This window comes from Pezoporus wallicus, unplaced genomic scaffold, assembly GCF_028554395.1.
Source record: "Pezoporus wallicus isolate ANWC-B61680 ecotype Strahan unplaced genomic scaffold, APGP_CSIRO_Pwel_v1 contig_6899, whole genome shotgun sequence".
In the NCBI taxonomy this organism is placed as follows: domain Eukaryota; kingdom Metazoa; phylum Chordata; class Aves; order Psittaciformes; family Psittacidae; genus Pezoporus; species Pezoporus wallicus.
This window is the reverse complement of record NW_026638613.1, coordinates 3,575,020-3,719,198: the sequence shown is the minus strand read 5'-3', so window position 1 is coordinate 3,719,198 and position 144,179 is coordinate 3,575,020. Positions and strand designations below refer to the sequence as shown.

The window sequence follows — 144,179 nt, the reverse complement described above, 5'->3', positions numbered from 1 at the left end:
TAACAGTCGCGCTCTTTCAGTCTGAAGTCATCTTCTTGCAACAGCTTGTGCAGCTTTTATGAACTGCTTCACATTCTTCCCTAAACTTACTAGTTATGGCCACATAAGTACTTTAAAAGCTTTCAGAAGTTTATTCTAACAAAGATCCTATTCAAAATAAACTCAATGTGCACTTCAAAGGGGCATGCAAGAAACTTATTAGAACTTGTGAAATATTACCATGAAATCACAATAATAAAATTTTAATCTGCCCATCAGCAGTTCTTAACCATCTACACTGGGAAGTTTTGTCAATCTAGGTCTCAGATGATTTCATTCCCTGAAAAGAAGTTGCCCTATGGCATGCATAGTATAGACATCGCTAGTGCTACCTGGAAGAGTTCTATCTTCTCTCCTCCCTCCCAAAAGGGTACCAGTATAAAACAGAATTATAACATTTTTAATAAATTCACCCTCTGCTGCATATATTTTAAGTTATCCTCTGCTCAAAACCTCTGAATAGTCTAGGAGTAAAACCTGTTAACTCATCACCAACAGAAAATTAATAAAGCGAGGTTTGGTTTCTACCAAAACAAAAAGCATATATCACTTCTAGGGTATTTTATTATTTTGTCAAAGACATTAATGGAATCTGGTATTCTGGTCTAGCATTAGGTCAAAGTCAAAAATCTCAGTTTTAAGGAAAATCCCTCATTCTATACTCATTTGAACTGCCAGTACCTTTAAGCACCAGAGTAATTTTCATTTTTCCATTTAATGACTGTTCTGCAGTTCCAAAAAGACGAGTTATGCATCTTTGTTCACATACAAAAAACCAGTCTAACAGATGTAAACTATTTATTGAATATTTGCCACCAATATTGTTAAATACATAATCCTGTAGTTTTCTGCTTTCAAGTTAAAATGTCAGAAACAGAACACCAAGTATTTACAATTCTTATAAGGAATGTTACATAATGACACATTAAGGCGTAAATTCTTTTGGCTTATAATTCTGAAAAGAACGATAATAGCAAAAAGTGATGCAAAATCTTCATTGTGAGATTATGATTAAGCTACAATGTTTTACAAAAATATGGTGTAAGATGGCAATAATCCCATTCAAAATCCTGCATTAGGCCCCTCAAGAGGGGCTGATAATTTATACAGTCAAAACTTTAAAATTTACATATAAAGGTACCCTATCCACCATTTAAAAGTACAACTCTAAACATATACAGTTTTCAGGCCACAGTTTTGAAGGTCTGGAGTATCAAGTTGGTTTGATGAATTAGTCGGTTGGCACTTACAAACACGTTTATTGCCCTGTTAAAAGAGAAAGACATTGCTTCAGACATTTTTATAAACATCTCATTCAATAGAATAGAATCACAGGATAGTTTGGGTAGGAAAGGACCTTAAGACCATCTAGTTCCAACCCCCCTGCCATGGGCAGGGGCACCTCACACTAAACCATAACACCCAAGGCTCTGTCCAACCTGGTCTTGAACACTGCAAGGGATGGAGCATTCACAACTTCCTTGGGCAACCCATTCCAGTGCCTCACCACCCTAACAGGAAAGAACTTCTTCCTCATATCCAATCTAAACTTCCACCACTGAAGTTTTACCCCATTACCCATTATCACTACAGTCCCTAATGAAAAGTCCTTCCCTAGCATCCCTGTAGGTCCCCTTCAGATACTGGAAGGCTGCTATGAGGTCTCCACGCAGCCTTCTGCTCTCCAGGCTGAACAGCTCCAACTTTCTCAGCCTGTCTTCATACGGGAGGTGCTCCAGTCCCCTGATAATCCTCATGGCCCTCCTCTGGACTTGTTCCAACAGTTCCATGTCCTTTTAATGTTGAGGACACCAGAACTGCACACAATACTCCAAGTGAGGTCTCACGAGAGCAGAGTAGAGGGGCAGGATCACCTCCTTCAACCTGCTGGTCACGCTCCTTTTAATGCAGCCCAGGATACGGTTGGCTTTCTGGGCTGCCAGCGCACACTGCAGCTGCCTCATGTTCATTTTCTCATCGACCAACACCCCCAAGTCAAATGCATCATTAAGTTTGGGCAAATACATACACTGGCATCTAGGCTCTGCAAACAGGAAGCATATTGATGTTTTACCACATCATGATCTACCTAAAGCTTACTGCTGGCAGACTTACGTACATTGTTAATCTTAGAAAGACTGTGTTTATTGGGTAGAACTTAAAGACTTTTCCTCTCAACCATCACTGACATCTCGATCATTTAATTCTGGGGTTTTAGCTAAGAGTGGAGCAGACGATGGTTAAACACCTGTTCTTTTAAAGCTGAACACCTCATCCCCTAGTAATTTCAGAATTTGCAACTCTTTCCTCAAGAAAGCAAGCATGCATATGGAAGCAACATACTCTTTTAGATATTTTTTGTTAAGAAAGAGGTGTGGGGTCACTTTTTCAGCTCGGTAATGACATCTGTGAGCATGACTTTTATTTAGTGCTGATATCTTCTGGTGGGAGCAGAGCAACTTCCAATGCGCAGTTCAGATTTAAATTACTTCTGATTCCACAAGGATATGAAACACAAGCCGTACCTGGGATTTCTTGCAATATTGATAATACCTAACACTTTAAGCTTATGCCTACAATGCACAGCACAGCATTCAGTTCACATAGGGCTAAATAAAACTGGTCTCTCTCAGTATGGTTGGGGTACAAGCATAACACATCCATCCCTTTCTCAATTTTTTTCAGTCAAATCGTTTTCTAATCAACTGAGATTCTTTAGATCTTGTTCATGTGTAAACCTACTTATACATATGTTCAGTAATCATAAAGTTACCAGAAAGAAATTTAGACCTTGGTATCATAATCAAGTTCAGCCCTGATTTCATTAACAATAAGGAAAGAAAAAAGAAAATAATGCTTTGACAGGAGCAAGGTAGTATTCACAGCTGGTCTCAAGACTTCTCTCTCCTTTAGTAATGCAGCATTCCCTGGGTGGTCTTAGCCAAGCTCAACAAGACTGAACATGAAAGTCAGTCCAACCCAAACCATTCTATGCATCTACGATCTTGAAAACAGCAGCACATAGAACACTCTGGTACCGCAAAAATCTGGGGGGGAGGGGGGGTTTAATGCTCATCCTAAACAGACACTACAGTGAAACACACACGAACAGCGGCTTCAAAACCTAGGGGAAAGACCTGAAAAAAGCCTCAGTTTGAAGGCTACAATGTTCAAATGAAAAGATTAATTGGCTAATTCCAAATACTGTGAAGCACTATAATGAGCTATAAAGGACAATACAAATGTAAATCAAGGAAAACACTCCACAGATATTTAGTTGTTACAAATGGTATTTAAAAAAAAAGTTTTTCAATAATTCAATACATAATTTTTTGTCCTTATATATGCACAGAAAAAACACACAAGGCAATGAAATTTAACTTCATATACTCAAGTTCAAAGCTAATACTGAACATGGGTGTTGTATGGTGGTGCATTTAACAAACTCCCCTTTCTTTAAAGGCATTACAAAAGGAATAAAAGTTTTTTTAAAGCAGACATGATGGTCTGTGGACACAGGTGAGAAAAAAAATTAGGCAAGTTCTTAAGAAGGCAGCTTACACCACACAGATTGTCCTATTTTCCAGTTAGTCAACAAGGCTTTCAATGATATAAAACGTTAGTACAAAAACATACTTACTTTCCATCTTTAAAATATGTTTTCAGAGTATCACTGAAACTTTTGGAGTATTTTACAAACTCTTTCTTTTGGTGCTCAAGTGCCTAAGAAAACAGAAGCACGAGGAGCAGTCTTAGTTCACATATTGTGGAGTACAGTGAGAATCTTGAGGTTAAACTGGCAAGAAAATTGGCTTACATTATGCTAGGTATAGAAACATGCAGAGAAATTATCCTTTTACTATTAAACTACCAGGACCTATCATACAATACTTTAACAGGATTGTTATGCCATTGACCATTTAAGCTCCCCTATTCATCCTGTAATCAAAAGGATATGCTTCCTCCTATACTATTAAAAAGTATTGTGTAAAAGCAGTTACTGAACATACCCGCCGGTTCTGGTATTGGTATTTCTTGAAGACATTATTTACTGTATCAAGAAGTTCCTTTATTGCACTCGCGATGTCTCTATTTGGCAATAAAAAGATAGTTATATTCTTAAACTATCCTACTTAAATGTCAGAATTTAATCTCCTAGTAGCCAAATACTTTTTAGAACAGTCTACAAAACAAGAGTCAGACAGGATGTAGCATGACCAAATGCAAATATGTAGACCAGTGAAACACGAACTCAAACTATGAATCAGCAAATGAAACTCAGTCTAGTAATGTGGATCTCCCATCGAAAATCCTCAACTCTCTCTTTATCCTCGCTTTATAAGCGAGGATCATGCTCTTTTCCAATGGGAACAGTGTTGCTAGCATCTCCTACAGCATTTGAATATTCAAACCCAAATGAAAAATTTTACCCCACTATCTGCAGAAAAATACATAACATGGTACTTACTTGATTGTCTGAAGAAACCTCACTCTGTCATTGATCTCATCAGGAATCTTACTAAGAATCTGTTTAAGTGCTCGTGCCTTTTCATTAAGATCTTGGAATTCTGGTTCTGGTCTTTCAATCATATACTCTAAAAAAACATATTAAAAAGACTATTATTCTTCCTCAAGTATTTAGTGACACTAGAAACACTACTTCACAAAATGCAGCAAGTATTGCCAAGTTACATTTGAAGGTGAACAGCTCAGAAAGAGCCATGACCAGTAAACTGCAGTGAATACCCACTGCATCAGCAGAAACACAGTGCAACAATAATCTTTATTATTGAAGTTGGAAAGAGTCCATCTTATTTTAATTGAGACACTGAAGACACTAATCAAATGCAGCATTAAAGTAACTTACTAAAGCCTACTGTATACTCACCTTCTCTGACAGTGTAACTACTGCTTTTAATATGAAGCAAAGTGAATACTGAACTCCATGTAAGTTTTTTCCTGTTTGTTAATATTGAAAAAGGTGAATTATGCACCCACATACATATAGTTCCAAGTATTTGTTTTCCTTCTTTCTCTTACTAGTCAAGTTTTTTTTTTTAGGAGATTAAGCTTCTTCAAAGGAATTATTCAGAAAATACAAATATTCTACTACCATGCTGAAATAAAGTCCATGAAGGAACAAATAACCTCTTCTGAAAATAGGCATGGAGAAATGTATGTTCCTTATTAATAGTGTAATTAGAAATACACTTAATTCAACATAAGATATATTACCTTCTACATCATCAGCTGCCATACGCAGAAGAGACTCTGTGAAGTTCACATCCACACTTTTTTTCTCCAAGATTTTCATAATGATGTCTTGTGTAAGACCTGGATTTTCTTTTTCAGCCTATATGGCAAAGAAAACTTTTATTCTTAAATATGCAATACGCGAATATTGCAAGCACAAAGGAAGATTTTCATATAACTTGCTTCCTATACTGCAAGAGTTTGCTAAAAACTTTTCTAATGGCTTTAGACCAGCAAATTGTATTGAAAACCATTCTTTCACTACATCTATTTTCTTTGATTATATCAGTGATTTTGTATAAACAACTTTTCCAATAAGCCTTTCCACTCATTTTGAGTAATGAAGTTTTTCATGGAATTCTGTATTCTATTTTATTTTCATAAACACTAAACTTTGAGACAAAGATATTGTATCCACTGGGAATTAATTCAAACACAGGTGCTACTCCCCCATCTCCCACATTATGTTTTATAAATGTACCACTTACGAATCATATCATATGCTCAAACATCATCTTGGAATTGCTTCATTTCTTTTTTGTTTTTTTTTTAATCAACCAAACAAAAACATCCCCAGCCTTCTGACTGACAACACAGCTGAGTAAAGCTTAGACTAGCTGTGCTGCTATCAAAAAGCATTGCTGTGTTGAATGAGGGTGTGAGATTTTTTCAGCTACTGCTACCATATCTACCAATATCTTAGTTTTTAAAGTATTTGCATTCAGTATAGCTCCCTACCACCTGCTGTAAAAGCATTTAACTTTTATGAGCTCTCCTTGAGACTAAAGACTGTCTAGGTAGACTTAAACCTAAGTGTAGAAACAGGAAAATGTTAGCTGCACAGGTCACATGCTAAGGTTATGTCACATCTACAATTATTCTTGTTTAAAGATTTTCAAAAGATCATTACTTCAATAAAGCAATATAAAGGAATATCTGTGGTTTTATTCTCTAGGAATATAACAGAAAAGCTAGAAGAATCTTTTTTCCATTTACTGCTGGGTGTAAATACATTGATACATGGAATTTATCTTTATCCACCAAAAAAAAAACCAACCCAAACCCATTACCACTCACTTTGTAAACCATTTTCAAGGTCAGCTACCTGCCTGTTTCTCAAAGCACCTATCCATTCTACATAATCTTACATTTGGACTAAGTTTATTATCTTTAATTCCACATTTAAGTTTTTGTACAACATGGAGAAGACAGGTTTTTATTTGTTTAAAATTGCTCAGTGTTTGTATCATTCAGATTTCTACTTGTAACATTTGTGGACATCTCAAACTTACAGTCCATGCAACTGTCCACTTTATTGTTATGACTACTGCATCAAGGATGCAGCCTTCAAACACAAAGACACAAGGAAACAAGACAGCTGAATATGTAGCTTCATCGTATGTGGTTTACTTTTTAAACAATCATTCTTCAATGTAAGTTACTTCTCACCTTAATAAAAGCTGCTCTCAGTGTCTGAGCTGCAGATAGATTTACTCTTTCTAGCTGCAATAAAAGTTCAGAGTTATTATCAATTCTAATGTTATCAGAACAAAATAAATCAAGTACTCATGCCTTGCCTTACACATCATAATGAAAACGGGAGCTGACATGCATTCAAATTACTGGTCTCATTTGAGGGAGAGATAGTATAAAATTAATCCCAAATAATAGAATTCCCCCCCTAAATAAACCAAAAACCAAACATGCCACTGGGAGAATTTTGCATTTATCCAGTCTACAGCAGAAGTCTGCCAGAAGCTTTTGAGAACATCTTGACAACTTCTGATACTCACAAAAATCCAAATATCCTATTAAGTTAGCAGTAAAATTAAAATGTATTAAGCTGTTTACAGGTACATGTTCAACTGCATGTTACTTCCTCCCACAGAACCAGACCTAGCATTTCTGTGACAATCCTCTGTAAAAGGTAAGAAAAAAGATCAGGGCCAAACAATGCACAAAAAGAAGATGGTGTTAGATAAAGCTTTCCCAATCAAGACGAGCAACCCAGTATTGTGATCACATTTCCCAGTGTGAAGGGGATTCTTACATTCTAAAGCAAAGTGCAGCTTACCTCATTAAAGACAGGGTACATAACAGCATAGAGAGGCATGGAAACCATAGAAGTGGTCTCTGCTTCATTCTTCATCTCTTCCATTGTCATCCTCATTCAAAGACCCACTTCTGAAGGAAAACACTATAGAAGCAAAAAACTCCTCATTCACCGAAATGTTTCTTCTTTCTCCTCGTTGTGCCAGAATACTTGAAGAACTTGAAAAATAAATTGTCCTTAGGTTGTGCACGAAAAATAAAACAAACAAACAAACACAAGTTATGAATGCTCATAACAGAGCATTCACATAACAGAAACAGCCAAGAGTTAAAATATGGTCTAAAGTTAAATTTAACATGACTATAGTTACAAGCAGTAGCTTTTTATAAAAAAGTCTCCTGACATAAGACTATTTAATGCAAAATCTCATTTTTGTTTCTCTTACTGTTCCAACCTTTCAACACAACATACATGAGCAGATTCCTATAGCCACAGAACACAATTACCAAGGTTTTAAAAAGGGGCTTTAGAGATAACATATGCCCACATGGGTGGATTTGCAAAAATTAGCACTCTCCAATTTCCATCAGATACCTGCAGATATTTTATGGCTGTCAAGAACATGGAAGATTACAAAAGAATATTCATAATTCCTCAAAAAGTTGAGTCTCTCTCAAGAACATGTTTCAGACTTATATAAATTCACGCAAGGTCTACTCACATTGTGGGGGGGAGGAGGAACTTATCTGAACAAGTTTTCACTCACAACTGAAAGTACAAGCTGTCCCATTTATTATACATGCACATTCTCTGCTCTTAAGACTCTGGCATGTAAGGGGCAGGGTGGAAGAAGAGCTGTTTGTTTTACTGTTTAATTCTGCATTTCTGGAAGTTCAGTAAAAATATATACTTACTCAAAGACACACTAACAAACACCACTGATGACTGCATTCACAGATTTAATTTATTGCTTATTTTAATCTAGAGAACTGCAATCTCAGAATAAGTTTTTTAAATAGTTGAGATCATTGAACATTGTTCTAGTCTACCCAAAAGATTTTTTGTCATAGGAGGAAGGGCAAGCAAGGACAAAATAATCATTAGATACTATTACTCTGTTTTTATGGTTTATCAGTATCCACAAAGAAAAGGAAATACTAAGTGAAATGATGGATTTTTATGATGATGAGAACCTATTACACTGTGGACTCCCATGAAGAGCTCATTTTTTCCTGAAGAGCCATAAACTATTGTTACCAATCCATGACAAAGTTAACTCCCCCCCATATAAAAAGTATTATATACCATCACCTCTTTAGCAGACACTGACACTCTTCAAAAACACAAAACCTTGGATTTATATTAACACAAAGGATGCAAGTGTTGCGACTGAATAGGCAGATTTAAATACACATGCACACAAGGAGCACATAAGAGCATCAAATACTTTTGATGCCAGCATAAAAATACATTCAATATATCACACTGGTTGTTCATTATTCCAGAAATCTTCCCATTTTCCAGAAGATACCCTAGGTAGTGTCATGGTGTCATGCAAGTATGTGACTATTAACATTGCCACCCTATTTGTCTTTGCAGCCAGATATACGTTGGATCCACTGCAATCCTTGCTAGTGTTAAATAGGAGGAATAATAGCCTTAAAAAAAAAAATCAAGCTAAAAATAAATAATTAAAAAAGCAAATCCCAAACCCATTTATTTGCATTACAGAAAGAGTTTGACATAACTGCACTAAACTACATGCACATACCTTTGAAGAAGGTCTCAATACTAATTATGGATCCAATCTCCATGAAAACTGAAATTTCCATTCTATTATTTAGATACATTATATCAATTATCAGAAGTCCACTAGCCTTCAGAATGGCCTAACTAAAGCCAAAGTTTAACATGCATTATCATGCAGCAACTAGAAGATTTTGGTATTTCTTTTGGTATGTGATCAAAAGCAGTCAGCTGCATAGCTGCCAAACTTTATGACAACACTGTCTTCTAAAAGCTTAACTTCAGTTCACTATAACCTCAAAAGTGTCCTTCATTTGCAATGAGTTTACTATTGTTTCATCTGACAATTGGGTTGGTTTTTTTTTTAAACATTCTCAAAAAAAGATGGAAGAAGATTCCTTGAAAACATGCTCTATTAGAACAGCAAACATTATCACGCTTTTCAGAAAATCCTGGCAAAATGATAAGATGCAAAAAAGGTGCTATTGCACTGGTAAAGTTCTTAATTGGTCGGGGGTAAGGGGGAAGACAAGTGAGACAAGGAGATTCTCCAAATCAGAACACAGGAGGATACTGCTAAATGTTAATCTGCATGCAAGTTTATCTCTTTTTGTTACAATGATCCCATACATTCAAATCTGTGTACGTGCAATTAGAGCCATGCTTCATGCTACATCAGATGAAATCAACCATCAGAGAGCTTGTACAAGAGGTACAGGGAATTTAAAGTGCAACTAAATTAGAAAACTATGCTTAAGGTGCCAGTTAATATAACCCTGGCTTCTCAGTCTTAAACCACCAAATGCATCAAGGTGGATTCCAAGAGATGTACTAACATGAAGAATCTATTCTCACTGTCATTGTAAATCTGACATTCTACCCCTTAAGCTCCAGCACTAGAATATTATCCCAGCTATTCAGCAACCACCAAGAGAACTGGTATGCTTTAGATGAGGAATTAGTTCGGAAGGATTCTAGATCTATTCCCCCATATCCATCCAATGACCTTTTATTGCGTTCAACTGAACTTTATAAGGAAAAAACCCTACATTAAGATAAGCTTCCTGTAAACCAAAAAAGGTAAACGGCAAGAACCACCATGCTTACCAAAACGTGAAACTATTGCTATCAGTATTTAAGATGGTAATTTGCTTTCTCTAATCTGTGTCATTTACTGGCAGACTTTTGGTCTGCATCAAGTAGCAGAACTGCAGAACTACTTAGTAAGAATATAACCAGCATAGTATGGCTACAGAGTGCAGTAGTCTTCCCCAGAGCCACATGTGCTCATCGGTCAGTGTAAAAACAAGCAAGTTATCCATCAAAGAAAGGTGTTTGTTTAACATTATCTTTTGAAGCAGTGTTTAAAGAGAGCAGAATCTCATGATTACAACTTCTTAAGAGTTTTAAAATATCACACACATTAGGTATCAATTGGCAGGATTTCAATCTTTAGTTACGTCATCAGCTGATCTACCTTTGCACTGATGTTGTTTCTATTCCCTTCTCCAGGCACCACCTTAGATCTCGAAAGCTTTAAGAGCATACACATTAATATGCCTTTTTAGAAAAATACTTAAGAGGAACAAGGCCCAAGGCAATCATCTACCAGAATGTTTTTTAAATGGCTTCTAGCAAAAACTATAGCTCCATTCCTGCTAGAAAAGGCTATCCTTCCTGCAAGCAAGTTTTGTTCCTCTTTTTGCAGTGAGGATTCAAAAAGAAGTTTTACCTTTAACCTGATCTGAGACCCAAGTTACCAGAAGAAACTATTTTAAGTTGAGGAGGAAAGAGCAGGGGAAGGGAAACAGCAGCGTGAATTCTATCCTGAATTCAGAATCAAAGAGCTTGGCCCCTATTTTTAAGACCAATGTGCATGGGAGGAGGGAGTTTAGGTAATTTACTAATTGCAGCTGCAAATTTTACAGAAGAAAAATAGTTGCAAAGTATGCAGTTTTATCTCTGTCCACACCCTACACACAGCTTGGTAACTAAGTTTCCCTTATTAATGGTCACTTAAAAGACATTTAAAAATCACCACACTTTTTCCTTGTCAGACAGTAACTCACCTGCCAGCACTGTATTTCAGTTATAGTTTGCAATTATTTCCCATTGCACAACTTTATGGTACAAAGCTTAAAGTCTTTGTCCTTCATATACAGAACTATGCTCCTTTTTAAAACTGAAGTGACTTCATGCCAAGAAGCATGAACCTGCATTGATTTGAACTGGCATATAGATCAACTGTTGCAATAACAACCTCAGCATTTTAAAAATCAGTAACAAGAAACTTTTTTCTTAAAAGTATTCTACTACTCTGATCCCATACTCTACTAGCACACCCAGCAGTTTCACTGAAGAGTTAATAAAAAGAATGTCATCAGAAAAATATCATTGAAGTTTTAAATATATCTCGATAGAAATATGCATTTTTCAAACATCTCCACACACATAATAGCCACTTACAATTGAGTTCACTCTCACAAAGCATAACTGCTAATGCATTTTATTATTGTAAGAACAATTTGTATGACTAATTCAAAAATCACACAAGCTTGCAATAAACCCGGTATCTATTTTTAGAATCGTATTAACTTAAAATCCAAGCCTACTGTGAAGTCAGACTTAAAATTAGTTCATGTTTTTTTGCTATGTGGAACTTTTATTTTGAAGTGATTTAGTCTATCCTAATAACACCCAGCTTTTGGGTCTGCGTACCACATGAGAAACTATCACCTCCTGGACTGCACCCCAACTACACTGGGTAGCTACATTCCAATTATGACATCATTTAACTGAAACAGGTTCTGGTTCTTGCCATATGTAATTACAACAGTATATCCCTGTTTGGTTTTTTTCCTTTTTGGGACTGTGAAAGTAAAGCTATCACTCCATCAAACACTAACAGTTTTGATAAAGCCACAGTTTCAAACATAAAAATACATCCCAACAAGTAAACAAACACCAGAGAACAATTAGTCCGACAAGTGAATCAGCAGAAACTTAGCCCAAGGTTTCAGCCATCCACCTGCGCCCCAGTATGTGTAATCTATGGAAAATGAACCAACCCAACTCACCAGTTAAGTTAGCAACTTAATGGGACTTAAGTCTCCCCAGACAGTTTTGTTACCAGGAGGAAAACAGCTCAGAATACCTGCTGTCCCTGCCCGGTAGTTTCGCTTTCTGCTGCGGAGCGCGTGGCTGTGGAGCCGCCAAGTTTGCAGGAATGACCTACGATGCCTTTTTCTCCCCCCCACCCCCCCCCACCTGAGGGGGGGCCAACCGCGCCGCTGGCACTTGCCGCAGCCACCTGACATCGCTCCGTTCCGGCATGAGGACGAGCTAAAAATAATACACATCCGGGCCTACGCTGCCCGGGCCCAGGCGTCGCCCCAGGCCGCCCTCTCCAGACCCGCCGGGCAGCGCGGGATGGCCAGGCCGAGGAGGCTCAACCTGGCCAGCTCCCCCAAACCCCATAAAGAGGAGAACCCGAAAGCACCCATGGCGCCAGGGAAGGAAGGGCAGGGACAAGGACAAGCCCTCACCCCGCTGCGCCTCCGCCCTGGGGCCAGAAGAAACGGGTAGCACACCCGGCAGGGCCGGACCCGCTCCTTGTCAGGGCGAGGAAGGGCACCCCCTCCCCCGTCCTTTGCACACGGCGAAGGCCGAGGCCGCACTCACCTGCGGCGGGATCTACCGGCGCGCCCCCCCCCAAGCCAGCGCTGTCCTCCGCCCACCTCCCTAAGCCTGCCCCAGCTACTGGTAAGAGTTTTAATGCTCCTAACGCGGCGCACCCCTAAAGGGCGAGCCAGGCCACGCGCGCACACACCCGCAGACCCGCCACCCCCCAAACGCGCTCGCTACCCCGCGCGTCCGCACCGAGAGCAGAAGGACAGTGGCGAGGCACAGTACAGCACCTCACCTCCCCCCAGCCCACAGAGCCCTCCAAGCTCTCGAGTGAGCTCCACCGCCACACCGGAAGCACAAGCGAAGAGGAAGCGTCCGCGGCTGTTACCACACACCAGGCGTTGTCCGGAAACAACCGGCGGCCGCGCGGGCCCCTGGGCTGTGTAGTCCACTCCCAGCGACTACAAGCCCCACAATGCTACGCGGCATCGGGGCGAAGGCGGAGACAGGCGGGGAGAAGGCGGTGGAGGCTGTCAATCGGACCGTGAGGCAGGCAAGGGGGAAGCGGAGGGGGGGGGGGAGGCGGAGCTTGTGCGGGGTGTTGAGACTATCCGGGCGGTGGCAGCGGCGGTACACCCGCGGCGGATCGCGGAGCGGCGGCTGCTGTGGCCGGGCAGTGGGCAGCGGGCGGGGGTGTGGTGGCTGTCACTCGGCTGGTGAGTGAGCGCGTTCTTCTGCCGCTGGGGCTGTGTGTGCTGGGTGGCGGCGGTTCTGGTTTATTACTTGAGCGCGGCTTTCTGCTGCTCCTTTTCGGCGCGCGTGTCGGTCTGGAGGTGGCAGCTGCGCGGAGGAGCTCCTGTGCTGGAGCGTGAGGGGGCTGCTGGCCGTTAACGGTGGCCCGGGCCGGGTTCACGCCGCGCGGGGGCTGCCGCGGCGGTGTTCCGTTAGCGCCTGGGGGGGGGGCGGCTTCGCCCGCTGCGGCGGGGAGTGGGGGCTTTTGGGAACCGAGATGCCTTCCCGCCGGTGGGAGAACTTTGGAGCAGGCGAAACAGAGCTCGGAACACCTGCAGGTGCTCCGTCATCCATCGTCTCCTCTTCTGTCTGCCGGCAGCGACGGGGAGAAGGCGGTTGCCGCCTCCGCGGAGCCGCGGCGCCCCAAGCCCCGCTCGTCGGCGGCCGTGCCTGAGAGGGAGCACTCGGTTTTCGAGTTAGTCTGTGGTGAATGTTGTAGTGGGAGTTCTAAAAACCCGGCAGTGGTGGATGGGGGATGCCGGGCAGGTCTTCGTGGCTTTTCTGGTCCCTTTCTACCCGCGGCCGTGATTTTGCGCGGTTTCTCTCGCGTGTGGCACGCTTGTCTGCCAGTTTGCTCGGTGATCTGCAGGGTGCATGCGTGTCCGGAGCGTTTGCTCTTTCGGGTGTTCGAAAAAATAAAGTAAACTTATGTTTACTTAATTTTTGAGGTAATTGTGTTACCGGTGAGCTTTCAGATTTGAAGTTTTAAGTTATATTTTAAATTAGTTCAGTTGTTAAAGTGTTAACTCAGTTTTGGATTTGTATCTGTGTTAAAACTCGTTTCTTTTTTGAAATACTGAAAAGTGCTACCTAAACTTAAGACGCACAAATTCCAATGCGAACAGGTGAATGAACAGCAAAAATGTTAAACTTGTCAAACGCTGGCTGTAACTTCCCGCAGTGCTGCAGTGGCAAAGTGGGAAGAAGACTGACGTCTGTTGGGACAGATCTTGTGCACGTATCCGTGTACGTTACCTTCACTTAGGTGAGCAAGAACGTCGGCTAGGAAGAAAGAAGGAAAAGAGAAAGGCATCTGCGTTGTTACACTTTATTATGTGCACTGAATTTTCTTCTCTCCACACCACCTTGTTTTGTTTTAATCAGGTCCATGTGTGATCTCATATCAGATAACTCCACACCTTTTAGCATTAAAGGGCTACTTAAAACCTGCATGGTGTGTATGAATTGTGTATTATTAATCTCCTGCAATCTCAAATTTCCCATTTCTTGTTGGTTTTGATGTGATCGGTAGTTTAGTCTAACGGAAAATGATGCCATTCTGCTTAGGTAAGAGGCGTTTACCAAAATTCATAGCATAGACTGAGCCAAACATATCTAAGGTATTTTATCCTTTCAGTGAAATTAGTTTGTTTTAGCATAAATCTATAAAGCTGTAGTCCTACAGGTGCTAAAATGTAAAATAGTCTGTGTTATTCACCTTCTTCAATTTTGTGATATTTTCCCAGATTGTGTCTTGTGGGTTTGTTGTTGTTGTTGTCGTGTTGAGGGTTTTTTGTTTGTTTCGGGATGGCAGGGGTATTTGTGGTGTTCTTTTTGGTTGGTTGGCCTATTTATTTATTTATTTTTTCTTAAAGCAGACCAGATTCATATTTTCCTATTTTATGACCATTGTATTTTTGAGAATTGTGGATTGGCTTAGTGTGGTGAGGAGTAATTGCCAAGGAAAGAAGGGAGGAAGTAGGAGTGATTGATCTTTAAGGTACGGGTTGTCTACAGTTACACGGGGCAACTGAAGAAGGTAGTACAAGGTGAAGGCTTATGGCAATGTTAAGCTTGCTGTTAAATGAAGTCATGAATTCCGAAACTTAACTTCACAAGACTGTCTATCCTGCATGTTCACATTCTCAAATTGAGTTTTAGTTTGAGTTTTCAAATTAGCTTTGACTTTGTCTCCCTATTTACTGTTTTCAGTAAATGATTTGCTCACATGTATGTGAAAGTATTCATGAAGTTGTCACTCATCTACTTTCATATTCATTGATGAAACCACACAATACACTGTGTCTCTCTGCCTCCTGCATGCCTTAGCTACAGTGCTGCTGCCTCCAGTTGATTCAAAAATGGACTGAGATTAATGCACTTCTGAGCTGCTAAGTGATTTGTTTCCTCTGGGAGCATGCTGGTGGGGTTTTGTGTTCGTAAGACTTGCGTCTCGTTACCTCTTCTCATCTCTTCTGTCATATGGAAGAATGTGTATGCATACATATGTAGTCTAGCAGAGTTCTAGGAGCACTATATTATTGTAGCAGCTCTTGAAATTTATTCTGTAGATGTAAATGTCATGTTTATGCACAGTTTGTCTTCTAATCTTACCTGTTTCAGAATGTACTAGTGGACAGGGGTTAGTGCTGGTAGGATTCTTCATATCAAGATCTAGCTACTTTTAACTCACTAAAGACCTTTTCAACTAACATAACTAGTTTTTTTCCTTTTTCCCCCTTGAAATTTCAGATTTGTTTTTTGGTTGCTCATCATCCATGAAGACACATTTTTTGTCATGATTGAATAACTTTTAAAATTATTTTTGACAATATATGTTCTCTGTAGGCAGTACCTTATTCTGTCTTTGTAAAACACAAGCTGAATACAAATTAATATAGGGTATATCTGTCTTATACAGAGTCTTTAGGCTGTCCTCAATTAATGTTTTGTGTTCAAAAATAATGTTAAAAATTGGTGTGTAAACATGGCTTTAAAAAGTCTGGTTTTCTTTTTATATACTTGCATATCAGTATATCTGGTTGCACATCAGTATAATGGACAGATGGTAGGGAGAGACATCTATATAGTCAATTGTGAATAGTGAGAACTCTGTATTTTTATTCAGATAAATTAAAGACCATTGGAGAAAAGTTAAATTTGGAAACATCTTTTAAATTCTTGAGTTTAATTCATGTCTTCTGAGTACTGGCTGTCTTGTGAACTGGATGACAAAAGGTATTGGAACTTGGTGAGAGGAAGATATAATGTAATGTATTCCTGCAGGAGAGAAGGAAATACTTGCTGAATTGTGAATCATTGACTTGACAGAACCCCTTTTTCTTTAAATGTCTTCATAAAATTGTGCTGGATATAATGATGCTGGCCATTTCATGACAAAAAACGATAATCCCACAATTCAATAATAACTGTAAAGTTTTGGAGTTAATTTCCCACTTCACTTGGTATTTAAAGCAGTACAAAATGACAGGGATGTAAGTAACTTGCATCAGTAACGGTAGGAATATTTTTTTATATATAGTGTAAATACCTTAATACAGTCATTAGTAAGGGGATCTGTTTTGGAGAAGATCTCTTAACACCGCCATACTGTGAGAATTCAAGTAGGATGAGTTTCTACATGAAATACCTTAAGTTTCCTGATTCACTGTAGAATAATACATCGTCTCTCCTCACTTTCTCTCCCCTAAATACTATTTCTAAAAACATAATTGCATATCGCACTAAATATAAATGTATATAAGATAATCTGTGTGTTTGCTAATTGATAAGCTACACAACATTATCATTTTAAAACCAAAAGCTTAAATTTTTTTTTTTTTTTTCTATTAGTCTTGTACACATGCACACACTCAGCTTCTGCTGATGCTTCAGCCTATTCAGAATCAGATTCTCGCTGGAAGTTGTCTGGTAACACTGCATTTGGAAGCACAAACCCTCCTTGTAGCATGGTCACTGCCTGACCTCATTTGGGTATGCAACAGTACTGTTCTGTTCTGCTTTTTGGTGTTTTGAGTAGTGCTGAATAGCATCTCGTTTGCTGGCCTTAATGTATGCATGATAGAGAATTGGTCTTATGTGGTATGATTAAAATACCAACTGTAAGGTCATGTTCTGCTTTGTTTAGTACGCTTCAAAGTGAATGATTATGCAGACTGCAGACTGTGGCTAATGTGATAAAAGCTGTGTGAGTTATCTGCTTCCTTTTTGGTCTTTTAGAGTCATTGCAAAGCAGCTGTAGCTATGAGATGGGAGAAGAGAAAATTTCCTATTGATACAAGCTAATGAGTTAAATATGCATCTGGCTTTAGGTTAATAAGATTTGACCTCCTGTGTTGCAAAGGATTTTTTATTTAGTTGAGTGTCTAAATATTATAATTCTTGAGAAATACTTTTTTAGACCTTGAGACTATTCTTTTGAGAAGAATCATTAATAGCAAGTAACATACTGTCTAGAAGAAGAAAGTTAAAACCATGTGGCTGTGTTCAGTTTTAACCAAATAACTAGCCTATTAATTGAAATATGTTTCAACGGATTTACGTAATTGAGCCCTGCAGTCTTTCACCATTACCATTACATCTAAACAAATAATTGCTTAATAATGTAAAGAATTTCTAATGTGTTGTGTGTCTGACAATTCTAAACCTATGATGACTTAATGAAGCTAATGGATACTCGCTGCTTCTAGGAAGATTAATTCTGTTAGAATTGAAACTGAAATTGTACTGTGTGTGCAGTGGGATTTCTTAAATACAAAAAAATAGGCACTTGTTAGATAGGAGGGATTTCTCCAGACCTTGGAAGAACTTTAGTTCCCATGCTTTTCTGTTTTCATCTATTTTTGTCATCCATGTTTCTGTATGAGCAGTGGGCTTGGGGATAAAGACAGGCTAAGATAATTGGGGCTGTTCAGCCTGGAAAAAAAGAAGGCTTTAGAGAGACCTTGTAGCCGCCTTCCGGTATCTGAAGGGGGCCTACTCGGATGCTGGAGGGGGATGCTTCATCAGGGACTGCAGCAACAGGACAGACAGCCCGTCTGAACTCTTCATAATCACTTAGATAGTGGAGATTGCCTCCTTCCTTGACAGTATAGCAAAATGTCATTTTCCAGTCACTGTAACTGTGTCTGTGGTAACGTTTGCTGCCCCAGTTTTTCCCCATACATCTCAGTTATGTAATTTGTGGCTAGAAAGAAAACAGGTTTAAAGATTTTTTTTTACTTTGATTTTATTTTTATTTTATTTGGTACACTGAAACTGCCCTTTTGAATGCTTTTCTTTCCAGATTTAAATTTAAGCAGTTTTTGGAGCACTTCATTATTGTGTACTTCACATAGCAATTTGAGTTCACTGAAGCAACTCATGTTTTGTTTCTTGGGTATCCAAAAGAAGCATTTGCTCTGGTTTCTGTACGTATTTAAAGCTGTTAATCAAAACCGAAAACGACATGCACAGCTTATTGTAGCATCAGGTTTTCAACTTGAGATCCTGTTGATGTAAGGAAAAATGCCTAGGTACATACCTGATTTTCTGTAAGTATTTGTAAAGTCTGTAAGTGAATGATAACCTTTTCATCTGCAAAGAGAAATATGAGAAGTGGGAGGAAAAAGAGAGGGAAGCCAAGTTATTTTTACTGTAAATATGTCAGTTTATTGACTTGAAATTTCAGATTTATTCAAAAAAGCAGGAGGAGGAAACGGTAATGTCTGCCAAAAACAGAGTAATTAGTGGGAGTGGAAAGATGTCTAATGATTCTCAAAAGTACTAAAGAGGAATAAACTAGTCTCTTATTAAACTGGATATGGACTTTTAAAACACTGTAGTAATTCTGTTTTGTCTTTAAAAGCATGTGCACTTACATATGGTGAATAAAAACCTCTTCATTAAAGTAACATTGTTTGTTCACAGTAACGTTAAAGGCAGCGGGTGTTTTTCATAGTAAAAACTCAAAGCTGACTCCACGCTTCTGAAATAAAGGTTCAGATAATATCTGGCAAACTTGTTGTTTTAGTTGAAGATGACGGAAGAGACTTTTAGTTTAAAACTTAATGTGCTTGCTACACATCCAATGTCTAGTGTGAAAAGATGTTGCTTCATGACCACATGCACTGTGGAACCATCTTTTTCCCTTGCCCTGTGACTCTGGCTGTTACTAGTCTAGTCACAGAATGCACAAACATGTCTGTTCTCCCAGTTCTTTCTATCCAAAGAAGCTATTGGTGAAGGTCTATGATCTCATTTTCATCCTGCAGGAAAGTTGACTTCTAAGTATCACAGGTGGGGAATATGTGTTGTCCATAACCCATAGTAGTGAAAAAGACGTTTTGCCTTCACCTTAGGTTATTCGTCTGTATCAGAACTGAGCCTTCCCTCTTCATCTGCTCACTTGTTTTATCTGTCTCCCTCAGTGCCCAGCCCTTGCCATAAGATCTCCCTGCCCATGCTCTAGCATTTCCTCTGCTGTGCCCATGGTGCTCTGTGCTCCTGCAGTGTGTACATATGGATCTTTGCTTCTTTTAATCTCCAGGCGACATTGCCTGCCTCCTTACTTCTGCCATCTGAATATGCCATTCCAAGGAAGTAGAACCGTGAGAAGTAACAATTGTGGCTTTCTGTTTTGAAGTAAGCCATAGTTCTATTGCTACCAGATCAAACAGAATATAACAGTAGTCTGTGAAATATCCCACCCTACATGAACTTGTCCAGAAGTGGTTTGGGTTTGGTTTTGTAGTTTGTTTGGTAGTTTATGTTGTTATTTGTGTTAGGTTTTTTTTAGCTTTGTTTGATTGTTTTAAGCCAGAAACAAGAGAATTGCTAATATATAACTTCTTCCCTCATTTCCCCCTGCCTGTCATGTGACAAACTCAGGTGGCTCAGGTGTGTAAAGAGCACGTCTAAATAGGTATTGGGAATTCCACAAGACCTGAGGTAACATCCCTAATAGAAGGGTAATGCCAGATAGGAGACTAATCAGCCTGAAACAATGTTTGCGATGCTTTGTAGCTCTAACTGTTCTGGTTCTTCCTGGGGACAGGTTCTGAAGTGTCAAGTGCCGTGCATGCCTGAATGCAGCTCCTCAATTCACTCTCACCTGTGTGATCATTGCATGCAAAAACTATACTTGTTCTCAATTTGCTGTAGGAGAGTGCCTTTGATTAGTTCTGCCCAGCATCTCTGAGGCATAACAAATGCCATGGTAGCACAAAAATCTGTGTGGATTTTAGAGCTTTTTAGAGTCTCCACTTTGCAAAAGCTACTTGGATCATCTGTAGCTGGCAGTTTCATCTGCTCTCCCTACAGTGCATGTGTTGAAAGAAAGCAGGATATTAGGTTTACAAGTAGATACCAGAAAAACAAATTTCAGAAAAACAGGCAAGCAGGAATATCTAATTATGGGGAATATGGAGCAGCAGGGCATACACAGATGATGTCTATGAAAGTAAGAAACAAATTGACTGAAAGTAGATATATTTTGAGGGGATGATATGCATGAAGTGAAAAAATGCCATTGGTAATTTTTCATACAAGAACGCAAGGGAGGAAAATGTGCATACAATATCAGAGCTTAGTACATTTGTGAATTTGAAATAACTGATAGCAGGTCTCCATATATGAAGTGACAGCAAAATAGCCTTCAGCTTCAAGAGCTGAAGCTTTCACTCAGTCACAGTGAAAACAAGTTTTTGAAGTGATGGAAGCATATTTCTCAATGACAACACTTGGATATATTGTCTTTGGAAGCAGAAGAAAGCAACACGTTTTCAAGTCTGCATATAAAAATTGTTACAAGGAACTTGGTCTTAAACAGTATCATCTTCACCTGTAGTAAAAAACATATGGAGGCACATGTATTATAATATGAGTTCCCACAATCTGTCATTTCAGGATGGATAGAGTCTAATTGAATTGATTTCACCATCCTTTCCTAATCCTTATCTATGTAAATAGCATATCTTTGAATTATTACTTAATTCCTTAATTAAAAGGCTTTAGAAGAATCTCCAGTAATATTGCCAAAGCACTAAGAAACAACAACAGAATTAATTTTTGCTTTCAAAAGCTCTGGGATTATCTTGGGAGCTCAGAGAGGGTAACACCAATGAATAAAACAGTTTTAAAGAAATAATGAAAAAAACTCACTTGGTTTTAGGTCCTTTGGTAGTGGACAAGTCATTTGATCTATACTTAACCTGTGTTTTTCTATCAGACTCTTCCTACTCATAAAATAAAATCCAGTGATGAGTATGTGTCATCTGGCTATTAGTTTGTTAAAAGGTGAAGGTCTATTTGAATGTGATTAATACTTTTAACAACCGTAATGTATTGTGTACAAGCCATATAAGCAACTAGGTGGTCACATCATTCATCAGGCATGGCAGTCTGTGCTATTCTGGAGCAGTTTTGGTATAGATTTTCAGACGTACTGGATCATTCATATTACTTTAAGGGTAAATGGTAGCATTTATCATAGACTTCCTATTTTTATTTTGTGAATATTTCAATACAGTGTTTTTATGCTTAAAGGGAGTAGATCTGAAGTCAGTCTGCTGAACAAAACCAGCAATTTGGAACTGCTTTGCAGAGCTCACTTGAGTCAATGTGCTCTTGCTCGTTCACTTTAAATATTTATTATGGAGACTTTTTTTGCATATTTAAATTGCTACTAGTTTTATTTTCTTATGTTTTACCTGGTTGACTAGAGAAATAGTTTTCTTTTTTTCTATCTTCTAGATTATACAAAATATAGCTAATTAAGTCATGCTATGCTTTCTCCCTAGAGTCAAAGTATAATGTTCAGCTGGCCAACTTGCACGAGTCATTAATTTAGAAGACAGGCTATGGTAATTGGTGTCTTTATGCAGGCAATGGAAATGCTTAGGGAAATCGCTCATTTTAGAATGTTTTATTTCTTTTTTTTTTTAGTTGTTTTACTATATTTCTAGGCCTGAGTAGTGTTTGGTTATGGCTGTGAAACAGAATCACCTGAGATTAACGATTTCCGTGGGAATGTGCTGATTTTTTTTTTCCTTGGTTTTGAGTAAAAATCTGAATATTTTAATTCTGAAAAAAATACAGAATTTTAACACTTAATCTTGGGCTAATATGCATGCGTGCAGATTTCATGTGTGCAAAATATGATAGAATTAAAGCCTTTCTATTTACCTTAATGGGTTTTGGACTATAAGTATATTGTACTGTGATGTCCTCTGTTCCACAGTGGAAACTTCTTAAATACTTAAATACTTAGTTCTGTGTTCAGTAACTCATATGCCAAATCGACCACTTCTACACATAGTGTTTAAAATTTAATAGTTCTGAAGATGAGCAAGGACACTTTTTTGTGTGTTTTTGGTGGGGTGGGTGGGTTGGATTTTTTGCATGTCTTTTGTGGTTTGGGTTTTAATTTATTGGTTTAGGTGTCTTTATTGGTTTGTTTTTCTTAATGTTTTGATTTGGGGCTGGTTTTGTTGTTTGCTTGGGTGGTTTTTTCTTGTGGTATTTTTTGTTGGCTCTTTTTGTTTTGTTTTAGGGTGTGGTTGGTTGTTTTTTTGTTTGTTTGTTTTTGTGTTTTTTTGTGGTTTTGGGTTTTTTTTTACCCTGGAATATTTGCCTCCTGTTCAGGCACCAAAATAGAGGCCTCTTTTATCTCACATGCTTGTCTGCTCCAGTTTGCTCTCTGCTGAGCCCTGGTGTGCTGCACTTCCAGAAATCCAGCCCTAAATTTTGACATTATATATAAGAACAAAAAGAGAGCATGTTCACAGGAAACATGCATTTGAGTTAAATTCAAATAGATTTTGCCATTTTGGCTCAGTTTTATAAAATATGGGAAGTATAATATTGTTCATAGCTTCAGTTACTTAAAAATGGTAATCTCAACTTTTATGAAGTGAGACCGACCATGTTTATTAATATTTCCTGCAGGCATACAATGACTTGGCCCTGGCCTAATTGGGTTGTGTGATTAACTTTATTCCCCTCAAGGACTGAGCTACTAAACGTGAAAAATTTTCTGAGCAGCTCAAAATATTTTTGCAATATTAGTTCAAGCCAAAGTGAAAAAAAATACCAATTTTCAGGCCTTTTAAATAATATAAAAGATTCATAGTGAAGAGAACTTGATTCCTAGTGGGGCTTATATGCCAGCCATAAAACTCATAAAATGGCGACTACTTCTGTTTCATACCTGACACAGTGCAGAGATTTGAACCTTACTTGCTTTAGTAAAGGCTTACTGAGCTTTACCAAAGAATCCTAAAATTACTGAACCAAAAGAGATTTTGAGATGTACCTTTATCTCTTTTCCCTTAACAGTTGTTCTATTTTGCATAGAACATAGGTTAAGTGCATGTTTATATAGTCTCTTCTTCTGGCTTTCCCTCTCATGCATCTTCCATGTGAGAACACTCCATTCATTAAGGTCCTTCTCAGCACTGTTTTTCAGTATTTAAGCAGTACATAGTTTCATGGCTCTTAAAATTGGGCCATAAAATGTGTAAGGTTGGAGATGTATGTGTGTATGTATACCTGTATGTATATGTTTAACATACATACCTGTATGTTATGTTCTGTTTTTCAGAACGTGGATAATGGAGAAAATGTGTGCTCCATAGGAGGAACTTTGAAACTCACTCCTCTAGTTCATCTACTTTCCTAAGTTACAGCCAGCACTCTCCTAACTGCTGACGTGCTTGTCTAAGCTTCTCAAAGCAGCATAGTGGATACGGGTAGATCTTGAGATCTCCCCAAGCAGCTTGTTCCAGAGCTTCATTGTCTTTGCCAGCAAAATGATGTCAGTAGAAGTCCAGTGTGACGTTTTGTCACTACAATTTGAGACTTTTCTTGTCCCATCCACTATGTGTACATAATCAGAATAGTATTTTAATTTCTTTTCTTTGTTCTCCCTGCATCACTGATATTCAAGAGACTGAAATAAAACATCCCCCAACTGGCAAAAATTGAGCTTTTAAATCCACTTTGCTTTCATATGTGGCTTCCTCAACTGTCATCGTTATTCCTTTAAAAAAATAAGCATCTGATTAAAGAATTCATAGCTGGACTGGTGTCACAGTCAAGCTTAGGAGAAGATTACTTAGACAGAAAATACCTCTGTTTTTTGAAAGATACTGTTTGAGAACATAAGCTTTTATTTCACAGTAACCAGCTTGACCTCTTTGACAATTCATTAGCAACATCATAAACTCAAAGACACTGAGACATCCACCATTTGATTGGGACTTTACAGGGAAAAATTTCTGGTATGCATTCCTGGGTAAAGGAATCCCAGCAATTGTTGGAGTGGCAAGTTGCTTATGTCAAAAAGCAGGTGAATATGGTTGCTGTTCTCTTTCTGAAACAATTCAGCGAAAAGATGGTGGTGAGACCTGTGAAAATCTTAACAACCTGAACATTTCAAGGTAATTACTGCTATAATTAGGTAATGTCATGATGTGACTCCTTAGGAACAGGTTAAACTCGTAAAACCCTTGAAACAGGTACAAGGAAATGTTTGTTTAATAAGGCCACAGTAAATAAATTTTTCCTAATGCAGACTCACTGAATGGGATTGTAAGCAGTGTTAGGGAGGTGTAAGAGGTTAGGGATCAGCTGTGGCCATTCAGGCTTATAATTACAGCTGTGATAAGTGTGTTTTCAAGTCTTGCTGTACTGAGAGTTTTCTTAATCCATTATTTTACTAGGCCTTTCTTTGCCCCTCCTAGTACATTGTAATAATTCCTGAAACCCCATGAATCATGGAAAAACAAATGTTAGTCTATTAATTTCTGGTGATGTAGAGACATAAATTTAAGTTTTACCTAGGCAAGTGCGTGGTTATGTCTGACATCAGTGTTGTAGTAGGTGCAGTATGCAATCCAATATTACAACTCTATACAACTGGAATATTTAAAGTCTAGCTTTTTAATATATCATTGGGGCAAAAAATATGTAGTGAACTTGTAGCCCATTATTAGTAATAGTCTTGGTTGCTGCAGACTTTGGAAGCTAGAAAAGACGTATCCCATGTTTAATGTTTGCTGCGGTTGGCTTCCCTATATTTTTATGAAAACAAGGATGAAGCTGATGTCCCAGCTGATTAGTTTGCTCTTTAACTCATGCAGAAATCCATGCTATTGAATGTCAAACAGGATTGGACACTTGATAACAATTGAACTGCTTCCACCTGTGCACAGGCAGTTTCAAACAAGTCTGTGAGCATTACTCTTCAGTTAAAGAAAGCCTGTATATTCTGCCTTGAATGACTTTGAACAAATAAGCATACTTAAAAAGAACTTCAGATGGATAATTTAATACTTCAAGTGATGTGATGTTTTCCCTTTAAATTCTACCACCATGCCTACTTTTCTCCCTTTAAGAGCTGGGCTAGCCATGATTTTAAACAGTACCTCATGTGTCACAGGGATACACCTCCTTATTATGAGACAGAAAGGTGGCTGCAGTACACAGTCCAGTTTCTACAAGGTGTACAGTTGATCTCAGTGTGCGCCTTCAAGGATTAACATGTGATTAGAGATCAGCATTTGCCCATTTACACATTGGGATAATGTTATGTGGTGAATAAAAAAATGTTCATGTTTTGGTCAACATTTCTCATACAGCTGCACCAGCTTCAGGAGGTCTGAATGAGGCAAGCATCCTGGTTGATTGTTGGTTAATGAGTTAGATGCTGAGATATACTGATTGAAAATTTTTCCTGCTGTGGCTGTGTTAATGGACCTGGTTGGCACAAACTAGGTGTAAATTCCTTGCTTTGAGGTACAGCTGTCCATCTTGCTTATTTAACAACTTAATTTAGATGTAACAATTGGATAACCTGTGGAAAGCTTGAAAACTGGGATCTTAGGGAGGCACAGGAATTCAGGTTAGCTTATTTGGTTTTCAAAGCCACGCTTATTAAAAAGATTAACCTATTTTTTTAATAAGAATGTATATATTACCCATCAGTGTAAAATCTTAGGAGCGTATGACTCATAGCTTATAATACAAAAAATGGGAGTAGTATTATAGTATTGCTAACAAAAGGTAGAATTAATATCAACATACTACAGGAAATCATAGAGGAAACACCTAAGACTTACTGGAAAACAGTCTCTTTTTGGGAGGGGGACACAATGAGGTTTCAACCCTCATTTTTCATCCTGGGTGGGGGAAATGACTTGATTACTTTCTATAAGGTATTGGAGTTTTTGAATGATAAAAACCTGTTCAAAAATTTTAAAAGTAAACCAAGCCAAAACCAAACCCCCACAAAAACAAAACCAACCAAAAAAAAAAAAAAAATTTGACCCCCCTCTACACCATACCACAAATGTATGGTAAAACAAAACCAAATGTATGGTAAAACAAAGCCAAAACCAAACCCCCACAAAAACAAAACCAACCAAAAAAAAAAAAAAAATTTGACCCCCCTCTACACCATACCACAAATGTGTTCATACAGCCACAGGGGTATTTGTGTAGATGTGAGCCAGTGACCGACAGAAGTGGACTGTTTATTTGGTGCTTCATGACTGCTCCTGTTCGTGTGAATTGCTTTAGCATTTAGAATCAGATCTAACAGGATACAGACTTCTTTGGGTGGGAGAATAAGCAAGATTATGACAAATTCAGCTCCCTACATGTGGTGTTTTAATGGCTTATCATTGAGTGGATACTTGAAACAGCATCATTTCTTATAAACACAAACCAATGAAGCTTGAAAGCTTGAACAGTGATCTGCAGAAGTGTGCTTCAAGCCCAGATTCCACCTTCCAAGCACAGCTTGAATAATGGACTCTGAACTGAGCTGTTTTGTTCATGGTGAGCCAAGAGGGATATATCAACAGCTACAGGTCTCCGAGGCCACAGTAAACAAAAGTATTAGAACAAAAATGTGAATATTCGTTGCAAGTGAAATGAGTCTTGTTTTTTTTTCTCCGAGGAAGCTATATTTCTTTGGTTGTTGCATATCTTCTGTTGCAGATAAAATACCTGCACAGCGAGGGTTCTTTTTTTTTTTTCCTTCTCTTTCCAACTTTCCCATTTATCCCTTGAAAACTGCTGCTGTTCCAAATATTCTTTCTGAACAATTTCAGTAACACATGCAAGGAGCAGAGGTTGCTTCTTGTCTTTCTACTCTGCCAGCTCATCCCATTTGGACAGTATGAGGCTACTACTGTTTCCTTTTTTTTGTGCCTTAAGCTGCCAAGTTGATGGATGCTTATGAAGAAGCAAAGAGGAGGAAGGACTTGAATGATGATGTGGAGAAAATGTGAGGATTTAAGTGTCAATCCTGTACACTATGTCACACTAGCTGTTTTTTTTCTCCTGTGCAGACATGGTATGAGCTGATCAGTTGCCTGTATTGGTGTCTGTAATCAGTGCTAAATGTTTCTCTGATACAGATTTTGATGAAATATACTTGCATATTGACTCCATTTTGCTGGCTCAGGACTAAACACTGAGTCCTGTTTCTCATCCTTTTGTCTCTGAAGTTTTTGTGGAAGACCAGCTTTACAGGCTGTTTTCATTTTGATTTTTGCATCAACTGTGGCTCTCTTGGTCAGGCTAAGCACACTTGCCAAAACAGCTCTTTCAACTAGTGTCAAAACGAATCTTTCATCAGTCCTGTCCAGCTTCAGCTGCTGTGCCAGGACACCTCTGTTAACTGCTGGTAATGGCCTGGCTAGCTCTGCCAGCATGGTCCCCTGGCCAGCTCCAGGGCAGCTGCCAGTGTTGAAGGTGCCAGGGCTGCCCGGGTGGCTGGGGAGCTCTGCTGGCACACTGCTGTGCTCAGGAGCTGGTGTGGGCCAGTGTTTAATACTGTTCTGTTGCTGGCTGTCAGGACTATGGCTGTCATGACAGTTTGTCTGATATATGCAGTTATTTCTGAGAGTAATTGTAGCTGCCTGGAAGCTCACCAATGGCTGCAGCTGCTGCAGTCTTGCATCTTCTGTGTGGAAATGGACTATGAAGCTGAAAAGTGTTAGAGAACCAAGGTCTGTACATCACAAATAACAAACCTTGCAATGATGAATTGCCATTTGCAATTAATCAGGGTATGATATTTACTTTAAATCCTGGAGTTAATTGTTATTTCTTTTTCTAAAGTAATCTGTACTGTAAGAAACTAATTCTGATCTAAGTAGTGTTAATGTAAGTGAATAATAGCTCTCCTGGCAAGAGTGACAATCCCCAAATGTAAATGCAGACCAGTGTCAATTGCAACTCTGAAGCCAATATTGTTTTGTAGGAAAGCAAGCTGTTTCGTATATTACACTTGCATTCAGTTTATGAAGTGATAGACTCCTTTTCTGAAATCCTGATACATTTTAATTGCCTTTCTTCATCTTCTTGACATACTTATACTATAGCCTGATTTTTTTTTTTTCCTGAAGTCCTTGCAAAGGAAGCTGAACAATGGATTGAAAAATTTAACTTCTGCTTTGAACTTTGGAAATACTGTTTCACAGCTAATATATACCTTGTCTATTTAGTTATTCTGGGATGATATAAAACCTATCATTCTTCATTGCATTTTGTTAAAGACATTTAAAAATTTTCCTGAGCTGGTTGGTAGGCTTTTGAAATGCATTCAGCAAGTCTCTTCCAAAGAGACACAATTTTAAGGTACCTTTGATGCAGTATTCCTGATTCCTGCAAATCACTGAATAGCAAAGGGCTTCTTTTTTTGTTTATCCCTAAGTAGTTGCATCCTTTGATCCTTTAACTTTTGAAGATTTAAAATTGGCTGTAAGAGCTTGTATAATGCCAGGCAAACTATATAGTCTAATGTTTCATATCTCAAGTAACTTCATGATAAATACAGAGTTGCAAGAGAGTATATGGCTCTTAAAACGTTGTTCCAAACTCATTTGCTGTAAATGCTTTCACAAAATGTATTTTTAATATTTTTTTGGTTCTGCTGAAACTGCAGTAGAATGCCTTACAGCAATATCTGTGACATAAGTGACAGCCTTCATCACTTATAAAACCATGCTTCAGTACATGCAGTAACCTCGCCTTTAGACTTAAACTCCAATGATTGCATCTGGCAGTTGCATATGGTGAAACTTAGCTACTGCCCTTTTAATTAAATTATACTTGGGAGCTTGCTGATCAACTAAATCTCACTGTAAGATAACAGAAATGTGACTTATTGTAAGCAAGAGAATTTGCAGTACATGCATGAGCAGGCAAGAAGTTATTCTTGCATCTAAAGTAACTGATTACATTGTGCCAACTCTGCTACTTCTGATAGAAAATGACTTCTACAGAACTGGATCACACCGTTCCTTTCCCAAACAGCCCTAAGGAAATCTGAGGGAGGAAAAATAACGCTACTGTCACATTTAGGATATCTTCACTACATGGTGTTGGCCTTTTCACTGAAAATGAAAAAAAATAAATCCAAAAGTAGAGCTTGTCAGAATTGGTTCTTGTGAGCTTCTAAGACCAGACTTCACCTTCTGTGTCTACACATTGTCCTTCCATAGTAAAATCAGGTCAACATCTTCACCACAAGACCAGCATGCATGAAAGTGACCTCATTGAGTAGTGTACAGGACTGACAACCAACAAACCAACAAAACAAACAATGGTCTATGTCAGATTGAGCTGCTTGTATGGAACTTCACAGGTAGACTCCCCTTTTGATCTACTGAAGATACTTCAGTCTCTAGCATAGAAGGTCTCCCTCGTCAGGCTTTGTCAACTTTCTCAGAAGGGCCACGTGTATCCCCAGTTTGAGCCTTTACCACGAATTCTGCAGTACTTAAAATTTTCTCCTTTGCAAAGCTTGTTTGGCTTGTGTTTTCTTATTTACAGCTTTTGCTTTGTGGGGCACATTGTAGCTGTCACAAATAAAAGTACTCTGCCAGACAATTTCTAGAATTTCTTCTTCTAGACAGAAGAAAACATCTAAATACTAATTTGTCAAAATCAAATTTACAAGATTTGCTGCAACAAGGCTATTCAGAGGTTCACAGGAATAATAACACACTCATTTACTTCAGGGGAATTCAGCATTCACCAGGAATGTTAGACTGACCATCCTGAGGAGTTAAACCACCACTTTGTAATGCTGCAAAGAAGTAGCAACTGCAGTGGCCTTCAGAGCCATCTCATTTGTGTGCCTTTTCCTTGAAAACTGAAGCATGGGGTCGGAAGGCGGCACCCTGGAGTGTGTATATATATATATATATATATTTTTTTTTTTTACCATGAAAAATTTGTGACGATAAAGTTTGTGGTCAGTGATTTGCATAGGATTTGTCCCAGAATTTCTGTCTTCTTTTAATTCTGTTTATAAAACAAGATGTGGTCTAAGCAGCTGTCTAACTCTACAGATTGCCATGTCTGTCTAGCAGTTAGTGAGCAGCAGTAAGACCCATCTGACCTTCAAGCACGAACTGGATGTATCGTACTTTTAGCTGGCCCCCCTTCTGCTGCCAGTGCTAAAGGAGCACAGAGTCCCTTGGGCATGTGACCATGGCACATGTAATGGCTTTAACCTGACAGAGGGGAGATTCAGATTATACATTAGGAAAAAATTCTTCACTATGAGGGTGCTGAGGCACAGGTTGCCCAGGTAAGTTTTGGTTGCCCTATCCTTGGAAGTGTTCGAGGCCAGGCTGTATGGGACCTTGAGCAATCTGGTCTAGTGGAATGTGTCTCTGCCTGTGGCAAGAAGGTTGGAACTAGATGATGTTCAAGGTCCCTTCCATTCCAAACCATTCTATGATTCTAAGAAACACATAGAGAAATTTTATGTGGGTCCTCATAATTGCAGGCCTTACAGTAGTAGTTTTTTTAAATAAGACCACCTTTTCTTAGTTGTCTAGGCATGATTTTAAATGTTTGCTTTAGGCTATTCAAATTTAAGTATTTTGGACATGGCTTCTTGGCATCTCTTTTTATTTTTTAATTGGAGCTGAGGGATTATGCTCGAGGAAGCTCAATTAAGACAACTTTGGCTTGCATAATTACCTCAGCAGGTTAGTGACTCCGTGCCAAGCTCCATGAAAGTTTAAAAACATTTGGTACTTGATGGTAGAAATTGTCAACATTAAGGTTTTCAGCATACCATTTTCCTTTCAGGTTTTCTCAAAGCTGCTGGCATTATGGGGTCATTTTAAAAGATATGAATGAAGACTCCTGAGGGGCATGCCTTGCTATATATTGGAAAGCAGAGTTCTGGTATGGTCCAAAGACTCTTTGTTGTAGTCACTATGTGCTAGAGGTTTACGTACCCCAGTATTTTATATATTGTTACTGTGCTGCTTTCTAATGAAATTAACCTCAAGGTTTCCTGTTCAGAAGGCAATGACTCCATAATTGACAGATGGTGATAAAATCCTATAACTTTATTACTAGTGTTTGTGCAGATTGAAATATGGATGTCATTGCACATCTCTGAAACAGATTCAGACAAGCTTAATGATTCTAGATGTGTCTGTAGAATCTCTGACAAGGTCATATGTTCACATAAGCTGAAGATAAAATTTTGTAGGGATAAATATTTTTTGCTACACAGAAATGTAAATACATACCGTAATGTCAAGGCATTGACTTGGTAGCTCAATTTAACACATGTTGTAGCTCGTATTTATGTGCCCACCTGTTATCAAAAGGCATATGTAGTTTCACATGATTGTCACCTCTTCTAGTAACCAAACTACTTCTAAATAACCAAAGTACTTTGTAGATACCCTCATGTACTGCTTGCACTATCCACGATAGCCATAATTTAAATTGTTTTATGGACATCTAGTTATTCTGTCATATCCTTGGGTATATTCTTCTGGCTATGAGCAGTAATACCTCATGAATTGCATATCTGTTGCTCTGAGAATTTGTACTTTCATTTACCTCCTATCTCCTTCAGGCAGGCTTTCCTGTATCTCAACTGCACACTTAAGCATGCCCTAGTGGGTTGTGTAAGGAAACCCTTATAGCACTTGGTAGGACGTAGATTTCCCATGTAGATGCTTGATTACAGCAGTTAGCCTTTGCACTGCTGTTGCCCACATACCTGCCTGTTTTCAGTTGTTATGTAAAACAACTGTTTTTCAGATTAAGTCAACTCAGGTTATAGGTTTGTTTCACAGTACACGGGCTGTCATACCCTGTGCTGGAGAGAGAGAGAGAGCGTCTGAATGTTTGGGGAGAAAAGGATAAGGAGCAAAGTAAGCACCTGATGGGAGGAGGTGCCACATTAGTTCTGTGGGATTTTCTAGAGGTAAAACCACAATGCTGTAGGTGGAAGGATACTTTTGCTCCAGCAATGCTGGCAGGAGATGCATTTTTTGCCTGATCTTTAAATAAAAATCTGAAATCTTGGATACCTGCACAAAGCAGAAGGGATTTAAAAAAAAAACAACTGATTATTACATTGTTGTGCAGTATAAACTGCTCAAGTGGATTTGTAAGAATCTTGAGATTTGTGGTAGCAGCCCTGTTCCCCCGTTTTTGCAGGGCAGTGTGCTCGAGGCAAGCCTAAACTAGTCGGAGAGCTCTTCCTATGGCTGTGCACTACCTTTGCACATCCTTGGGGGTAGCCATGACAACCACCGCCTGGTCCTGGTGAACAGCTGATGATCTTGCTAACTGCTCCAGCTCAGCTGGTGATCAGTGCCTGCTTTTTGCAGGGAGTGTTTATTGATTTTCTAAATTGTTGTTCTAGTTAGGCAGTCCCTCCCTCTTTGATGTTTTGTTCGGTATGATTGCCAACCAGAAATCATGGAGACTAAAAGTGCCTGTGGCAATTACTGTGTTTACTAACTGACTGCGCAGTAGGGACTGAATTTAACCATCTTCTATCTTTTCATGATTAATCTGTCATAAACATGACACAATTCTGTTTGGGTATGAGGGAAAGGAGGAAGCACCCAACTCCTACCTAGATACATAGGGTTTTTTTAGCTCTGATCAGTAGGGCCTCCTCCCTAATTAAATTCATCTCTCACATTATAAAATTGGTCTGCCAGACTTCTGTCTGTTCCTGCAGATGCTCTTCTTTCCAGAAGAGAATTAAATCAGTCCTGTTACCATATTTGATTTTCTTCCCAAGCTTTTCCTATCCTATGCTGATAGGAACAAATCAGCACTTTTTTCTCATTTGTGCTTCCCAAACCTTTGGTGTTTAACTTGCATGTAGCCAAGAGTAACCTTTGAGGCAACTAATCTTAATTTAAGTCTGTTTACTGAGAAACTAAGGCAATATATCACACCTTTATTTAGTAGGTTTTTAAAGCTATATGTGAGTTTCTTTATAAAACCCACAGTCTGTAAAAGTGTAAAAGACAAATTATAATCCTTTGTTTTTCAACCTGACATGTACAAGGCACAGGAATTTAACCCTTGACTGAATTTTGGTACTTTCCTACATGGAGTCCAATTCTCACTGTTCCACAATCCATAGTACTTCATGTCTGTGAACTCAGTTTGAATTTGTAGATACGATATTAGGATGAAATTCTTTCCTGTGAGGGTGCCAAGGCACTGGCACAGGTTGCTCAGAGAAGCTGTGCCTGCCCCATCCCTGGCAGTGTTCAGGGCTAGGTTGGACAGGGCTTTGAGCATTCTGGCCCATAGCAGGGGGTTGAAACTAAAGGGTTTTTAAGGCTCCTTCCAAGCCAGACCATTCTATGCTATCTCTCAAAATATCTTGGCTTAGAGAGAATGTTTGCCCCTTTTACATTTTTCTGAAAGCATATGTAGTGAATTGAATAGTTCAGAGTTTGTGGGTGTGAGGGGGTGATGTTGTTCTACTTCCTCTTAGTCATTCCAGCCTTATGCTTAGGGAAAGGCAAGAGCTATCAGTCCTGAATTCTAGTCTGTCAGTGTTTTTCTTCAGATGTTACTTAAACTGGTGTTCCCTCTGCCTGCCTACAGGATTACATCTATGGTGGCCACAAGGCAAACAGGAATGCTGCCCTTAAACTGAGCTGGTTGTGAGCTGTTGTAGAAAAGTGGTAGGCTGGATTTCAGGACTTATGAAACCTTTACAGAAGGTTTCTGAAACTTTGAATGAAAAAGTTTCCTGGGAATTCAGCTAGTCATGACCTCTCTACAAGTACCTACCTAATGTCATATACCTGGAGTCTCTTTTTTTATTATTTTAAGTAATGTGTGAGGGAAGTGGAAAAAGAAAAAATCAAAGATATCTTTCAGTTATGTTGTCTCCAAGAAACTCTCAAACACTGCACAGAACAATGTCTAAAGGCAAAAGAGGCCCCCAGACAAAACAGGCATGTCTCTGTACCCACAGCAGAACCACGCAGGAATATCAAACTGAGTGGAATTGATATTCAAATAAAGAAGTGTGTTTATGTTGGAGAAGCCAATTTACATTGATGTTGTGGTACAAGTCACCTGCCAATATCAGGTATAACTGTGCAATAAGGTCTCATCTGGAGGTACAGTTGATTCTCAGATGTTTGAAGCATTGTTTAGTGTTCTGTTACTGCTTTTTCCCCCCATGAACACTTGTAAGAAAGGACAAAACTAATGCTCTGACAGAACTGTCTAGCAAGCAATGGTTTGTGATACGCAATTGTTTTTCAAGAAGAGACTGTTGCAAGGAGAGTGAGTGTTTGTCTTTTTGCAGTAATTCATTGATTGCCTTGTAGGGGAGAGTGGTGTTCATGCATCCTTTAAGATAAAATGAAATGTAGATTCTGCCCGAGACTGGCCCCCAAACAAGAAATTTGTATCTTTAGACTTAACATCCTGTGTAATGGAGAAGTCAAAGTAATTCAAATAGCTTTTTTTGTGTTCATATAGATAGCCACTAAATGCAAAATGTGTGCAGTAATATTTGAAACTGATAGTTCTTGATTATTTTTTTTTTAACATTGTTCAATGTGAATTTTGACTCCTTTTCAGCTGATCCAGTATTTTTAGCTAGATTCCATTGATGCAGAAAGCAGTGACGAACTATACTGGTGATGACTCTGAGGAAGAGTCTAAAAAGACTAAAAAGTTTTATGATACTTATGGGGATTGTTTAAGTTCCTGGACATACACTACATAATATTCAGCTTCATTTCCTTCACTTGAAGTATATTTGTGAATAGGGTACAGTCAATTTTAGAAGTGCTCTCCATACTGCTGCAGAAACAAAACAGAGTGCCCTCTGCTCTGAGGAGAGATGCTGAGAACATGCTGCACCATAGTGAGTGCTCAGCTGTTTTTTTGGATCAAGGCCTGCTCATGAAGAGGCATGCGGAAGCATAAACCAGAAGTAATACAGCCTAAAGTAAGGCAGAATCAGAGAAGCAGTAGCTGTTATGACTAGAATGATAATTAAGAGCTGGATTCCCTGTTGTCAGTAGAACAGTGTACATTTGTACCAGAAGTGCAAGAAGAATTAAACTGAAGAATTTACCACAGACATTTCAGATTAGATGGATGAGATTAGACTGTTTTCACATTGGCTGGCAAGGACTGACCCAATGTCTGTCCTGCTTTACAGCCTTCTCCACGCTATAACCCACAGATGTTAAGTTTGCTTTAAAGCATCTTCCCTTGCATTGTACTTTTAGTCATACATTGTGAGCCACATTTTTCACAAATATCTTGAGAACACTGCCAGCAAAAGATCTGGTCACATCCTCTGCCTATACCTGGGTGTTCATTCCTGTCTCTCTGCCTCTCTTCCTTTTCCCTGGAACTTCACTATGAATTCTATTAAAAAACCTCTCTAGACTGAAAGTGGGGCAAAATCTGAGTTACTTGGCTTTAATTTACTCCTACTGGGAACTTAGATTCTGTACAGCTTAACCTCTTTTATTGCCATCCATGGGATTTAAGCAGGTATTAAAAAACTGAGTTTGTTTGGTTCTTTGTCATGCAAAATCATTTCAGTATGAATTTTATTTGTCCCCATCTATGTTCCTACTCTATTTTCTGTCCAACTAAATAATTGCAAATTTTATAACTTGATTGTCTCACATGAAGAGCTTTTCTGCAATGGTCAGAAGGACAGATGACTTTGATCTGTTGGGATTTTTTAGCATTGTCTGATACCAAATAGACTATTCAAATGCTAATAAAATAACCTACATGTTAAGCACTTAATTAAGATATATAAATTTCCTCCCTTGTTCCCTCCTGCAGTTATTTAAGTCTGTCTGGCAGTACAAAAATCAGTGATGGAGTGCTAAATAGCTACCTCTGCAACCAAATGGGGAAATTTCCTTTTTTGAAATTGAAGATTCTTATATCTGTTGTAACCTTGTCAGGTCTCAAAGTGAACTCAAACAGTTCTTGATACCAGGAGGTGAAGCTTAGCTACCTGTATAATTGCATCAACATTGAGCAACACTATTTTTTTGCTTAGATTAGGATGTGAGATTCCCCAGACTTGCAGGCCAGTTTAAAAGCCATGATGATGCTTTGGATTCATCCTCAATGAAATATGAGCTTCCGCTTGTCTATTTTTAGAATATCGCTTTTGACACTGCTACTGTTTTTGACCTCCTGTGTGCCATAACTTTATAAACCAATTTTTAGGACTTGAGACTAATGCCTACGCTCAGTCTATCACAGTGATGTGCTGAATGAGATCTTATATTATGCATATAATAACACTGGGAGAGTGCTATGCTCTGCCTTTTTTTTTTTTTTATTTAATCTAGAATGCCTGTGATCACAAGAAAAACAAATCCAGTTATTTCCTGTGACAGAAACACTAATAACCTAAGTTCAATAATAAATGGGCAAGTTAAAAAAAATTAACTGCTGTAAGAAAAGCAGTTCTTGGGAAAGTTTGTGGGATGTTGATGTTTTGGACAATAATAAGACTGCCTCAGTCTTTATGAAATAAATAGCAGTGGTCATGGCTCTGGTTGAACTGTTTTCCATTGGACAGCGGTGAAGTGCTGTGTAGTTTTGTAAGTGTACTGAAATATGTAGTCATTAAGTAATAAGCACAATATGAAGCTGGTGCTTTAGGCTTATGTGAGTTATAGTGCCGTTCTTAAATGGAGTAAGAGCCTTCAGTGGAGATTTTTAATATCTTGCTAAGAATGAGAGAAAGATTGATCAGGTAGTCCAGAGAGATGAAGTGATGCCAGCATAGAGGAGGGCTTATCAGAAATTGAGAAAAGGGACATATTTCTTACATATATGGAAGCAATTGTCAGAAAAGAGATGTGGGGTAGGGGAGAAGCAAGGCTCCAGCAGCCGTATCGCCCTAGGATCCTGTCCTTCCCCTAAAGCATGAGTGATTGCTGCACCAGTTCACTTACTTATTCAGTGCAAAAATAAACAAAAGGCTGCTCTGTAGATAGAGGACAGGAAATACCTTAACTAGTGATTGCATAAGCTGCTACCAAGGCATGTATGTGTATCCTGTTGCTTTTTATGGTTTCTCAGCTATAAAATATAAGTAATAATGCTTAAATTACATATTGTTCAGTGTTGTGTGAGTTAATCAGATTATGCTATGTAGGCCTCTGAAGATGAAATGTGTAATGTAAGTGTTGTATAAAGCTTACTAAAGGTTTCCATCGGGTATTTGGAAGCACACAGTAAGTGCAGGCACAGGAGAGCTGGGAAGCATAAGGCAGAGGCACTGGGGTTGGCTTACGTGTATGTTGACTTCAGTCAAGCAACAGAATAACACATCCACGCAAATTTGTCCCATGCTGACAAGACCTGCAGACTGGCACAGCATGTAAGCGCTTCTGGACTAAAGCTTTTAGTCTTTCACTGTCTAACTTTCTCCTTTGGGAATCTTTGCTTTGTATGCGTTATAGAATAAGTGGTGAAGAGGAGAAATTGAAACGCAAGCTCTGTTGGCTTGGTATTTCTGACCCAAGACACATGGCAGTAGTGGGTCAGATGCCAAGGTAGCCTGGACTTTAAAGGAAAAAATAGAAGGATGGAGATAGATGTACACTACTCCAGGAGCTTGAATTTTAATATCAGTAGTTGTGTGATGAGCTGAACTGTGGTAGGGTGAAAACTGTTGCTTACTGAAGCATTTTAGCAAAGCTTGAAGGATGGATTAGTCAGAAGCATTAATGCTAGCCCCTTTTTGCTATTTTGTTTACTTCCTTGTTTCCCCAATGGATATTTGTCACTGATGTGTACAGTGACTTTATCCTCTAAAGATCTCTGAGGGGGTGTTGTCTCTTAGCTAGCATAACTACCTAACTTTTCACCATTATTTACTAACAAAAGGGATTCCATTGGTAACTAAGTAAAGATTTTTCTTTGAAAGAATTTTTGGCTGCTTGTCATGTGTTTTGCAACTGAGCAACATCACGGCACATTTCATTTGTCACCAGTGTCCACAGATTCTGTTATGGTGCTTGAAATAGGAATTAGCATTTGGGTCTTAGAGTGACTTAGATGAATAAATTATATCTTACTGGAAGGTCAAATGAAAGTAATGGGGACTGACAAATCCACCTGGTGAAGAAGTACAGGAACACATACTGATGCCAGATCAGCATTGCTTAACAATTACAACAACAGAATTAAAAAGTAGAAGCTGTTGCTATGTCTTTGAAGTCTTTTTCTGTACAGGTCATGTTTTTAATCTGTGGCTGAAAGACTTGAAAAACTTTAGGTCTATAATGAAGTAGTCTATCTTTTCATGTGAATAGATTTTTACTTCTGTTTGAGCAGTATGTCTTTTAGTGTTGCTTCCAAATAACTGAATCATGCACTGAACTCCAGTTAGGGATTTTTTTTCCCACAGATTTAAGACTAAAGTTTACTATTCTTTTTTTTCTCAAATTGAATGTATTATTACTTAAACAAGATTAATTTATTTTCTCTAAAATTTGTCTTGCAGATCTTAATATCTCAAGACATGTATTTCCTTGGACTGTTGTCTTTGCTTGCTTTGCAAAGCAAAGCCTTCAAGATAAATTTTCCTGATGAAACCATTGCTGAGCTTTCTGTGAATGTTTACAATCAGCTACGAGTAGCAAGAGAAGATGAGAATATTCTTTTCTCTCCTCTGAGCATCGCAATAGCCATGGGAATGGTAGAGCTTGGAGCTCATGGAACCACTCTGAAAGAAATTCGGCATTCGTTGGGTTTTGACAGCTTAAAAAATGGTAAGTCCTTTTAATCATGTTTTACTATGGAGCTTTTTATCTGAAATAAACACGGCAATGCCTGAACAGTGATGGAAGTGGCCCAGTCATGTCCATGGGTTATTAATCTGTAGGCTTCTTGGCATCCTGTTTAATGGCCTGAGCATGCTGAAGCATCCTTTAGTGGGTTCTGCATAAGCTGAGAGATGAGAACATCAGGTGCTTGGCTTGGGCACCTGAATTTGCACTTGAGCAACCTGAAGAAGTTGCAGGTAACTGTTGATCTTGGTTTCTGTCTGCGAAATAAGCTTGCCTTTGCCTTGAGAGTTATAAGAAGATTTTTAGAAACATCTGATTATAACGAAGCTGGAAAAGGAAAGTAGTAGCTCCAGGAATATTGCTTGAAGAAAATATGAAAAGCATCGTAATTTAACTGAAAATGTCTCTTTTACACAAATTGGTTCTTGTAGGTAGAACCTGTAGGTTCTTTACCCTGATTCTGTGTTACTAATGTTCTTTCTGCATTGCATATATACAGATATACAAGCTAATCAGCTTGTATATATAGCCACAAGCTGTAAGCGTTGTGGCTATTTCAGTACAATATGCCATGTGTTCCCATCAGCCTTTCTGAAGAAGCACAGGTGATGTCTGGCTGTGGAGACTACAGCACGTATTTGGTTCCACAGTGTGTCTCTAAAACATTAATAAATTATCCCTTAGCACAAGACATACAAGTGTGACTTGTAAGAATGATTATTTTATTTATTTTTTTTTAATTCCTCTTTTGATATTGAAAGAATTACTGTTGATAACTTTGTCTGTGATGGGATTCAAATGTCTCATTAATTATGCTAATTATAGATAATAGAAAAAATAACATGTTCTGCCTTGTAGATTGGTCTTTCAGATCTCAAGGTGTTTGGAAAAAAAGACTGCGAACTTCAGCAGAAAAAAACCCTTCCTTTTCTGAAACAGAAAATCTGTTTTTCTTTCCTCAGGTGAAGAGTTTACCTTCTTAAAGGACCTTTCTGATATGGCAGCTACTGATGAAAGTCATTATGTTCTGAATGTTGCTAATTCTCTCTATGTGCAAAATGGATTTCATATCAGTGAGAAATTTCTGCAGCTGGTGAAAAAATACTTTAGAGCTGAAGTAGAGAATGTAGATTTCAGCCAAAGTGCAGCTGTAGCTACCCAAATCAATAGATGGGTGGAGAATCATACAAATAGTAAGTCCATGTGATTCTTTTGTGTATTTCCTGCAGTGTTTGTGTTTCTGAAGTATTACAGTGATGTTGAATTGTTGCCTTGGCTTTTATCTGTTCCATTTGACTACAGTATCTCCTTGCATAAAAAGAATTCTAGCATCTGTTCTTTGTGAAATTATAATTTTTTTCCTGTACAGTAAAGATCTCTCTTAAGTAATATTATCTGTGGCTAATCATGTAGTAGTATCTGAATATTTTTTCACCTGCCTACTGTCTTAAAGCACCTGTAACATTTACTGATGGAGAATGTTTGAATGGTAGGCTTTTTAATAGTATTTTAATACTGATTTTGGTATTAAATTACAAAAAAATAGGTAAGTACTGTTAACTAACTGCAGACACGTTGTCTACAAAGGGGTTATTGGTGTATGCTTTGAATGGCTGGAGTAGACCTCTAAGAAACTCAGTTACAAGGTAGTAAGAACAGAGTACAAAGGAATACAGAAGATAATTTTAAACCACAAAATCAGACCCTGTAATATAATCTTTTCCAATGCAAGGAACTGTCAATAGGGCTTCACAACAAAAATTTGCAGCAGGGGAATAAACACAAAATTACTGTTGTAAATAAGCATATCCAGATCTGCATGATTTAGGTCGTTTCGCCTGTGGAATCCCAAGTAAGTGACATTTTCTGAATACATGCAGAGTCTCAAGGTATGGGAGTGAGGTTAGTCCCTTCTTGTGGGGATTATCGCATTCTACTTCATCTGACATGCTCTGGAGGTTGATATTTTAATTGTAATTCAACAGGGTCTCACTCCAACATCAGTTATACCCTTGTAAATGTGAAGGTACTGGAATCCTCTGTAATGACTTAACACATCACCATTTAGTCTGAACATTTAAGAGTCCACAATGCTTAATGGAAATGTATGGCACTAAAGTGGAAAAACACCTTATATATTGATTTTATTTCATTTTGAATGTTATCTGGGTTTTTTTCCAAGGAAAAATAACAGCTACTATATTCATACTAAATTCTGCCCTTTATCTGAAGTTACGGAAATAGAGGGAATGGAAGCGATGCAGCAGATTGCAGTGTTTTCAGAGAAACATGGTGTCTATCTGAAGAAAAAGCAGAATTCTTTCTTTTAGAAGGAACGGCAAGGGTTCTCCTACTTAACACCTGCCATGTGCTGACCGAGTTTGTAACCTTCCCCAGGAAGGAGCCATGTAGAGCTAACAAAGGCAGCTATGTGTCCCTTAGGGGTGGGTTGCGATAGTAACAGTCCCTCAGCCTAGTCTCTGACCACTAGATCTCATTCTCTCCTGCCTGCTAACTCATACAGTAGAGGCTCATTTTCTCATTAGAAAAGAGGTACAAGATGGGCAGGTTTCCAGTTCAGCATGTTAAGCATGATGGGAGGGTCAGAGCAGAAAATACAACTGTCCAAGGTTTTTCTGGCCAGGAAAATTCTTAGTGTTACATTAGTGTATTAACAAGATGTGACTGAAAATACAAGGGAATATGATGTATTAAATATAAATAGAAAAATTGGAAGTGTGTTCCTTCTTAATCTTTTGTTTGTTTGTTTGTTTCTTTGTGGTTTTGTTTTTTCTTTCCCACTCACAGAGAGTGAGTTTAGTGGTATTGGTCACATCATTTCTAAGAATGCTCTAGATAAAATGAAGTACAAATAGCGACCCAGAAGAAATACTGCCCTTTGGTACATAAATTTCACAGCAGTTAGTGTCATATGCTCCAGAAAGCAGAATTAATTTTTATTTTAAACCATGGATTAAGAAGTAATAATCTGAGAAATGTGTTTATTTTAACACGTTGCATTGCAATATCAGTTAAAAATAGAAGTAAGCAAGAAAGCTATCAGAAGTAAGCTGTAATTCTTTAGGAATAGTGACGAATCATACAGTGCACCAAATTTAACTAAGTCTAAATTATTCTGCTTAAAAGCAAGTCATTTAAGATGAATTAAAGCAGGTAACAGACTGTATTCTGATGTAAATGACTTGGGAGTTAGGAGCAAAGCAGCTGCCATGCTCAGCTGGTGTACCTCCCATGAATACAGCAGATGCTAAATGGTTGGGGTTTTTTTGCTTTTCAAGAGCTAATGTCAACAGAACAAATGCTATGAATTTATGGGGGATTTTATAATTATTCCGTACTTAGAAGTCAGTAGGACATTAGTGAAAGTGAATGCTTCCTTCAGAATTGGCCCAGGTGAAGGTTCCAATGGGTACGCTTATGCACTTGAAATAAAGCATATGTTTTAAGTGCTTCTTTGTATTGGAGCCAGAGTTTGTAGAAGTTTTGATGTTAAGACAGTAGTGCTGAGCTGTATTATAGCACCAGTACAAACATTGCTTATGTGACCCCTTTTCCACTTTGTTCCATTGTGTGTATATTTAAGTAGTGATCAAGAAACAGTTGACTTAGCATGTACTTAATGGAAGGGTTTACACACCTACACTGTGATTTAGGTTTACAAACATTGGCAGTTTAATTTGAGATTTAATGAAACATCTGAATTGGAAATTACATGGTAGCACAGATTTTTTTTTTTTTGCGTTTTTCAAGCTGTCTTAAGTTTTCATTTAATGCTCAATTTGATATGCAGACTGACACTTGGTTTTCTTCTTAGATATGATCAAGGATTTTGTGTCTTCAGGAGATTTTGGTTCTCCAACTCATTTGGCTCTCATCAACGCAATCTACTTTAAAGGCAATTGGAAATCACAGTTCAGACCTGAAAATACAAGAACTTTTTCTTTCACTAAAGACGATGAAAGTGAAGTGCAGATTCCAATGATGTACCAGCAGGGAGAGTTTTACTATGGTGAGTTGGAGCTTTAGCAGCTTTAAAGCTAATAAATCTTTCCTGAATAGGTATGTTGCAGTAATACTCATTTGTGGTGTTGTCTGTTCTTTGACCTAGAACTTTAAATGTGGTGTTTTTCCAGTGAAATATCTCTGGTTTTTGCATCTTTTTGTAGTGTGTGTTCTTGTGTCTTATAACTAGCTAGCAGCATCTATAAAGAGCTCTTTCTTGATTATTTTTTAGGTATGTGTGTGATGCCACATGGTGGATTTCAGAATGTTTATCTATTAAATCTAACCTCTTTACAATTCTTGAGCTAGTCTTGCTTCTTGCAAAATATTTTTCTTGTTCTGTGCTAAATATTTAAACAAATGTTTGCTTGTTACTGTTGTAGTATCCTTAGGGAGCTAAAATAGGGGTTCTTTGAACAGCAGAACAAAGGATCATTTTTATCTCTAGCTTGAACGCCGAGTGAGTTCTACAGTGTCTCACACAGCAGTATTTTGCTCAGTCTCGTCATTGAAAAATTCTCTTGAATAGAAAACTGCCTGTTTCCATGAAAGTCTTGACAGCCTTAACAACTTTCATACTTCTCTCTAACCAATGAAGGTTAGGTAATAGGTTCAGAAGTGTGATTATTTACAAACTGTGTGATCGCTTGTTTCTGTAAGAAAGCAGATGTAAGCCTCAAATCTTATGATGAAGACACCAATATAAATTTCATACAGAAAAAAGAGGGTCACTTTTGGTTCTATACCTAGTAAATACTGCCTAGTGTTCGCCTTCTATTTTTTCCCTGTCTCCAGTGAAAACAGAAGAAAATACTTCTACTAGCTTTTGTTGTTGTTTTTCTCTTGTAGGAGAGTTCAGTGATGGATCCAACGAAGCAGGCGGTATCTATCAAGTTCTGGAAATACCATATGAGGGAGATGAGATTAGTATGATGATCGTTCTTTCCAGACAGGAAGTTCCACTAGTCTCATTGGAACCACTGGTTAAAGCCTCATTGATTAATGAATGGGCTAATTCTGTAAAGAAGCAAAAAGTGGAAGTATATTTACCAAGGTGAGAATATGCTCCCATGTCAATAGAAGGGGAAAGACTGCCTTCAAATTGATCGGAGTAGCAGAGTAGGTGAAACTTGAACACCTTGAACAAGCCTGCAGTTAGGTAGCACCCACATGAAGGTTGCTTTGACAATAAAGTCCAGGGTGTGCAGTGCCAGGTGATCATTGTTTGAGCAACAGATGAGCACTATGTATTTGCATCCTTTTCATATATGAGTTCTAGAAAGGAAAATTTCGTCATTGGGAATATAGCCATTCTGAATGATGTTCACAATATTGCAGAACTCATTATGGCTAAGTTCCATTTAGACAGGAGCCATAGAAATATTGTAAGACTGAATTAACAAAAGCTAAAGTGTTTCATTTAGTTCCTAATTAGATTTCTATATGCTGCTAATTTTAAAAGTTGGTGTGTGTCTGCGTAGATACAAATGGTTGAGTGTTGAGAAGTAATTCCAATCAATTTGTCTTTTGTCTGTTTTCTTAGTTGTAATAACTGATGCTTTCTCTTTTCTTAGAGGAGCAATAGAATAGCAAGATGTTGCTACCAGAAGGGACGCAACTTCTGTCAGTTTATTTGTAGACATAAGTGGTGTATGCTCTGTAACTTATTTGCCCACATCTGTCTCTTAGTTATCTTGCCCAGAATTTGGTTCCATCTGCCTTCAAGTATTTTTCATGCTTGCCCTACACTTGACTTAGTAATGGAGTTGTTTACTACTAAATGTCACTGATGTATAGTTGGATCATGATGTCCTTTCAAGTGATTCATAATGATTTCATTAAAGTGTTTGTATAACAATATGGCATGAATTTGATGTGGATCACTTCTATTTATTCTACTCTTTTGGCACTGTATAGTGAGTACATGGCAGCACTTAAAAATGCTTTAGATGGTGTTGAAATAATGTTTTCTTAGGTTAAGGTTGTTTTCTAAAACAAAACCAAAACCAAGCAAAAAAAAATCAAAAAGAAAACCACAAAAAGAAAAGTTTTAAGTGAATTGTTTTAATCATTAAAATAGTTTTTTGTTGCCAGGTTACTTGCAGAGTTGAGAGGGACTTCAGACCACTTTCAAGAAGGTAACTGCAGCTGAGCACAATAAAACAAGGCTAGCCAGGATAAATTAGGTTGAGATGGACTCCACTGTGGCATGCTCCAATTCCAATTCAAGGTGGAATTTGAGTTCTCTTTTAAGCTCTTATGCTTAGTGTCAGAGTAGCAAGGGAGCAGCAGCATCTTGGGGCTGGTTTTGACTGTCCCACAGAAAGAGTTCTTCTCTTTTTTAAGCAGCATTTACTGTGAAGAAGCGGGAAGAGCAGCAAAGAGCTGCACTGCAGGTTTTATACTAACTGTACACTGTTCCTGTGATTTTTATTTGTTTTTCTCTTGGAGCTTCAGGTCCCAGGAGCTGTAGTATTAACAGTCCACTAAGATGCAGGGAAAGGGCATTTCTCCTGCAGGCTTGGGCAAATCTTAATAGATGTTAATGAGAGGTAAAATATGAGGGTTTTTCCATCCCTTAAGCTTTTCTTTTATAATTGGAGCATATCGCACCCTGTGCATCAGGTACTGAAGTTGGACATCTTCTCTCAAAGAATTTCTGGTGTGCGACATTCACAACAGAAGTCTCTCTGCGTGGATTATATAGGAAATCCATAAAAACTAGCTTCCAAATTCAACAAGCTGAGGCATCTAAAGTTAAATACATGAATGTAATTGAAAACATGTTATTTATGTTTATATCATGAATTAAATTTGTAGAGTTAGTTTGGGGGTTTATTTGGTTTTAACCAAAAGCAGAGGTTCCAGGATTCTCTGTAGCCGGGTTCTCAGACATGAGTTCGAGGCCTAGGTTTTGTGTGGTCATAAAATGTCCTTATTTATTCCATCCACATGCTAGTCTGTCACTCTTACCTAAGAATCTCAAAAAATTTGGGAAGCGTTTCTGAATTAGGGCTATACAAAGGCAAAAAACTTACAACCACTTGCTGATTACCGTCAGTATTTTCAGATTATAAAAGATGACTGTCATGAGCTTGAAATTCCATATAGTAAATCTGCAGTTCCCTTACAGAAAATCCAAACATTAATTGCATGCTCCCAACGTGTTGGGATTTCTGTTAGGGATTCAGAGGTAATCTACAGGATTTTATCAATCCTCTAAATAAAAACTTCATAAATATTTAATATTCTGACTCAGAAAGGCATGTTATGAAATGTGGCCTGCAGGCTATGTCCACTGAGAAATTGAAAGCAGTGGAATGGAATTAAATTTTTATACCCTGAAAGATGCTATCCAATTATAAAGTGAACATTTTTTAAACTTAAACATTTGTAATAGGACCTGAATGACTAGCCAAAGCAGAAGCAGAATTAATCACAACTTTCCAATTTCTGTCTGCTTTATCTGTGTGCAAATAAAATTGTGTATTATTCCTCTTAATAGCAAAGGAGAGATTGGTACAGAATTAAGTTATATGTTCTCATTTTCATTTTCAATCATTGTTTCCAGTTTAACCCAGACTAAAGTGATCAACATTTTAATCCACTTTTTGCATAGGAGTGAAACAGACCATGAATCTAATTTACAAAGGTGTCTTTCTAACAAAGATTATTTGAAGAGCATAGGAGAAATTAGTGTCTAATAACAGGGCTAAAGTCTGCAGATGTTAAGGATTGCTACAGTATGCCCGCCTCTCCATAATGATTACCTTGCCTTTTTTTTACATTTAAAATACCATATAAATGCCTTAGATGATGTTGAAATGATAATGCCCTATACAAAACCTAAAGGTTCAGATACATAACTAAGGAGACTGTCAATGACAAAAATGCATCATTTTAATCTAATGTTTGTGTAAGTTTTAAATTTCATGAAAATACCATAATTCTGTGCTGAACTGTTTGTTAGTTTCTCACTCTAATTCTGCTTCCTAAGTATCTCATTCTGTTCTTTGTTTCATATGGGAGAAATCCAAAGATGGTGGAAAACAAGGGAAATATTTTTGTTAAGCTGTTTGGGCTTCATTTTACATGTAGGAAATAGACTTTACAAATGAGCAGTGTAAAAATAAATATAGAGCTAACTCACATGTTCACTTCTCCTTGACTTTGGGTAAAACCTGGTAGGCAGAGTTACTGTCCTTTATTAATTCCTTTCTGGTCTGTGGAAGCATACATCAATGAATATGTATGTTGATGAACCTTCTAGAACTGCTTAAGTGTAGAAGGTTTCCTCTTGACTCAACAGACTAGTCATTCTGTTCTGGTCCTATGGTGAAAATCTCTCATCTTATCTTCAGTGTCTGTTTCTCAGAATTCCCTTTGTAGTTTCTAATGCTCCCAGTTGCAACTATTTCATGACTTCTGAAACTTCATGACTTGAAACTTTTTTCTATAGTATTTTTAAAATCAGAAGCACCTTGTTTGTTAAAAAACATATGACCAGCTGGTTTATTATATGCGACAAACACTACAAATAATCATGTGTCAGGACTAGTTTCATGTAGCTTGGCATTTCCAAAGTCTGAGGTACAGTAAATGCCTGGCTTGGGAAATGAGACTGAATGTCTCTTACGTATTTTAGGTTGTCAGCTTTGATTTTGAATACCTACATCGCTGTCTGTAAGGAATGCAAAAAAATCCAAATATGACTGGAGAATAACTCACACCAAATTTTTACATCAGATTTCATAGCCTGAAATTAAATTCCAAAGTGTAAAGCAGCATTATTATTGTTCAAAAGAGGATAGTTCTGATGTCAGCTAAAATATTTGAGATGTCGTTAATACCTTATCTGTAACTAGCTGAGCTTCATAGCATGCGAGAAAGGAGGGAGATACTGGTTTAAATAGTGGTTTAGAGTGGGGGTTTTACCATATGACAAAAACAAAAGGGGAGAAAGGAAGTAATTAGTTTTATTTTTGTAAAGGGATATTTTGGTATTTATACAGCTGATGTGATATTTTTGGTGTCCTTTATTTGCATAAAAAGTAGAAACTCACTTGTATAGATATTATAGACACCTTTGCTCATCTTAATACATTTAATTCTAACTGTGGTGAAATAAAAGCCAAAAACCGAAAAATATACCACTGTGAAATTTTTATAAAATACATTTTAATGTGCATTTTTTTGTTCTGTTTGTAAGGTAGATAACAATTGGATGTCTTTTTCGAAATGTTATAGTATAGTTTTAACGTAAAAGGAAATACTTCTGGATTTATTCACTCTGGAGTTATTCAGTGTGCACAGTCAGGACCTCTGTACTGGTTAAATCTAACTAGCATTAGGAATCGAATCTCAATTCTTCTATCTTAAGTAAAAACCCTAAGTCTTTAAAATAGATCTGGGCATACCTTACAGGTGTGTAGTGAGAGTTAAAACTGGTCTATAATTTTGGAACCTAGAAGCACTCAACAGAGAGTTTGTGGGTCAGGGTTCAAGGGAATATAGCTATGGGAGACATTGCTGTGGGGGTCTGTTACAGACCGCCTGATCAAGGAGAACCTGCGGATGGAGCACTCTGTAGACAGATAGGAACAGCCTCATGCTCGCAGGCCCTTGTTTTTATGGGTGACTTCAACCACCCTGACATCTGTTGGAAGGACAGTACGGCCCGGCACAAGCAATCCAGGAGGTTCCTCGATTGTGTGGAAGACAACTTCCTTCTGCAAGTGATAGAGGAGCCAACAAGGAGCGGTGCCATGCTTGACCTCGTGCTCACCAGCAGGGAAGGGCTCGTTGGAAATGTGATGCTCCAGGGCAGCCTTGGATGCAGCGATTACGAGATGCTCGAATTTGAGATCCTCAGGACAGTGAGAAGAGCGTGCAGCAAGCTCACTGCCCTGGACTTCAAGAGAGCAGACTTTGGCCTCTTCAGGAACTGGCATAGTAAGGTTCCGTGGGATACAGCCCTAGAGGGCAGAGGGGCCCAAGACTGTTGGTTGATATTCAAGGATCCCCTGCTGCAAGCTCAGGAGTGTTGCATCCCAACCAGAAGGAAGTGCAGCAGGAGGGCCAGGAGACCTCCTTGGATGGATAAGGAGCTCCTGAGGAAAATTCAGATGAAAAAAGAGGCTTATAATAAGTGGAAGCAAGGACTGGCGGCCTGAGAAGAATACAGGGATGTTGCCCGGGAAGCTAGGGACCGAGTTAGGAAAGCTAAGGCCCAGTTAGAATTAAACTTGGCTAGGGGTATTAAGGATAACAGGAAGGGATTCTACAGGTACATAGCAAATAAAAAAGACAAGGGAAAACGTAGGCCCCCTCAGGAAGCTCTCAGGAGATCTGGCTACAGAGGATTTGGAGAAGGCTGGGGTTCAGAATGACTTCTCTGCCTCAGTCTTCACTGGCAAAGGCTCTCACCACACCACCCAAGTCTTGGAAGGCAGATACAGGAACTGTGAGAATGAAGACCTTGCGCCCACTGTAGGAGAGGATCTGGTTCAAGACCATCTTAAAAATCTGAACGTGCACAAGTCCATGGGACCTGATGAAATCCATCTGCGGGTCCTGAAGGAGCTGGGAAATGAAGTTGCGAAGCCGCTGGCCATCATAGTTGAGAAATCATGGCAGTCAGGTGAAGTTCCCAACGACTGGAAAAAGGGAAATATAAGCCCCATTTTCAAGAAGGGGAAAATGGATGACCTGGAGAATTACAGACCAGTCAGTCTCACCTCTGTGCCTGGCAAAATCTTAGAGCAGATTCTCCTGGATGGCATGCTAAGGCACATGAAAATCAACAAGGTGCTTGGTGACAGCCAGCATGGCTTCACTAAGGGAAATCCTGCCTGACCAATTTGGTGGCCTTCTATGATGGGGCTACAGAACTGATGGACAGGGGTAGAGCAGTTGATGTCATCTACCTGGACTTGTGTAAAGCGTTTGACACTGTCCCACACGACATCCTTGTCTCTAAATTGGAGTGACATCAATTTGATGAATGGACCACTGGGTGGATAAAGAACTGGCTGGATGGCTGCACACAAAGAGCTGTGGTCAATGGCTCCATGTCTGGCTGGAGACCAGTAAAGAGTGGCGTCCCTCAGGGATTGGTGTTGGGACCTCTCTTGTTTAACATCTTCGTCGCTGACATGGACAGGGGGATTGAGTGCGCCCTCAGCAAGTTTGCCGATGACACCAAGCTGTGTGGTTCGGTTGATACCCTGGAGGGAAGGAATGCCATCCAGAGGGACCTCGACACACTTGTGAGGTGGGCTGATGCCAACCTCATGAAGTTTAACCATGCCAAGTGCAAGGTCGTACACCTGGGGCAGAGCAAGGCCAGGGACAGCTACAGGTTGGACAAAGAAGAGATTCAGAGCAGCCCTGTGGAGACTTGGGGGTGTTGGTTGGTGAGAAAATGAGCATGAGCAGGCAGTGTGTGCTCACAGCCCAGAAAGCCAACCGTATCCTGGGCTGCATCAAATGGAGTGTGACCAGCAGGTCAAAGGAGGTGATCCTGCCCCTTTACTGTGCTCTTGTGGAACCTCACCTGGAGTATTGTGTGCAGTTCTGGTGTCCTCAACATAAAAAGGACATGGAACTGTTGGAACAAGTCCAGAGAAGGGCCACGAGGATGATCAGGGGACTGGAGCACCTCCTGTATGAAGACAGGCTGAGGAAGTTGGGGCTGTTTAGCCTGGAGAAGAGAAGGCTGCGTGGAGACCTCATAGCAGCCTTCCAGTATCTGAAGGGGCCTATAGGGATGCTGGGGAGGGACTCTTCATTAGGGACTGTAGTGACAGGACAAGGGGTAACGGGTTCAAACTTAAACAGGGGAAGTTTAGATTGGATATAAGGAGGAAATTCTTTCCTGTTAAGGTGGTGAGGCACTGGAATGGGTTGCCCAGGGAGGTTGTGAATGCTCCATCCCTGGCAGTGTTCAAGGCCAGGTTGGACGAAGCCTTGGGTGATATGGTTTAGTGTGAGGTGTCCCTGCCCATGGCAGGGGGGTTGGAATTAGATGATCTTAATGTCTTTTTCCAACCCTAACTATTCTATGATTTTATAAGCCAAGGAAATTTGAATGAATGAGCAACTTATAGATTTTTCTCTTGAGGCTAAAAGCATGGATAACATCTTGAGAACATAGTTTTTGACCAGTAGTGTGTGTGTCCAGAGCTTTCTAAGAAAAGAAATCTAACAGGACACATCCCCATTTTCTAAAATCCTATTGAGTGTTTTCAGGTCATCTCATGCAAGTACCTACATGTCATTCATTAAGGTAATGTCTTCTTGGGTTTGTTTTTGGAGTGGGTTCTTTTGTGTTTTTTTTTTAAAAAAAAAAAACAAACGCTGCCACACTGATGTGGAATATGCCAGAACACCATAAGAAGGTTCCTCCAGTCCATAAATTGTTGTTGGTCTCTTCTGATTCTTTTGAGAGCTGTCAAAAGAATAAAACCACAAGAATTAGTCCTTCTGGTTTTATTCAAGGCATATACTGGAATACATACGGACTGGGTACACAAAGACTTGCAATGCCACCAGTGATTTATCAATGCTGAGCTATCTCCACATCTTATTTAACGTGCATAAAATTCTTCTCTGGGCAATGATTAACATCTATTCCATCATAGATTTTTTTGGCTTCTAATGGCATTTCTAAGTTCATTACAAATGTAGATTCTGTATTAGATTTTTTTTTTTTTTTATTCTGTGTAAATGTTGTAAGTGAGGAAGATCCACTTGGCTCTTATCCAGTTGCTTTTTGATGTCCAGAGTATTCTTTTTCAAGCTGCTAAGGCTTTCACATGCCAAGGTGTCGCACAGCTTTTCATCAGCTGTTCTCTGCTCAGAGTTCTGGCTATATTTTCTCCTGAAAAGATTATGTTCTTCCTTGTAGCTGAGGAACCTTAATCCTGGAGAAGGAAATTGCACAGAAGCACCTATTAATTTATTTAGTTCCAGCACAAGTAAGATCTGTCAGCAAGGACTGCAGTATAACTGCAGAATTGTTTCCGACTGAACTGCTAGCTGGAGAATCTGTAACAAAACCTGATGGACTATATTTTGTGGTGTATAGTTATAACCAGTCACTGTCAGGAAATGTAAATCACTAATAATTTGATAATTCTACAGAGAATCCATAACTCTCCCATAACAAACATTTATGATTAGTCTTTTGTATTTGTAGACTTATAGTATTTTCTGGTTTTCTTCTTTTTAATATAATTCTGACATGTTTCTTTGTTTCTCCAGCTCTTCAGTCTGTTTCTGGCCACACACAAAGAACTTGAGTCTTTTTTTTTTTTTTTTTTCTTGTCTTACTGACACTAGGCATAACTTAAAATGGTTGAAGAGCAGTCTTTATAAACAGAACAAGCTTTTGACCAAAATCTTGCCCTCAGGATAAATCTCGTTTTGTCCTTCTAGCACAGTAACATAACCTAGAACATGGCTTTGCAAGCTAACCCTGAAATCCTACCAGCTTGTACTCACATATGTATTTGCATTAACTATTTGTTTTACCTGTTCTTTATTCACAATCAAAACCCAGTTAAAGTTTTGCCACAAGAGTAATTAGAAGCTGAATCAGAAATGTTTTATATTCATGTTCATACCTGCTGGTCTTTGCTTATATTGTCTAAACAAAAAGAGTATCCTTCTTTCCTACTCCTTTGCCATCAGCTTTTTCATGAATTTGTGCTGTTCTTTGCATTATTTGATACTCTATTCTAGTATGTGTACAGGTAAAGTCAGTTTTTATAATGGGTTGTATATGAAGTAAACCTGTTGTATATGAAGTAAACACTTACGTTAGCTACTTCGTAATTTTGCACTGAGTTTTTATCGTCAGGGGGTGTACCTAACCTTAGCATATTTTTGCTTCCGCATTAGGAAAAAAAGAACTGAGCCATACGAGCAAATTAAATTGAAGTGTTTTCATAGAAGGTGTGTCACTGTAGTACTAGCACTGAATCTACATTACTTACCTCAGTGTTTCAGTTGTCGTTACCTCACTGTTGTTATTGTCATAACAATAAGCTCTGCTTATGTCTGGGCTTTTTTTAATTTTCTATTAAATTCTCCAGGTTCACAGTAGAACAGGAAATTGATCTGAAAGATGTCTGGAGAGGTCTCGGAATTACAGAGCTGTTCAGCAGTAGTGCTGACCTCACTGCAATGTCTGGTAAGAAAGAGGTTCTTGTGTTGTCTCCAGGAGTATGAGGAAGTACTGAAATCACGTAAAGATAACAAAGCTCAAACCAAAACCTGCTAGCAGTTTTCAGATCCTTCATTACTTTTGTATGATGTAAGAGTGTGCTCACTGTAGGAGCAATTGAGACAGAGGACAAAACTATCAGGGGGGTGTATTTGAGGTGTGAGATTTTTGACCTGGGAAAGTTCACTCTGAGTATTTCAGAATTGAATCGATTAGAAATGTAGCAAAAGTATAATATGATGCAAGAGGCAGGTCCACATTGGAGCAATATATGTCTTCAGTGACTTGATGGCAAATGGGATTCACACAGCAAAGGGCTTGTCATCTTTAATCTCCAGAGGCTGTTTTTTCATAGCCTTAGGAGCATTAAGCTGTTGTACAATTAGTCATCTCCCCAGATACCTGCTTTATAGAAGCACCATAGGAAAGAAAGAGTTCTGATAAAAGCAATTTAGTCATGTATGTTGACAACACTTTATTTTCAGAAGTTAACATATTCAATGCATTTAGAAATTCAGGTGCAAATGAGATATTTATGCTTTTAATACCTCCTAAAAGTTATTGAAGTGGCAGAAAAGGTAATTGAGTCACCTTTGCCTGCAAAGTGGTTTTACTTTTGTGTGACAAAAGTAGCCAACAAGCAGTGTATTTAGCATGGTCTGTCTACACCCAAATTTTGGTAAACCAAGTTGTTCTCTATCTAGAAGCATGCGCCTGTATGAAATTGCTGTCATTGTTCTTGTAATACTTGCTTATATACCGCTTCCTGTATGGTGCTCTATGGATTACTGCCTAATTGGCCAGATAGACCCTTAGCTGATGGGAAATACCTGTCCTTAATTTCCTGTCTCTGGAAGCAAACACAGCTGGGTGGTTTATTCAAAATAGTGGTAATGAAGGCAAATATTCCTTTAAAATCTACAGCAGAAATATTTGCAATTTTCATATCCTTTTTATTTTTGCTGTTTGAAATATTGTTTATAGTATATCATGTAGATTATTCCACTGTTTTGCTGCTGTGAAAGTGAAATTGTGGGAAAAGCTAGAGTTAGACAATGCGCAAAGAATTTAAATAAACAAAAAATCCTACTTTAAAGAAATACCATTTTTCTGAAGAAAAAAACCTTCAGTTTTTCTGACACCACAAATAAAAGCAAGCTTTTCAATAAATTCTGATCTATATATGTTATTTGCTGGAGAAAAAGTACTATGGAGAATACACATGGAGCCTGAACCACCAAGTCAGTGTTTGTCTCTAATATAAAATGTCATGTAAAATTCACCTCTATATAGGGGACTAACTCTGTGGTGGAGAGGCTAGCAGAAAGATTGGAATGTGCTTGTGTTTTAATCCACATGACTAATGATTTGTTTCATGTTGTACATTTTTGACAATTGTTCTGTACAAAATCAAAATATCATGTTTTGCATGACTGAATTAGCACCTCTGCCATTTAAAGATTAACTTGTTTGTTAAGTAATGCAGAGCACTGTATAGAGAGAATTTGTGAGTGGTACTGTAACTTTCTTGCTTTTCACTTAAAAGGGCAGGTGCTGCTAGGTGATGAAAAGGTCATTCATTAATTAAGAATTAGAACATATTTTTGAAGTAATGTCTTTAATGAAAACCTTACTATTGAAGCTATGGAAATTAAATTTTAAGTAATTAAAGACAGAATAATTATCCTATTTCTAGTTTCCACAATGTAAAATGGGGAGGGAAGAGGAAGGGGGGAAAATGTGAAGAAAAATGCTGAAAGCATGACGTACATGAATAGTACGTCAGTTAACAGGGAAGTTTGAAACCAGTAGTTTGCATGCATCTCAGTGTCAGGCTTCTGGAAACTTCATGACACTTCCTTAAACCTTAAATGAAAGGTTTACATTTTGAACAAAATGTTTGTCCGGGCACTTAATTTAGGATGATAGCGAATCATAAAAAAAAAAAAAATCTAAAGAGATTTTTGAGAAATTCTGATGCTTTTTAAAATACCTTCCTTCCCCTCCCATTGCTCTTGCTTTTGGATTATTGTCAAGGAAAGCTGCCTGCAATTTCAACAATAGCCATAATCCTACAATCGGATCCAGGCACAGATTGTTGACTTCAGTGGAATTCTATGTGGGTTTAGTGGATATAAATCAAATTGCAGGATTACAGACTTATTTTTCAATATTTAGAATTTTTTGCTTTTTGCACTTAATCTGAAAAAATGGAAATAGACAAGTCAGCTTTACCTTCCATGGTGTCTAGATTGGTAGCAGGCAAAGAGAAAGTATTAATCTAGATGCACATTTTAAATGTTACCCTCTTGCAGAAATTGTCAACACAGGTGGGTAGGAGGACATTCCTATTTGGCTGTCTAATTCGTGTATTCTGACTCTCACTTTCAGCAAAAGGCTTTAACAGGTTTTGCTTGTATCTCTGATTCTGTCAGGTGTACAAAATAATCTTGAAACAACTTCTAGTATGTGGGGTTTTATAATTTACACAGCATGGAAACTTTCTATTTGAGTATTTTGACACCACTTACAACTTACCCTTGAACTAATTTAAATACTGATATTCCCCTTCTCTTTCAAATGCTTATATTATTTCTTATTGTTGTATAATGCCTTAAATGGCAACCGCCTTTAACCTCAAGGTGACCTGAATTTCTGTGAGCAGCACAGTGATATTAATGAGTTACTTTCATAATATAAAGTAATTAGAAGAGCATCAGTAAATAGCTCTTTGAAGTCTTGACTGATACACATATAATTTTTCTGGGACAGCCTAAGCTAGAAAAGCCAATAAACCTGCATTCTTTTTTAAAATGAGACTTGAGAGCAACCAGTTGGCAGCTGTGAGTAGGAGTTTGCAAGCATATGGAGTGTAATGACAAGTGAAGTGTGATGCTAACGGAGTCATGTACATTAGAAGTAAGCTTCAGATTACTCCCACACGTTAATGGATATCTAGGCTGTGGTCCTGCAGAAAGCTTAAACTTTGATACTAAATCTCCAAGAGACTTTTCTGAGATCCTAACAGTCAAATCATATTGGTTCTTATGAAAATCCAGATTCAAAGAAGCTACTAGAGAAAAATGACATCATAGTAGATACTCAGGTAAGCCCCACCTTATCCGGCAAAAGCCATAACAAAAAGATGTGTAATAATGACAAGATGGATATGATATTGAGGTATTTCAGTCAGTGATTTGACAATCAGAGAACAAAGAGAAAACTACCTGAATACTCAGTGATGACATTATGCTTCGATGGGAAAATAGAATCATTCACTTCAGGGAGAGATGAATGAGAGGGATGTGATAGTGGCAATATAAAGGGAAGAATCTAGAGAAAGTTAAGTGGGCTGTGGACTTACTCCTTTCACCATCCAAGAGCAAAGGTATCCAATGAAGCGAAAGTCAACAAATTAAAACCAAATAGAAAGTATTTCTCTTATGGAAAACGTAACCACAGAGATCATTATTGGGTATTCCTTGAGGTCATGAGATTGGTGGGATTAAAAAAAAAATGCTTCAGAGCAATCAAAACCATCTATACTACACTTGAAGAAAGGCATTCTGTATATTCAGTGGATTAGAAACTTGGGCAGGGTATAAGGCATGTGCTGGGTGAGAGGATATTTTTCTCTTCCAAGTTGTGCTGTAGTTTTTGTTTGTAAGGCTTCTTTAACCTTGTTATGAAACAACAATAATGCTATCGCTGGCACAGTATGCTAAGCTAATTGGACATACTGGGCTCCTCTGTAGTGGCACTTCTTGTATTCCTGTCAATTTAACAAAATGTTGGTGGTTTGATTTTGGGGGGTTTGGTTTGGTTTGATGTTGGTTTTGTGTTTTTTTCTTGTTGTTTGGTTTTGTTTTTTATTAATACCCAGATATATTTACAAGTAAGCCTGCTATTATATCTGGTGGTAAATATTAGCAATCTTTATGCTGTCTATAAACTTGTCAGATGGAGACCACAATTCTGAGATGCTAAGAGTTCTGACCAGAAATATACCTTGGAGTACCATAACCACCACCACGCTATGCAAAATAAAGATTTCAGGAATAAGATATAGAGTACTGCTGTGAATATTACAGGTAACAGGAGCAGGCCTAGGTGCTGTAATCAAAAAGGTGATCAAAATACATGATTAAGCAAAGTGGGTAGTTCTTTGACTGTCACTAAACACAAAATTTTATTTGGGTTTACAATAAGGAACTCCAAACCAGTATTTTTCCATAAAGGCTGCAAAGTTACTTTTTTCTTTTGGTATGTGCAGTATAGCTCAGATGTTTAATAGAGCTTTGAAATGGACTCATGCAAGGATAGCAAAATATAGCTTGATAGAAGGTGAAATATGTAGGACTGACCAGTAAACTCACAAAGAATCCTGGTAACTGACATGTTCACAAAGGCAACACTCTCATAGCATGAGACATGCACAGCAGGAATTACCGATTTGTGGATCTGTTGCCCTTTTTGCCTTGCGTATCTATCCATTGTTACCCAAGTACTCTTGCACATCCAGTGTTTGTTCTAAAGCAGTTTTTGAAAACTTGAGTCTTAATGGGTCCATAATGGAATGGAAGCTGTAGGGGATGATGACTATTGAACACCTGATTGTACCATTTACTTAGGTTGTCATTTATTCGTCACAGGTAATGCTTGAGGTTTAAAGGTGGTGTTAGTGTTGGAACCCAACCAAGTTATGTTTTCAGGTGGCCTTTCTGTTAACAGTTACAGAGGCAAAAGCTGTGAGGATTGTGTTAAGTGTTCAAGATGCTGCAAATCCTTTGTTTTAAAGTAATGCAGTTGGAGCTTGCAGTTGGAACTTCATCCTAGCTTTCAAGACAGCATTACTGAAGGTTTAGAAGTGAAGCCTAGAACTACAGTTTTTAGGATTCTAGGACATTTTACTACACACAGTCTCAAAGGGGATGACTTTGGGCTTTTGCTGGTGAGATTGAAGTTAAGCATCTGGGCCAGGAAGCTTAAGAGTGTATGTAGGAGTAATGAGATCTGCTGGGGAGAGGCATTTTAAACTGTTGTCTCTTATGGTTTTAGCTTGCATTAGTATTAGAACTAGTGGTTGTCTTTGAGAGCCAAAATAAATGGGTAACAATTACATGAATGGTCCCAAGCTTTCCTTTCTTAGTCAGCCTTCAGCTAGTTTTGGTGTTGAACATTTTGTGAAGGATCAGAAATACACAATGGTACAGCTGTCTCACTGGGGTGATTAGGTTAGATTTTCATGGTTGTGTATCTCCCTGTTGAGAAAACCTTTATTCCTTTCTTAACTGCCAGTCGTGCTCTGTCATTACTGTGGATTTTATGCAGGTATGGTAAATGTATATCTAACCCTTATTATGTCTGATGAAACTTAGTCAGACAGCTCAAATGGTGTTACGTGTCTTGCTTCCTGCAAGTTCCTGAGGATTACAAAAATCTGATTATTTAGTCACTAAAGAAAAGTAATGAAACATCCACTGAATTGAGTAGGCTTGGACCAAAAATATTGACAAAGAAGGATGGAAAATGAACAACTGAAAAGCACCTAGTTCCATGGCAGTTTTTGCATTAACTATTTATCTTCAGCTTCTTTTAAATATAATTACAAGGGAGAAAATACCTAATTTTGCTGGAGGAAGTTTATATTGCACTCAATGCAGAAATAAAATTATTTGTTACACGCATTTGCCATATAATGTCATAATCATTTTTCCCAGTACTTGCACTTAAAATCTTCTGTTAAGGGATTGTCTTCTACTCTGTCTGGTATGCTGGTGCTCTAGACAGTGCCAAGCTATTTTAATACCATAGTGTAGGAGAGGGCTACAAATTTCAGTGAGGTAAATGGTGCTATTTTAATAGTATAATAAATAGTATTGGCAGAAGATATTTTAATGCAACTGCTATGTACAAAGCTCTTGTACTTGCCTACTTGGGACAGAAGGTGGGCAATAGTCTGGGAGGTTTTGGTAGTGTTTGTGGGGTTTTTTAAATACTTCAGTCTTACTGTTGAGCCACTTGAAGTATGTTTCCTTTTCCTCTCCAGATAACAAGGAACTTTACCTTGCAAAGGCATTTCACAAGGCATTTCTAGAAGTTAATGAGGAGGGATCAGAAGCTGCTGCTGCCTCAGGTACCTGATTGAAAAGCAGAACTAAATCTAATGTCTGGTTATTTTGTGTTAGTTAATTTTTCAAAACTGACTTGCTGTAAGGGCAGAAGAGCTAAATAGCATGTAGCATGAAGACACAGCATAGCTTGTATACTGCTTTTCAGAAGAGAATTCTGGAAATTAGCTTTTTTTTTTTTTTTTGAATGAGGTGTGTGGCGCAATGTTTCTTTTCTGTGGAAAGATGAAAATCTTCCTTCCTTTGCTTCTAATTGTCAGGAGGGTGCAGACTGCAGCTTGTATTTTCTTTACGGAACTTCTGTATTCATAATTTTTTATCTGGTAATTGAGATGGCCAGAGGCATTTGATCCAGAATAGTTAAGAGGAGAATAAGAGTTGTGGCAATTGCACTTTTACAAGCTTGTACACAGAGATGTAAAATTTGAAGCACTAAGTGCAGAAACATAGCTGGCTCTTACTCATGCTAGGAGGCCAGGTAGTTGGTGTACTTGGTTATCGTATGCTTTTCCTGAAAATAAGTTACATTAGTTGCTAATATGTATCGTTAGGTGATTTCTAATTGCCTCTACTTGTACCAGTCTCTGAAGAAAGGAAGAGTTACTTCCCTGGTTATGAATGTCAGTAACTGGGTTAAATTGTAACATGTACATCATGTAATTAATCTATCTGACTCTTCAGTTAGATTTTTTCATGGTATTTCGTGGTGATACTTAGTGCTGAGTGTGGGACTTCAGTGTCTGTTCATGAGCTTCACAAGTATCTCTCATGAAGAGTAGATGATGTGCAGTGTTATTTAACAAGTTTTCTATGTTCTTCTTCCTTTAGGAATGATCGCCATTAGCAGAATGGCAGTGCTGTATCCCCAAGTTATAGTTGACCATCCCTTTTTCTTTTTGGTCAGAAACAGAAGAACAGGTGAGAATAATGCAGACTCTTCCACATTTTTCGCAGTGCATCATCAAGTATACAAAAGAAAATCACGTATTTTGATCAGTGAACTGGCCTTATATAATAAATTTTCCTTAATTTGCTTTAAAATACCCAATATTGAAAGATTCACCTTTTCTATGTCTCCTTAATGCTTCTCCAAGTAAGGTATCAAAATCTGACATAATCCTGGAAAATATTCACAGCTCTGTGATTAAAAACTCCAGAGAAGAAAAATTCACCATTTTTCCTCAGAGAACACAGTGTTATTGCCCTGAATATCTATAATCACACATTCTGTGAGAGCTTCGCTGTAGTAAGATGAGTTAGATATGTTCCTGATACTAAATGATTTGCATAATAGACAGATATTAGAGCTATGAATAATTCTGTTGCGCTCTTGAAGCGTTCTGTGGCAAGCAAGGGAATAGAACAGCACTCACTAGCAAACTGGGCAATGATTAAGGAATTCCTTAGTTTCATATTTGTAATTTGTTTTAATGATGTGCATGTGACTGGATGACAAAAGATTACTATGCATCCACTGACTATCATATGTGTGTTCCAGTATTTTTCCATTTTCTATAAGCAAACTGGTAGCTTCAGTTAGAAGGGCTTTTTTCCTATGTTTGAGATCCCTATCATAAATATCAACGTATGTTAATCCATTTAGATTGCACTAATACTTACAGCGTAACTAGGTAGAGTCATTTCTGTACAAGGAATGATACCAGCTCTTGCAGTGTTTTTAACCAAATCTGTGTTGAGGATCACTGCTGATGTAGACCAAATTAAGCAAAAATGTTTCTGAAGGAGGAGATATGTTCTTTTCCCTACTGTGGTGGTCAATATACAAAATTTTCCTCAAAAAGAAAAGTTTAAATCAGAACAGAGTAGAGCTTGGTAGTTTTTATGCAGTTCTTAATGTTCATAGGGGTTGCTGTTGCATGCAGAAAGAGGAATTGCCAACAACTATAGTTAAATCCTGAAAGCCTTTTGCTAATTTAGACATCTGAGAAACCTTTTGAAAAAACAATCTATGATGGTTACTCTTCTCAAGAATACCCTAAGTGTTCGTGATTGATCACTGTATTTAAATAGGTTAGAAATGTGTAAAATAGGAAAGATGTAAATGGTGATTAAACAGTTTAGAGGAGCAGTATTTATATATGAGTTCCTTGTTGTGGGTTGCATGCTCTAATGTGGAGTAAATCTGTGAACATGAAGTATCTATTAATCATTAATTGATTGGTGTGGAGTTTCTGGGGCTCACTTTTAATTCTGTGAGGAATGATGTTGAGCAGGCATGTGGGGCTCAGAAGTGCTCAATAAGGTTTCTCTGGTTAGGTATTCATATTTCAGTTAGGGCCAGCTGCCACCTTTGAAGCACCCCAGCCTACTGTGTCATAACCACTAAGATGTCAGGAACAGTACTTCATAGGCCCTCATCAGAACCATTGAAATGAAAGTGAACATTTCTGTTGATTTGTGATGGGTTTTCAATCAAGCCTTTAGAATAAGCAGAGGGGCACTGAAATGCAGAAGACTTCCATATTCTTGTCTGTCCTGTATCAGTTCTGAATACAAAAAGGTCCTCTTCTCTAGGGGTATTGATCCACTGCCTTTCATGGCTACTAAGTCCTCCAAGGCTTATATTCCTATAAAAATTGTGAATCACATGCTCTCTAACTTAGTATTCATCATCTTACAGCCTCAACTTTTCCTTTTGGTTCTGACATTTTCCCTTCATTCCTCCCTTTCGACAGGTACTGTGTTATTCATGGGAAGGGTAATGCACCCTGAAGCAATGAGTGCAAGTGGCCATGACTTTGAAAAGCTTTAACCACCACCAGCTACCAAAAGAGGAGATAAGCACATAAAGTTTGAAGTTAATATGTTTAAGGTTTTCTGTGTTTTCCCACAAGATATTGTTTAAAATGCTTTCAGATCTAACTGTGCAAGTCAATTTCCAGAGGAAAGCTTACAGTATTACAGTAATGCTTCTGTTTCTGTCATTGTGATTGTTGTGTCCTTAAAATAAATTTGTGTACATGTCAACAACTGTTTCTTGTTCTAGAGAATTGTAAAGCAAAAAAATGCAAATCCATTACTGCTGATTTTTTTACAGTCCAAAGACTGACTTGCTCAATGAGACAGGAGTGGAATGTGTGCAGCTTTGAATAATGCAAATGGCAAACCTTGATGATAATTTATAGTGTTGAAGAACTACATCTGGAACATGTAATAACTTCCTGTTCCTGTAAAAATAGTAAACAGATTGCAATACACTGTCTCATCAAAGTTAATGGAACAACTTAAGCCTAGTCAATTTTATTCTATAACATAACCTGTGGTAGACTTTGTGTGAACTCTCTCACATGTGATTCTGAAATGTTGCTTTTATGAATGCTCCTGCATGTTACTCTGCCGTTGACCTTCCAGAACTGTTGATGCCAATAAAATTTGATTGCATGAATATTTGAGACTAGTCAGTGTAGAATAGCTATGTATGTGACTGAAGTAAAATAGTTGAATAGTAACGTCATTCATGTGAATGTACTTTTCTCCCCAGAAGTTGTTGTTCTACTCTAATCTAAGCTTTGCAGTATCTCATGAGATCTAGAATGAGCTTTCTTCAAAGTAAAACAAAAAAAAAAACGTAATTTTAAGTGTCTAAAAATGTTCTATTCATAAATAAATTCTAAAGGAACAACATCATTCTTCTGTTCCCTAACTTTTTATTGTGAATAAAGTGACAGAGAGGAGAGTGACACATACCACAAGTAAATACTAGCAGGGGAATTAGTTGTTGTTTCCATTTACAAGAGGAGAAGTACCAGTTGTCATGGGAAAGGCATATAATTATTCCTCCCTCACTGTGCAAATATAAAGTGAACAAATGTTATTAAAAAGGTAAGAGAGAATAGGAGGAAAGAAGGGAGGAGCTGCTTTGAAACATATCATAAATACAAACTTTTGAATAATAAGTGGGTTTCTTCTCAGTCAATAGGAGTTTTCTCTTTTGAATTCTATGGGAATAAATGTGTATTGGCTGAACTTTAGTTGCAGGCTTCTCTGGCATATATTCACTTCAGAACAGCATAGATATTGCTACCAAAGTTATTCATGCAAGAACTTCCAAAATCTGACACAATTTTTATTTTTTTTTTTATAATGCTGGTCGCAGGTTAAACTGCGAAGTGATGATGTTCTCCGTGGAGGCTGATTACACTCCCTCAGAAAGGACATTTGAGCACATTTCTAGCCCTGCCTCTTTGCATTGTTTAGTTCTGTTGCACCGAAGAAAAAATGAAGCTTCTTAGTGTATTAGTGCTGCTTATTACCCTTTGTGTATTATAGTCTGGATTTGGTGAGACAGGTTTTGTATTCAGATTTAGACAAAAGAAGTGTAATTTTTATTCTGTATAGCTAGAGATGTTATGCTTGGGAGGGAAAACAAGAGCGCTTCTAAAAAGGAGCAGGGAGTAATTTTATCAACATGTAGAACTAGTCTCCCTGAAGGTAAAACCAGCTCCCTTGACACAAGGGTTGGTTCTTCATCTTTAAATGACTCTATGAACATCATCTAACATCTGTAAAAGTAACCCATGTGCTAAGGATCTCTGATTTTAACCTTATGGGAGCCTTATTTTTAAGCTATTACATTTTTTTTAGGCTATTTTTTGAGATTTTCACTCTGATTTAGAAAGAAATAAGAAAGCAGATGACAACCCTCACTCATGTTGTTTTCAGTTCATAGAAAGTTCTTCCAGACCAATTTTGTGTTTTCTTTGCATTAGTTCCTTGCAGCATAGATGTTTCTCACCAAGGGAAGGATTGAAGATAGACTGGAACTAAAGCTGTGGAATTACGGAAGGACAGCTGCCAGTCAGATTTATAGAGGATATCAGGCAAGTGTACAGCCTTCCCTAGCAGTTAGGCTGAGCATAGGTGTAAGTGGAGTGATGCAAAATTGCATATTCCAAATCTGATTTTGAGAATTACCTAAATGGGAATATGGGAAAACCAGCAGAAACAGAAATACAAGCACTAGTTATTTTGCTTCATACTCTCCTAGTCTTTACAGATACAAAATAGCCATTTCATGTTTTTTTGAAAATTGAGAATTACCTGGTTTTCAACAACATGAATTGATTTATTAGCAAATGATGCGATGATGTTAGTTGTAGACCACAACTAGAACAGCTCACAGTACTGGTTTTAGTCGTGATAGTATCTTAAGTATTGTTACCAATTTATTGAGGTACATGAATACTATTCCATTGTGGGTTTTCATCTGGATTTTGTATAATGTTCCTTTCAAAGACTCTATTGCTTTTCAAGACAAAACCCAGCAAAATAATTTTGTCTTTTTGTGTTTGGTATTTTGTAATGGGAATTTGTCAATAGTAGCTCTTAGGTGTGTAGACTTACAAAAAAATTTTAACAATTGTATTTTGTGTTGGAAGCTATATCAGAAAATAAATTACTGAAACTTCTATAGTTGTGGCTGTGTAAGTGACCCATGATGTGACACTGTCTACTGAGATCCTTCTGTGATGCAGATGGAGTTAAAACATGAAATGCAGTTGCCTGATGCTATCATCATCTTCTTTCTTTCTTGCATACATGTACTGGAGTCCCGGTGGAAATGCTTTTCAGAGCTGCAGTTGGAAAGAGTAGTTTTCCTATGAATCCTTTCAGTAGCAGTGCTGCCACTGGAGACTGACTTATTAAATAAGATCCCATTTGTACATGACCTTGAACACCATGTTTTCTATATTAGTGCTGCATTCTAAGAAAAAAATTGTAATGTTGTATAAATTAGAATGGTTTTGATGCTGTTTCTGGCACTAATTTTCACTGTCCTTTCATAAGCCTTGATGGTGGCAACATAAACTGTTGTCTACATTTCTCTGATTCAGGTGTATATTTCTAAAAAAAAATAAGATCTTAGTGCTATACCAGAAACAAACAACAAGAAGAAGAAAAAAGTTAAAGCTTTTATGGCTAATTTTTATTTTTCAATGCTGGTCAAAAGAAGAAACCACAAGATGTCACTCTATCCTAAGAAGTTGAGAAGTACTTTCCTATTGACAGTAATCCTATGTAAGTGTTGAAAAGCTGAATATCCTAAATGGGACTCAGTATATTTAAGTTTTGGTAAAATTAATGAGAGTGCTTGCGTTTAAGAGCATAATTAGACCCCGGTGCCTGAGATTAATAATAGGCGGCAGGGGGAACAAACCCCCAGAAAACTTGCTTGTGTTGCAGACTTTTCTCTGGTTCTCGAGAACAGATTGCTGCATTAAGTTTGTTGCTCACAGGGGACTTTTTTTTTGTCCAGTTGATAGCCTGCGCGATTGCATTGTGTACTTGGTGGGGGGTGAAATAAAATAAAAGGCCTGTTCTTTCAATCCATCTCCATGGACAGCAGTAGAGCTGTACTGTGGTTACTTCAGAAAGTCAGTTCTGCAACAGGAGACATTTATTTTGCTACAAGAGAGAAGTAACTGGGGTTAAAATCCTTGATATGACATTCTGTTGTTGTTCTCTTTTTACTTACCTTTCTTTATTTCCCCTCTCCCTTGTTACCTTACATACACTCGCTAGAATTTCTGCAGGAGCAGATTGCCAGTCTGTTCTCCCCTTGTACATTGAGGTTACACCACTGTCAGTGTTCTACTCTCGCCCTGGGGAGGAGGCAATATTGTTCCTTTGGGGATTTTCTAAAACAGACAAGACATACTTCAAAAATGGTGTTTACAAGTGAATTCTTGAGTTGTTTGTGTCCCTTTTAATGGGCAATCTTTGCTTTGTCCTTACACTGGAAAACAGAAATATGTGGATTGAAGAGAGATGGATAATTTACCCCCAAACCCCAGTGCCAGGGAGGAGGAAAATTGTACCTTAGTAACTCAGATAATACCAGCAAGAAGCGAGTTCACTTCCTGTGTAAACTACTCTGTATCTATGATGAGAAATCATAGATTAATTTAGCTTGTAAAACTCTGCAATTCCCAGGAATTTTGGATCAAGCTGCAGTAGTTACAGGGGTCCAGACAGAGTGAAGATTTTGCCTGCCACCTGGGGACTTCTGTTAACTGGTTCAGTAGCTTGCCTTTCGCATCCAGCTGGCCTTGGTTAAGGACTATAAACCAAAGTTGCATATGAGAAACCATTTGCGATACGCAAGCATATTTGGTAATTTAAACTCAACAGCACTACAGCTCTGTTAGCCCATCAACGAGGGCTTCTCAAATGGTGTTCTCTTTATATAGTACTGCTCTTACAATAACATTCACATGAATGTTTTTCATTTCACAGCATTAATTAGAAGCCTGAGTCATGGACCAGTTGTTCTAGGCATTAGGCAAACTGAATGAAGACAGACAAAAGTCATGTAAGAAAATGCAGTTTAAATTGCAGTTTATAGACAATAGCACAGTGCAATAGTCAAGGCTGTGTAAAGCTAATGAAGGATATCAGATTTATTCACAGTCACTCAAGCGGGCTGGTAGATGGGAGAAAAGTGGTAAAGATAAATGTATTATCTAAACAATAGGTGACTCACACTTCACTGATAAGTTTATTTACTGTCTCTCTCTCATAAACCTGTATCTTCTTTTCCATATGGAAGAGTCATCTTCTGGGCAAACTGAAGGAAGAATTCCTACAGAAAAATGATTCTGTATTTGTGTAAAAATGCTTCTGAATGAGGAAACAAAAACAGAGAGGAAAGCTGATTGTGTCTAAATCATGTTGTCTGTGCTCCCATGAACAGGTTAGAACTGGCCATAGAAAAAATCCTGTTTTTTCTTTAAGAACAATTTCTTTAGATGGGTTTCAACTATTCCTTCAAGTATTCTAATGCTACCAAAAGTTTAGACCAAATCATGGTTTAACATTTGTACTCTATTTACATGTATTTGTTGAGTCATGTTTTAAAGCCAAGTAACTTACACTGCTAAAATGCTTACAAACAATAACTGTCTGGTAGCATTGCATGAACAGAATGAAATATGTCAACACATGCTAAGGAATAAGACATCAAGAAGTCCATCTTGCCCTGAGATCTGTAAGGATCATGGTCTGGACAATGCTAAATGTCACCAGTCACCAGCAGTCTGATACAAAAACCTATTTGTTTCAGGCTTTTGTCATTGTTAATGTATGTTGTAAATGGAATGTTTCTAAAGGTAATAGCCAGAAAGCTGACATATTTTAATGCAGGAATTAATAACATTTCTTAAGTTTATTACAACACAAACACTGGTCTTAAAATTCATTGGCTTTCTTTGGAAATGTTTTTTTTGGGTCAGGCTGCAACTTGGAATTCCAGTGTGTAGTAACAGTCTGTCGTTTCCCTGTATAGAACACTCCTGCCAACTCTGAACCAAGGATATGTCTTCATCAGCTGAGCTGCTATAAAGCCCTCAGTGAAACCCACAGAGAGGTAAAAGAGGTCAATTCTGATGTTGTTGCTGCCTTTTTTACACATGCCTCTGCTGATTTTTCCACTACAGAATTTTCTCCTTGGTCTAATCAAAAAGAGAATCAGAGACAATGTACTGCAGTTTGTAAGTTCACTTCAGGGTTTTTTTAACAGAAGTTATTTGTGAATTCTCACAGTATTTTGGAGTTAGTTGTACCAATACAGTTTCGTAGGATGCATGCTGAACCAGCTAAACTTGAATACTTTTAATTCATTTATTTTCTAGTGTCGATCCAAGTTTAAAGTGTAAACCTCTATGTAACAGTGATCTGAGGTGGTTTCTTGATTACTGATCTTTTGAATCATAGCACATGGGACAGAGATCTTGGAATCATGAGTAAAATAGCTTGCCTTGTATCAAGCATTTACAAAAGCTGAGGACATAGAATAGTTAGGGTTGGAAAAAGACCTTAAGATCATCTAGTTCCAACCCTCCTGCTATGGGCAGGGACACCTCACACTAAACCATGTCACCCAAGACTCTGTCGACCCTGCCCTTGAACACCGCCAGGGATGGAGCATTCACAATCTCCCTGGGCAACCCATTCCAGTGCCTCACCACCCTCACAGTAAAGGAATTCCTCCTTATATCCAGTCTAAACTTCCCCTGTTTAAGCCTGAACCCATTACCCCTTGTCCTGTCACTACAGTCCTTAATGAAGAGTTCCTCTCCAGCATCCCTATAGGCCCCCTTCAGATACTGGAAGGCTGCTATGAGGTCTCCACGCAGCCTTCTCTTCTCCAGGCTAAACAGCCCCAACTTCCTCAGCCTGTCTTCATACAGGAGGTGCTCCAGTCCCCTGATCATCCTCGTGGCCCTCCTCTGGACTTGTTCCAACAGTTCCATGTCCTTTTTATGCTGAGGACACCAGAACTGCATACAATACTCCAGGTGAGGTCTCACGAGAGCAGAGTAAACGGGCAGGATCACCTCCTTTGACCTGCTGGTCATGCTCCTTTTGATGCAGCCCAGGATGCGATTGGCTTTCTGGGCTGTGAGCACACACTGAAGCCAGCTCATGTTCATTTTCTCATTGACCAACACCCCCAAGTCCTTCTCCACAGGGCTGCTCTGAATCTCTTCTTTGTCCAACCTGTAGCTGTCCCTGGCCTTGCTCTGACCCAGGTGTACGACCTTGCACTTGGCATGGTTAAACTTCACGAGGTTGGCATCAGCCCACCTCACAGGCATGTCAAGGTCCCTCTGGATTGCATTCCTTCCCTCCAGCATATCAAAAGAACCACACAGCTTGGTGTCATCGGCAAACTTGCTGAGGGCACGCTCAATCCCACTGTTCATATCAGCGACAAAGATGTTGAGCAAGACCGGTCCCGACACTGATCCCTGAGGACACCACTCGTTACTGGTCTCCAGCTGGACATGGAGCCATTGACGCAACTCTTTGTGTGCAGCCATCCAGCCAGTTCTTTATCCACCGAGTGGTCCATCCATCAAATTGATGTCACTCCAATTTAGAGACAAGGATGTCGTGTGGGGCAGTGTCGAACGTTTTGCACAAGTCCAGGTAGATGGCATCAACCGCTCTACCCCATCCATCAGTTCTGTAGCCCCATCATAGAAGGCCACCAAATTGGTCAGGCAGGATTTCCCTTAGTGAAGCCATGCTGGCTGTCACCAAGCACCTTGTTGATTTTCTTGTGCCTTAGCATGCTTAAAATCAAGCAAACAATCAAGAAGTGTCCCAACACCCAACGAAAGACCAAAAGCTAGATCTGATCGTCGTCATTTGGAGCCTGTTCCAAATCCCTTTGCTGTCCAAAAAAAAGGAAAAAAAAAAAAGTTGCTGTTAGTTTCAGTCAGTTTGGACCAAGTGCAGATTTCTCTCAGGTTATGACCTGCAGCATGAGTACTGGGTGGGAACTGACATACCTGTGATTTTTTTCTGATTAGCAAGAACTCATTTTTTTTTCCCTATTTGCAAAAATATGTTCTGGCCACTTACCTTATTTTCTAATCACTGGAGTTCTAATCACAGTGTCTCTACAAAAACAAAACAAAATTACTATATTCATGCAAGGTGTAAAAATTATTAGGTGTTTTTTGTGTTTACATATATACAGTCACTGGTGATTTAAATGTGAACATGAGAATGACGAATGTTACTATTTTACTATTATGTTATAAAAAGTAAGCAAAACCCAAACAAAGTATCTTAGCATGGAACCGTAAGATGACACAGTAGAAAATAATGAAGCCACTGTGTGTCTCTTGGTTTAGAGGCTGGAGGGTTTTTCCTTGGTACAGGATGCCTATAATGGAATAAAAAGTGTGTTTGCCCCTCTCACTTTCTCAGTAGCTAGCTTGGCTAGGTTCTTGTCTTTAGGTCCCTGAAGTTAAATGAGATTAATTCAGGGCTCTTGAAACAATTGGCGGCGTATTCCTCTGCCTGTAACATTGCACAGAGAATTCATAAGGTAAATAAAAGTAGATAGATAAAGGCAGAAAATCCTGGGGAAATAAAGGGATATCAGGTCTTAACACAGTGGGCAGTGGCCAAGCTCACCAACCATCCAGCCCATCAGCTTAGAGGGTCCTGAAAAGGAGCCATGACCCACATTTGAATAGATGGCAGAACTCATTCCTTTACATGCTGCCTCTGTGTTTGCATGTAATTCTTAGATACCACAGCTTGGTAGCTTTATTGGCAGTGCACAAAGAAGTATCTTTAAGACAAGTTAATTCAGGCTCTCTTAGCCTTGATAACGCCTGCTTAAAATCTGCTTCCTTCTATGAACAGCAAGAATACAGACATTATGTTGTGATAGTTCCATTACAAGTGACTTCCACAAAGCAATGTGGAAGGCTATTTTTTCAGAAGGGCCATTAACCATCTGGCAGCCCATTTTCCACCCTTCAGGGTAAGCATGATATTCTGAACAGCATTCAGGAAAAAGGCAGATCGACATCTTTGCTGTTTCCCCAGGAAATACATCCTGATGACTTCATAGACAAAGATTTTCAAGTAGAAAACATGTTTTATATTTGTATCTCCTTTGGCTCTGTAAAGCCCTGCTTATTTTATAGACTTTCTGTACAAAGCCTTTTTTTTTTTTTAATGGAGCTTGGAGATTATTAATTTTTCAGGTGTGTTTGCATTCAGGACAGACATAGGGAAGACCCTAATTAAGGGGAATCTGTGACAGTTGAGTGCTTTTGTATGTCTTGAGTAAGAACGGCAATAATGCTGCTGGTGACTTAAGCTGCTCTAATGCTGTCTAAACCTGCACAGGCACAGCAACCAGGACTTAGTTTTTACTCAACACAGTATAAAATCACAAACTTTACTCCTGTCCTGAATCTCAGAAATCTCAGGAAAATGCTGTTTGACTGGCTTGTCAGCTCAGATCTGAGATCTGGAGAGAGATGGTGGCTCTGCCCCTTCTGTGAGGCTGGTACTCCTTTTGGCTTCCCCTCTCTCCTGTGCCTGCAATGTGGTACAGTCCAGTGTTTTGCATGCCTGTTATTCTTTTCCATGGAGGGGAAGATGCAGAGGGATGGTGGTTTGAATCACCTGGTTTTGTTCCAGTGTGCAGCTGAGGCGCTGCCAGTGCATGCACTGGACTCAGAACTGGTCTCTGGTTCACCTATTTGACTGTAGCCCAAGTGATTCATTCCACAGAAAATAACACTGCTGGAGCAGAGAAAGTAACCCTCATGCTGAGTGACCAACAAGTACAATTGGCCTAATGCTGTTGCAGCAGAGAAGGAAGAATCCTGCTAGTTTGGCACTGTATTAAGTTCCCTGCCCTTTTAAACTTCTGTGATGTCTTTCTGAGACTGAAAATTGGAACAATATGATGTTGTAAATTGCTGATCATAAACCAAGATGGAGGCTGAGGTGCAGTTGCCTACCATGTCCCAAGCTACTGTCCAAGTCACTGAGTCACCTTGTTGGGCCAAAGTGTCAGTGGATTTATGTGATAGGAAAATCCAGTAAACAATCAAAGCATTTAAAAACAAGCCAAGAAGTATGAAGCATTTGGGAGCAGCAGCTTATGTTCCCTCAGAGATGTAACACGATTTCTATAATCATAAAAATATATTAAATTTTGTTTATTTAAACCAGCCTGTGTTTTGCTGTGAGCATTAATCATCTGGTGTCACACAATAGCGCACTAAATGTCACACACTGAATCACTTCTGCGACACTGTTATGATTATTCTGGATGTAATCCACAGCTGTAGAAAGAAGTACTTCATGCCTTGCTAGCTGTAGAGCAAACACGCACTTGCAGCTTCATTTTGCATTCAGTAGCTCTACAAAACAGCAAAGGCAGCATGTAAAATGAAGAAGAATACTGAGAAGCTCAGCTGCTGATCTTTCACAATTCAACTGTAAAAGCTATGAGGTCTAAGACATTGAAGTACAAGTATCAGCAGAAATATTAACCTTAATCAAGAGAATTGCACCTGGATTTTTAATAAGTTTTGTTTGCCTGAAGAAGCAACAACAGCACATAATGTTTCCTGCTGAAGACAGGGCCCCCTTCTTCTCCCAGTGGGAGTCAAGGAGAAAAGAGAATTCCAATTTCCCAACTGCTGGAATACAACATTGAGCTGGCAGAGCAAGACAGAGAGGAGCAGCTGAAAGAAGGGTATCGTTTATGTCTGGGACTAGTTCAGTGGTCTGGCAGGTCTGTGACTGGAGAATATAGTAATATGAAGTAATTTAACAGCACCTTCATAACACCCGTTTACACCAGCAGTGGACTTAGCTTCTTTGAAGTCCAAAGATCAGGAAGGAATAGTATGGGGTTTAGTTTTGTTTTTTTTTTCTTGCAGAAAAGCTGCTGCTTTCTTCCATCACCTCATCTCTGTTAAAGCAAAAATGTAAGGGGGGTGGGGATGAGAGTAGGGGGAACAAACCTATGAAAATACAGGTTTGTCTTCAGAGGGGATTTTGGATGAAAACAGCTAAAGCAGAAGGAGGCACTGGATGAAGTCATTCTGCTTCAAGGCAGCAGATTGCCTTTACTGGACTCTGATTAAAATTAATCAGTTGGCAGGAAAGATTTATACATATTGAAGGTAACCACCCTTATCAGTGATTACAAAAAGATGCTCTGGGAAGACTCACCAACATATTTAGTGTCCTATAGTACCAGAATTTGGGTGGAAAGACAGCGTTGTGGAGAGCAAGGGGAAGGTGCATTGTCTGGCTGAAGATACTATATTGTCTTCCTGTGTTTTGAATATGTATGAGTCAAGAATCCGTTCTCTACTGAAGTCAGTAGATCTGAATTAAAATAAGTATTTTTATCATGCCTTGTGAATGCAAAATGTTTGTTGCTCAGAAATCCCCATTTGGTGATGCTAGCACTCACCTGCTTAGCAGCAGATACAAATGCTTCACAATGGAACATCAGTCCCAAGAATTATAAACGCCCCCAGTACTTCTGGAAGGAGAACGTTGTGTAGCCCGCAGGATGCATATACTGTGATACAGCAAATGCAGTCTCCGACTTTGACCAGAAACACATTTTCATTACATTTAATTTCTTTTGGCAAGACATGCCAGTGTCCAACTTTAAATGCAGGAATTGTAGACAGCTATAGTGCATCTGTCTCCTTCCTATAAAAGAGGCAGTGGAGAGAAACAAGGCTGCTTCTCCTTTCTTGCAGCACAAGGCTGCCAATTTTTTCTTTTAACTAAAAGCAAGTGGGAGTGAATTATTTGGATTTCCTGACAAAAAACTGCATGAGCACAACACCTTTAATAAGAATAGATGGTTCTCATAATGTTTCTTTCTTCTTTTCTCCGTGGTCATAGGAAGCCCTGCTTTCTGTTTTCATCTGGGGAGCATCTTTATTATTGTTGCAGACAGTGAATAACAAGACATTCATTTAACTACTTTTTTTTTCTTTTTTTTTTTTTTTTTTTTGCGATAAGACTCGGGAAAAGAGTAGAGTTTAAAAATCAGAGATGTCAGGAATAAGTTCTGCCTGTAAATACACATCCATAGTCCTCAGCTCCTTCTTTGGTTGCAGTGGGGGCAGGGGTATCGGAATTTTAAAAGACTAAATTAAGTTTATCATGCAACTGTATTGCTTTTGCATGCTTTCCTGTTCTTTCACTCCTTTTTTAGTATATGTAGAGCTGGGTAGTTTTTACCATGTTGGCCCAGCAATGAAGTAGCATCAATCAGAACAATCAAACTGCTGTTCAGTAAAATATATTGTATTATTGAAGCAAAAGAAAGAATGGATAGATGTTTAAAAGAGAGCAGGTATGTTTTAAAGCACGTTTGTAGTGAAATTCAATGGTCTTCCATAAAATTTTCATCTCCATAAGAATACCTACACTCTTGTTTCCCTGCCTGTCTGTACATTAGTTACATATATGTATGTATGTGTGTGTAAACATGCACATACCCATCCACACACAAATATATATACATGTACAAATATGCATAGCTGTAAATATGCACATAAAATGGGTTTGCTGTGCAGGTGGAGTCTGGTATGTTGTGTGTGCATGCATGCAACTAAATATAATTCAGAATGCAGATGAAACACGTGCATATCTGAGGAAGGAAGGTACTGGGGAGAAAGGGAGGGAAAAGTGAAAGGTATTTCAGGCAAAAGAAAAGGCTGCCTAGTATAAAAAAATTTGAGAACTGCTGGTATTGATAATGAGACTGAATTAGTCCAATGTATTATGAGTAGTTTTCACATTCCGCACATATAGAGATTATGTCTATTTATCTCACATATCTAACATATGACAACTTCATAAAGCCAGTTTAATAAAGGAGTGTTCTAGTGACTCCTAAGTGTTCCCATATTTGCTAGATCTGAGTTTCAAGAAGGCAGGGGTTTGATGAATGAAGTGAAATAATTTTTGCAGTATAACTCAGGTAATCAACTCTTCACAAAGAAGGAAACATAACTCTAGCAGTTGGCAGCAGTTACATAAATGAACACAATAATTTATGGAAATATGGTGGCATCTGCAATGATGAAAGTTAGGCAGGAGAATAACTAGACATTCTTCTTCAAATGACACAGTTTAAAAGGAAGTTTACAGGACTGAAACAGGAAATTGTTTATCAAAATGAATTAAAAATTATTTTAATATGATTAAAATTACCTGATGAGATATATGTTCAATAAATTAGGAAGTACTTAATGAATGCTGTGTTCCATCAGGAATTATTAACAATTAACATATGAAAAGGTGAAACATGAGATTCATAATAAAGATGTGGATGGAGGCAAATGAGAGTGCCCTCATTCCAGAGTTTTCTTCTCTCGGTGGCTTTATCAAATGCCTGTTCTTGTTTGTTTTGGCAGCTTTGGATCACATACTTAAAATTTTGAGAATTAGACAGAAATGGCATTTGGACAAGTGAAGACTGACAGAAAGCTCATTAAGATGGGTGGCAGTTTGCCTATCGATTTCAATGAGCTCTAAACCGTGACCTCTGTAAAAGAATGCTTGGTTCAATCTCTTGTGAGAAATCTGGCAAGTATCTGGCATATACCGTTTGGGTTTTTTTCTGTATGCATCATACAAGTTTGATTCTGCTCCAGCTGAATTCAGTGGCATTACTCTTAAGGGCTAAAAGGATAAGAATAAGTTTATGTGCATCTGTGGAGTAGGGATGCAGTAATTTTATTCAATATAAAAAGGCATGGTTTAAGATGAAAGGGGAACTATATCTCTTCTCAGACATATAATGGGAGAAATCGCCATTGCACATCAATCAAGAGAAGTGCTGCATACCACTGACTTCACTTGGGATACGATTTAGTTTTCTCTTTCGTACATTCACAGGTATGTTGCCAAATGTGAAAGAAGGCAAGTTTGGTCTTTTTTCTTTTTTCTTTTTCTTTTTTTTTTAAAAAACATAAAAAGAAGGAAGAAACTTTCAGGAAAAAAATTCTCAAAACGTAATTTATTTGTGATCTTTCTTTACTGTCAGTAAAAGCCTACATCCAGAAATTATTGACATACATTTTAGTAGAAAAGTCAGATTTGATACTGCAATAAGAAGTCTCTCCTAAACTAAATGAAAATGTTCTTCACTCCATAAACATCTGGTTTTTTGACTTGATTCCAAAGACCATAAGATCTGTGGACAGACTCAATCTTCAGTGCCAAATATTGTCATTATGACTTGCAAGCCCATTGTTCTTCCAGAAAAGAGAACCAAGTTTCAGTACTTGTTGCTTGGTTACAGCCAATTCAACCCTCTTGTAATTCCTGGGTTTATAGCACCTTAGAAAACCAGACCAGTTTTCACTTCAATTATTTACGCAGCTAGTTGTAGATTCTTTTTTGCCTAGTAACCCTGATGACATGTTTCACTAACTCTGCTCTTCTTCTATCCAAGGGTTTATTCTACTGTACTTGGGTTTTCCCTTTTCATGCTTTCCAAGTCCTGGCACTGGGAGTCAAATAGTTTGCAAGTATCCTGGATGGGCAGGACAGAAAGAAATTTGTTGCCTAGGTAACTCAGCAAAATAACCAGTTAGTTTATGTAAGTGTGCCTGCTTATCTGCTGAAGCACAGATGAACATACATGCATTTAATACTGTATTCCTTTTGTAGTGCTTCTTATGAGTATGCATGCAGATTATCCTAATGAAATATTCAAAGCAGTTTTCTCTAACTGATTCATCCAACACAAATGCCATGGATTCCTGGATATAGTCAAACCAGGTAAGATCAATATAGAAATTAACTTGCTGCTGCTGCTCTAAAGTTAAGTTTTTAGATCTTACTTTACTGATGGCATCAAACCAGTGGTGTGATACCACCAATTTTTGTCAAGCTAACACTAAGAATTTTACATAATGAGCATGAAATTACATTGACAAACTGATTTTTACAAGCTCCTGTGTCCCTTAATCAGAAAAATGTTGGAATAGAGAAGTATAATCTAAGTATTCTTTAAAGATGAGTCCTATAATGTCAGATCAGAAAAACTCAGACATTTAAACTCATTGACTTTAAAGCCAGAATGTTCATCTAGTCTGATCTTGAGGGAGTCAGTCTCTATATGAATCCTGTATGAACAATGATATTCACGTTATTGGAATTTTTGCTGTTGACCGCCACAGCGCAGGATTTCACGGTACAAGTATTTCACTTATTTCTGTATAAAAGGGGGAAGAATAATATTATTTCCTTTCCCTTATTTTTGTCTGACTGCTCTGTTCAATTAGACTACAAACTTTCTGGAGCAAACTCTATTTTACCTGCTTTCTATGGTGCCCCGAACTATAGAGCCTCTTGTGGACTACAGCAGTCATAATAATTTGAATTGTTTCCATTATTAATCAGATCTCAGGATGAGATGTATTCTGGCCACTTCATACATATTTCATGTAACTGTAGGACTTGCAGGGAAGCATCCAATCAGTTGAATGTAGATGGGAGAGACACATGGTTGAGACTGATTCTGACCCTGTATTTGTCCTGCTCAGGCATTTCAAAGACAAAATTAGTGTTCAAAATTGGATAAAGTGGGAAAAAAATGTTTCTTTCTTGCAGGCATGGGGCTTGCTGCTGAATTTCTTAGGAGAAACATTTTTATGGGCAGGTTGTAAAGATCTGAAAAAATTGTATTTATAACAGAAAGGCCAACTGAAATATCATATAGGGAGTTTTTCATGTACTTTATGAGGAATGCATTTGCCATAGAAGATCTGAAGTCCATTAGACTGTGATGTGGACCAATACCTCTCATTTTATATACCAAGGAAAAGAGCAAAGTAGAAAGCCCCCAAATTACAGTCTTGTTTAATTTAGAAATACTTTTTTTTTCCTTAGGGGATAAAGATAACCTCAAGTAACCTCAAAAACTCTTGATACCCCATCCTCTGCCCACCTGTAATAAACTGAGCTGGTACCACCTAAAGTGGAACGACTACTTTGTTACATTTCAGATAATGATCTGATAATTCAGTATTTGGAACAACAAAAACCCTCAAACTTTCAGATAAACATTATGTTCCAGTGGTTTACTGGCACAGTCAAGTTTGCTAGCAGAATTTCTAAGAGAATGTTTTGGAGACTTCAGTCGATGTTGGGAAAAGCATATGCCTTTCTATACAGAAAGATTTTATAATGATCAGCCTTTATGACAACAGAGAAAAGAGAAATTAGAAGGAAAGGGAGGATAGGGAATAATTTTTCTGTGAAGAAATTGAAGATAGAAAGTCTGAACCATAGAGGTTTGTGACTATAGGGAATTTCCAGTTGCATATTCCTGGGCAGAGGGGTTTACTGTGTGCGTTCTTCTGTATTGATGTTAATTTATTTTTTCCATTTTCTTTATGTATGAAGCCTAAGAGCTCAAATGAAGAAGGAACTGTGCCTGTTTGTGGGAGATGCAGATCAATAGGGCATGATTGACTGCTCTATTATAACTTTACACAGCAAGCACTAAAACTTGGTTCCCATAACTACTGTTAGAGTTTAAAAGCCAGCTGTAAATTTCAGCAGGGACCAGTCAATTCAGGTAACAATATTGGGCTGTTGCAGTTCCATCAGTGGCACACTGCCAGCGTCTACACTTTGAGTGAACCAAACAAACATCAAATGCGTTTTGAAGTGAACAGCTTCACTAGACTTATTCTCTAAACTTACAGCTTTAGTGTTTTAAGAAACATATATTATAAAAATAGACACATAAAAACTGACCTGTCAGTTCCCACCAAGAGAAAAGTCTCTTGATGGAAACTTGAAGAGCAAAGCCTGGGAGATTGTTCATAAAATGGCTGAGCACGTTCAAGTGAGTCAGTTATTCAACAGAGTGAAGAAGTGCTCATGAAGAACTTTCATGAACATTACACAAAGTATGAGATTCTAAGTATCTCTTCTTTTCATCCAAAGTTCTTGGATAAAATAATAAGACTTTTAACAGCCATTAATGAAGCAGGGCATATTTTAAGCAAGGAAAAGATGAACTTCAAGTAGGCAAAAATGTGACAGCAATTCAGAAAAGTGAAGTCTCTGGAGTGAACACACCAGAGATTCATCTAACTGATCATATATCTTGCTACAGGTATCACCAGCCTATCTTTAGCCACGTTCTGGAAAGACAGTTCATTGATACCACCTAGATCAGCACAGGAATTTGTTTGATGTGCTTAAGAGATCGGTAACAATAGCTCCTAACGTGACTGCGTTGCAAGGTGACAGTGTTTCCTTGGTGACAGTGAATCCATACAGCCCCAGCCAGGATCCTGGCAGGTTACGTTTCTTCAGAGGCTTTAGGACTACTGTTCTGTGCAGGTGTAAAGATGGGAAGATAAGCTTTGACTGTAGACAAGTAGCCTTATGCAAGATGTGAGGATTTTATGCAACAGCAAGACATGTCTGAAAGGTAGGAGGATGAAAGAAGAGAAGTAACTATAGTCATTGCACAGCTGTCTTGACAAGCTTTGACAACAAAGATAGAGTTACAGGATTGAGTATCTTTTTAAAATATACCAACCTGTATTGCTGATGGAGATGGTTGTGCAGAAATCAGGAAGAAAAATGTTTTTTCTCTTGGTGTCATTAGGTGATTACTGAAAGACAATAGGTGTCTCAACAAAAATGTGTAATTTGTTGTAAAAATGTGTGAAAACCACATTGATTGAGATGTAGACTTTGTATCCTTGCAAGTTAGATCCATGAACAGCTGCATGGAATGTTAGTTAATATGCTAGGAATGTATAATTACGGTGATAAGACCTAATTATTTTAATTATGTCTTTTGGGGGGGGCAATTTTATGATGCATAAAGCAAGATAATTGATGATACAGCTAACAGCAAGGATACGTTGTAGCCATAACATACAGGTGTGTTTGTCACTGAATTATGCTCAAAAGAATTGTTTCAAGATGTCTCATAAAATTCCTTTAAAAATTAATTGAAAGATAATAGAGCATAGAAACACTATGTCCAAGTCCTCTACTATTCTAAGTTCAGACTTCTTATCATAAATATTTGTGTACAAGCAACAGCTGCAATGTAGCAGTAAATTGTGTGAATTCTGAACAAAGCGCAGCCTGATTTCTAAGTTTGCTGTCTTTTAAATACCTATACAGATTGGTTTTGTAATTCAACCCCGCCGTTCATTTATGTTGACCGACTTTGGCACGTTCAATTGACTGAAACAACATAAATAATGGGGTGTTTGTATCATGCAAGCAAACAGCTATTTGTGCAAGTGGTTTGGACAGGTCCGTAAACAGATCTCCTATAATCTCATAGAGCCTATGCAAATTCAGCAGTTCTAACCTAGATATAAGAACTCTTTGGTTTAGTTTTGTTTGTTTGTTTTCTCTTTTTTAAAGATAATGTTTAAACACATTAGATTTAGATCTTTTAGAATGGTCCGTATTTTCACTTCTGTAGTAGCAGGACTGAAAGAGCTTGGAGCCCTTTGCTGTCTCACCAGATTTCCACTGAGATTACAAGGCAAAACCTTTTAAATCCCAAATTGCAAGTTTGCTTGCTCTTCCACTGAGCTTTCCATTTGCCATTTTCTGTAAGGCAAAGCTGAACCTGTGCTGTAGTCTGAGATGTTTATTTATCAAGTCTGCCAGTTATATTAGGAGAAAGAAGTCTTCCGACTGACTGTCTTTTCTTAACAGCCAAGTATCTAAAATAGTACACAGGAGTAATGTTTTTCACACAAAATATCTTTCACTGGTGTAGTTTCAGAAGTAGCTCAGTTATAGCTCTTCAAAGTATTTAATGTACGTTTAATATATTCTAGCCTTAAAGTCAGCTGGACTCAAATGTGCTTGCACTGCAGTTAGGAAATGTACAGCATTTTGTTGCCTATGAAAATTTTGCCAAGATGTCAGTGGGAGGAGAAGCAGACCCATTTCATGGGCACACGACTGACCCTGACATCTTGATAGAGTGTGACTTTAATCAGAGAACTCTATAGGAGTGCATGATTTTCCAAGATATGCCCTGATATCTCATAAAACATGTTTTGAAAAATGAGGTAGCTGTTCTGTACTCATTCCTTCCAGTTTAAAAAATATTTCAGCCACTTAATTCCCCCCTGGGACTTCCACTGGAGAAAATACATAAAATACATTTTGTTAATCATGAGTAATTTTGCTTACCCCCATTGCCTGCTATTTTAAAGCACTCTGTAGGCACTTAAAGTGAGATCCTCCTCATCAAACTTCAGATGCCCTGAAGTGGTGTTCGCTCTCAGGAAAGCCTGTGGGCACCTCATGTAGGCAGTGCAGACTGTGGTTCTTTCCAGATAAGAATAATAGGCATCGAGGATCAGTGTCTGAACATAGCCTCTTGTCTCCACTGACTGTAGAGGGAGCCAAGAAAATTTGTGAAGCCTGGTTTTGCAGGCTGTCAACACCAGTTGGGTGGGAGAAATCATAGTTCAGCCAGATGGAGGATTTAGATGTTTGACACTGTCTTGAGCATTCTGAATTTTTATACATGGACTTGATATTAGTGGCAAAATTGTAGCCATGATATGAACACCTAGACTGAGGGTCAGGCTTAGAAGTTGTTCACACACAAGTTTTTTCCCCCTTACCATTTTAAGTTTCCTTTCTGATTCTCTTTTATAAGATTCTTAAAATATAGTCAAGTATCTTTGCTTCAAAGACATTACAGATACCCTCCCACAAAAGAAGAGAAAATGGAGGAATGAAATTGCCACAGAGGGTTTCCATTAGTGAAATTAATTCCTCTCTCATAAGAATTTAGGTCTATGATTTATGGTAACAACCAATTTCTCACTGCAGGCAAAGTGAGAGGAAATGACTCAGCCTGGACAGACATCATGAATCTAATTTTTTTTTTCCCCCTAATGCTTGACATAATCTAGTGTGCGGCTCCCAGAGGTGTCATTGGAGATTCATATCCAGCCAAAGGGCCTCACAATCAAGGCAGAATATGTTGTTACTTTCATGTATTGTGTGATCTGTAATTGTTTAAAATTGCATCCTGCCTCATTCACGGACATTTCTTTTGCATTAATTTTGCAGCAAAATAGTAAGGAAAACAAAGAAAGGGAGAGAAAAGCAGTGTTGCACTCGCTCCTTCAGAAAGATCTGTGACATCATGTTAGGGTCCAGCTGGTGCTTATTAAACTCAGGCAGTTTTGAGAAGGAAAATATTTCCTTCTGTCACTCTTTCCAATAGAAATCTCACTACTCACCAGATTGAAGAAGTCTTATCTACCACATATTGATTCTGGAATTTTATGTTTTATTTTTTATCAACAATACAGAATTTTTTGAGTAGGTTTCTGCCAAAAGATCAGAATAGTTACTGTGTTAAATGGCTCAGCTAAAATATTTCATCCCACATTTCAAGGGACTAGGACTGTATACTCATGTTACAGCAGAGGAGGTAATATCTAGCTGAGAGGAAGGTAGGTTTTGAAAAGTCCTGCATTTATAAATAGTCATTTGTTTACGTGCTAACAGATGCATTTCCTCACTTGCAAAACTGAGTGTAACATACCTGTTTCTTAAATATAAAAGAATATTTACATATTTATCTGGTACAACCTCATTGAACATGCAAGGAACCAGAAGCAAAAGAAATATTGAGATAGGGCTAAGCGAAAGACCTCAGTAATTTTTTTTGTTATACGTGTGAAAGCCTGCTGATCTGTATCAGCACAGATACATGAAAATGGTCTGTTTACCTCAAGATGAACTCTAAAAATGCCTAAGTAATTAGATGATATTTTCAGAAATGCTGAGCTTGCTCAGCTTCTTTTAAGTTGCCTGCAGTTTGTTGTGGCTGATTTGATTCCATTTAAAAAAAAACAAAGCAAAATAAAACAAAACAAAAACTGTAAAGCATGAGGGGAGTTCTAGTTCTTTATGTCAGTACTGTTACGTGCAGTCTGTGTGTACTTTAAGGCAAAAGCCAGGAAAGATATAATATTGTTTTTTACCGATGTTTAAAAAAGGCAAAACAATCTTAGTATAGTCAACAGTACATACCACTTCATGATTATTTGCCAGTGATCTTTAATCATAGGTTTTAACTGATGTTCTGTTTAGCTTGTCTGTTACACTCAATAGGAAATTTTTATTAGCATCCTCACTAGACCATTTTAAAGCTGCATTTTTATTCTCCATTAGTGCTCCTGACTATAATTGTTTTAATGATGCTTACTGACAGCTGATACTTTCTGGCAAGCTCTTATCAAGCTCATACAGTAAAAGTCAAATTATAGCACTGCATGCACACACTCAGTAAATTATTTATTATTTTTTTTTGTAGTATTCCATGGTAAATTTCTAAATTCCAGCTGCTAGTCTGCAAATTATTAAATTTCTCTGAAGCGCAATTGGAGAAATTGCATCATCTAGTCTATATAAACTGTACACTTGAAAGTATTCTGAGGCAATGAACTAGCAAAACACATAAGCACATGACTTCAAGACTCTGTTGAACAGCTTTTCTCTGGAGCCTTAGTATTCTACTAAAACATACTCAAGGGATTAAAATAAAAATGCAGTTGAGGTATCTTTTCATACAACCTGGATTCATAAAAACAGGGCTATACAGGATATAAGGGGATGGTATCATGCTATTGAACAAGTTCAATTCTTCATTTTCTCGAAGACTGAGTTTTTCTAACAAACTGCCAGTAAGTTCCTCTTTCAAATGTTTGGACATACATCTGCAAGCCTTGTACATATAAATAAGGGGTCCTTAGGTAAGAGGTGAGATTAAGGGACTAGAGTGGATTACCTATGGTTTGACCTCAAGATCTTGTGGCTATTGTCTGGTGGTAAGTCCCACCCATTACTACTCTGTATTTTCTATTATTATAAAACAGCTTGCATTTCCCTGAACAGAAACAATTACTGGTTTAACATATCCTCTCTAGTTCCTCAGGTCTGACTACAAGCAGTCAAAAGTTCTGTAAATCGTATTCATCCTGCTGCTCCATCCTAAGTGATACACACACTGTTCCACTGGTTCTATCACAAAATAGAAGAATTAACAGGCAGAACTGTGATTCTGAACTACCTTCCCCAGTAAGTGCTTGGCATACCAGTCTGATTACAAGTTTATAGATGAGAGAAAAGGACAAAGAGTAACTAAGGCAGAAATCTCTTCCTCAGCTTTGAAACTGATTATGGTTTACCTGCTTCTGTCTTTCAAAGCTAGGTCAGATTATAAATAAGATTATATGATATGGTGGCAACAGTGGCAAGGGATTTGACTCAGCCTTTGAGCAGTATGCACAGAACTGGATGCAATGGGTGAATATGTATTAAGTTCTCAAGAGGCTATAAAATGTCGTAACCCTAAGTGCTGGTGTGAGAAGATCTCTCTCCAGTGTTTGAGCCAATTCATAGAAGTAAACCAGAATGGACTGTGGTAAACTACACCTAAACTGTGGATTTTCACTGCATTTACCAGCTTCTGTATGTGGCTTTAACTGGTGGGGTTGAGTCAGAGGTGCATGCTCCACCTCTCTTCCTGCCTCGAGTCCACCATTATGGTCTCCAGTGACAGAAATGCTGGAAATTCAAGCAAATGCCAAACTGCATTGCCCTGAGAGATTCCCCCACTATAGGCAATCAAGGTGCTATATCTGTTAGGCATGGCACAAATCACACCTACTCCATACACTACAGGCAGAGTTTGTTCCTTGCTCCTTCCCAGGAGACTGATGACCTGGAAATTACAGAACATGTTTCAGTTAAAAAGCAAAATGGGCATAAACCTTGTATTCTTGTATTCTTGAATGCAATGGCATGTTTTCTGTATTTAGATTTAGTTCCCTAGTTGCATCCAGGATATTGTATGTAAGCTTGTCCAGAAATGTGTTTACATGTAAATACATACACAAATACGTGCCATTGTCTCCTCATTTCCATACAGAATTTTTCTATTCATCAGATGGTATTAAGGGAAAAGACATTGTAAACATGTATGAATATTATTTTTACTGTAACAGGGACAGAAATATGAAAAAATACGATGTGAGAAACTGAAAAATCTTAACTGATTCTTTTATACTTTTATTTTGCTTTTTTTTAAGCTTCCTTCTGATTGCTTCAAGTATGTCAGCTGGTGTGACATAGAAGAACATGATGTTCAAGGAAATCTGCTTCATTGTCCCCGAGTGAGAGAAGGTAAAGATCAAAAAGATGTATACATGTTGAAGCCTCAACTCTATTTACTCAAACAGTACATCCTTAAATGTTATGAACTTAAGTCACAGAGCCTGCCATTGTTTTGAAAAGGGGCAGGATTTCATCCCATATTGTACATGTTTGCTTTTTTTAATCACTAGGAAAATGCCCTTCATAATTTTGAAAATGTGAAACAAAAGCAAATGCTGTAATGTGAAAATTTTTAGTTTCAATGTGGTGCCAATTACTTCTCTCAAAAGTTCATTAGCATTTAAATACTGTTGAGAATGCAATAGTCTTCTGCCAAACAAGAAACCAAGAATGAAATCTAGTCCTGCAAGCCGCTGTTTTATATATTTTATTTTAGGACTGAATTGGCCCAATTACAATCTGTAGGCACACCCAAGAACAAAGAATGAAAGGTGGATTTTAAAATCTAGTGTTTGAATGTTTGGGATTAAACAGTGGAAAAAGTTCACTGTACTTGCCTTTGTTAGGAACTTGAAGATGTCCATTGCTGTAAACATTTCAGCAGACCTTAAGATTTTAAGCCTTCACTGTGTGCTGTTCTTCATATAACAGGTTTTGAACATGGCTGTTGATCCCAGTTGCAGTTGTTATCAGTAGTCTGGAATTTGCAAACATACCCATTTCTTGGGAAAATTAAAGAATTATTACATAACCACTATATAAGCTCATAGCATGTGAAACAGTATTTTAGAACTCAGATGTTTTTGCTCAACCATTTAAGAAAAGCTTTTATTCTTAGCTGTAGAAGAAATGTCATTTAGTGACCATATACCAAATCATCATGGCCTTATATTGCTTGCTGAATTATGAGGCCAGAAATGATAGAAAAATCTTCACTTTAATTTACATTGTAGAAGCCTGGGAACCCACACACGTATAATATTATATATATTTCATCATTTCAGATGTCTTCTAAGCTATATATATAATCTTTCAGCAAATGACTAAGTGCCAGTTCACTATCACATGCACTATTTTAAATGTTTTTTTTTTCTGACCAGGGCCCTCAGAAGAAGAGCTGTTTTTCAGAGGAGAAGAACATACTTTGCAAAAAGGAAAACAAACAACTGACACAGAGAAGTGGCAAAAGAAACTGCAAGAGAACTGGGAAGACTGCGCTGTAAAACTTTCTCATTAATATTTTGTCCTGTAGTAAATAAGCCAAAAAATAATGTGCTGGCTGCTCACTGCAGTTAGCAGTTTTAAAGCTCTGGTTGGCACCATGCCATTGTAAAAGGAAGAAACACTGGAATATGCTATTATTTGGGTTGTGACCCAAAAAAGTAAACGTCTTTGTTGTGACTGGGCTTCATTTGCACTTGGGCATGTGAGAACTAGTGACATTCTTTGCCTGCTTAGTGCCTTCTTCAAAAATTGGTGATAAATGGATGGTTAGAGAATGGATTAGTTTCATTTCAGCTCTTTCACGCTCTCCTTATAGCAGCCTGAGCAGTTCTTTTGGCTGGAAGTACAGCATTATTGCTGGTTCTGATAGGCAGCAGGTTATGTATGACCTCTGTAAGATGAAGGAGAAAGCCAGATAGTAATCCAACACTGAGATCCAGTACTCTTTATCACACCTCTCCCTATGCATAAACATCTGATACAGACCAGGGAATATTGGTATCTGATTGCTGCCCAGCATTTTTTATTTCAGATGAGTTTAGAAGCCAAACCAATAAACCACAATCACTTAGTCCTGCTTTCTCCTCCCAAAGCGCACAGACACACACTGGCAACCCCACTCAAAGAGGGAGGAGGGGCTGGACAGTAAGATTCACATGCTTAAGAGATGATTTCTTTCTTCTTTCCTTTCACAGGATTATGCAGTGCGTCACTGTGATTCTAGGGTGAATTTGGCAACTGGCAGTACCAATTGTTACAAGAACAGCATAATAAAATAAATTCACCTTTAACTAATGCTGACATCGCAAAGACAATGATATAGTTATTAGAAAGCAAGAAAAATAAAGTAAATTCTTTTGCTTATTTTTCCCTTCCCAGGAGTTGAACCTTTCATTTCAGGACCTGGGTGATCTTTACCAGGTGGGAAACTTCAAAAGGATTCTCCAAAGATTAATCCGGGTGGAAAAACTTTGGCTGGTGGACAATTCTTTGACAGACCTAAGTGCCATAAGGTTGCCAAGGTAGACAAAATGTCCAGTTTCTCTTTTTATGCAATATCATAGAAATCAAAATTATTATTTACTTAAGTAATAGCTGGAGCATCCTCTTGAGGACTGCCAAAATATGACATTTTTGGGGTATTATATCAAGAATTGATCACTATATTGATATTCTGAGTTTGTGTCATTCCCAAGTTGAAAATATTCTGCAAGGATATCGAATGATGTCCTGTTTATTCCTGACAAATAATTAATAAATCTCTTTAAGATCAGTGATAGTTATGCTGAAAAGGAAAGTTTCTGAGCACTGAAGGGATCCCGGAACATAACCCAGGCAAAGAGGGTTTTTATAATCCATCTATTGCTACTATGTTGTCATATGTCTAGACATATGAAAATTTGTAATATTGAGAACAAGAATAATGATCTATCCATTGTACAATATAAAGAAAGCTGAGAATATAAAGTGTAGGGATCTGATCTTGCAGTCCATCGGTAGGCAAAAACAGCACTAATGTAAAACTAGTGTGAAAGCAGGTCCCAAGGAATCCAATTCCTGTATCTCATTGGAAGCTATAAGTTGCCAGGACATTGACTACTATGTCCTGTTTTGACTTACAGGTATATACTGCTACAGATGTGATCAGTGATGTCTTACATTTTATACTTTACAGATGCAGAGAACTAAATGTCAATAAAAACCACTTTACATCCTTCAAACAGCTGCCAAGGATACCTCAGATTCAGCACTTATCACTTGCTGAAAATAACATTATGACACTAAGTGGAATATCAGATTTCAGACATACTCCACTTGAATCCCTTATACTCAAGAGGAATCCCTGTGAGTTTCAAGAAAGATACAGACAACTGTAAGTCTTACTGTCTCATGGCTGGTTGATCAACACAAAGAAGTGTTTGTGAGAGAGTTTTGAAGGATATGATCTCAAATACAACAAGCTCTCCATAGCAATCTTTTTATTTTCCCATAGTCTTAACTGTCATAAATGCTCCAGAAACATGAGCTGATGGGCCAGTTTCTGATAATAGCCACAAAATATTCAGAAGCTGCCTAGGAGGCTTTCTACTCACATGGCTGGCAGTTCCTGAACTAAGTCCATGGATCACATTTAGAGACAGTGAGTAGGGCATATAAATTAGATTCCCTTTTATTAATAGAAACTACCTATTACTCAAACTCTCTTCATTCTCATTGAATCCCATGTGTATTCTGAAAGGAGTCTAAATCACATTGCATCTTAGAGATGGAATCAGAAGGATGTGGTGAAAAATGGGAGCTAAAGCAAAAGAAAACTAAGTTACCTTAATTTGATTTTTCTGGATTCTCTCCTCTCTCTGTGGTAGCACTGTAGAAGCTGCACTGCCTTGAATACCCTGTTTGGCACAGGTGTATGTTGCAGGCAGTGTAGTGTAGTGTGAACTTAATAGGCCTGCCTCAGGCACTGGAAATGAACATTCAAATCCAAGACAGAGTAGAGAATTCAGGGGAAGATAATTTATACTGTCTCACGAGTGTTTTGGCCCTCATAGCCCAGTTCCATTCTTCCCCAGTTGCTTTGACTCCAAAACGCCATTGCCAGGAAAAAAAAATTGTGCACGGGTCGGAAAGGGGAACAAAGTGTGTTCCTTCAGAACTCCTCAGAAGTCTGCATGGTTGCATGTTTTTCCCACTACACAGAGTTGTGTCAGCCATCTACAGAAGGCATGGTTGATCTTTTGAGGTCTACCTTACAGCATGTGTGTAAGAAGTCATCTCTTTCTGAGAGTGGGGAAAAAAAAGGAGACATTTAAAAGAAAGTGTTTAATAAAAAACTGAGTTTTCAGTATGGTTTTTCCTTCAGTCTAGAGGCAGCAGTTTGACAGTGTGATGGTGATGCTTGTGCTGTCTAAAGTTAGAGAGGCAGGTAGCAAAGTAAAAGCTAAAAAGTACATTAAAAATTATGGATTTCACATTTTATTTGCATTTCAAAGGTCCAGGAGAAAAAAAGCTTAAAAGCGCCTCTTAACGGTTACTAATTGTGTTTCTGCTCCAAATCCTAGCTATTCTTAAGGCAATTAAACATTGGTATTACTCTGGTATTACTTTCATTGCCAGTGTTGGAAGACAGAATTAATCAGTTTCAAGCACAGACAAAGCCCTGATGATAAATACATGCTGAGATTGAGCACTGTAGTCTACACTTACCTTAAAAGGCACAGAAACAAACACCATAGCGTGTGGCTTGACAGCCTTTGCCATGCTTGTGAAGGGGCTCTGGATCCACTACATTCCTCTGAAGAGGAAAACAGCAGTCTTCAAGGCTGAGGTTAGAGATACTGATGTGCTGTTTAAAAGGGACTGTATATCAGGAGGTAGAGCCATTTATTTCGGTTTAGCATCATGTCACAAGGACTTTTCTTTGGGAGAAACAGGAGTGCAAAAGGTTTACAGAGAGCCTGCTTTCTCTGCCACAGAAGGATAAACGTTGAACTTCTTGCAGTCTGAATCTTTGCTTTTCAGAAGTCTAGGAAATTCAGTCTAGGCTAACACTGTGTCCTCTCTTTTGCATTAGACAACTGGTTTGGTTCTTCTCTATCAAAAATGTAGACATTTGCAGTGCTTTACTGAGGATATAATACTTGTGCAACAGAGCAAAACCTGAAAATTTTTAATTAGCTCTTTATCAGATAAATTCTGCAACAAGTGAAAAATCAAGATTTCCAGTAATACAAATCTATTCTGGATATGTTGGAATCCACAGTTTGTTATTTATCAGTGTCTATTTTGTTCTAAATATTTCCCAAGATTATTTATCTTGATTTCTGTTTTTCTTTTGTCTCTCTTTAAGTGTGTTCTCCAGTTTGCCAAATCTGAAGATGCTGGATGGTATCCCAAAACTTCCAGAGGACTGTTCATCTCCAGATATCAGGTTTTTTTTCAAAATGTGTACTATACTCTAGCACTGTATTTTTGTAGGATTAAAACTGTGCTAGAAACACCTCATTTAAAAGATACAAGAATCCCTGTTTATGGAAGTTATTCTTTTTTTCTGATGAAAGAAATAATGAAGCAGAAATATGTATTTTTTTTAATGTGTTTGCGATACCACATACTTCAAGTAAGTATGGATAAATTATATGTAAATAAGACATAGTATGTATACTGAGTGTAATGAGTTTGGTGTATTAAAAATATTGAATGACATTCTTGTCTAGGAAATCTATGTAGACAACAACTCACAATTACTGACTCCCGTTGCATTTACTTAAAACATGTCCAAGTGCAGATTATAATGTACCACGATGTTCATGCTCATTATGGGAAATGGTACAGGGATTAATATCCAGGCTGCAAAGAAAAGAAAATAAACCAAAACCAACTTTCTTCTTCAGGTCCCACCAATGTCCTAGTGCTCTTTAATGTGCTTTGTAGATGGGAAAGGCAGAACCACCCCTACCATTTTGACCCTTGGAAATCATAGATTAAATAAAATAAAAACAATGGAAAAAGTTCTTGCTTGGGAGTCTGGTATGGCAAGAGAGCAGTGGGGAGGTAAATCATGAAACAGGAAAGAAGTCTTTTGACACATTGTTGGCATTGTTAGAAATGTCTTGTTGCTCAGTACAGGTTCCTCAAACCAAAACCACAATGAGGGAAAAGAGCTGTGGAAACTGAAAAGGGATTTGTAAGGGTTCCCCAGGATATCTGAATGTAACTATCTTTGAGAGGTATCTGTCCTTGTCTTTGATTGATTTGCTGTTCAATTCTAGCTTTTTTTCCAGGCAGCTCATGCTGGCACACAAATAGCTGTGCCACTAATGGTTCAGGAAAAGAATGACAGAGTCCTGGAAAATGAAGACGATTAACAGAATTGCCTAATTCCAGAGACAATCAATAAATTCTCTGCTGTGTATTGGCTGCAGGCATGCTTTGGTTCAGTTACACAGGGAGGAGTAATGACTTCTCAGGCTCTGCAGAGCAATGACAGCAGAAAGGTCGCAGCAGCTCGGTGTAATGTCTGTATTGGATCTAGGCAAGAGAAATGACCAGCTTGAAAAGTTTCCAGGCTCTCCTTTAAGACTGTCCTTACCTCTCCCTCAGCCTAGTATTCAGAAAAGTTGATCAAAATATTGCATGAACTAGATCACAAGATTTTGAATGTATAACAGTATCTAGCTCAGAGTGTTTTTTAAAGCTGTGAAAGGAAGGAAACAGATACTGGACCACTGCAGAGAGGTGTCGGGTTTAGGCCTCACACTCAGGAAATATTCTTGCAATTTATAGAAACAGGCCAATTCCTTTCCGGTATTTATGTGCTCACAGGTTTTGATAACTAGATCCAGTCAGTGTAGTCCACCTCACAATGGGAACAGACCATGCTATGACAAACGCCTCCATAAACATACTACAGAATCAATAGGGTACAATTCAATGATACATGGTAACACACTTTTACAGATCCAGAGAGATGATGTGGTTTACACATCAACAAGGCAACCAGATCTTTGAAAGAGGAAAAGCAGAACATTGTGTGCTGTACAGCATTCATGGCATATTGGTCCAGAAGAATTGAAATGTTTCATATGGGGAGGATAAGAACAAAAAACATGAAAGCTTTCTAAGGAGTGAGCCTAGCAGTCTACCTCAGATCTAGAATTTAATCCAGATGTAGTATACTACAGTCATCAACATAAAAACCCACTATTGTGTCTGGGAATGGAAAGGGTAAAAACAAAGGATGAAATATATTCTCCTGAGGATATACGTGAGAAAACACCATCTCCTCAGAAGCAAGGCAGGGAGCTAAAGCAGACAGGGAACAGAGCCTGAAGGACTGCTTATTGACCAAGCCGGAGACAGACAGCAGTGACCATCTGAATATCACTGCTGTGAGGCTGTGCATCTAGAGATGGGAAAGGTAGTCTTTCCGTAAGGTATCAGACACAAAGGAGCATTCATATCAGTGATGGTCAAATCACAGCAAAAAGCACTTGAGGGCTAGGCTCTCTTCCAGAATTCAGCATTAGAAATTGAGACTGAGATGGGAAATTACTTCAGTCCCGTGGGTAGTCCTTTCAGTCACAAGCTCCTAGTGAAGTTACCACCCACTTCTTGCATATATAAGAGCTGGTTGAATCTCTCCTGAGAACATGGTCAGAGGCTTTGCTCTTAAGATCTGAGTCATAGGTCAGTCACAAGAAAGAGGCACAGACAGTAATTTATTCTTTCCAGACAGGAAGTTGATTCTGCTCTCATATATTTTCCTTTCATTAGCTTAATCCTCTGGCTTTGGAATCCCAGAGAAATACAAGGTAATATCTGGGGAGCCTTCTGATGTTATTTAAAGTACATCCAGGAGCAAGACTGTACTGGTTATGTTTGAGTCACTTTGCTGAAGTGGGATTTAAATGAGATCATAGAATCATAAAATCATTGGGTTGGAAGGGACTTTAAAGCTCATCTAGTTCCAGCCCCTCTGCCGGGGGCAGGGACACCTTCCACTAGACCAGGTTGCTCAAAGTCCCATCCAGCCTGGCCTTGAACACTGCCAGGGATGGGGCAGCCACAGCTTCTCTGGGCAAACTATTCCAGTGCCTCACTACCCCCACAGTGAAGACCTACTTCCTAGTATCTCATCTAAATCTTCCCTTTGTCAGTTTAAAGCCATTCCCCCTTGTCCTATGCCCTTATTAAAAGTCCCTCTTCAGATTTCTTGTAAGGCTCCTTTAAGTACTGGAAGCTGCTCTAAGGTCTCCCAGGAGCCATCTCTTCTCCAGGCTGAACAAGCCCAGCTCTCTCAGCCTGTCTCCATAGGAGAGGTGCTCCAGCACTCTGATATCTCTGTGGCCTCCTCTGGAATCGCTCTAGCAGGTCCATGTCCTTCTTTGGTTGTGCACCTTCAGGTTCCTTAGATGCTCTTGAATCTGATCTTCTCCCACAGGGGGCAGTTCTTCTTTCTCCCAGTCCCTGCCTTAGCCTTCCATGACTTGGGCAATGTGGCTGGAGCACTTCCCGGTGAAGACTGAGGCAAATAAGTCATTGACTACCTCAGCTTTCTCCAAGTCTCAGGCAACCAGGTCTCCTGTTTCCTTCCAGAGAGGGCCCACTTTTGTCTAGTCTTCCTTTTATCACCGCCGTTACCTGTAGAAGTCCTTTGTGTTGTCCTTGATGTTCCTGGCCAGATTTAATTCTGTGAGGACTTTGGCTTTCTTAACTAGTCTCTGGCTGCTCAGACAATTTCTCTGTATTTCTCACGGGCTACTTGTCCTTTTTTCCACCCTCTTTAGGCTTTATTTCTGTGTTCGAATTTGTCCAGGAGCTCCTTGTTCATACATGCAGACATCCTGGCGTTTTTGCCTGACTTTCTGTTTGTTGGGATGCATCACTCCTGGCCTTGGAGGAGATGATCCTTGAATATTAACCTTCTTCCTTCCAGGGCTTTATCCCATGGAACTCTACCAAGCAGATCCCCAGAGGCCAAATTATACTCTTAGGAGAACCCATTACTATCACCCGTCACCTTTGTAGATGTTCACTGTTAGCAGTATCACATGAGAAATTGGGAAAAAGAGCAATCAGGTTCCAGCTAGGACAACAGACATAAGACAGAGGAAGCACACTGGATACACTGCAACATTACCAGTCAACTAAAAACCCCAGCAGCAGGTGCCTTTTGAAACTGGCCTCAAGCTCATGCCAAACCAGGCATAAATTATTATGCATTTTGTGTTCTAAATTAGATTATTACTATCTAACTTTCTTTTCCTGCCAAACATACACTTACATTCAGTCCAGAAAAAATGGGCCTGCAGCAAATTACTCTGAAGTTTTACTCTCTTACTTTTCCACAGTTAGGTTATGGAATAGTCTAATCTAAACTTAATCTATGACTTCAAGTAAATCTGGAAGGAGTGGAACAATAGCTTTTGAGAGTTCATCTATTGTGATTGCACTCTGAAATCAAAAATAATAGCTACCACCTGTGAACTCAGTATCAAAGTATCATGACATCAGTTACCAATTACTCACAAAGAATCCCTCAAACCTGATATTTCATGAAAATTTAGTGGAGTTCCCAAAGTCTTGCCTACCATCATGGGACAGTTCCAGGGCTGATAAAGCTCAGAACTGAGTTCCCAAGTCTCATTTTATCCATCTTTTCATTTCTTATTATATCTAAATCTCTCAATACAAAATACAAAATGAACAATATCAAATCAAAAGACAAATACCTTAAATGAGCAGAGAGAAAGCAAGACTTTTCATTTAATCCATTTATTATGATACCAGGAATTCCAGAGCAAAGTTTAAAAAATCCCCTTTTTATAGCACATGGGTCAGGGGAGCAAAGAAATTTGTAACAGAAGAGAAATCATCAGCTACTGATGAGCATTTCGAAGACTGTTTGCTCATATACACATTAACCTTGTAGAACATGAAGCAGAAACACCATGTGTTCATGTTGGTCCAAATTATTTAGAACACCCAGGAAATAAAGATTTTGAGCCAATATCCTTCTCCGGGACTGTATATTGCAGCACCAGCATTAGATGTGAATACAGTGAAGAGGAAAGTGGTGTCTTTCCTTGAAAAAGGAGACCTTGTGAAAAATGTCTTTTAATTTCTTACACGGCCTCAGAAGCTGAGAGAGTGCATCAGAGGCAAATCAGAGCTGTTCAGTTCAGCTGTAATTCATCATCACGAATGTTAAAGCAATGCCTTAAGCCCAAATTTATGCTCCTAGATGGAGAATTCACTCGTCAGTGATTCCCTAGAGGTTAGCCTGGTGGTGCTGGAGCACAGAATGGTTCTAAGGACGTCACAAGTGACTTCGGGTCCTTGTCAACTCTCAGGTGACTGTATCTGTAAGAAATTTGCCTGGCACAGACTGTGAAATATGGGAAAGGATCTGACTGACGCAGTAGCTTGTGGTGCTTGATGCATCACCATAGGCCATGAAAGAGCTGGTGCAAAGGGCAATGCTCAAAATGGTTGCTGGCCTCTCACTTTGCGGCAAGCTCTGCTTTTGCTGCTGCTGAAGATGGTCTAGCTCTTCCTCCATGGGCCAACTTGTATATTCCTGTGGCCAGGAAGGGAGTTAGTTGCCTTAGCTTCTTTCCACGGTATTTATGTCAGGATGCCAGGACAGCAGAGCTTTCAGTGCTTGCTTATTCTCTCACCAAACGCAAGTGACTACCAAAGTCTTTCCTTCTTTAACACCAAAACTTAGAGTGACTTCAAAGCTGCAGAAGCACAGTTTTATGCTTCTGTGTGGAAGGAAGGAAGGAAACTTCACAAATCATGGATCAGGTTACCAAGAAGGGCACTATTGAGGCTGTTAACCTTTGAGAAGCAGAACACTCTCCCCTTTCCCTGGAGAACCTTTTTTTGAAGATCAGAGAATATTAATTTGTTTTACCATTTCCTTCCTGACTGTTAAAATCAAATACCTTCTGGTCTGTGCTTTCGATCACTGCCACTTAAGTTTTGCTGTTCAATAAAGAACCTTTACCATCTTTTTATTATTCCCTCACTATCAGCACTAAAAGAAAAAAATAATTTAGTGAATATACTGACTGATGTTTTGATCTATTTGGATGTATGTATGAGACACACAGAGATGCACTGGCAGGAAGCATGGCTGGAAATAAGCTATTAATGCTCATTTGTTATTTGTAATCTCTCACCCAAGATACATTTTTCTTGGAATTGCTGGGTACCATGCTACATTATGTAACTGAAAACAGTGAAGATAAAGAAAGAAGGCCATTGACAACATATGCTTTGGATAAAAGCAGCTATAAAAATAAATGTAATGACCATAACAAGGACAAGATAAGCATGGGAAGTAATGAATTGGGAATGACCAGAAAGTTCGGGAATACTCAAGCAACAGGAAGTGGTGCAGCCAGACTTGGGGAGTGAAATCCAAGCCATTTTTTATTTGTTTTTACACTGATCATTTTATTTTTAATATGTGTTAACATATTATATTTCCCATTCTTATTCTAATTACAGTCTATTTTCTTTTGGATAGTTTGCTATAATTACTCTTTGCAACCTGAGCACTGAAACAGTTTAAGGATGCTTCTATTAAGAGGCATGAATGATGAAGTCAGGTGTTCCTTTGATGCAGTTTTAATTTTCTGTGTAAAATGTACAAGTTTCAGTTTTTTCTGAACCCAAGGAAAATCAAGATACTGCATCTGTGCTCAGGCCTCTAAGCGCTTTTAAGCCAGTACTTAGCTCTCACCTTTTCTCAGAGTTATGCATCTTTGAGCTTTACTTTCCCAGATTTTACCTTGCTTCTTTGTCTGTGTTAGCTCAGTCACACTCTGTGGCCACAAAGACCTTCACCATGTTGGGCTAATGCTTCCCATGAGCCTGAAGCTGCAGCCCAGGCTGTCTCTGGTCACTCAGGCTGCTTCAAGCCTTTCATTACCTCTCAGGACAAGCTGTTGTCTCCTTGCTTGTGTCTCTTGTCAAGGACTGCATAGATATGGAAGAGAGGACTGAGCCAGGGCAAGGGCTGAAAATGCATTGTTACAGCAAAGCTAAAGAGGCACATGTCAGCAGAAGCTTCACAAGATGATGCCTCGCTGGTCTACAAGACGTATTGCGGTGCCTGCATTGTGAGTGATGCAGTGTGGTTATCTTCAAGTTTAGAACTATAAGCATGGATGGAAAGGTAATGTCTGTTGTCCTTATCAGTGTAAAAAGTCCGGATGAGTAATAAAAGCCTCAGATACCTCAATCATCTACATTCACGGCAAAATATAATGTGACATAATAAATGTGTGTGTGTATTTAATGTCAAGCAAGTTCAAAGTATGTGCAAGCTAGACAGGACAGTGCATAGTGCAAGAGAAGGATGGGTTGGGGGTGGTGGCATTGTTTGCTTAGTAAATGTGTGTGAATAGTCACCCCTGAAAGAAACTAGGTATTTCTAAAAATTAAATACAGTGAAAAGTATTACATGACAATATTAGGAAAAAACATAGTTTCTGATTGTAATTGTAAACATCTGTGTTTAAATGAAAGCCATTTCTCCCTCTATAAGCATATCTCCTGCATGTGCCCAATTCCTCTGAAGGGCAGGAATCCAGTATGAATGCTGTAACATCTACCATTAAGTGAGGGGGACTCCTGATGTGCTCATATTCCAGTTGCTACTGGTCTTCCTGTTACTCCCTCTCCTCTTTCCCTTGCCTTCAAATCAAAAAATATGCTGCCCTCCGGGCCTGTGGCCCATGCAGCTACCTCCAGATACAGGTCAGCCCTCCTAACATGGGAAGGGTTTTTGTTAAGCTTTCTGAGAAGCTGAGGACAGAGGTCAATAGTCTACAAAACAGAATGGATGAAAGGCATATAAATAAAGCCCAGATAAGAAACATAGCCAGCTACAGCCAGTGGAGCAAGACAAGTGTGGTCTGCCTAGCAAGGTAAAACTTGGTGAACTGAACTTTGGAGTCTGAAGAAAGAGTAGATGAAGGGCTAACGGGTGCATGGAGTGGCTGGGAAGGGGGAAATCACTGAGGATGAATTTGTTTTGTGTAAGTGCTTGCTACACAGGACTTAGTGTGATTTGCTTCTCCAGCCTCAGCGGGTTTGCTGAAGCCTCAGTTCTTCCTAATAGTCTGAGGACAACTAGCAACTTCCAAGTGGAAACAAATAAGGAGACAACATGCTGCTAAACAAGGTAAGCTAATTATTGCACACTTTCTTGTAGCACATGAAGCTTGGATTATTAATTACTGAATGTGACTTTGCTGGAGAAAAGCAGCTGGTAAACTAGCTTCTTGAAAGACTATCTATTGCTGAAGTTTAACACGCTCCTTGCATTTATCTAATTTCCAAGAGTACTGCTTGCTTTCCCACATGGGACAGCATCTGAAACACCTTCTTTGGCTACTGCACTGTAAGTTATGGGTGCCTTTTATGGCTACGCAAATGGAATGTCTTTTGTTCTGTTTGCTGCACCTTTAAATCTCTCAGAAACAGACTGGTGCTGCGTTCCCGTTCAATCTCTCTTTGTCTCGAAATACAAACTGACTTTGTAGTGAGTGATTTCTGTGCTTGGGAAGTATGCTGTAGCAAAGAGGTGTATTTGTGAAGCCATCTACCTGAGGAGAGTCATACCTCCTGGGAATAACTCATGGAAATTCTTGTGCTGATGATGTATGGTACCCGAATGCGTGCTTTCAAAGTGCTGCAAGGACTGGAGCTCCCTTAGGACTGGTCTGAATTCTTCCTTTCTTCTCCAGACTTCTTACGTTGTTTTAATTAAGTTGTACTTTATCTCTGTCTTTAAAACATATTGTTTTCCTAATTTATTTGGAGATGCATCCTTTAATTTGAGATAGGCCTAAACGCTTGATACTCTATTTGCAGTAAAGCCAAGGTGCACACTTTCAAAGAAAATGAGTAGGGTTTTCAGATATGTTTAGCCTTGTCCTTTTTCTAGACAAGTGAAGGGCAAGTCTGACTCACCAGCCAGTGCATGGTTCATTCCTGAAGCATGGGGCTTTGTAACTCCCTTAGTACTGATTTTAGCTACTCACCATAGAATCTTCTTTTATTCATTTCAGTGTATAATCCTGTTTTAACAAAGACCATTGATTGGAAGAAAAGATATTCACAGGATTAGGGGCTTATCTATTAGCTAGATGTCTGTATAAGCACTGAGAACTGTCACAGCAATTAATATTGCCTTGGGTGAAATAATATGACCTGAACAATAAGAACTGTAAAGAGCAGAGCAGGCACCAAGCCAGTAAACTGCAGTGCAACTGCCAAAAGTTAAAATTAATTAGAAATACAGAGATTATTTTTTTTTCAGTGGAATGAACTACAGCCAAAAGGAACACATTTCAAAGAGAAATACTGAACTTTTTGATCATAATAATCACCTACAATTTGCTGCTTTCTTCCTAAAGTTATTCTGGATCTCTTGGTTGCTGATTTTTTTGCTAAAAGTGTAGGCTTTTGTGTCCAGCATGCCTGAAAAAGCCTAGCCAAGGTAGCTGGTGTTAGGCCTTGGAGTTAAAGTGCTTTTTTTTCCTCTGTGATGATTTTTTAGGTTGTGCAAATTATTCTCCAAGGCTTCCTGCAGGTCTCAAAAAATTCTGTTTCATACGATTCCCAAAAGAATAAAATCCCTTTATTATGGTGCTTTTTAAAATTAAGTAGATGCTCATTTTAAAGGTCTCTCTTTAGACTCACAGATGCCATTTCTGTGCAGAAATATTCAACTCCCACTAAATACTGTAGGGCTGAGTGCTTTCAGCTCCTCAAAGCACCTATGTACAACCACAAACTCTTTCCATTGTGCATTGTTTAACCATTTCTTCCTACAAAATGGTGAAATTTAAGTTTCCCTCCACTAATTTCCACTTCAAATGAAGCGGAAATATCAATATTTCCACTCCTCAGGTTGGGGGTGCGTTAGGGAACACTCACTGGTGCTGCATGTTTGCACTTGCCCTGTAATTAAGCTTCTTTTTTTTTCTTGCCAAAGGCAGCTGGGTCTGATTGCCTGCCTCAGGTGTATCTTGTTGCTGGAGTACATCATAGCGGTCAGGAGAAGGCAACTCGGTGTTAATGTTTGTGTTACAAAGGTTGTGATGAAGATCATGTTGTAGCATAGTTTGGGTTGGAATGGACCCATCTGGAGTTCATCTGGTCTGGCCTTACCCAGGTAAGGGAAAATCCTGTACCCAAAAGACTGTTTTGCCCAGATTGGTAGTACAAACTGATTGGTCTTACCAATGTTTGGAATTCAGTACTAATTATACCAGGGATTTCTGTCTTCATATGATACTTGTATTGAGTGCATTGGAAATCAGCTGCGCAGTGCAGCACTAAGCTGTGATTTGAGAGCAGTATCGAAGCAATAATGTCAAAGTAATGATGTACTCTATTTTGTTTTTTGCAAGATGAAAAGGACTTTAGACAAATAGATATTTACCCTGCGTTTGTCTTAGATATAATAATGCCCAGTATAGCTTTTCCATCTACTCTGCTGACAGTGTGGATTAGGGTGTTACATATGAGGAAAAATAGTTCTCATAATCTGGTTTTGAGGGCTTTTGTAATCAGGTTTTTGTTGTATAATGGGAAGTCCAGGCTTCTTTAATGTTATACAATATCTTAGCTAATTCAGCTGTCTGTATTTCCTAATCCTTTCACAATGTAGCAAATATTTTTTCCTTGCTTGAGAGATAACAGAAATCCCACTGAAAACACAAAGCAAAGCTAAGCTAAAAAATATTCCTGTAAATTTACATTGAGCGCAGTGAAACTGAGAAGGCATTTCAAAGACAGTGAAGCCTATACAGCCAGCAATTGCTGTCTGCAAGAATGGTTTTAAAGTATTTCCACGTTTTTCACGCTCTGTTCTTTGACCTTTAGTTCAAGGCCATCTGTGCTGAGCAGCAGACTTTTCTTGGTCCCTGGAGTGGCTGTTTGAAGATAGGCTTTGGTATATGTAATGAGGAACAAAACTGTTGGCAGAGTACATTTTTAAACCTTCCCCCTTCCAGATAAAGTTTGATAAAACTAATTTAGCCCTTGAAGGAATAAGTCTATTAGCTAATTTAATTCTTGATAATTTGTTCTGCTGTATGAGCTGGTAAAACAGATTTAAATGCCTTTTGGTGGGTAATAAGAAATCATTATCAGGAAAAAAGAAAAAGGCAAAATAATAAAACTCTATGGAAAATATGAAAAATAGTTGAAAGTTTAAGTAGAGAGAGATGGAAGTGCCTGCCTGACATGGGGTGTGCAAGGTTGGCAGCTTGAAGGTGGGAACTGAAGGCAAATGCAGTATTTGGGGAGAAGATGAGGTGAAGAACTTGGCTTGAGGGAAAATACATTCTGGTTTTAGGCTGGTTTGTCATCTTGAGGTTTCAGAAGTTCATATTTTTCACTGCCAGATAGAAAGACCTGGTTTAATGTCATAGACTCATAGAAACATAAAATAGTTAGAGTTGGAAAGGACCTCAAGATCATCTAGTTCCAACCCTCCTGCCATTGGCAAGGACACCTCACACTAAACCATCTCACCCAAGACTCTGTCCAACCAGACCTTGAATACCACCAGGGATGGAGCACTCACAACTTCCCTGGGCAACCCATTCCAGTGCCTCACCACCCTCAAAGTAAAGAACTTCTTCCTCATATCTAACCTGAACTTCCCCTGTTAAAGTTTTAACCTGTTACCCCTTGTCCTATCACTACAGTCCCTAATGAAGAGTCCCTCTCCAGCATCCTTATAGGCCCCTTCAGATACTGGAAGGCTGCTATGAGGTCTCCACACAGCCTTCTCTTCTCCAGGCTGAACAGCCCCAACTTTCTCAGCCTGTCTTCATACAGGAGGTGCTCCAACCCAGGTGTAGGACCTTATGTGAAGAAGTATGGGGCGATGATTAAATCTGAATCTGTTTTGAGTGGGTTTGGGTTTGGGGGGGTTTGTTGGTGTTTTTTTTTTCCTGCAAACCTCAGGGATTTACGTAATTTATTTGATTTTTATTTATTGTTCCCCTAAACTTTTATCTCTAGATATGGCTACAAAATGCAGTTTGTGTAGACCCCTGTTGGCTTTTATTGTTTTATCTGGAGGATGGCACTATGCTCCCTTAGTGAATCGACAGCATCAAAGCAAGTAATTTGTATGGTAATCCAAAAAGAGGTAATTTATTGGCACATGTTAGGTTTCTGGCATGCAAGAGTAGGTGAATGTTCTGCCAGCAAGCTAACGGAGCAGCAAAGCTACTCATGTTTGCAGGACATCTTGCATATTAATATGCATTTTCCTCAAATTCAACCATTCTACCAGTTGAGTGAGCACAGCACAGTCACCCAAGTCTATGCCTCTGAAATGTGCATCTTTTTCTCTTGTAATGTATTTTGTAGCACCTCAGTTCCTGCCAATCTTAGCTGGTGACTGCCATGTGTTAACGATTTTCTTAACACAAAATCAGCTAGCTAACACGGCATCTTTCTGCTTTGGTTAGACCCTGGACCAGGACATAGATTTCAAAGCATGTGGGAGCCCTGCTCCCATTTAATTTTGTAGTCCTCTCATAGTTTTTTCTGTTCTTTTTCAGGCAGGCTGCTTTCTCTCTTGGTGCCACCTTCTTTAAAGTGGAGCAACAGCATTAGAAAATCGCTTGTTTGAAGCATAAGATTGTCAGGCAGACAGCAGGGCACACAAAATAAACCCCCACAGTTTAAAGAGGTTTTTGAACAGCTTGGCTGAATGATGCTTCCTTCACTTCAGCATCTTCTTTACTGCAGCTTTTTGTTGGGTGAGCTCTGCGAGGCTCGAGAGGCTTTCTTCCATCTTGCAGTGTTTTGGGGACCAGACACCATACGGGCATATCCCTGTCTTTGGCTAATGCTTCAGCCTGTGTTTTCTTGTGAAAGGATAGGACTGATTGTGTGTGGAGGCAACTGTGGTGGGAGGGGAGCTGCTGCCTGAAGGAGCAGGTCCAGAGAATGGAGGCTGTGGCAGCAGCAACGCCCAAGAAGCCAGCTCTTTCCAGAGGCAAACTGACAGATTGTTAAGAGATTCATTTTCACTTATGAGCCATGAAATAAAGTTCATATAATAAAGCAATTTACTACTATGCAGTCCCATTGATTTTTATAGGAGTTGCCTGGTGTTTCATAGAAGAATGGAATTCTGCTTTCTTCTGGACATTTCTGATTTGTCTGTCATTCACTCAGTGGTTCAGTCAGGAGCCCACTGAGCTTTTTATAGTATTCAAATGGAAGACATTAGCATAGCATGGGTGCTTTAATGCACTTACATATGTATCTTTTATATGTTCTTATTGATCAAGTCCTTGTATGCTAATAAAGTGCTGCCCTCCCCATTTCCACAGACAAAACTGAAACACAGAAGGGAAACTAAGTGCAAATGTCATATGCAGGCTTTAGCAAAAAAGACTGAATCCCACTTATTCCAAATCTAGCATCCTACCTCTGGGATCATTCTTTTTCCTTTGAGAAGGTTTTTTGCTACTTTTGTAGGTTTGTAGGTGTCAGAGTTGATTGTGCACAGAAGGAGTCTTGTCTGTCTCTTTGTTATTTATGTTCTCTTTGGTTTGGTGAGACTTAATCCTGCTCTGTGCTGAGTCTTGATTTATAATTGGAATTGTTGCAAAGGAGCTAAATCAGGTTCTAGGGTTTAAAAGGCCCTAAAAGCAATTATTAATTTATGAGGGTAAATTGTTGGTAAGATCATGTGAGCATGTGGAAACAACTCTTGGGGTCATTAAAAAACAAGAACGGATTTATTGACTGATCAGATGTCAATAAGCTTCCCTTACAAGCATGGACATTGTATCCTGTGAGACAGTTAGAATGGGCAGGGAAAGCATCTGCTCTTGCTAATACAATATTAAATAGAAATTCTCTCTACTTAACCCTCTTATTAGGTATTGTGTTACTTCGGCTGCTAGCATATTTGCTACTTCTTGGTAAGAGCAAGTAATGAAGTGATCTGTCATTTTTTGAGAACATTTAAATGGCTTGTATAAGAAGGGCTGATACAGCAATCAACTTACATCTGTACAGTGCAAGAGGTGATATCCATATGGGTCCAAATCTTGTGAGGAATGGGAAAAATTTAGTAAAAGTTTAACATCTTAACTGTCAGAGACAGAAAATGGATGTCCTGTCTTGCAGGGGGGATGAGCACAGTTTGCTGATGGCAAAGTTTTATTTATTTATTTATGGGTCTGGTAATACAAAATGTGGAAAGACTTTAGCCTCCTTATGTAATTGTAAGGAACTGAGCAAATCAGGCCCCTCCTGGGATGGCTAAAGCCTTGTTTCTTTGTTTCTCTGTGTTTCTGTTGTGTGTGTTCACTGTAATGAAATTCATGGGTTTCAGAGGCAGAGAGCTGGGGCTGAATTCAGTCATATTACAAATCCCATTCCTCTCACCAGGCTTGCAATGGTAAGGTGCTGTGGAGTTTGGTGGCTCTACAGATGGGGTGCTAAATGGTGTCTGATAAGTAACCAGGAACAGACAGGGAGCCTCTGCAGGGTGACCTGGAAAACCGATGTGGCAGCTGCTTTGGCTTCTGAGCACAACTGTCCCAAGAAAACACCATCAGAAGAAAAAAAGCCATCTCATGGAGGCAAGGAAACAAAAACTTCTGAAAACTGGAACCTGACTCTGTACTTTTACTCCAGTTGAATGCTACTTTCTACAAAGAGGCTTGTAGTAACAAAACTCAGCTGGCTGTGAACAGAGTAAGAGACTATGTAGGATGCGCAAATTGTACAGACCAGGTTCTGTCCAAATGTGAATTTGGCTATAGAAAATGTTAATCTCAAAAAGAATTGGTAATTTGTGAAAATGCAGTTGTTCTGTGTTCACATGAACCAACTGAGCAAGGCCTGGGATTGTCCTATAGAAAGAATAATCCTGATTTTAATTCTTGGTTTTTTTTCTGCTGATGATTTAAATATAGTCAACCCACGCTAGATCTTAATCGATGCATCTGTGGTTCTGTACTTGGTATGAAAAAATCCCCATCTGTAGCACACCCAAGAGAACCAAGGAACTCTTCTAGAAAGTCAGGGCTCTTTGAAATATTCATGAATCTTTAGCAGTTTCCTAAGGTAGCATTTCAAATTCCTTTCATTTTCCTTACTATAACATGTAATAGTTTACAAGATGTGAAACCTTTATTGTCCAACAAGATGAAAATGTCCCCTCCTTTCCTTCACTCCTTACAATGCTGATTATGATTCCTATAATGCAGATGGTCCACTAACAACATGGATTAGATATGCGCAACTGAAATTTTGAGTTTAGGTTGATTTAATGGTGACATTATCTACAAAAGGCTTGAATCCATGAGGTTCAGTAAAGCAGTTTAGAGCATAAGGGGAAGACCTGATGTAGCAGAGCCATTTGTGTAGATTTTCATGAAGTATAAATAAAAACCCGGTAAGAAAGTATAGGAAAACAGTGCTCCGTATCATATTTAAGTAATGGTAGGCCAACAGTTCTTCATGTTAACTGAAACAATATGACACTGAGGTTTGTCTGGATGGGGGACATGGCAAGCACTAAGGTAAATTGCAAGTTTAATGATGTTTTCTGTAAGGACAAGCCCTAAGGGGAATGTCTGACAGTGTGGAACCACCATGCAGAGTAACCTGCTGAACTACTAATTACATTACAGTCAAAATCAATATGGAAAATCGAAGCAAGGCTAGAAGCTATGACACATTCTTTCCTCATACTTGCACTGAGTCACCTTGCTTTGTAACAGAAACATCAAATAACTTGCACGATCTCTCCGGGTTCTTCCGTTTCTGGGCTAGCAGAGCTGAATATGTTTCCTGGTAGGGTTTATGAACCTTTGTACAAAACCAGCAATGTGAAACTGCTTTCGAAATAACTTTCCTATTACTTTTAAACTGCAGAAGGGAATCGGGTTGTCCAATATCCTAATTTTAAATAACCTTTCTTCAGAATAAATCTCAATGTCTCTTTGGTAATAACATGGTTTGTGGCTTTGCACATTTATTGCTGTGAATTATAAAACTTCAATTACAGCATTATTTTCAACAAATTTATTTTAAACCCCATCAAAATATTGATCTTGAGATTGGAAACCCCTCAACATTTTTCGCTACTATACCACATCCCCCTATTTTACAAGGAAATTGATCTGGTAACATGGTCATCTGGCATAGCAGTAAAACAAGGAGTGGAACCATTTCTGTGTTTTCTAGAGAACTTGGAAGCCCATGTAGTGTAAGGGAGTGCAGTTGTCTCTTCTGTGCCATGTAACATTACTGCTTTTCATTGAAAGAAGCCAGGAGGATGTAGATATCGACAAAGGTCTAACTCGAGTTGTAGGAGAAAGCAGTAGCTGGAAACTCGGGACTGAGATCATCTACAGGAGGTTTTTGCCCAAGGTTCAGGATCACCACAAACTATTTCTGAATGTAATACATATTTCTGTATACCTGTCTATTCTTTTTACACACCTGTAGAATTTCAAGGTGACACAAATTGTCCCACAGACATTAGAGCAAATGAAAGGTTTTATGTCCTTGCTCCCTATGCCTTTTCTGGCACAGTAACCCTGGCTATGTCTCCAGTTATTCTGCTTCTGCCCACCTCCTACAGTCCCATTCATATCCTCTGGCTCCCAGCAGTGCTCCAGCATGATGGCTGGTGCTGAATTAAACTTGTCCTTTGTGGCTGATAGAACATCCGTGGTGTCCAGTACTTGCCATGAGGTCAACTCTTAAGCTGTCAAGGGTGTAGCTGCTGTGGTGGACATTTGCATGTGTTCATTTCTAATACCTGTTGGTTATTCCTGTAGTGAAATAGAAAAGTCCTTTAATCTTTCTTTAATACCATTTTCCTGGCACAGGCCCTGACTTAAATACAGCCGTTTTCATTGGCACCACTAGTGCTTTTAATTGGTCATTCTGAGGTGTATCGAGGTGTCTGGCTGTATTCCACCTCCCATTTGTGCTCTGCTCCAACTTTTAAATGAATACTCTGATTCCTTCTATGTCTTCCCAGATACTGATTGTAATTTTTGGCAGTACAGTATGAAACTACTAATAAAGCCGAATCCAGGTAGAATTTGTTTGTGTGTGAGGACACTGCTTAGTATTGTAAACCATCTCAGCTTAATAGCAGCTACCGCATTTCTCACCTGTCACAATAAATGACCAGAACATTGGCTCCCTGTGATGCGAGAGGGCTGTTTGCCTTCAACATGCAGTATCTCCTGTACGCAAAGAGGTCAGGGCTTCTATAATCGAGAGTATCTTGCGTTGGCTGATCTGGGTTATTTGCCAAAATTACTACTTTAGAAAGGTACTTTGCAGCTCCTGCTAGGAAGAAATGAGCTTGTTTTTTTCTATAGGTCAGGGAGAAACTGCAGGTCTTGCAGTTCTCTCTGATACCAGTGGAATAATGGATCCCAAATAGTCTCTGAACTAATTTCACAATCTCATGTTTACACAATTTTGGCTGTTTCGTTCTGATGAACAGTGAATGATACCATTCCTTCATTGATTATGGATGCTGCTTTTTCCAAAATGTCATCTAGGACTTTTTTATTCCCTTTACATAAGGCAGCGTATAAAATTCCCCATGAAGTTTAACCTTGCATTAAAGCTCACCTTTCTTATCTACTTCAATTCACAGTTACAGCCTTAATTGCACCTCCTGGACAAATGTAAAATTTGGGAGAATCTCTCTTTCAAGGGAGAAACTGTGCGAACTTACTAGTGATGAAACCCTACTCAAGGGGAGATTCTGGCATGCAGGAAGGCTCCAAAGGCCCTGGGGGCTGTCCACTCTTTGTGGAGTAAGATGACTGACTCCTAGTCATGTGTGCATCCCATCTACAGAAACGTGGGTTGAGTCAGACCTTGACCAGGATTATGGATGGGAGGTGGTGGTGAACATGGTTCACAATAGCCCTTGGCTGTTATCTCTCTTTGGCTTGTGTCTCTCCCAAATTGGCCATTGTGACCCCTTAGAAGTGATGGTGATACAAAAATACAAGGGCATGTAGTGATAGGAAAAGGGGGAATAGTTTTAAGCTGACAGAGGGTAGATTTAGATTAGAGATAAGGAAGAAGTTCTTCCCTGCAAGAGTGGTGAGGCACTGGAACAGACGTGGCTGTGGCTGCCCCATCCCTGGCAGTGTTCAAGGCCAGGTTGGATGTGGCTTTGAGCAACTTGGTCTAGTGGAAGGTGTCCCTGCCCATGGCAGGAGGGTTGGAAATAGATGATCTTTATGGTCTCTTCAAACATAAACCATTCCATGAGTCTATGAAATGATGTATAATTTTACATTTGAACCAGCAAAGAACGGTTCCAAGAGCTATGGAAGAGAAAGGAAACCTGTTTGAAGGCTGATGATGTGTCAAGTGTACTGAAGATAACTTTTTTTTCTTGCTCTGGATATGCAGCTTTGGGTTTCTCATTCCTTTTACCCTGCTAGTATTTTAGCTGTAACAATATAAATTATTTTCCCTGCATGTAGCAGACTAAGAAGTTCTGTGCACAGACAGAGTAAACACATTTTATGTGCTCAACCTTGAGAAGCTGAGTGAAGGTCGTTTTTATCAATGACTGCATTGCGGCTCCTTTGTCATGAAAACCTGTGGCAAAAGTGGATAAAATTTGTCAGAAACTATGTTGTGGTTTAAACCCTAGCCAGAAAACTTGTTCACTCACTCCCAGTGAGTGGTGCTGGGCTGAGAGCAATCAAGCCCCCCCCCCCCCCCCCGGGGGCTCTCTCCTTCCCCGCTCCCATGAGGGATGGGGAGGAGGATCGAATGAGTGCAATTCCCATGGGTTGAGACAAGAACAGTCCAGCAACCAATGTACAACACAAATCACCACCACTACCACCACCAACAACGATAAGAGAAAATAACAAAGGAAGAGAATACGATACCACCAGCCAAGAAACGAGTCCCACCCAAAAGCCCGTGTCCTTCCGGGTAACTCCCAGTTACCCCCACCCCGGGCATGATGTGCTGTGGTATGGAATACCTCCTTGGCTAGCCTGTGTCAGGCGCCCCATCTCTGCTTCCTCCTGGCTTCCCCTCCTCCCTGGCAGAGCATGAGCCTCACAAAGTCCTTGGTCAGGGTAAACATCACTTAGTGACAACCGAAAACATTGGTATCACCAGCACTGTTCCCAGGCTGGAAGTCAAAACACAGCACTGCACCAGCTAACACAAAGGAGAAAAATGACTGCTACTGCTGAACTCAGGACAAACTAGTTTGTACTTCAATGACAAGTGTATCTCTGTGTTCATTCCTAATTGAAACAATTTTCCTAATGTTCACTGTAAAGCAGAGCTATCTAACTCCCTTTTCAGCTTGGGTTAGAGCCAGTCTTAACTTAGCCCACTGGCATTTAGTAGATTTTAGCAGATTTAGCTGTCGCTCGAGTGGCTGTTGGGGCACGTTACTAAGATTATACATGGTTGCTGTCAAACACACCTGAAGCCTTACTTGGAAAGCTGATCTTTAGTCAACTAACTTGTTTTTGAAGTGAACAAGCCCTTGGCTAAGGGCAGAACAGGCTTTTGTTAGGACTTTCTTGGCCTAATCACATTAGATGTGAACGTGTTATGCTTGCTGTAGTAAATACAGCATCTGCTGTGAATACTGGCTCATACAATACACAATAGAAGCCTTATTCTGCATCTTCCTATTTCAGCAGTAATTTGTCTCTCTGGACTCTTGCTGGAGCTGCAAGTTACCCAAGCAAAGCCCTGCAGCCTGACAATAAAGGGACATCATCAAAGCTGATGAATAAACATGCTGTGTGCCCAGAGATATTGGGCAGGACATGTGAACACCTCAATGGCACCAGTAGCCAATTGCAGAAAAGGAGGAGCTTATTTTGGTGTGAAGAACCTGTGCTGGTAGATAACTTCGTCCCTGTAGGTGACTTTGGAAGTGGCTTTTTCCACACGGTAAATGTGGTACAAGGCAGTGTGTTTCCCGCATCTGCTCAGGCAATACTGTACCCACTAATGTAAGTGCTTGCAGAGCTCGTTTCAAGTGCAAGGTACTGCAACAAGGCAGTACTGTGGCATGTGCCCACACCTTCAGTGGCTGTCTCTTCCCTCTGGCAGGGCAGAAAAGCTGTCTTCCTGCCACCACTGAGCTCTACCCAGACAGCATGCATGGCTTCCCACACCATGGAGGCTGCAGAAGGGAGCATAACTGGTCCTGTTAGGGGGGAAAAAACGTGTATGGAAATGGCTTGGGCTCTCCTTCCTTCATCCCTCCACCTTTCTCACATATCTGCTTGATGCAAAAGGCCAAGAAGCTTTACTGCTCTAGCTGAAGCAGGATTTCAATTGCAACGAATACTGAAAGAGTACATCTACAGAAGGCAAAAGCTGCCATTACTGTTGGTTCCAACCCTGCTTCTCCTTGCCGAAAATGCTGTTGCAGCTCCCTCCTGTTTCTCTGCTGGGCTTTGTTAACAAACTAAACCAAACCAAACCATCACACGTGTGAAAGATCAGTAACTACATTCTAATGCATTTAAGTTTTATTATGCTTCAAATAATTAAATACCACAACCATGACATTAAAAATACAGGCCAAATTACCAAAATAATTGTATTCTGAAGATTATGTACATATTATACATTTTACAGTATCATGTAAACTTTTTTTTTATACATAAATTTGATTTATGGTAGCTTAAAACCCCAAAATACTTGCTGACAAAAATCTTCCCATGAAATGTAAGTACTGTGTCTGGGACACTTAGGAAAACTGCAAAGAACAGAAACCAATTATAAAACATAATATAATTCAGTTAGTAGAAAAATGAATTAAATTACATTCATATTAGAAGTTAAACTAAAACCACTGCTATGCATCATTATTTAACAAGGGAAAATCCTAAACCCTCTTCTTTTATATATTATCACACACTTTGATGGGAAGCTACCGTGTGCCTCATTTCCAGCAATGGGGCAGGGCCTGGGAGATACAGATTCCCAATCTCCTTTTAACATACATTAAATAACAAGGGTTTGTACCAATACAAACATTGTATCTACTCGTGCACTGTGATTATATTCATAGTAGCCTACCAAGGCACAGGTTTTGTGTCATTCCCCCTACCCCCACATTTTGGCATGTGGTACTAGCGATATTCACTGTTCAAAAAGATTCCATGGTATTTGTCTCAGCTATTTTCACACTCAGGGATGCAGGAATCCCTCCAGCATAGACTTAAAAATAAATAAGTAAAAGGAGCTAAAAGCCTTAGTTCAACATCTTGCACCAATCACAGCAATTTGGTCACCACCCCTTAACCTTCTCTCCAGTCTCCAGCAGGCATGTCACCAAGGTGATGCAATTATATTTCTCTGGTCAAATATTTTAATACTAGGAGAACAAAATTGTTCCTTCTGTAAATCTTCATTCATGTGACAGCTGTAGTGTTTTGATTTGGCATAATGGCTCTTCGAGTCTAAATTGGTTTCTAGTTCACATCTCAGCATACCACCACTTGGATTATCTGCTATGTAATGCATGTAATTGCAGTACCTAGGTATGCTCATTAAAATAAATGCATAATTTATCTGTATATAAACAGCTGCCAAAATTAACAGCTGTTAACCTGGCTGTATTTTGAAGGTTTGTAGAACTTGCATATTTTGTAAGTGTTCTGCACCTGTAAAAGGCCTGGTTCTAAATGAGCTAGGCATGTGCTTAACTTCAAAGATTTGAAGAATCTCATGAGATTCTAATGAATGGAAATACCCCAGAGCCTGTACAAGCACCACAGATTGTGCCTTGGCTGCGAGGTGTCCCAGCCGTTAAGTCACAGAAGTTGTGTCATGGAAGACAAGGAGAGCTGAAATGACTAATGGCAACTGGGTGTAGGCACTAGAGATATTCCCTCAGGTGTTGAATGTGTCTGAAATGAGACCAAATGTCTCAGGCTTGGACAAGGTGAAAGTGTATTCCAAAATGGCCTTCATAAAACATGCCCAGAATTACAAGAATTTAACCTATATGATGGCTGTTTATGTACAGCTTTAATAGAAAAGAAATCCTAATCTAGAGTATCAAAATACCATATTCATATAAACATATGAGAGCATCTAATAGAAAAGTAAGAAGTGTAAAACAAACTTTTTTTGGAAATTAAATATCCTAAAAAAGTTGTCGGCTTTTAAAAACCAAAACAACAAAACCAGGGCTTTGAATGCTGAAAAAAGGGAGACTACATCTCCCCTCGTCTATGAGTTTTTGCTGCAACAGCTCTGCCTTCCTCCTCCTCCTCTTCCTCCTCATAATTTTCTTCATGAACTTCTTTCCGGTTGTTTTCTTGGATTTCTTGCTCTTGATCTGCCCCTCTGTTATTCTTTTCATCCGCCTGATTGGGGGGGGGCAGGAACAAACACACAAACAAACAACCCCAAACCAGATTCAGTACTACTGCCTTATAGCTCCTTAAAATGTATTTTAGGCAATGAGATGAAGTTAAGGAAAGGGAGAAATGACTATCAGTGGAGCTGTCAGAGCTGATGGGCAGAAAGAGGAAAAGATTTTCAAAGGCTTCCAGGCAGCAAGAACAATGTGTGGGTGGAAGGATGAGCAAAAAGAAGTTGGGACAGCACGAAACATTAAAGTCTATGATCTAAAGCAAGCTACAATGATTACTATATAATGTCACTGTGAGATGATCACAGTTATAATAAGTGTTTAGTCATGTCACAGAGTTTGGGGGTTTACAGAGTACTTACATTTTCGTCGTTTTCGCCATACGGCTCTTCGGCATTGCGTTCCAGTTGTCTTTTCTTCTCTTCAGTCAAATCTTCCTGAATCTATGAAGCACAGGAATAATGTGTATTTTTAATTTTCTTTAAAAGAAAACAGCAATTAAGTATGTACTGAAGGACTGAAGGGCGGCTTATGCTAATGCATGCATAACAAGCATGCCATTCAACATACCGAGGAAAAAGTCCTTTCCTTTTCTCCTCCAGTTCAAGCAACAGTGCTGACAGCCTCCCTACCCACCCCATTGACCGGTGAGGGCTTACATAACTTGGATTGCTTGGGAGGAGCACAGATAAATCAAAGCCAGAGCTAAAGAGTAACTGGCCAAGGAAGCAGTTTGCCCAGAACAACAGTGTGTGACTGGAGATGCAAATTTAATGAGGTTTCAGTGACCTTCAGAGAGGGCTTGAAGTTTTCAGCAATTTCACCTTGTGCTATGAATGGCTTCATCTTAATTATTGCACAATTAATACCGTGTTGCATGGAAGACTAATGGATTGTAGCATATAAGCATGAGTAACACTAAATGTGTCCAGAAGTGGTCAGCAAAGTAATGGCAAAGACTGCCCAGGTTCTTAGTCAGACAAAGCAATTTGGATTCATCTTGCAGTTATAAAAGATACCAGTGTTGAATGTTAATGGAGATGTGCTCTGACCTGAATCCACATATACTTTATGTCTGTTTTCTTACCTCCTCTTCTCCCTCCTCCTGGTATTGCTCATCCACATTATCTTCCTGCTGGTCAGGATTTCCTGCCATCTGCAGAAAGATCATATAAAAATTGAGTTCTCTGTGCATGCCTATTAACTTTTAGAAGACTGAAGGTTAAAGCTTCTTCTTCTGGAAATGAAACTTTGTGAAAAGCTAAAGTAACAACAATAGTGTAAGAAGTTATAGCGCATTCATTAGCATTAATGATAGCCCAGCTACATGATTTAGAACTGCCCTAAATTAAAAAGTAGAAAGAAGAATGATTATAATAGAAATCACTTCACAGAATAAAGCAAGACTTTCCATATTAAGCAGGAAGACAACGAAATATTCACACGACTAAAGACTAATGCCATATAGATTATCTCTGCCTAGAGGAGTTTACAGTATAAAAGCAGTTGAAACGCGCAGTGTTCACTGGAATGGCGGTAGAAAAGAAAAGTGGCATCACTGCTCACAGTCGACTGAGTGTGATGGCATGGAAGTAGCGTACAAAGGATTTGTGCAAAAACATGACAATTGTATGAATGAGTGCTCTCGCAGGGGCTTGTCTGAAGGTAAATACAGGCGTCCTTTCCCTTTACTGACCACCAAGTGCTCTTCCATTCCTGGATGTTCTTGTTTCTGACTGGTTTGCTTGTGCTCTTCATTTTCATTTGGTACATTTTCTTCTCTCTCTTGCTCAGCTTCTTCAAATTCATCTTCTCCCTGATTGTTGGGGTCATCAGCAGGATTCACATCTTCCATGGCTGCCTTCTGTAATTTTCAGAAATTAATATTAAATATGTATTTTCACCTCACAGTCAAATTCCATTTCACATAAAAGCTACCTTAGCACAAGCTACATTAGAGCCAACTCCATGCCCACTGAAACCACCTGGAATCTTCTTACAGGCATCAGGGTTCACTAGATTAAGCCGTAGCCAATACAGAAGCATCAGTTCCTGAAAGGAAAGGTACCTCAGCGCGGAACACAGACAGAACTGCAGCATGGGTATGTGTCTGCTAAAAACCTAATTGAATCTGATGACTTATTTCACAGAGGCTGTTAAACTACTTTTGTTTACTGACTATATGACAAGTGACAATGCCCGATAAGAGCAGGTGAAAGAAGGTAAGAGCTGAAATACACATGGCTCAAAAGAGCTGATGTGATCTTTCAGTACGAGCCTGCCCTGCAATATTGACCTTGTCTATGTCTATAATAAAACAAGAGAAAACGATACTCGCTTTTCATCACATGCTGCCCTTCAGAAAACGTGGTTTTTTTTTTTCTGCTTACCATTCAGTAAAAGTAGTTCTGATATCTTTATAGCTGACAAGTAAAAGATGCCTTAGAAATACTAAACAATTTAATTTGCTGGGGGGGGGGGTGGGGGGGTGGTGATAAAGATGATATGCTTCATGTTCCACACCACCAAATAAGGTAGAATTTATGGGATGATACAGGACTGCAATCTTCGGTATCCAGATCTCTGTACAGTTGGTATGACAGCTGTGTCCAGTGCTGAGGTACATCTTCTTGCAAGATCTCACACTTCTGTACTGACTTCAGCTGGTTTCAGTGGCTACTGAGTTGGCTCTTACCTTGGCAACTAATGATAGCATGAAAAATACCATCACCATTCTGACTGACAATTCTTTTTAAGTTTAGCTGTTCAAGTCCCAGCTAAGTCCAAATCCTTTATTCCATGTAAAGTACAGATCAAGGCATGTAGAAAAAGAAGCAACTTGCTTCGAACAAGGAAGCACTCTTTTTTTTTTTATTTCTGCCCAAATCAATAAGGACAACTTTAAATAGACCTTAGATATCTTCCTACCAGATCTGCACTTCATTTTATTTCTGTAATGCACAATTATGTTAAATGAGACTTCTGGTTTTTCACTCCAGTAATGACCGCAATCCATAGCATCTTAATTCATACTCACAGATTGATCAGCCTGCTGATTTTCTACTTGATGTTCTGGTTCTTGCTGTTCATTTGCATTATTTTGATCATCATCTTCACCTTCATCCTGGTGCTGGTTGTCACGTTCATAAGCTGACAAATTTTTTATGTTATTATTGTATTACAGCAGTTTCTGGTTAGCCTTTCTAAAAGCCTCCTATATACCAACTTCCACATGTGCTTTTAAGAGTAGGTAGCTTTTACCTAAAAAGTTTACCTAAACATGTAATTCTAACAGAACTGGTTTACTGCTAGTAGGAAACTTGGCACTAAAAGAGTATATAATTTGAAGGATCAAACAAAATCATAGGCAGAGCCTATCCTAGTAGCTCAATCAAAAGGACACTTTTGCTTTCAGGAATATGGATATGATCTTTAGTAATTCCTGTACTTCACTCAATCAGCTCACCCAGTGTTATATGAGCTACTGGTTTTAAATTGCATGTTTGTATTTCACTTGAATCCAAACTGGACATGAAATGAGTATTACAATCTTGCATGAAAGACAGTACACAGGGAACCTCTGAATATGCTAGGGACTAAGTTTTATCTTACCTCCTTCCTCTTCCTGAATACCTTGCTCTTCTTCCCCCTGTACAATATCGTGGTCCACATTATCATAATGAGCCTGTTGGCTGAGAAAATTCAATGCCAATACATCATTTCAGTTTCAAAATGTGTGTTTCTGCTTTAATAAACACACCTTCCTACTGAATCTCTGTCTTTCCCAACTCCTGCCAGAATGAGTACCATGAAGACCTTATTGTGGCCTTTCAGCACTTAAAGGGGACTTACAAGAAAGATGGGCACAACTTTTTATCACAGCCTGTTATGCTATGACAAGGGGTATGGTTTTACACTAAGAGGGGATATTCAGACCAGATATAAGGAAGAAAATTTTTTTATGATGAGGGTGGTGAAAACACTGGCACAGGTGGCCCAGAGAGGAGGTAGATGCCCCATCCCTGGAAACATTCAAGGCCACGCTGGGCAGGGCTGTGAGCAACCCGATCTAGTTGAAGATGCCCAAGCTCACTGCAGGGGATTGGAGTAGATGAGCTTTAAAGGTCCCTTCCAACCCAAACTATTCTGCAATTCGATAGATTGATGGGATCTGCTTTGTATTTGTAAAACTCCTAAGGTAGTATATTCTGTAATTAAAGTATCAATACTATGAACTGGACCCCTCTCAGATAAAGGGTCTTAAAGACAGACTACACAATTGGTTACTTTGATGAGTAAGCAGTTTTAGCTTTCATCTTGAAAGGGATTTACTTGTGTGATTGTTCTTGCAGGACTGAATATTTTGACTATCAATTTAAAAAAGGGTTTCTCATACCAAAATCCTTTTAGAACACAGGTCAAGTTAATGTTTCAGTGTTTCAGCAAAGAAAATGGGCTTAAGATTCAGAAAGACAAAAAAGTGTCACTAACAATTTTAAAATAAGCAGAAGCATAAGGAAGCATGACAGAGAGGGTGAAAGGCATGCAGAAGATACAATACAATGAATATAACTGCAATCACAGTAACTTTGACACTAACAGGATGTTGGTTTCTCCTGAAATCATGCTTCTGTCTTTACAATGCAAATAATATTAGTCACTCTTGTCCAGAAAGTCCTAGTGGAATTACTTAAAAACAGTGTCTCACGCTTAAGAGGAACTTTAGCTTAGGTAAACGAGTATCTGATATTGGAGCTCCTCAGTACTACCAGATCATAACTGCTGCTCAGTGGAAAATAATTACTTATTTAAAGCAAGCTTTAAGACAAGGGGCATTGTAAGCCAGAAGCTCCTAACCTCTCCCAAGGATGTGCAGGGCAATATGCACTCCAGACTTCACAGGCTTCCACAGTGGAAGGAATAAAACAGGAAGGAAAAACCTTAGAATAGCTATCAGGTTTATCCTTGGAAAGGAGATGAGGCTCACTGAACTTAATTTCTGGGTAGTCTAGGTTTATAGCATTAAACCACACTCTTTTCAAAAGGTGGTATGGCGGATGCCATAAAACTTAGAGCACAGACCATGACAAACTTATGTAAAAGAATTTAACCTTAGACGGCTTTTATAGAGTTTCTCTCCTTGTTCTGCCTGTTTTTGCAGTTGGAGCTCTCTCTCTTGAAGCTGTTGATGCTGTAACAGCTGTCCTCGCAGTCTTTGCTGGTGTAGTGATTCCTGATATTCTCGTAGCTCACTGGCCTCCTCAGCCCTCTTGGCTGCAAGATGTTGCTGCTGTAGTTGCTGTTCATAAGCTGGTTTATGTCTATTTGTTACAGCTTTCACTGATGTTACCTGTCAAAGACACATGTTAGTCATAGATTAATCATAATTTCACTGATCAGAAGCAAGCATGCAGAAGCCTGTCAAGAGGGAAAAAAATACGAAGACGCAATATGCAATGGGCAAAATTACATCAAAGTTATTTTAAGTTTTATTGTCACTGCTTAATTAGTTTTTTGAACATAAACTGAAAGTGCTGGGGTATTTGTGGAGGACATGGGGAAGGAAGAGTAGATGGTGGAAGGGGGCAGCCAGGCTTTTCTTACACATCAAAATAATAACTAACCCAACATATTACCAGTAAATTTTGATGGCTGGGAATTAAGACAGCAAATAGGGTTTCTCTGAGCCATTTTTTATAGTCAGCAGTAATTTTAACTCCAGTTTCACAGCTTAACTTGTTGTGAGTGTTCTAATCCACTGCGTCTCTTAGAATCATAGAATAATTAGGGTTGGAAAGGACCTTAAGATCAACCCCCCTGCCATGGGCAGGGACACCTCACACTAAACCATATCACCCAAGGCTTCGTCCAACCTGGCCTTGAACACTGCCAGGGATGGAGCATTCACAACATCCCTGGGCAACCTATTCCAGTGCCTCACCACCCTAACAGGAAAGAATTTCCTCCTTATATCCAATCTAAACATCCCCTGTTTAAGTTTTAACCTGTTACCCCTTGTCCTGTCACTACAGTCCCTAATGAAGAGTCCCTCCCCAGCATCCCTATAGGCCCCCTTCAGATACTGGAAGGCTGCTGTGAGGTCTCCACACGGCCTTCTCTTCTCCAGGCTGAACAGCCCCAACTTCCTCAGCCTGTCTTCATACGGGAGGTGCTCCAGTCCCCTGATCATCCTTGTGGCCCTTCTCTGGACTTGTTCCAACAGTTCCATGTCCTTTTTATGTTGAGGACACCAGAACTGCACACAATACTCCAGGTGAAGTCTCACAAGAGTAGAGTAGAGGGGCAGGATCACCTCCTTTGACCTGCTGGTCATGCTCCTTTTGATGCAGCCCAGGATACGGTTGGCTTTCTGGGCTGCAAGCGCACACTGCCTCCTCATGCTCATTTTCTCATTGACCAGCACCCCCAACTCCTTCTCCACAGGGCTGCTCTGAATCTCTTCTCTGCCCAACATGTAGCTGTGCTATTCAACAATAGCTTCTCATCACACTGGAGTCACACAGTTATTCTGCTAGGTGAGTATTAACAAAGCCTACGGTGAGATCAGTAAAATGTATTTTCCACTGGAGATGCATCTGCGATGTAAACCCAGGATTTGCTGGCTTTATTTAGAGCTGCAAAAAGCAAGACTTGCCACTGCTGTGCACTGATTTCCCTGGGCTATTTTAGTCATGTTCATCTTGAAGTTAAAATTCCCTGTCAAACAACAACAAACATTTAGATGGAAAGGTATTTACAGAAGGTAGGCATATCTGACAAGGAAACAAGTTGCAATTTGCCAAGATGCATCAAATTAGTAACGCAGGACAGCTCTCTATCAAAGTCATGAAGTTAAGCCTCCTCATTAGCTATCTTCTTCCCCATCAGCTACCACAGGCCTCAAATTTAAAGGAGGAGATGGAATTCAACCTGACTGCTCCTTTTTTTCCCATCTGTTACTTTTTATCAGCAGAATTAATGTTAACTAAGCTGCATTTGGACAGCACTGCAGTATATGTGTGCTGAAGCTGAGCCTGAATCCTATGCATACAAGTGCTTTGAATCCCAAATTTTCTACAAATATGACAATTTTATCTAAAAACCAAGATGTGCTCTGAATCCCAAACTTTCTGTAAATATGACACTGATTTTACCTAGAAACAGGCAACTGCAATACAGGGCCAGCAATCAGATGCCTCCATTTAAACAGCAAGTCTAATCCAAGAGCTCTGTACCTCTGAATGAATATGATCACCCAACATGTTAGTTTCCTCTTCTTTCTGTTCCTGTTTTTTCCATTCATGCTCTTCTGGAACCTGATCCTGTTCCTCCTCTAAGTGCTCCGGCTGACCTGCCTGCTCCATTTCTTCTTCTTCAAGTTCTTTTTTACGTTCCTCTTCAACTTGATCAACATGTCGCTCATCACCCTCTCCAGCTTCTTGTTGCTCCTGAGTATTTAGTTCTTTGGCATGCTGGCCCTCATTAGGCCTTCTTTGCAGATGAAAAGGCTCAACTCTGTCATCTTTTTCCTGGGTATTTATTTCTTCTCTCTCTTGTGGCTTCTCATTCTGTAAAACATACACACAATTATGTGTGCATAGAATATGGATTTCATATTTTCATGAGAGCCAAGGACCAGAGAGGAATGCCTTTATTCCAGACTGCAGTAGCACAAACCTGTCTTCAGGGTAGCCAAATGCCTGATTTGGAACAAGCTACCCATCCTGCCACATGCTATTCTCAGCTCTGCACAGCTACACAAGGTGTTGCATAACTGTGTCATAAAGTAGGTCAAGCCTCCTTTTATCTGAAGTGGAACAAAACCTCTTACAATTCTGTGTCTACAAGGGAAGCTTTGTATTTTCGTTTCCCGTAGGTTCTGCTGGCCAAGAAGTCTTGTAAAACAAAACCACAACTGATTTGGTAACTTTCAGACTTTACCCACAACTTTGCTGTTTATCTTTTTGAACAGTGGACAATGTGCCCATTTTAAACATAATGACTTTAAGTGTGCCACTGAAACTTCACAAAACTCACAAAGACAATTTCTTCAGAACCTGCTAAAGCTCTTCTGTAACATGAGATAGCTGAAGTCTTACAGACTGCTTATTCAAAAAATTTCAAAAAATTAAGATTTTAGCAACTTAAAACAGCTACATAAGCCAGTTTTAAGTGCATTTACAGCCATGTGAGAAAACATCATAAAAATATTTTTCTCTCACTCATTAAACTGTTCCTTACTACTTTACTCAAGAACTGACTAATTTGTACAATTAAATATAAGTTTCTAATAGTCATTAAGCACATAGCTAGTATTTTGCTGAATAAGAATCACTTCCTATAGGGTCAGTAGCCAGTCAGTACTTTATACCTCCTGCTCTTCAGTCGCAGCTTCACGGTGCCCTGGGAGGTCACTGCTGGGAGATGGCGCTCGCACCTCTGGTTGATCATTTGGTTGTTCTAACTTCTCAGGCTGTCGGAAACTTGGTATTTTGTTGAGTGTGTCCTTCAACTGTTTGTATTCCTCCACCTGTGACTAAAGTCAGCACATTAGAGGGTGTCAAAATTAGTTTCTTAATAAAATATAGTCACCTTGGAATAAACTTGCTGCCAAGACATGTGGCAGAAAGACTCGATATTCACATGAGAGCAAATACTAGGGAGAAGAGATGGGAGCTTTTAAAATTGGTCATTTCCACACGCTAGGTAACACTGATCACAATCTTTTCAGCCAAAGTGCACATGCACACAAAGTGTATTAGAAAAATCTCTGTGGGACAAAGACAACAACTTGTTTTATTCATGCCAAGCAGCAGAATTATCTAAAAGAGATGATGCACTTTTCCTGGCAGACTAAAGTGAAGGCAACTGAGAACACAGCTTCTTTGAGGCAGAAAGAAGTGCAGTTCTTTCAGAAACAAGCAGTCTTAAAGTAAGTATATATACATGTAATGAAAATGCCAAATCCTTCACATTTAGACAGGTGTTACACAAGACAACAGCCAACATACAGAATTGAGGCAAAGAAAGTCATAGTACACTGGCGGTGAAAAGGAAAAATAGCAGAAAAAAAGGAAAAAGAAGAGAAAAAAAAAAAAAAGTAAATTTCTAACGTCTTCCTGAAATGCAACAGTAAAATGTTGTAATTTGATTTGCTGTTTAACTTCGTACGAGATGAGGGTATTCTTAAAATGCTTTAAGGTCCAGTATAAGAATCCAGGCTGGCTGGTGCACCAGTCCCTGTCTATACAGCAGAGGTACAAGAAACATGATCTTGTAAAGTAAGATTTTTGAGATGACCAGCTGCATATACAAAAGGTGGGTTTCTTTGTTGTTTCCATGGAGGTAGTGGCTATATTTACCACCCATTCTGAAGGCAGAGGTGCATTTCATAATCCTGTTAAAAATTCAGGTTAAAACCTGGCTACAGGTTCCACTCAGTGACTGTGTATGTCATTTTGTGTGTTATGTGATATCATAGCAATCAATAGTACAGCAGACAGGCATGATGCATTGATGTACAATGCATAATACTCATACAAAACAATATCCACAGTGCTACAGATTGACATGATGCAATGCGTAACAGCTCCAAAGCTAGACGCACCTCAAAGCATCTTCAAAAGACTATGGCATCCATTAAAACAGACGGGCCTAAAAGCAAAGCAGAATGCAAAGTAATTACTCTTGTCATTCCAGAGGGATACTTCTGCTTCCTGATTAACTGCTGGAGAGTCCAATAAGAAATTTTAGAGGAAAAAAATAATATTTACTTAACATTAAGACTAACTTACTAAAATAAGACATACTTACTCTGATTATTTGTTTCCCCCCACTCACTGACTATGCAGAGAGGATAATGGGCTGGGATATTTAAACAGTGCATGTTCAGATCAGAATTCAAGTATTCCGTTCTGCTGCACGAGTCACAAAGCTGAACATTGCAATTCAAGGCCATAGCTTAAAAGGCATTAATACTGGCAGAAAGGCAGGGTTTATAAAAATATATAATGAATCTGTCTGCTCTCTGAGCAATGGAAAAGTACAAAGATTGTAACACTTTAAAGATTCAGGTCACAAATTCATTAGTGCGGTATTGACTACTGATATTTAATGTCTAGAAAACACTTAGAAATAGAGGGGTCATTTACTGAGCTGTGTTTCTAAGCAATAATCCTTTCTGAACTTTTTATAGATGGTTTACAGGAGAAACCATGCAACTGTGCTAAATATCTTCTGTTCTGAAAAAATGTGCAATCTTTTCTTAAGAAAAGGTTCTCCATGCTCTAAATGCCACATTCTGATGGCAGATAGGCTTTGTGTGACACGGGTTTTCTAATTAAAGAACTGAAACAAAGCCAGAAGTATATGGAGCTTCCCTCTGGATTCGGTGAACCTTAAATCAGACCCTGCATCTGCCCTTGTGGAATTTCAGATGTTAGCAGATACATACCAAGTATCTAACGTGGCCAGTGGGAAAAGAGTTTAAAATTAGCTTCCAGCATATTTTAGTAGTGGAAATTAGGATTCTTCATATACTTACTCTATGAGGGACTTTCGTGGTCTTTCCCTGTTTTTTTTATATCTACACATATTGACATGCTCAACAAAGAAAACGGGGTGGGGGGAAGAGCCAATGTTTTAATGCTGTGAATGATTTTGTGGACCATGAAAATACTTAAATGAGGAAAATTAGTCAGGAATAAAAATAACATCACACTGCCTCACTGCCTTTCCCTCCAGTCTTTCACCAAAAGTCTTCCTCTGCTCCAGCATTATTCCTACTTTCAGATTCCCTGTGGCCTACACAGCTTGTAGTAGCACAGCTGACTAAATTTGCAGTAGCCTACTAAAGCTTGTGCTTCATGGATAGTTCATTTGAAAATGACATTTAAGAAAGGTAATATTGCCCCTTGTTTTAAACTGTTTTGGGTTCCACCTGGAGTTTACATTCCTCCATATCTACTTCTGCTGCACTGATGTATATATATATACATGGTTTATACATAGCGTTATAAACCTTCCAGTCTACACAAAAAGAGACTTTATAGTATACCAGCATCCAGGTCTTTATAAGGGATACATGTGAATGTCAGTGTGTGGGATGTTAAACTAACAGAAGTTCTATCAGAGAAGACAGAGGAAGGAAGGTATCTGACAGCTCTCAGTGAAGCACAGATACTTTTTTTTTTTTTAATCAGTAATGCATGCACTCTGGGCCTATAACACAGGTTTTTATTTTCTGACAGCCCTATGATTTGTTGCAGCTTATTCTTAAGAGCAACCCTTTAAGTCATGCATTTCCCTACAGTGTGCAGCATGGTGCTGGCTGCAGATTCCCCATGCGAAAGGCTACATGCATAACATTACAGTCAGCTGAACTAGAAGAAAGAAGTTTTAGGAAGGTTAGAGCTAGTAGAAGCTGCTTTCCTTTCTGACCTGTGCAGCAGCTAGTGCACTCTTGTGGTCTTCCAATGTCACTACAAGTTGGTTGTGTTGGGAGAGTAAGTTCTTATGCTGTTGCTACACAAAAAGAAGAACATTACATGTTTCACATAAAGTTCATTCTAAACGTAAATTAGGTAGTCTGGGGGATTTTGAACTAGGAAGGTAATTCAATTTATTTAGAAAAGAAAATCCTGAGTTGGAATGACAGCATTTATTTAACATGGAATACATAATTAAACAGAGAAAGCAAGCACACCAGGAAAGAAAACTTGGAGGCCAGGATTTGCATAACTGAAATAAAGTTAAAAGTTGGAGTAGCTGTTGATGAACAGTTTAAGAAAAAAAACAAACTGGAAAACATAAATTTCAGCAAACGTAGTTTGTCAGAACACAATTTTTAACTTGCAAAAACAAATTTCGAATTTCTATACTGAATACTTACTTCTCCCTTCACACACACACACACACCCCCAGTTTTGCGGTCTTTAAATGAGCATGTACCTTAAGTGCAAGTGGCAAAAGACAAGAAATCCAGTTCAGCCATATTTCTCTCCTTTTTGCCAAGTAACAGAAATTACAAGAATTCAGCACGGCCCATTTCTGGCTTGTTAGAACTTCAGAAAATTTCTCAGTTTCATAATGGTCTTTAAAGTTCTCCTCAAAGCAAAGCCTACCTTGACATCTTGTAGCTGGGTGTGAATGTCTTGGTGAGCTTTTCTCAACTGTCTGTTCTCCTCTCGTAAGTTATAAAGGGATTCTGTTTAAAAGAAATGACATACAGAATTTAAACCCAGTCAGATTTATACTACTAAATTAAGCATCAAAATTAAGACTATAACACAAACTACATAAAATGCCACACACATAAAATAAACACACATTATAAAATAAACCATATATATAAAAATCATATATATATATAAACCAGGCCTATAAAACGCTTTATATTTTCAAGCATAAAACTGTAAGAAATTGTTTAAATTTTATGTTAGTGCATCCAGTCTGCAACTGGAATTATGCATCACTGTTCACACTGGGGACTGCAGACTGCAAAATTCATTATGGTAATGTGAATCTTTAAAGGGCAGAGAGGAAGCCACCCTCCTCTCTTCCCCCACATTGCATCTGGCGAGTGAGAATTTCATGTCATAGGACTAAGCTATTCTTTTGGAAGAGGTGCCCAGATGGCCAGCATACTAAAAAAGCTTTACATTCTGGGACAAGGGAGAGGGACTTCTCTTCCCAGTTCTTACATTATGTTGATGTAGAATATTGCAAGCAGACAAAGGCAAGCTCTTCCCACACTCCAAGCTAGTAGGCTGCAATCCAGCTCAGTCCGAGAGCTAGCTGTATGACTTCACTGGTATGGTGCCAAGGCAGAACTAACAAACACAGCCTCTGCCTGCAAAATACTGTGCAGACAAAACTGCAGACAGCTCCAAAACTAACTCATATGTTAGTGACACATGGCAGAAAGCAGCTGAAGGCCCTTCACGGGGAAAACCTATCCTTTTGTTCTATGCAATTGTGTAATTAGGGTGAAAGAGAGGCCTGTGAACTGTAAAGAACCTCTCTAATAAGAAACTGGATATCAAGAGTAAAAATAAATGAGTTTCATCACCTAAGTATAGTGCAACATGTTTCATAGAAGCTGATATATACATAAAATGAGGTCTAAAAAGTATATAAAGTCACCTCATAAAGAGGCACAATTAAATCTCTGATTGAAGTGGCAAATATTTATCCATTGCCTTTGAATTACAAAAAAAAGAGTAAAGAGGCAAACCTATTTTCCAGGTTTACACAAGTCTTAGAACTAAAAATGAGAAACTGGATAAACCAGCCTGTGACACTTGATGGGCTTTTACCTGCTGTGTTTCCTACTGTTTCTCTAATATAGATAGAAACACGAAGCACACATATGAATACATTTCAGAAACAGGCCCCAGAAAATCATCAGTAAAATGTAACTTATCAGGAGGCATAAGATGCATAATAACCTGTTAGCAAGAACAGAGAAAATGCCCTTCTGTCTCACATCACACGAAACACAATGACAAATACACATTTTAATATGGGTGGCCAGACACAGGTTAGTTTTACCCTTCAGCTTAGAGATCTCCTGCTCTTTTTCCTGCTGCAGTTGTAAGTATCGCTCCTTGTGATCACTGAATGTTCTGCTAAACTCTTCTCCTTGCTTTCGGTGATCTTCCTCAAGGTCAGCATGCTGTTTCTTTAGTTCTTCATGTTGACTCTGCAAATACCAAGTTGGGACACTAGAACAGTACTGTATCTGCATATCTAGCTAATATTGTCTTTGGCAATTTGTAAGTCCAGATGAATAGGAAGCATTCATAACAAGAAGTTTATTATTCAAAGCATGTATATCGCAGCTCCTTTCAAACACAAAATGATCTCTGCAATGAGTAGTCAGTTCTAGGGCTGCATCACCTCACCTTGCTGTTGCACTGTCTCACTGGGAGCTGCTGAATGTGTGTAAGAAATGCCTTACATGCCAAACTATGTAAAGTCTGAGAAGTCAGCATTCCATACAAGTAACACACTCGATAAGATTAAATTACCCACTGAAAAGCCTGACTAAGAAAAACTGTAGTAAATCATCTTTTAACAGTACTGTTGTAAGAGGAAAGCACCATCAATGGACTGACACTCTAGAACGAACTACCAGCAGCCAGTGAGGCCGTATCTCCCTAATGTAGCAGAAGAGCTGTGTCCTATGAAACCGGCTATGTCAGCTACCTACCTTCAACATCTGGTGTTGTACACTCAGTGCACTGTACCGGCTATTTGAGTCTTGCTGTAAAACAAAAACAATAGTGTTAAACAGAGTAATACCATCATTCCTCTAACCTCTCCACATGCAGTTATTTAGGAGTCACAAGCCAAAGGACCTAACTCCCCAGGAAACAAATCTCTCCACTTGCTTTGGAACATTGCAAGAACATACACTTTGCACTTACTGCAGCAGCAATGTTTTTTAACTTGGGTTACTCAGCTCACAAACTGCTCCTCAGTTTCTACAGATAGTAGTCATAAAATCCTAATTTACTCGCTTTTATAAGGAGTTCTCTACAGGTTTCTGGGTCTTTTGCCAGACACAGCTTTCATTCCAGTATTTGGTATATAAAACAAAGTTTCTTGACATTTTTATACTTTGCAGTTAAAAGACCATGCATTAGAAAGTTGTCACTGTCCTTTTCTCTGTGGACTAAGCTACAAAAAGATTTCCAGTGCCTTCTTATTCTTTCTTCCTCTTAAAAATAGTAAAATTATGTTTGAACTACCATATATAAACAGGAAGATATTTTCTAAATTAATTTTCTGAAAAAAATATTAGTATTTCCTACTACAGCTCAAATAATCAGGAACTGCAGAGCACTTAGACAAGCAGATTAGAAGCCAGAGCTCCTTCAATTAGTATTTTGTAAGACCTTTTCCTTTGATGAGTTAAAATTGCAAAGCATTCTCTTTTTCTTGCAACTCAAATAGCATCAACTATTAAAAACTTGTACTGGGAATGATGGCTTACCCTTCCTTTATTTAGCGTTTCCTGTGCTTCTAGTTTATAAACAAGAAAATCTATAACATAAAAGGGAAAATACTGATGAAAAAAAACCCCAGGAAATTACAAACTGTACTTAAATAACATAACTGTTGCATACATAAACTCTCTTAAGATCTGGATACTTATGCAGTTAATTTTCTAAAAGAGCTTAAAAAAAAACCCAACCCTGCAGAGCATTTAACAAAATGCACAAATTTTGAAAAGAATATTTTCATTTAAGAATTTCATAGTTCCATAAAATATTTTCATTAAACAGTTTCATATCTTAGTGTAAGACATCACAGGCTCAAGACTATGGATGGGTAAATAGATCTGCTGCATGAACTCTCCTAGTGAAAGCCCAGTATCATTCAAAAGGAAAAGGACATTTATAAATTGTGTATTCTTGTCTTAGGATAAACACCTATATACTTAAAAAAATGTGAAAGTCTAGGTTAAGTTTAAATGAAACAAAAAATTCCCCTTTTGTGCCTTTATCCTCTTTTCAGGATTTGAAAACACGGGCTCAGCTTCACACAGCAATAGGACAGCTCTACACTAGATGGCACCAGAAAGCCATCGAGAACGGCATTGTAAGAGTAATTTCTCACTCGTTTTTAATCTTTGCTTAGTAGTTGTTTTAATTCAGCGTCTTAGTCCTCAGTTTTAGGAAGAATACAGGCGTTACTCTGGAAATTGTGGTGAATTTAGAGCAACAGAAGACTCAGAGAAAATTCAGGGGACTGCATTCTGCTGAAGTTTCCTAGAGGGTAGATGTGTAAGAAATTAGACATGTACAAACACTTCCCCTGCACAAATACCTTGAATGTAGTTTTAGTTAGAATAAAGTATGTAAGCATGTGTAAAAACACTGATTGAGAGTCTAATTTCACACTGATGAACAGAGGGAAAAAATCCCATGGTTTTGGTACAAGTTTTAAATTTGCAGCATGCCAGAACAGGATTTACACACGCCCACACTCCACATACATGTAAAGTTTATGTACACTGATATACACATATTCTCTGTGTATACTATGCTATGTTGCAGGGATCTGCAAAAAGTACTAAAAAGATTATTACTTTTTAAAAAGATTGGATTAAATAAGCAAATAGAGATTTACTAAAAAGATCACCACAGCTCTGCCAAGGTGGTCCTGCTAATGTGTAGCACGTTGAAAACTTATTTAAAATCAAACAAAATCCATCTGAAGTTACTTTCTAAAATAATCAAGTGATCTTAAACGTTAAAGTGAAAAGCACATCCTTACCTTCTTTTGCTTTCTTATGTTCAAGCCTTTCCTTTTGTAATGACTTTTCTAATCTTGACCTGTGCTCATACACAACTGGAAGAGAAATTTTGTAGATAATTAATTTTAAAAGTAATATGTACAAAACCCACCACCCACCTCCAGCACACCCAGAGAGCACTGGCACACAATGTACCAGGAAAATGCAAGTGGGATGAGGTCACAGGAGAAAGGACTGTTTGTATCATTTGGGACAGTAACTTTTGTTCTTTTTTGCATGCCTGAATTCTGGGTTATTTCTACTGTATAAACAGATTGTGATAACCCTGTGATTTGTTGAGGGAGACGATCAGCCACGGTGCATCTACGTGAAAGCTACCAAATCCTCCTTCCTTCCTTAGGTTTGCAGGTACACATTTTCCCATGCTTCCATTCTCTCCTTCCGTTTTGTAAAGAGATAAGGAAACAGAGATCTGCAAGAGCAGAACAGCTTCAAAGATGCAGAAGCACACTAGACAGGCTGCTTAGGCCAAGAAGTACAACCTGAGTTCCCTTCCTAAATTGTTTCAGAAACTTGGACAACCCAGTTTTCTGTGACCTTCTTTTCTGTAAAGCCTGAGTAACAGTATCCTTTTCCAGCACAGAGCTGTTAAAGACTCACAGACTGCACAATGAAACACTTAGGTATAACATCCTGCATTTCTTAGTAAGCATGTGCTAACAGCGAGTATATACATGCCGTACTCACAATATCCATATAATCCGAGGAGGATCTGGGGTGTTTTGAGTTTCTTTTTCACCCCCCAGTTACAGAGATAAGGCAAGAACATAAGAAATCATCCGAAAGGCTTGGACAGCAGAAGTATAAAGCTCAGTCAAATCCTTCTTTGTAAGGCTAGGGTATCAGAGACTGCTCATCAGGAAATCATTTCCATTTGACAGTAAAATTTAACCTTCACCGATTTTTAAATGCATTTATGCATTTTCCTTAATTGAGTCAAAATACCCATACAATAGTCTAGGGATGAATGAAGAAGTGGTCTGCATACAGCGCTTCAGCCAAAAAGCAACAAGCTGAGGCTTATGGGGCACCACTCATAGTACAACCCCCAACATCCTCAGCAGCCCAGGTAACTGTAGTCATGCAGCGTGTCACGTAGTGTGTTGCTGTCCCAAAAAGTCACTGACTACAAAAGAATGCATGTGATTTTTGGAAAGATGTTCTGACATCTTTGCCAAACTCTACAAACAAGACCTTTGCGCTGAGACTACAACTGGAAGAGGTGGTTCTGCTGCTTGTTCTTGTACTGTTCTTCCCTTTGCTCTTAATGCTGCAGGTGGTGGAGAGCAGGACCTAGCAGTTGGGGACAGGGTGTGCAACAATTTCTGATGACAGTGCCAGCTTGCACAGTTTTTAAGAGAGCAGCAGGGACAACTGCCAGTGACCTGCAATGTTGGGTGGCATGGCAGGGGACAGACTGTTCCAGGTTTGATCACACAAAGCAGAAATAACCTTATTTTCAGGTTTTACAGTGTGACAACCACTCTTGGTCCTACCAGTGGTCCAACAAACCAACTATGCCACCTCTCAAGAACTAACATGAGCAGATGCCTAGTACAGAATACAGTCAGTTTACAGTATTTCTTTGGCATTGTCTCCCAGCAATTTATGACTCCCCAAGACTGAGGTGCCTGCAGTTCTTTTGTGTACACCAAATTTGTCTAATTGTTTGTTGTATCCATGTGTTTTTAGGAGACTGAATATCCTCTGGCAGAAAATTCCACCATTCAGCTGCCAGTAAAACAGTATTTAATTCAGCTTGGGTTTTGATCATCTAGTTTCAGATGTCTCTCACAAGGAACAGGGCACATCAGTCCCTATTTTACCCTTTCCTCACCACTCACTAGACTGAAGGATCATTATCTGAAACAGCCCACCAAGTTTGCAGCAAAGTATTAAGTAAAACTTCTGCAAGTGTACAATTACATTTGTTCAAGCTCAGTTTAACAAAAGTACCTTTCACTGCCCAAATTATAATTTGCAGCCTTGTAAAGAGTTACTACTTTGTTTTAATGGAATGTGATTCTTCCTTCAAAACTTGGAAACTCATTTTCTGAGAAATAAACCACTGGTGAACATAAACCTTCAAGAAGAAGCCTCAAATGAAGATTTGTATCTTGGCAGGCACAGAAAACTCCTGCACCTCAAAACGTGTTGTTAATTCCACTAAGGTGCATTTTACAGGCTTGGCTTATCTGTAAGTGTTTATGTTCTGGTTTAGAAGCTGCACTACTAATCAATCCTTGTCACCTATCTCTACTTTGCTATTTATCTTCTAACGTCAAGGGCATCAGTCAAGATGAACTAATGTATCAACTCCTATGCAACAAAACAAGCACGTAATGAATATTTAAGAAATCACCAGAAAGTAAGCTTTCAGAGAAGGAAAAAAAATAATAGCATCACAGTAATGGTTTTATCTAGGCACCAAAGACAGTGAATGCCAAATTACATTGCAAAAGGAACAGTGGCTGTACCATAGCAACTCAACAGAGAAATGAAAATCTGTAATGGGTTTCCCCTCCCACACAATCAGGGTGGAAACAGTTTTTTTGGCAAACAGACTAAACCACAAACAGGTTCAGAGGTAACATGTTCCATTTCACTTCTTTGTCTGCAAGGCCATCTTTTCCAGCTCCCCCTAGTGCTTCAACAACTGGGAGTGGGGGGAAACCCTGCACAACAAACTCAGAGTCAGGGCAGTAAGACAGGAGAAAGAGAATGCAACAGGTTGCGGTTTCAGGACCACAGTGCTCTATACCTTTCACAGCTAATCACACCACTTCTGAGCTTTGGCTTTCCTGTCTTCACCCTGCACTTCCAAGCCATGTCTCTACATTTATCTTAGGTAGTGCATCCTCAAAGCTACCTTCTGTGTGCTAACCTTTGAAATATTGGAACAAAGCTGGCTATGCCTTAAAGTAGACCTCAGAGGGCCAAAACAGGCTAAAAACGCCTCCCTCCTACACCTCTCCCCTTCTAGTTCATTTACTGTTTGGTTAACCAATGTTTTTCTCTGATACAAGTCCATAATGTGCAACATAAGATTTTGATTAAGAATAGTTAAAGAAAGCATAGCTGCCATATTTTCTCACTCGCTCTTTCAGGGAATAGGTTGCAGGTCAGATTTTCTAAGGACATATCAGAATTTATCTCCCGTAAACTTGTATTATTTCCACCAGTCAGGAACTTCCTAAGCAGGAAGAGTCCAAACTACAAGGCTCTTTTTACTACAGCAGGGGATTTCTACTTCTTCACTACCAGGCGAGATACAAGATGCCTGAGCAAGAATCTCAAAGAAATAAATACACTAAATACCAGGTTTTCTATTACAGGCTTCACAGCTGGGGGTTGGAACCTATATAAGGAATCTGACAAATTCCTGCTGGTGTAATGCACTGACAGGGCACTTCACAAATAATTGTTTCCTAGGGCAAGTTCTTAATTTTGTACTGATCTTTGCACAGATAATATAATTTTGTTCCTATGTTATATTTAATAGGATGGTACAAAAAAATGGGAAAAGCATTGTCATATTACAGCAAATACGCACTATTCCAAAGCTGGAATAACTGCAGGTATCAGTTTAATTCTTTACATAACCTACACAATGTACAATAATGAACAAATGTACATGTACACACATGAACAAATAAACAACAACCTAAACTCAGGTGATCCAGCCTCAAAGAGCAGATCTGGTAACATCACTGCTACTTAAAACACCTTTCACCTTCAACAAGGAAATCTTTAACAGTTATTGAATTAATCCTAATTAAATAAATTCCTTCATTTAAGAGTTTACTCATGGTCTTCCACAGGAAAAGTGGAAGGGAAGGGTGTGAGATACTCTGTCAGTTCTCAGCAGATTACACCACTTTGACAATCACTGAATGTTAGATTGCAACACAGGATTCAAGCCGATGTGACAAAAGTAAGCTCATTTAACAGACATGGCTATTTCTCTTATCTTTGCTTTGCACCTCCAAGCAATAAAACTATTATTAAGCAAAATAAGCCATTAGTGTATATTTAAAAGAAAGTATTTTCTATGTCACTTTATTAGCAATTTTGCAAATACGTGACTTTGGTATTTGGGCCTGTCAGAAGCAGACTGCAGAGTCTAAAATACCCTAGCTCCCACTCTCTTGCATACTGGAAAATTAAGGTTACATTGAGATTTAAATATACATGATGCAAGAAACTGTATTAATTTCAATTTTATTGTTTCTTATGCAATTCTGCAATCTTCCTGTGAGCTTACAGTAATACCTTTCCTGTAAAACCAGCAGATTTCAGTAGTCTTGGCAACCATACTGGTCATCTATTTTTCAAAGACTCTAAATGGAGAGTTTAAGCAATAAACGGATATTCCAGTGACACTGAAAACATCTAAGAAACAGTAGAAGCATTCCCACAATAAAGACTAGGAAAACTGTGTTTTAACTACAGCACAAGAAAACAACATTATAGAAATGATATACTTAAAACATATTGAACAAAATATTGAACTATTTCAGATTTTATGCCCTTGTAGTTTTCTGATTTGTATTTATACAAAAAAAGGCAGAAATAGAAGCCAAGATACTCTGAAACCGTGTGTGAAAAACAAGCATTTTCCTGGCTTAGTTACAGAACAATCTTGCATACAGTCAGTGATGGACTGCTCTCCTTTTGCTTACTGAAAACCACAACTATCACTGCATGAGGTACATTGACACATTTATTTTAAAACAAACTCCTGTAGTTATCAATTTACTCATTCAAAGAATAATCAAATAATAGCTTTGTCAAATTATAGCCAGTCACTGCAAAAGAACAAAATTCCTCCTAGTAAACTAAACCATGCATCAGCTGTTGTGCTCCAAAATAACCATTGCTTTAGTTCTCTGGTCATTTATGTTGCTCAGAGTATTAATTATTTTAAGTGAGAATTTTGTATTTAATATCTGGATCTTCATATTCAGGGGGTTTGTAGTGTCTGTTACAGATCAATGACTTCAACTGCATGAGGAGAAAGCGTAACCTCTGCTTTCAAATACCTAGCACAAAAAATAACTTGCCACTTAAAATACACCTGTTCCTCCAACTTGAGTCAAAACTCCAATAAGAAACTATAACTGGAGAATGGCACTTGAGCAAATTATGGAGATTTTGGTCTTATTAGCTTGAGTGCAAGCAGCTAGCTACACCAGAGTAACTCCTGCCTCACCAGGCTCCCAGTGCAAGTGGTTCTACAAGAACAAGAGGCACCACTGCTACTAAACCAGCTCCATCCAGAGCTGTAGGTGGAAAACCATCAACTGCTTGCACTTAGGTCAAAGTTTAGCCATAAACCAAATAAGATCTGTCCAAAGATAACAGAGAACTGACTACATGCATTTTTATATAACATTTTCAATCTTGGAAAAGATTTCTCTATTGTTGGAATATATCTGGATAAAACAAAACAAATGAAAACAAAAACCAAAAAAAAAAAAAAAAACACAAAAAAAACAACCAAACAAAAAAAACAAACAAACCCAATCAAAGAATAATTTGGGAACTGCCTGTATCCTGGTAGTTGACATGACACCGAGTGTTTGGAATCCACTGAAGTTCATAGCTGATTCTTAACTAAAGCCATGAGACTCCTACTTTTGGCTCTACAAACTCTAACATAGTCCCTGGTGTCTTGCCCAGGACAGGAATTAGTACCGATGAAACATGCCTTCTGTCCACACTAAAACTGCACAGCTTGGTAACAGATTAGACAAGGTATCCCACACTAAAACTGCAGAGCTTGGTAACAGATTAGACAAGGTATCAGAACTAAGCATAAGAGGACTTCAGAAAGCTCCGAAAAGCCTGCAGAGTTCTGATAAGCATAGAAGAAAATTCATACTAATCAAACCTTCAGTTTTGCATCCTCAAAAAGAAGAGGAAATCTGAAGCAAAATGTGGAGAAGTGTTGCATAAAGTGCTGCTTCCAGTGCAGTTCTGGAAACACAGGCATGCTGGGGAATTTGGCACACTAATGCAATTTGCCCAAGAAGCACATGCTTCTGTTTCTAAGACATGGTTGTGGCCTCTATTCAATTATAAGGATGACAGGAAAATGCATTTCTAAACTGGAGTAAACATCTAAATTTAATAGCATCCCTTTACCATACCTCATGTACTCCCTTTCTTCAAATAATCCCTCTAGGAAACAACTGATTTAAAAACAAATTGCAAGATATGTTGGGATATAGAGAGGTATTTATCATATTGAAGCAGTAAACTGTAATAGCTTCTGCTAAAAATAAAAGTTTGACAAGGGGTATTAAATGTGATTAAATTTTCAATCCCTAACAGTTAGGCTTCAGACATGACTTTTGCTAGGAAGAAGATCCTGTCTTCCATCCCAGAAAAGATTTCCTGTGCACTCCACAAAAGATTTCTGCCAACCTGTGGTGCCACCCATAGTTAAAACACTCTGGGTCAGGTTAACATCTCACCTTGCATATGCTGTTTTCTATACACCTATCTATGCTAAGGATTTTATTTTTGAAGTGATGATAAATGCAAACAGCTCAAACAAAACCTGTGTAGTGATTTTAGATTTAAATTCCTAAGGCTAACAGATTTACTTCTAAACAAATTCCCCCTTTTCTTCTGATTTTCTTCTCTCCCTTATTCTGCCATTTTTGTCTTGACGCACCAGATCATTTTGAAGAAAACACACAGGCATTCAAAAGAGTTGCAAAGACAACAGTTTCCTTCTCACATAATTTCTGAATGTCTGGGTCTGCTCAACTCTCAGTGCCAGGAAAAAAGGGCCTGTTCTTTCTCTCAAAAATTGTTTTAGACTTTTTTCAGTTTTATGCAGAAGCCAAGTGTTTCTGTCTACATGGTGTTAGGATCTTTATAAATATATATATATATATTCAGAAACTACTGCAAAGTCAACATTGAAAAACAATGTAATAATACATATACATGTGTTGTTTTAACAGCTTCTCCTAACTGAAACATAATTTGCACTTTTATCATAATGGAATATGGCAAAAACTGATGTAATAGCAATAGCTGTCACCTTACAAAACTGTTAAACCGCTTCCTTAAATTAGTTCTCTACCCAAGAGCTCTAACACAGGGGACTTGGAGTCCGCTCCACTTGTATGTTTTGAGAAACTGCATACAGAAATCAGTAATTTGAGTTAGTGGCTCGTGATTTATTTCTGTTTTTTTTTTTTTTTGTAACAGAAGGTCACTGTCAAACCTCAGAGCATGCATCTGAGTATGACAGGTTAACTGAAACACTGAAAAAGGCATTCTTTAGCACAGTGTCATGGATAGGAAGAGACTGCTCACTGTGCCCTGCAGGCCACACTTCTCCCAACATCTCTGTAATTAAGCCCTGGAAATGACTGCCAAACTCAGGGATCTGAGTCACCTCAGGAAAATAAGATACTAGGATAATTTCAGATACCTTAGGGGAGAGAAAATGAAATGCAGAGGAAGAGGTGAGGTAATTGCAGATTCTTTTATTTCTTAATTAATGATACATAGTAGAAAATCTCAGGAAGCTGGTTGATGCTAGATACCAGGAAAAAATCAGAATTGCATCTAGCATTGAAGACCCTTCTTTAAACAAGGGTCAGCATCCAAACAGGCTGAATTCCTTAAGCATTTACCTTAAGCTCTAACTAGAAATTCATGCCCCTGAATCCTAAAACCCCAAGAAAAAAATCACCCAACAAAAGATTCTGCCTTAATTAGTTTTTTCTGTATATTTCATTTTTTTTTCAGTAACCTGAATTATTTAGCTTTCATTAAGCCTCAAAAACAGCACCTGACTTTCAGCCAGACAGATTTCATTACTTTTTCTCTGCAAGGATCCTATTCCAAAATGAGTATTAGCCACAGATTGCTGGGAATATCCTCACCACTATATAACAGATGCTATAATGTGTACCCAAATCTCAGTGTGTGGAAGCCTTACTCATTACATTGCCCCACCCAGATACACAGGCTGACAAGCCTGTATCCAGCCCAATGAGACAATGTGTTTGGAACATCGTATTTAAAACTTAAGAATTCAACCAGTTTTACTTATGCAGGATGTATAAGGAAGTAATACAACTCTGTTATTTAGGCTTTGGTTTTACCAGGAACGCAACAATCTTAACTACTCCAGGAGTGCCTAACTCTTCAGGTATTCACCTCGAAGTTTTGTCAGTACAACTGCAAAGTTATCATCATCCTGAGACTCCCCCCCCATCATGTGCCTAGCCCAGCCAGGTATCACTTAAGCTATGCTGCTACCTACAGGATTTCTGGCTCAGTCTGCAGCTACAATTGTCAGATCATGGCTGTGACTGTTTCATCCTCTGCTTCTCTACTGGTCTTCCTTCAAGAAAGCTGATGACGTTTTAGGTGATGCAGAAGCTTCTGTCAAAGCTCTGCCTGCTAGGAATGTGTAACAGAAGAGGACTGTCAAAGAAGCCAAAAGGCAAACTCACCAAAGTATCCACCCATCTTGCCTCCCTCCTCTCAGCTCCGAAGTGTTCATAAACCCAGACACATCAATCACTGACAAGCTTTAAGAGGTTTAAATCATCATCAGAAACAAACAGTTTCAGGATATTTGGCCCTATCCTAATATTCAGGATATTAGTCTGTTAAACTGGGGAGGGGGAACAACAAAACACAGGGAACAACAAAACCCAGGAAACAAAACCACCCTACTACCTCACACTGCTTAATCTTCCTTTAGACTATATGCTCTGTGATCTTCAGCCCAGACTCCAACTTGGGTGTGGATGCCACACTAGAGCACTGGTAGAAATTTATCCTAGAAAAATTATGTCCACACAGAAAGCGATTTAACAGCATTCAGACACAGATTACAGGTATTAAAAAAAAAAAAGTAAATATGAGCATTTGCTCAATTTAACTTTATAGTCATGGAATTCTGCTGTAGAGATTCTTACTCACTATGGACTTGGAAGCAACAAACCAATTCCGCAGGTTAACTGAATAAAGCTCTAGCACCTTTTCTGTACTTGGATTATGAAGAAATCTTGATGATTCCAGATAACCTGAAATTGTCAGGTTGAGCTGCAAAACGGACATGTATCTATCTAGATATACATTTATACATACATATATGTACATGCAAATGCATATATGAATATGCATTTACAGCACATAGATCTTACTAAATTTTGTCCAAATAATTTCAAATGTGTAACATGCTTTAAGTATTCAGAGTATTAAATACCCAGTGGTTAATGTGAATGGAAGTACAAAAGACAAATTCTCCGATGAGGTTACTATAAACCAAAGTGTACCAGGGGGTTTTCCTCCTTATGGCAGAGGGTTGAAGGTAAAATGATCATAAAAATAACAGAATCTGTTGGGTTGGAAGGGACTTTAAGACCATCTATTTCCAGGCCACCTGACATGGGCAGGGACACTTTCCACTAGACCAGGCTGCTCAAAGCCCCATCCAACCTGGCCTTGAACACTTCCAGGGATGGGGCAGCCACAGCTTCTCTGGACAACCTTTGCCAGTGCCTTATCCACTCTCTTAAAGGATCTTTTAATGATACTCAAGGTCCCTTCCAACCCAAACCATACCATGATTCTATGGCTTCAGGAAGCCAGGTAGCAGAATTAGAGAAGCTGCAATTGCCATTTCATGCAGTACAGTACTTGATATGAAGTACACCTGCGTGTAAGTAGTACACAGAGAACTAACCTCCACTATTACAGTGCTACCACAGATTCTTCATATCTCAGCAACAAAACACAATCAAAACAAGCACTGTAGTGTTATGTGCAATCTGAAGCTAATAGGAATGACAGGAATTCAGGCTGCTGTTATTATGGAGAACAAACCATACAGGAGCTACAGAGATGCAATTCTGCTTGTATGATGCAGGTGAAAAATAAGCAGCTCTTCTTAGTTCTGCCAAGATACAAGTTTAAATGAATTACTATAAAAGAGGGCTGCGATGGTAAAGTACATCCACATACAGCAACCCTCCAGTACCTAAAGGGAGCTACAAGAAAGGTGGAGAATGGCTTTTTACAAGAGCATGTACGGATACGACAAGGGGGAACAGCTTTAAACTGAAGGAGAGTAGATTTAGGTTAGATGAGGAAGAAGTTCTTCACTGTGAGGGTGGTGAGACACTGGCACAGGTTCCCCAGAGAAGCCCCATCCCCGACAGTGTTCAAGGCCAGGTTGGACGGAGTTTTGAGCAACCTGGTCTAGTGGAAGTTGTCCCTGCCCATGGCAGGGGGGCTGGAAACAGATGAGCTTTAAGGTCCCTTCCAACACAGACCATTCTGTGATTCTATGAAATAATGAATAATTTTGTATTTGAACCAGCAAGAACTATTAAACATAGGACAAATGGCACAACAGGCATAAGAGGAAGTTGGTGTTTGCTTTTCAGCTGGTGCTTTCTATTGCTGGATCAGGAAGCTTTGAGGAAATCCACACCTTATCTACAGGAGGGCAAACTCTGAACTCTCAACTTCAGAGTCACTGCTGCATTGGCTCCCAAACTTACAGTATGGTGTCAGACTGCACAGATACTGCTTGAAGCCATCAGATACGTTAAGACTCTAAGTGAAAGAGCAGGAATAATAAGGTAGTAAAAGGCACTAAGTGTAGGCTTTTATTAGGATTAAGGATTAGAACAGATTAAACAGATTAAAATAGTACACAAGGTTATCTAATACCCAGACAGTGAGAAGGCAGAAGCTATAAGGGCTAAAGAGACATTTGTAGATACATTCAATCTTCAAGCAGTCAAAGATAAGATCAGGTTCTTCTACAGCAGTCAACATGTTTGTTATAGCAACTGAAGTCTGTTCCTATATGGCCAATAGTTTAAGATTAGTTTGACACATCTTTGTAGGAGGCAGAGAGCGTCAAGTTTTGTTTTTATAATTTTAAGAAATTATGAAAAAGATTATGTTCACGTTTTGGAGCTATAACGCTTGGAAGAATTAGATTTTAAAATTATCAGCTTACTAGAAAGATCAGATTCTCTATGAAAGACCTTACAGATAACAATGAATTTAAGTTTTCTTTGCAGCCAAGACATTTTGTGTCATCTCTGAATTTTGCCTCTGGTATTCCCTTTGTGGGTTACAAAAACAGCCCTACTTTCTCCATGCCCAAGAGAACTTTATTTTTGACATTCTTTTTTCTGAGAAGTTTAGCTTTCAAACACCAAATGTTCTACGATGTCAGCTGTCCAAAGGGGGCAAGCTTAAGATCTCAGCCTCTCCACACCAGATATTCTCACCACATTCCCCAAGTCTGCCATCCTTCCAATCTCACACTGGTCTTATTTCAAGAGGCACAAACACTTCCCAGCTGAGTAGTATGCAAACAACATAAAAAAAAAACCAGAACTCCCTACAAAAGGGAGTCATATGCAGCTCTCTTCAGATCAGGTGCATGAGTTAAATGCTTTTGAGACCTCTTCCTGCACCATTTTTCAGTGATCTGTACATTCTGCCTCAGTAGAAGAGTGCTATTTTCCCATATATATAGAAAATTTAGCCAGCTTCATTTGAGCAAAATGAAGCAATGTAACAGATAAAAATATAAGACAACTGGCTTTTCAAGCAAAACCAGAAAGCTCTGCTCTTTTAGCAAAAGTACCAAAAAAAAAAAAAGGTTATTACTAACAAAGATGAAAAACCTAAAAAACTGTGCAGAGATAGAAAAACAGTAGAAAAGGCTCTTTCTACTTCTTTTTCAGTAGAAAAGACTATCAGGTTCATCCTGAAGATTTTGGGCAGACCAAAGGAATTGAGATCCAAAACTGCAACTTTATACATAAACTCAGGAGTTGCCCATGATCCCACAAACCTACTCAAGTTTCACGCGGAAGCCCTAACAGTGTTCCTCTGTCTACTATCAGAAAGCAACTGTCTTTACAAGCACCAGCAGTCACATCAGAACCCAGGAAAAATTCAGAAAACAGGTGATATTTCATTGCCCTCCAAACATTTAAATCCAGCCAACCTGGCACAAAACAGCCTCAGGATCCTCAAAAGGACAACCTGAAAAAGTCCCCCCTCACACTCTCCCCTTTTAATTTAAAACAGTAAAAGCCTACTGATGAAATGGCTGTTCAGGAAGTTCAAGTCCAAAGTTCAGTTCTCTCCTCAGCTTGTAATGAAATTCAAAGTCTTAATTAATCACCCAGAAGAGAGCTGTAAACACTAAGAAATCAACCGCCGGCGTTGATACAGCACCCTCATTCCACCTGGCAAGACCATGTTAGAGACCCTGCCCTTTAGCTGGTTCCTGTTCAAAAGATTTCAAAGTGGCCCCCTTCATACTTCAAGCCCTGAAGCTACCTTGAGACCAGTACCTATAGAGAAACTATTATGGTGCATGGAAAAGGTAAGTTGCACTGTTAGTCATCATAGTCCTTGTTCTTATAAAAGAGGAATAAAGTCTTATGTTAAGGACAGCAAAGAGATGTAGACTAGATATTCTCAGATGTTGGATTTGGGTTTTGTGGTTTGTTTTTTTTTGGCAACAGAAACTTTTCTCCTTTAAAAACCTGGCCATTTAAAATCAAAATTTCAAAGTGCAGTCAGATACTGCACCTGCAGTCACACAATTTTGTGTCAGCATTTCATGTTGTTTCAAAGTCTGTTTAAAGAAAATTCCTTCCTGTTGTTCGGCATCAAAGAGTTAACTATGAAAGGCTAAGAAATGGTTTTGGTAGTTTATATCACTAGCTAGCATGGTGCTTGTGTATCTCCAAGTGAGTTGGGCATAGGCACACGTTCTGAATTCTCTGTTCTCCTCACTAATAAGCTCCTACTGCAAAAATCCAAGTGATCATACAAAGCAGGCCATCCTGGAAAGATGTCATTAAATGTACAGGGAAAGACAGAGGAAAAAAAGTTTATTTCTAGCTCACTAGGGCCAAATCATCAGAGGTCTTTAGGCACAGAGGTTCCATTTAGTTTAGTGGGAAATCACACACTTAATGCTTGCTGCTGCATTTAGTATGTCTCTGGGATCTCAGCCTCACCCTCTTTTAGGTACATTAACAACTGCCATAATTTAAAGAACCGATTTTATTGATACATCATATTTTTCCTGGTCCTCTGTGACTTAATTGCTAGTAATTACTTTTTTAAAACAAGGCTTACTGCTACCATACTAGGCATAGATAAGTTTCTGCTCCATAGGCTTGATACACCGGCATGGATTACAGAACACCAGCATCTTTTCCGTTTCAAGTACAGGACACCCACTTGATGCACCAGATTTGGTACATCCTAAAACTAAGATACACAAGAGTTTGTATTTATGGGGCAGCTTTAAGCCAAGAAATTCAGAGTTCCAAATGCAAGAGAACAGCCATATCTAAATAACTTATTTGCACTTTATTTTCAAAATATCCTTTTAAAAAAAGGCTTTATTACAATATCCCTCTCCTCCCTTCTGGAGCTATTTAGGGTTTTTGCTGTTTTATGTTGTCCCAGCAGTATAAAATTAATATCGATAAAACAACAAGAAGCATGCAAAGTCCCATAACTGGATGTGGTCTCTACAGTTAGATGAGTGTATGCCTGCCTTTTCCCTTTGTACCAGGAATTGCAAAATGATGTGAAGTCCTTTTGAAATAAGCAAATGTGCGGGAGTGAGGGAGAATAAGAGGTCTCCAAGAGTCCCTAACAGAAACTCCCACTTCAGCAGGGGTAGGATCCTACCCACAGATATCAAAACCCTGCAGTCTGTACCGGGAGAAGAAGCTCCTAAGGAGCAAAACTTTGTTGTAAGACAGTTGGAGCCCAGACCTCCCCGGAGGAGGGCATTCCACAAGCCTTAGGAAAAGGAGGCAGAGGCTTCTGCCGAGGTAAGTACCTTGTAACTGAGCTGAGAGGGACTCTTGATGCTGCTGGTACTTGAGCGCCGTGGCCTCAGCCTTCCTCAGCTGGCCCTGCAGCTCGTAGTAGAGCATCGCCCCGTAGAGGAAACCGAACACCACAGTCAAGAGCAGGAGGGTCTGGAAAATCCGCTTCTGTTTTCGGGAGCACATCCCGTTGCCCATGTCCCCGGAGGGGGGCCGAGGGTCCCCGCCCCTCACGGCTTAGCAACAGGCTGCTGGAGGCGGCGGACGACGAGGCGGAGACATCGGAGGCCCCGGGCCCGCGCCGGGAGAAGGAGGGAGTGAAGGGAAGAGGGGCCGGCCGAGAGCCTCAGTCCCTGGGCGGCGCCACCGCGGCCGCGACTCCCCGTGCAGCTTCCCCCTGGGTGCGGGCCCTGCGTGTCGGAGCTGAGCCTGCGGGACTTTGCGCAGCACGGGGCGGGCGCCCCAGCTGCATGCTGCGGCCGCGAGGCTGCCCGGCCCTCCGGCAGCTGGAGGGGGCGGCCCCGGCCAACTGTCCCGACCCCTGGGTTCCCGCGGTGGGGCGACAGGCGGCACTGGCTACTGCGGCCGGCGAGATGGGAGCTGCGGTGGCGGCAGCTCTCTGCACTCCTCAGGCAGTGGCTTCAGCCTAGCCCCGCCGACGGGACTCGCCCGGCCGGTGGTGCGCCGCCGCCACCTGAAAAGAACAAAGGCAACTTCCCCGGCCCCTCACTTACGTGTCACCTCCGCCCCGCCTCACCTCCCCGCCGCGGGATCCCCGAAGGAAGTCCCGCTCCGGACGCGGCCTCATTGGGCCCAACTGCGGGTCTCTCTCCTCCCTTCGGGGCGGCAGCGTCTGAGCGCATTGGGTGCCCGCCGCGTCCGTCCGGCCCGCCGGGCGCTTCGCTTCCCTCCGCCCGCCCCTCTCCGCACTCCCGGTCCAGCCAGACCGTAGCCGGGGGTCGGGGTCTGGGGCTGGTATGAGGGGGCCGGGGTGTCAGAGCAGAGGCGTCTGACACCGGGTGGGATGAGGAGCGCGGCCGGTACGGTGCTGCTGGGCGGGGGCTGCCAAGGCCTGAGGCAGTCGGAGGGTCCTTGCCCCCACGGCGCAGCGGGGCCTGCGGGATGCCCAGAGCATGGGGTTCAGGGATCTCGTACTGAGAAGGCAGAGTGTCAAAGAACCTGGTTTTATAACCGAGGACTTGATTTATTTACACTCTTCTGCAGATTAATGTATTTTTTACATAGCTCGTTTGCTGTACTTTGTTTCGGGGTGCCAGCTGCACCCGAGAGGTACTGCTTATGGCAGCCTTCGCTGCTCTTTGCCTTTTCCTTCTTCGAGAGCCGAGCTCAGACCTTTGGTGGATCTTAATTCAGGCCCAGGGTTATGTCTGTGATAATGCAGTGCTCCTCAATGCTGCTGTCGTGCATTAAAGGTGAGACAAGTCTTAAAGCATGCTTGCAGAATTAGCACAACTAGAGTTCTCCCTATGAGTATATCTTATTGCAGAAAAAAAAACAAAACATGAAACACCCACCCACGACTCCAGCTAAACTATAAGCAATACTTTAAAAAAAAAAAAAAGACATACCCCAAAATTATTTTTCCTAA

At 39.1% G+C, this 144,179-nt stretch overlaps 4 protein-coding genes across 8 annotated transcripts; 2 read left to right on the top strand and 2 right to left on the bottom strand.

Moving 5' to 3' along the window:
- Positions 1-820: 820 nt before the first annotated feature.
- On the bottom strand, positions 821-13,201 carry PDCD10 (programmed cell death 10). Of its 3 annotated transcripts, none has more exons than XM_057411524.1 (8): positions 13,114-13,201; positions 7,367-7,581; positions 6,742-6,795; positions 5,275-5,392; positions 4,508-4,634; positions 4,050-4,128; positions 3,680-3,762; positions 821-1,305 (listed from the first exon to the last, which is right to left on the bottom strand). In XM_057411524.1, the coding sequence occupies exons 2-8, from the start codon at positions 7,460-7,462 to the stop codon at positions 1,224-1,226; spliced, it is 639 nt and encodes a 212-aa protein (XP_057267507.1). In that variant the 5' UTR covers positions 7,463-7,581; positions 13,114-13,201; the 3' UTR covers positions 821-1,223. The 3 variants fall into 3 exon arrangements, with proteins under 3 accessions (XP_057267507.1, XP_057267506.1, XP_057267508.1); XM_057411523.1 differs by having other exon boundaries at positions 13,014-13,147; XM_057411525.1 differs by lacking the exon at positions 13,114-13,201 and adding an exon at positions 13,068-13,089.
- A 25,834-nt stretch (positions 13,202-39,035) lies between these two features.
- SERPINI1 (serpin family I member 1) lies at positions 39,036-63,133 on the top strand. Its single transcript, XM_057411527.1, has 8 exons — positions 39,036-39,327; positions 40,308-40,538; positions 43,181-43,375; positions 44,218-44,422; positions 53,466-53,563; positions 59,646-59,732; positions 60,556-60,645; positions 62,424-63,133. The coding sequence occupies exons 1-8, from the start codon at positions 39,078-39,080 to the stop codon at positions 62,498-62,500; spliced, it is 1,233 nt and encodes a 410-aa protein (XP_057267510.1). The 5' UTR covers positions 39,036-39,077; the 3' UTR covers positions 62,501-63,133.
- Positions 63,134-76,220: 13,087 nt separating this feature from the next.
- On the top strand, positions 76,221-90,889 carry LOC130600345 (uncharacterized). Of its 3 annotated transcripts, none has more exons than XM_057411579.1 (7): positions 76,221-76,839; positions 84,018-84,168; positions 85,182-85,275; positions 86,307-86,425; positions 87,331-87,452; positions 88,106-88,303; positions 90,281-90,889. In XM_057411579.1, the coding sequence occupies exons 1-7, from the start codon at positions 76,808-76,810 to the stop codon at positions 90,390-90,392; spliced, it is 828 nt and encodes a 275-aa protein (XP_057267562.1). In that variant the 5' UTR covers positions 76,221-76,807; the 3' UTR covers positions 90,393-90,889. The 3 variants fall into 3 exon arrangements, with proteins under 3 accessions (XP_057267562.1, XP_057267560.1, XP_057267561.1); XM_057411577.1 differs by having other exon boundaries at positions 76,226-76,839; positions 87,310-87,452; positions 90,281-90,884; XM_057411578.1 differs by lacking the exon at positions 76,221-76,839 and adding an exon at positions 79,008-79,510 and having other exon boundaries at positions 87,310-87,452; positions 90,281-90,879.
- Positions 90,890-110,573: 19,684 nt separating this feature from the next.
- On the bottom strand, positions 110,574-142,912 carry GOLIM4 (golgi integral membrane protein 4). The gene is made up of 16 exons (XM_057411614.1): positions 142,582-142,912; positions 128,657-128,731; positions 127,371-127,420; positions 126,585-126,638; positions 125,924-126,074; positions 124,495-124,577; positions 123,812-123,895; positions 120,744-120,908; positions 119,608-119,940; positions 117,484-117,722; positions 115,985-116,064; positions 115,410-115,522; positions 114,069-114,236; positions 113,460-113,528; positions 112,735-112,815; positions 110,574-112,364 (listed from the first exon to the last, which is right to left on the bottom strand). The coding sequence occupies exons 1-16, from the start codon at positions 142,766-142,768 to the stop codon at positions 112,212-112,214; spliced, it is 2,085 nt and encodes a 694-aa protein (XP_057267597.1). The 5' UTR covers positions 142,769-142,912; the 3' UTR covers positions 110,574-112,211.
- Between the last annotated feature and the right edge of the window lie 1,267 nt (positions 142,913-144,179).

Bases quoted from the DNA above. Each gene is read 5' to 3' on its own strand.
- PDCD10 (XM_057411524.1), bottom strand. From the start codon at position 7,462: ATGAGGATGACAATGGAAGAGATGAAGAATGAAGCAGAGACCACTTCT. The intron at 3,763-4,049 runs GTATGTTCAGTA...CTGTTTTCTTAG, and splicing joins ACCAATACCAGAACCGGCGG to GCACTTGAGCACCAAAAGAA. The intron at 1,306-3,679 runs GTAAGTATGTTT...CTCTTTTAACAG, and splicing joins ACATATTTTAAAGATGGAAA to GGCAATAAACGTGTTTGTAA.
- GOLIM4 (XM_057411614.1), bottom strand. From the start codon at position 142,768: ATGGGCAACGGGATGTGCTCCCGAAAACAGAAGCGGATTTTCCAGACC. The intron at 128,732-142,581 runs GTACTTACCTCG...TTTCTCTTCCAG, and splicing joins CCTCTCAGCTCAGTTACAAG to TTGTGTATGAGCACAGGTCA. The intron at 120,909-123,811 runs GTCAGAAAGGAA...TGCTGACTTTAG, and splicing joins GTGCACTAGCTGCTGCACAG to TCACAGGTGGAGGAATACAA.
- SERPINI1 (XM_057411527.1), top strand. From the start codon at position 39,078: ATGTATTTCCTTGGACTGTTGTCTTTGCTTGCTTTGCAAAGCAAAGCC. The intron at 43,376-44,217 runs GTGAGTTGGAGC...TTTCTCTTGTAG, and splicing joins GCAGGGAGAGTTTTACTATG to GAGAGTTCAGTGATGGATCC. The intron at 60,646-62,423 runs GTGAGAATAATG...CCCTTTCGACAG, and splicing joins GGTCAGAAACAGAAGAACAG to GTACTGTGTTATTCATGGGA.
- LOC130600345 (XM_057411577.1), top strand. From the start codon at position 76,808: ATGCCATGGATTCCTGGATATAGTCAAACCAG. The intron at 84,169-85,181 runs GTAAGTGCTTGG...CTTTTTTTTAAG, and splicing joins ATTCTGAACTACCTTCCCCA to CTTCCTTCTGATTGCTTCAA. The intron at 85,276-86,306 runs GTAAAGATCAAA...TTTTCTGACCAG, and splicing joins TTGTCCCCGAGTGAGAGAAG to GGCCCTCAGAAGAAGAGCTG.